The 121896-nt window shown below is 36.3% G+C and overlaps 2 protein-coding genes and 2 long non-coding RNA genes across 13 annotated transcripts; 1 reads left to right on the forward strand and 3 right to left on the reverse strand.

The window, feature by feature from the left end:
- Positions 1 to 19714: 19714 nt before the first annotated feature.
- CISD2 (CDGSH iron sulfur domain 2) lies at positions 19715 to 32763 on the reverse strand. The gene is made up of 3 exons (XM_081304295.1): positions 32530 to 32763; positions 22327 to 22541; positions 19715 to 20684 (listed from the first exon to the last, which is right to left on the reverse strand). Exons 1-3 carry the CDS (start codon positions 32630 to 32632, stop codon positions 20595 to 20597), a joined length of 408 nt encoding a protein of 135 aa, XP_081160421.1. The 5' UTR covers positions 32633 to 32763; the 3' UTR covers positions 19715 to 20594.
- Positions 32764 to 53896: 21133 nt separating this feature from the next.
- LOC308654619 lies at positions 53897 to 76193 on the reverse strand. Its single transcript, XR_014023306.1, has 3 exons — positions 76058 to 76193; positions 73751 to 73886; positions 53897 to 54067 (listed from the first exon to the last, which is right to left on the reverse strand). It is a non-coding gene; the product is annotated as an uncharacterized lncRNA (long non-coding RNA).
- UBE2D3 (ubiquitin conjugating enzyme E2 D3) lies at positions 74838 to 106695 on the forward strand. Of its 10 annotated transcripts, none has more exons than XM_081304289.1 (10): positions 74838 to 75866; positions 77175 to 77329; positions 90751 to 90848; positions 95286 to 95349; positions 95454 to 95485; positions 100299 to 100395; positions 101427 to 101532; positions 103042 to 103135; positions 103577 to 103626; positions 105222 to 106695. In XM_081304289.1, exons 3-9 carry the CDS (start codon positions 90811 to 90813, stop codon positions 103623 to 103625), a joined length of 480 nt encoding a protein of 159 aa, XP_081160415.1. In that variant the 5' UTR covers positions 74838 to 75866; positions 77175 to 77329; positions 90751 to 90810; the 3' UTR covers position 103626; positions 105222 to 106695. The 10 variants fall into 10 exon arrangements, with proteins under 10 accessions (XP_081160415.1, XP_081160414.1, XP_081160413.1 ...); XM_081304288.1 differs by lacking the exon at positions 74838 to 75866 and adding an exon at positions 75976 to 76305; XM_081304287.1 differs by lacking the exon at positions 74838 to 75866 and adding an exon at positions 76088 to 76224.
- Positions 106696 to 107280: 585 nt separating this feature from the next.
- On the reverse strand, positions 107281 to 109063 carry LOC308654618. Its single transcript, XR_014023305.1, has 2 exons — positions 108932 to 109063; positions 107281 to 108763 (listed from the first exon to the last, which is right to left on the reverse strand). It is a non-coding gene; the product is annotated as an uncharacterized lncRNA (long non-coding RNA).
- Between the last annotated feature and the right edge of the window lie 12833 nt (positions 109064 to 121896).

Below are 121896 nucleotides of genomic sequence, written 5' to 3' on the forward strand. Positions count from 1 at the left end.
CATGAGCTGTGTGGGGATCCTGGCAGAGCAAGTGAAAAGACCAGAGTGAGGCCCACCCAAACAGACGGGCAATGTCAGTTCAGTCTACTTTGTGTGCTCAGTGCTCATAGTTCACACACACACACACACACACACACACACACACACACACGCGCGCGCGCGCGCACACACACACACACACACACACACAGCCCATGGCTGGCTTGCCACATCTCCACATTCTCATCACTCAAGATTAGGGGGCGCTCCTTTCCTATGTGACACAACTCAACAACAAAAATTCAATTCAAAAATGGGTAGCTGGGCAGGAGGAGTTTGTGAGTACTTTGTATAAGCACATGTGAAAGAAGGCAGGAAGAGAATTGTGGAGATGTTGAGTGTGCAAAATTTAAAAAATATATTTCTCCTATAATTATTTTTTTTAAAAAAAAAGGGGGGGGAATTGGGTACAGTGGAATGTGTCGATAGTCCAGGCTATTGGAAGGTTGAGACCAGAGAACCACTTGAGCCCAGAAGTTCAAGGCCAGCCTGAGCAACATAGCCAGACTTTGTCTCAATTAAAAAAGAAAGGTCAACCAGGCACAGTGGCATATACACCTGTCTTCCCAGAGGCTGAGGCAGAGAATTACAAGTTCGAGGTCAGCCTTAGCAATTTAGTGAGGTCCTAAGCAACTTAGCAAACCCTGTCTCAAAATAAAAAGGGCTGGGGATAAGAACACCCCTAGGTTCAATCACTGTTATAATTAAAGCTTTGTCCCAGGGTTTCATAAACTGACTTCCAGACCACTCACGTATAATCAAATCAAGCCTTTATTGAAGCACACTGGTAGCGGCTGACCAGAACATAAAGCTGTTCCCCTGATCAGCCCCGAACAATTGCAAGGGCACTCCTTATAAGCCTGAAAACCGCAAAAGGGAGGGGGGGGGGGTCTAGCCAATGCAAGCAAGCCAGGTTACAGAAGCGGGACAGTGCAGTCAAGCGGAGGGAAGCCTAACCAATCACAGTTAGCCCAGTCACCCCAGTTACAGAAACAGAGCCCCCGTTACCCTAGTTACAGAAACAATACCCCATTAGGTAGTTTTGTATTCTTAAAGGTTTCTATAGCAAAAGGAAAAGAACATCTTGCTCCAGTCATGACTCTTCTACTTGGCATGGTTGCTTTACAGGCTGAAGTCATAAAACAAAATGGAGTCACATTTGCTCCTACTATCACATCACCAATACCAATAAAAATAAATGAATTTTTTTAAAAGAACAGGCTTAACACTAAAAGGACTCATTTTTGTCATTTATTCTATATTTTATCAATTATTTCTATAACATGTCTAACAAGTTCTTTTAAGTTTTCCCTTCAATTTGCATAATCCTATTACTAAAGAGAAATTGAAAGTTATGAACAAGAAATTAACAAGAGTTAATAGGGCTTTTCTTTCTTTTTTTCTTTTCTTTTTTTTTTTTTTTTTTTTGAGAATTAAGGCACACTTCCAGTTTGTCAAACTGACAATTCTTTCAACTCCTATTGTTGAAGTGTTGCTAAGTTTCTGAATATGAAAAAAATGAAGAATACAGAAGGCCAAAAAACACAAAATCCTTTTTAATGGCTCAATATGGATAAATGGTGAGGTAAGAGACAATTTTATTGACTTCATTGTCAAAAGAAGGAACATCTAGTGCTGTTTAAATAGCAATATGCAGAATATGGCGGGACAGCCAAGAACTTCCACAGAATCATTCATGGTTTGTTTCAACTGTGAATAAACACAACCTGTGTGTATGCCTTCATCAGAACTTTTATTTGGATTATCTCCACCAAAAGCATTACATTTTTTCTCATTAACAGGAGTTATGAGAATTATTATGAGAAAAATTACTTATTTTCTATTGCTTTGAAACAAATTACCACAAATTTAGCATCTTAAACTAATACATATTCATTAGCTCATAGTTCTTTATGGCTTACCAGTTCTCTACTAAGGGTTTCAAATTCTAAAAGCAGTCTCAGCCATGCTGGGGAAGGCTGTAGGGAGAAACCGAGCTCAGTGTCTTGCGGTTGTAGGACCAGGTCCCTGTTTCCTTGCTGGCTACCAGCAGGAGGTCTCCCTTAGCTCCATGTCATGGGTTCTCTCCATCTACCAGTCAGTAATGGCACATCAGATCCCCCTTATACTTCAAATTTTTCTGACTCCTTCTGCTGCCAGAGAACACTTTAGTTTTAAAAGGCCTCATGTAGAATGTTATTTAGTTTTTTAAAAGGAAGGAAATCCTGAGGCTGGGGTTGTAGCTTAGTGGTAGAGCACTTGCCTACCACATTTAAAATAAATAAATAAAATAAAGGTATTATGTCCATCTACAACTAAAGATCTTTTAAAAATAAAAAAGGAAATCCTGACACATGCTACAACATGGATGAAACTTGAGGACATTACACTATGTGAAATAAACCACTCCAAAAAAGACAAATATTGTATTATTTCACTTACATTAGGTACCTAGATTAGTCAAATTCATAGAAACAGAAAATAGAAGAGTAGTTATCAGGGACAGGGGGAGAGGGAAATAGAGAGTTATTGCTTAAGGGTATAGACTTTCATTTTTGCAAAATTAAGAGAATTCTAGAGACAGGTTGCACAACTATGTGAGTGTAGTTAACCCTGCTGAAAGGTACACTTAGAAATGGCAAATATTGTAAATTTTATGTTATATGTATTTTACCACAATTTTTTAAAATAAACAAATTTAATGGGTTCATGTGATTAGATTAAGCCCACTTGGATAATATCCTATCTCAGGTCCCACTGCACCACATAATACAGTATACTCTTAGGAGTGATGTATCCACAGGTTCTGGAGATTGAGTCAGGATATCTTGGGGTGTGGCATTTTAGAAATTCTGCCTACTGTCCTCAAAGTAAGAATCTCTGCCAAATTTTGTCATTGTTTCTCATTTAGAAGGGACTTTATTTATAATATCCTTACAAGCAAAACTTTTTCATGATAAAATGTAGCACAAAGGGGAGAAATGTTCCTGCTTAGTGGTTATTTGCATCTATGACCATCTCTTGGAAAGTGAAGCATTTAAAATCATTGATATGCCAGGCAGAGAAGCACACACCTGTAGTCCCAACAACTCAGGAGGCAGAATCAATAATGGCACATCAGATGCCCCTTATACTTCAAATTTTTCTGACTTCTTCTACTGCCAGAGAATGTTAGGCTTCCTAAAAGCTTCCTGCTTAATGATTATTTGCATCTAGAAGAATCTGCAAGTTTGAGGTCAGCTTCAGCAACTTAGTAAGACCCTCTCTCAACATAAAAATTTAAGTCTGGATATGTAAGTCAGTATAAAGCACTCTGGGTTCATTCTCCACTGTCAAAGAATAAATAATAAGTAAATCATTAGTAACCTCTGTGATAGTAAATGGAGCTGTTACTTTTTTTATTATTGCAAATTTCATCTTAGTATTCAAAAATATGCTTGCAACATTGGAATCAGAAACACTTCTGGTAGCAGTGTGTTCCAACAGTTATATGTTCAAACACCTCATAACTGACGGTTAACTGAGGCTGAACCGTTAAAAGGGCTGCAAACTTGAAAACTAAGCCCTGGACTCAGTATCTGATGGAGGTGGCAGGAATAACTACTCCAAAGGATAAGCTGTTCTTATACGAGCTCTTGGTGGACTTTCACAAGTGGGAATATTTAGGGATTGGCAGAGAACTTGCAGCTGCGCTAGCATGAGCTCTGGTGAGCGGGTTAACCCGTTTCTTTCAAAGTAAGCTTGCTGGAGGGAGGCACCGCCTGATTGGCTGTCACATAGAATCGCGCACTGATGGGTTGACTTTCAAGACAGGGGGTTATCACTGATTGGCTGGCGTTCAGAAGCTGGGCGTTTTCGTTGATTTGCTAATTTTCACCCCTTTTGATCTTCCTTCAGCCAAACCTATAGAACAGACCGTCCAGGATGGATACCGGTGGAGGTACGCTTTTCAGCTAAAGTTGCCATTTAAGTGATTTGTGTCAATTTTAGTAGCGAAAAAGATAGCTCTAAGTACTTAATTTTAAATGAAGATGATTTATTAACTAAAGGTGAATACAGGACTTATAGAGAGATCTGAAAAAGTCAATAAAGGATGCAGGACAAATTAAATATAGAATGTCTTGAATATGCAGGATGGCTCAAAACCCACTTTATGAGATCACTGAAAATTATTTTCCTTTTATAGGCCAGCTAAACCAATTAATATGTATTGATATAACAATTATGTTTGTTCTCAATTATGTCAAGGTATCTGATGCTGTCAATTATGCTGTATGATGTCTGCTTTTCTGATTTGTTTTTGTTTTTCATTATTCAGTGTCTTCACTTTTAAAGTTTTATTTTGGTGTTCAGGAAAGTTTGTGTTATTATTCTGGTGGTTACTATTGTATAACTACTTTTATAGTATCTTTAATCTTATTTATCCTTTTACTAAGTATCAGTCTTAAATTGTATCTTTTTGTTGATGCATTATTAATTATAAAGAATGATAGATTTCATTCTGGCATATTGGTACAAGTATATAATATAAGAGATTCACTCATGTTTTCCCTAGCCCTTATATAGTTTTATTTTTCACTTCTACTTTTGTTAACATTTTGAATTTTATCCTGATATATGATGTGAGGTTTAGATTCAACATTATCTTTTTTCCAAATGGTTATCCAGTTATCCGATACTTCATTGAAATGAATGCTTATATTCCCCAAAATTTATATGTTGAAATCCTGACCCACAAGGTGATGGTATTAGAAAGTGGGGACTTCAAAGAGTGATTAGGTCATAAGGATGCAGTCCTTATGAATAGAGATAGTATCCTTATAAGAAAGACCCTAGAGAGCTAGAAAGCCCTTTCACCATGTGAGAATACACTAGGATGACACATTCTATGAGGAAGAGGCCCTCATCATGTAATGAATCTGCCGGCACCTTGATCTTAGATTTCCCAGTTCTCAGAACTCTGAGAAATAAATAGTTAAGCTACTTTGCCTGTGCTCAAGTGGAACAGGGAGTGCATTAGTTGGATACAGCTGCCATAACAAGTACCAAAAACTAGGTGGCTTAAAACAATGGAATTCTCTCACAGTTCTGGTGGCTAGAATTCTAAAATCAAGTGTAAGCAGAGCCATGCTCCCTCTAAAATCTCTAGGGGAGAACCTTTCCTTGCTTTGTACAGCCTGTGGCAACCCCAGGTGTCCCTTGGCTTAGAGCTGCATCACTCCAGACTCAAGTCCATCTTTATAGTGTTTTTCCTGAGTGTCTGCATCAACCTTGCTTTGTGTGTGCCTGTCCCTAGGCCCAGACTCCCCCCGCCTCTTAATAAGGACAGTTGTCATATTAGGTTAGTGGTTGCATTACTCCAGTACAATCTCACCTTATCTACTTACATTTGCAACAACCCTATTTCGAAGTAAGGTCACGTTTTGAGGTTAGGGCTTCAATATGTTTTGGGGGGGAACACAATTCAGCCCATTTGGGATACTATTTGTTAATGTTTCTATTCTTTCCCACTTCAAAGATGTCTTATTTATCAAATATTGAATTTCCTTAGCTATACATGATTTCATTTCTGGAGTCTCTATAAATTCTACTGACTTATCTAATATGATACCAATGTTCAAATATTTCAATTTTATTAGCCTTATACTATGTTTTAGTATCTGGTGGAGACACCTACCTTCAAATCTTTTGCTTCCCTAGGATTTTATTTGCTTATTTATTTTTCTTTTGAACTATTTGTGTCCAGAACATAACTCTTGCCTATTACTCTGCCTATACAGCAATGTGTAATAAAAATCTTCAACATCTACTGCACTGGGAGAAAAATGTAGAAGGAATGTATAGATCAGGGTTTCAAGAAAGAATTGAATTGACTATGTTTAAGGGACTTTCACTTGTTTCAAGAAAGGAATCACTATTGTACTTAACACACTACTGCTTTAATGCATACATTATTATAATACATATATTATTTATCCATTGATAAAACCATTCTCATTAATGCCATGTTATTTTTTAATAAAAATTAAATATTTTGCTGTGTTTTTATGAAATTATAATTGAAATGTACACATAAGCATTACTTTATGGTATAGGAATCTCTAGTTTCTGAATAATCATATGAATTATTGTATTAAGGAATAATCTTCCATTAGGAGCTAGTTGTTTAAAATATTAACAAATGCTACCTGACAGTTTGTATTTTTCCTCACTTTTCAAGCCTATGAGCAGTCTCCTAGTGCCATTTATTTTTATGTTCTGCAGAATACTTTAGAATTACATAAAATAGGAGCTGGATGCCAGTTGGTGATTATTTAATCTTGCCGCAGTCTGGCTGGGCACAAAATCACGAGCCACTCAAGCAGGAACAAACTTTATTTCCAAAACTCCCAAGAACGCCACACACGCGGCCTTCTCCCGGGACACACCACACCAACCGGAAATCCCTCTTCCGGAAATCCCTCCTACCGAACTTCTCCAACCAATGGGAACTCTCCCTGGAATCCCCCCCCCCAGCTCCAAAGTGGTGGGCTGAGGCGGACAGCAGGGGTCTAATCTCCAATTGAATACACATCTTAACATAATCATTATCATCTCAATGGCTTGCTGGCGTCACCTTTCAACCAAAAATGCCCTGCGTCATTCCTACTCAGCTATGGCTCTCAGCAAATCTAATCTCCCTCTTCTTCTAAATGAGGAAACTGAATCCCAGATACATTTTTACTTGCTTAGTGCCCCAACCTGGGCTGCAAATCCACCTCTCCAAATTGCTTTATATTCAAATAAATCTTGGAACTTCAGCAGCCCTCAGTGTCCACATCATACCCACCAACAGTTCCCTAGTGGATCTGCTCTGCACCAGCTCATTTCAAATTTTCTATTTCTTTCATTGACAACGTACTACTTAAAATTCTGTTAGCAACAATTAATATGAATTCAAATTAAGTAGTCATTGGATTGCTCCCAAGAAGGTATAACCTGGACTGTGTCTTTCCCTTTGGCCTGGCATCAATTCCTGGAGGCAGTTAGTTGTGAGCCCTCAGCAGATGGCCCTCCAAGCAGGCAAAGGAATGAATCCTTGGTCCTGATGAGAGGATCTGGGCTAAATAATGCAGAAGACACTACTGTCCCTCACTTCTGCTGTTTGGATCCATGGCTTCTTATAATTCTATTCATCTAGGAAAAGCTCCTCCAGGAGTCTAGTTAACTGCTTTTGCTTTTGTGAGGGAAACTATGAAAATAGCATTCATCAAATAAACTCCAGCTTGTTGGCTCTGCAGCTGGTCTCATGCCTTCAACTGATTATCTCCCTTCTCTATTTGTATGCTATCTGTTTTACCTTCTCCTCATCTTCAGCTAGCACCCCACTGGTCTAGGTCACTTACCTTGAATAGCCTGAGCCCTAGCTCATTCCTTCTCATGAATATAGAATACCATACTCAGTCATGGTTACTATACTTACTTATTTAAATTGAGCAAGAGAATTCATAGAAAACAAATACATTACTCTCTGCTTTCATCTTGTAAGAGCAATGAGTTGCAAAGATGAGAAGCAAAAATGTCCCAACAGAATCACTGGGAGTGATGGTTAATGGTATCACTCTTTCTTCAAACCTTGATCCTATTTCTGGTGGAGACCTGAGTTTATAGAATGGTCTAGGTATAAGCTGCTGCCCCAGCCTTGCAGCTTCATACAGCTACTAGAGGCAGTTCTATCAGTCTATCAGTTTGACAGCTTCAGGTTGTTGTGATTTTGTGAAATGTGGTAGGGTCACTGAATCACATTGTTATTTGCCCAGGTCTACAACTACAGTGCTATAAAGCCCATTCTTGGGTACAAGGGCCATGATATGCAGAATTCCATGTTGCTGGATCCAACATTCTGTTAACCCTTGGACAGTGGTGCTGTTTGAGGCCATGTGAACAGGACAGACAGACCCATACTTAGAATAAGCATCCGTTCCACTAGAGATGACTTGCTCCTGTATGGAAAGGACTCAACTTGCCATCATGCACTGTCCTTGAAGGATGATGCCATGTTGAAGCTTCAGTGTTGTCCTCTATTGTTGGAAGAGTTCATGTTCAGCAGCAGTGGCAGCTAGATAAGACTTAGTGGAAACTTGAGCTATTTGGAATTCTGCACAGTCTCCATCTCTGCCACTAACTTATCCATCAATTGTGCAGGTGACTGATGGAAGAGGTTGACTGACATCAACTGACTGAATCATTTTGTCTGCTTGGTTGTTCCAGATATTTTCTGTAAGAGTTAGTATGTGAAACAAAGATCTTATTATCTTGTGTCTATTACCAAAGGTCCATTTATAGGCTTACTTCTAAGATGTCTTTTCCTCCAATCTTCCAAATTTTCTCCTTCCAGAACCCTGACCTATCAGCCAACCCATCTGATCATGAATTGATAATTCTTTTCTTGAATCATTTCTCTTTCTGGGCAAATCAAATGAATGTCAAGGTCCAGAGTTAAAAGTTCTACCTACTGGGAAGATTTTTTTTAATTATTTTTATTTTTTTTATTTTTAATGAACAAATAAAATTGTATATGTTTATGGTATAATATGTTTTGAAATATGTATACATTGTGGAATGGTTAAATCATGCATTACTTTACATATTTATCATTGTTTTCTTTTTTTTAATTGGTACTAGGGATTGAACCCACGAGTGCTTTACCACTCAGCTACATTCCCAGTTTTTTTTTCTTTTCTTTTGAGGCAGAGTCTCACCAAGTTGCTTAAGGCTTGCTAAGTTGCTGAGGCTGATCTCGAACTTGCGATCTTCCTGCCTCAGCCTCCTCAGTCACTGGGATTACAGGTGTGAGCCAACCATGCCTGGCCTTATCATTATTTTCATAGTGAGAGCACTTGAAATCTGCTCTTCTAGTGCTTTTCATGTATACAAAACACTTAGGAGCCAAAGGCATAGCTCAACAGCAGCGTAGCACACAGGAGGATACTCAGCACTTGTCTAGCATACACAGAGTCTGAGTTCCACTCCCAGCACCAACCACAAAAAGAGGGGAAAAAAAAGATTACAAAACTCTTACTAATTATAATTACTTGAACTTATTTTTCCTGTCAAGATATGCTTTTATATTCTTTGACCAACATTTTCCCCCACCTTTCCATCAGCCCCTGGTATCAACCATCCTACTCTCCCCTTCTAGTGTTCACCTATGAATGAGATCATGTGGTATTGTCCTTTTGTTCCTGAATTATTTCACTTAGTGTAACGCCCTCTTCCAAGTGTATTGATGTTATTGTGAATGACAAGATTTCCTTCTAAGGCAGAATAATATTCCATTGTGTATGGGCACTACATTTTCTTTTATCATTCATCTGTTCTTAGACACTTAAATTGACTCCATATCTTAGCTATAGTGAATAATGCTGATGGATGAGCAGATATCTCATTGATATACTGAATTCATTTCTTTTGGATCTTAACTTAGTTGTGTAACTGTCGGATCATATGATAGTTCTATTTTAGTATTTTAAGAAAACTCCATACCATTTTCAATAATGGTTCTATTATTCTTACCAACAGTGTATGAGGATTCTCTATTCTCCACATTCTGGCCAACATTGTTATCCTGTCTTTTTGATAATAGCTATCCAACAAGTTTGAGGTGATTTTGCAATGTAGTTTTAATTTGCATTTCCCTGATGATTAGTGATGTTGACTATTTTTCTAAATACCTATTGGCCACTTTTATATCTCATTTTGAGAAATGTCTGTTCAAATCCTTTGTTTATTTTTAAATTGGCTTTTTTTTTTTGCTATTGAGTTCTTGTATATTTTGGGTATAAACCTCTTCTCAGATATGGTTTACGAATATTTTCCAATTCTGTAGGCTACCTATTTGTTTTGATTGTTCCCTTTGCTATGCTAAGTTTGATGCAATCCCATTTGTCTATTTTTGCTTTTACTGCCTGTGTTTTGGGTTGTTATGGTTTAGATATGAGGTGACCCCTAAAAGCTCATGTGTGAAACAACACTAGCACATTCATTCAAATGTGAAATAATTGGGTTATGAGAGCCTTAATCCAATCAGTATGCTAATCCACTGATAGGGATTAACTGAGTGGTAACTGTAGGCAGGTAAGGTGTGTCTGGGAAGAAGTGGGTCACTGGGGACCTGCCTTTGGGGTTTATATTTTGTCCCTGGTGAGCTTAGCACTCTGTTTCCTGTCCTGAGCTACTTTCATCACCACAGTCTTCCACCATGATGTGCTGCCTCACATCCTGCCCAGAGCAATGGAGCTGACCATCTATGGACTGAGAACTCTGCAATTATGACACCAAATAAACTTTTCCTCCTGTAAAATTGTCACCAGATAAACTTTTCCTCCTCTACAATTTTTCTTGTCAAGTATTTGGTCACAACAGCAAAAAAAGCTGACAAAAAGAGGGTCATATCTAGAAAATCATTGCCCAAAACAATGTCATGGTGTTTTTCCTATATTTTTTTCTAATATTTTTACTGTTTCAGGTTTTTTTTTTGGGGGGGCGGGTTGTTGTTCATTATTGTTGTTGTTTTGAGATGGGGGTCTCGCTACACTGCCCAGGCTGGTCTCAAACCCCTGGGCTGAAGCAATCCTCCCACCTCCACCTTCTGAGGGCTGAAATCACAGGCATGTACCACCACACCTGGCAGTTTCAAGTTTTACTTGAAAGTCTTTAGTTCATTTTGAGTTGATTTTTGTGTATGGTATGAGATAAGGCTCTAACATCATTCTTCTGCATGTAGATATCTGGTTCTTCCAATATCATTAATTGAAGAAATTATCCCTTTTTCCATTGTGTGTTCTTGGTACCTTTGTTGGAAACCAGTTGACTGAATGGATTTGTTTCTGGGCTTTCTATTCTGTTCCACTGATCTGTGTGTCTGTTTTATGGCAGTACTATGCTATTTTGATTACTTTAGTTTTATACTATATTTTGAAATCCAGATGAGAGATGGCTCCTGCTTAGTTCTTTTTGCTCGAGATTTGCTATTTGGGGTCTTCTGTGGTTCAATATAAATGTTAGGATTTTTTTTCTATTACTTTAAAAACTGACATTGGAATTACATAGGAATTGCAATCAATCTGTTGATTGCTTTGTGTAGTATGTACATTTTAAAAGCATTAACTCTTCCATCCATGAACACAGGATAATGTTCAGTTTATTTCTGTCTTCTTCAATTTCTTACATCTGTGTTTTATGGGTTTCAATTTACAGGTATCTCATCAGCTTAGCTAAATTATTCCTTATTATTTTATTTTTTAGTAGCTATTGTAAATGAAGTTCTTTTGTTTGTTTTTCCAGAGAATGTGTTAGTATATAAAAACATTGCTGATTTTCTTATATATATATATAAACAAAATAAAGGTATATATATATATTTTTAGTTGTACACAATACCTTTATTTTGTTTATTTGTTTTTATGTGGTGCTGAGGATCAAACCCAGGGCCTTGCATGTAGTAGGCAAGCGCTCTACCGCTGAGACACAACCCCAGCCCCCCCCCACCCCGTACATTGCTGATTTTTGTATGTTGATTTTGTATCCTGAAACCTTACCAAATTTATTAGTTCTAACAGGTTTATGGAAGAATAGCTAAGGTTTTCTATATATAGGATCATGTCATCTGCACACATGATGTCACTTATTCCTTTCTGATTTGGATGTCTTATATATTTTTCTCTTGCCCAATTGCTCTGATTAGAACTTACAGTACTATATTGAATAGAAATGGTGAGAGTGGATTTCCTTGATTCCTGTCTTAGAGGAAAATGTTTCAACTTTTCACCATTGAGAATGATGTTATCTGTGGGCCTGTCATGTGTAATTTTTTTAAACTAATTTCTTAGTTGTGGATGAACCTTTATTTTATGTATTTACATGCAGTGCAGAGAATTGAACCCAGGGCCTCACACATGCCAGGCAAGCACTCCACCACTGAGCCACAACCCCAGCCCTCATATATGATCTTTATCGTGTTGAAGTACATTCCTTCTATATCTAATTTGTTCAGAATTTTTATCATGATGATATTGAATTTTGTCAAATGCTTTTTATGCATCTATGGAGATGTTCATATGAGTTTTTTGTCCTTAATTCTGTTAATGTGGTATACTGTATCTATTGACTTGAATGTGTTGAACCATCTTGGGAGGATTTAATCTATTGTTCTCTTTCCATTGCTGACATAGGCAGCTGTCCTTTTGCCTTGCATCCACATCCTGAGCTGACTAGTCAATGAACCAAGCTCAGCTTTTACTCTCCTTTAGCAATATTCCCATACATCCATAGTTACAAGCTAAAAACTCCACTGCCACAGTTTTGATGACATGGAGATGTGGGCCAACTGCTCCTACTTCTTCCTTGTTCCCTCCAGTCACTTTCATACCCAGTCCTTAGTGTGCTACTTTCACTTTATTATGGATTGCTGCTAAGCCAGTCTGTCTTTACCAAGCGGTAGGTCTAAGAAAACCAAGTTCATGATGAGAACTTCTAGCCATATGGTCACTTAATGCCCATTGTCAAAAAGGCTATCTCTACCTAACTTCAGTAGCATGCCCAGAGCTATTTTAACCCATTAAGTTCCCAGTTTTCAGTTGTATATAGGTTGATGGGACACATGGGTAAGATGCCGAAAGGGGATGTTGTGTGATTATAGAGCATATAATTATCTACAGAGAGCATGGCCTTGCTAGAGAGCTCCGCAGGACTATGTTGTGATTCTCCTATTGCAGTTTTCCATAAACTCCACAGGGTGTCTTCTCTCCTTGCATGTATTTCTAATATCATAGAATTTACTGGTTGTTTGGCCCAAATACGAGGGCTACTTGCACTATAGTCTGAACCAGCAACAGAGCCCTTTTCTTTCCTAAGTTTTTATCAAAGCTGGCAGCCTTCTCTGTCACTTAGCACATGTGCTACCAGTGTCCCTAAATATGTTAGTATCTGCCTCCAAAACCTATGAAGTCTGCCTGCTTCTTCATAGTGGATATGCAAGATGCAATAATTTGTCCTCCAATTTAAACATACGTGAGACCACTGGACCTCTAAGAATCTTTACTGGGGTGGCAGGGCCCTTAATCTCCAGGGGTGTTTCTGTCACTCTTGGGGATGCATGTGCCTTACCAGGTGTCCAAGATACTCCTTACTTGGACATCCAAGTAAGGATGTCTACTCCTTACTCTTGTGGTCTATTTTAACTGATAAATACAATGGATAAAAATGATATTCTGCAGAATGTCCAGACAGTTCCAAGGTCTGTGTACTACATTATGACAAAGGGTATAAGAGTTAACATATATATCAAACAAGACTCTAAATATATGCTGTTTTCTTTCCAGTGACTATAAATTGCTCCTAGCAACTATCCCTCTTTTTATTTAAACTTAAATTTATGTTGTAATTTAAACTTTCTTCTTGATTCTATGAGTTATTTGTAAAGGTTTTATTTGTGTGTTTTTCTTTGTTTTGTGGTGCTGAGGATTGAACCCAGGGCCTTGTGCATGCAAGGCAAGCACTCTACCAACTGAGCTATATCCCCAGCCCCTGGAAAGAGGTTTTTAATTTCTAAAAATTTATGGATTTATTTTGGATAACTTTATTATTGATTTCTAATAATAGTGCTTGGTATTTTGTACATCAACATAAAAATTGATATTTATCTTTAAGCCTAATGTCTTTATAAAATATTTAAAATATTCTTGGAAAGAACAGAAATTCTTTGTTGATTGAAGAGTTCTGTATCATCTCTAGAGACTTACTAATTTTATGTCCACTTGGCTGACTGCTGAGAAGGATGTACTAAAATTTCACTGTATTTGTAGACTTGTCAATTACTCTTAGCAGTTCTATTAATTTTTATGTATTTTGATGATTATTAGGTATCTTTTAGAATTGGCATATCTTCCTGGTGAATTTTCACTGGTGTTATTATGTAAGGGGGTGAGTTTGATTTTGGCATTGATCAAAGGAAGAAGATATGACCACAAGGTGGCAGTAGCACCACACAAGATTTATTTGAGTACTCTGTTGACTGGTTTATATGAGGTGAGGGGTGGAGAAGCAGGAATGAAGCTGGGAAGCCCTCACAGCAAGAGGCCAAGTAGACAATGAAGCCTGGGGGCCACCACCCTGAAGGGCAGGAGTGCAAGGGAACTCCTGGGGGAAAAAGGATCAGAGAGGGAGCGTAGGTGCCCCAGTGACGTCACCCAAAGCATGGCAAGGAGTCTCTGGTTAGAGAACCTTAAGGGGCAGCAGCAGCTTGGGGTCTTTATTTCATCTGTGGCAAGCAGATTTTGGATAGTCTCATGGGATAAGGAAAGAAAGCAAGCTCTAAAAGGCTAATAATCTGCTTATTTGTGCTGTTTAAGACAATTGGATATATAAGATTTAAGTTTGGTGTGAGGAGGTTTTATAAAATGTTAGTATCTTTAAAATTTGTAATTTTACATATCTATGATATAAGAGTGTAATAATTCAATACTTGTGTGTATACAAGTGTAATGATAAAATTATGATAGATAGCATTTCCATCTCCTTAAGCATTTAAAAATAATTTTTGGTTAATTCATAATTGTACATATTATGAGGTACAGTGTGATATATTTCAATAAATGTATACAATATGTACTGATTGTACTGATGTTAATTAGTATTTTCATCTCCTTATCCTTACTTTATGTTTGGAGCCTCTGAGCTCCTCTATTCTAGCTATTCATAAAATATATAATAGTTTATTGAGAACTACAGTTGCTCCACTGGACTAGAGAACACTAGAACTTATTCTTTCTACCCAACTGTGTTTTAGTACCCATTATCCAACCTCCATATTCATTCCCCATGCCCCTTCTCCATCTCTAGTAGTAATCAATACCACGATTAGCTATCATCCCACGCCAGTTAGAATGGCTATTAAAAAAAGACCAACAACAATAAAAATGCTGACAAAGGTATAGAGAAAAGGGAACTCTCATACACATTTGGTGGAAATGTAAATTATTAACACAGCAATATGGAGACAGTGTGGAGGATCTTCAAGAAACTAGAAATATATTCCAGCTATCCAATTTCTGGGTCCATATCCAAGGAAAGTGAAACCAGCATACCAAAGATACCTGCACTCCCATGTGTATTGCAGCACTGTTCATGAGAGCTAAGATATCGAGTCAACCTAGATGCCCATCAATAGATGAATGGACTTAAAAAAAAAATTGTACTTACCAGCATGCACAAGTCCTGGGTTCAATTCCCAGCACTGGGAAAAAAAAAAAAAAAGTGTGGTATATATACAAAACCTTATATTCATCAGTCATTTTAAAAAAATAAAAAAGGAATAAAATCCTGTCATTTGGGATGACATGGGTAGAACTGAAGGACAGGGTGATAAATGAAGTTATACAGAGAAAGATTAGTACTACATGTTCTCTCTCATATGTGGTAGCTAAAAAAGTCTGAATGTAGATTAGTGATTGCTAGCGGGCTTTTGAGCTAAAGGGTTTCACTCAGCCTATTGTGAAGAAAAAACCTAGGCATCAAAAGAGACCATTCTTTATTTATGTAACAACATTATTCATTTTATTTTACTCATTTTTTAGGTTTATTTTTACTGATGATTTTTACTGTTAACTCATGTTGAAATTTCCCTTGTATTTATTATTATTACTGATATTTGGCTCTATCTTTTGTGGCACTTTACTTTTTGCCATATTTTCTTCTATATTCTTTTAATATACTTATTTTTAAGTCATTCCAAAGTTCATGTCTCATAATCTGATCAAATTTTTAAAGGTTCCTGTGGTTCCAATGTGAAATTTATTGAATTTATGTAATTTTAGATTTATATTCCCACAATGGTAATTATTCTTCCCATGTTTTTCTTGGTAAATTTAATTTTTATTATTTTTGCAATTGTGAATGAAATATTTCCCATTAGCATTTGAAGGCTTTTATTGCTAATAAATTCTGTATATTCATCTTGTTTCCAAATGCCTTACCAAAATCCCTTTTGTTTTTCTTAAACACTGTTTCCTAAGCATGTAATCACATCAACAAAAAGTTTTCTATTTTCCTATACCTGTACTATTTAATTTTAAAATCTCAGAGTTAAAGACTCAGATGTACTTCTAAGTTTTGAGTTTCTTAAATTTTGAACGGGATTGATTTATATCTTTAGTGTGACTGCAAAGAAATATATAAGGGGACTGATGGAAAATTACAGGAAATTTGAAATTTTGGTGAATTGTTTTTTGAAAATTTTAATTTTCTCCCTTAATTATGCTATTTATTACCCTCTCCCCCTTCAATATTATTTTGGAAAATTACAGCCTTATAATAGAAATGAGGATTTGTTAACATTGTGGCTGATCTACTTGACTAGTGTTCTAAGAGAACAGTTGGTCACAAATATGCTTTCTTACCATAATTGCTTGAAAATAGTTTTTTAGTAAGCAATGAATCAAGAATTCAAACCAAAGGAAAGTTAGAGTGATAGCATCTCTGACTGAAAGAAATAGTTAGGGCTGGGGGCTGGGGTTGTGGTTCAGCGGTATAGTACTAGCCTAGCACTGTGTGAGGCCCTGGGTTTAAGCCTCAGTGCCACATAAAAATAAATAAATAAAATATTAAGGTATTGTGTCCAACTACAACTAAAACTTAAATATTATTACAAATTTCTAAACAGATTTCCAACATCCTTAGAGGCCAAATAAAACTGTGTAATTGCTAATAATTGACTATCTAATTTGTATACTGCATTAAAACGATGCTTGCACAGTAACATTACTAAACTGGATTTCTGCAAAAGATAAAACTAGTTGACTTTAACAATAAAGTGAGCTTCCAGTAAGACTATTTTGACAAACTCAAGCCTAGCCTTAGAAACGGCAGCATAGTTGAAACCTAACAGCCATAGGTGCCCTGTGATCCAACCCAGGTGGAGCAACAGCAATAAGGCAGTCCCAGATGGGTATGTCTGTGGTTTTTAAGCATTTTTAAATTCTCCCTAAAGGGAGGTGGTCATGTAACATGATTTATGTAATTTAAATCCCCTTGCTTTCTTTAGTTTTCCCTGTATTTTAATAAGTTATGTAGTCAATTACTGTCATTAACCTTGAAAAATGTTTCAACTGAATGGAAAAATTTCCTGCAATAAAGCCTCCACATACCAAAGAAAGAGTCAAAGAATATTCTGCCTAAGTTTTCATCTGAATATACCATGTTAAGCAACAAGCTTTTAACTATTTAAAGTGGAAATTGTGACCACTAAATGCAGCACATACTCTTGTCTGCCTTCTTATATATCACACACTACTTGATTCAGATTCATCACTAAATATCACTTGTATAATTCGATCATGGTGATGTCAAGAACTGTGGTGTGCAGGATCCTATATTAAAGCTGCTATATGTTTAATGTTCATTTTAAATTTATCTTCTGGTCATCTCTCCTGTTTTCAACTGTCACATCTGCTTGTTTACCTGCTTCGAGTAAAATATTATCTGTACTTGTGATCTGCTCAGGAGAAACCAAATTTGCCAGAAACCAAATGTGTTAGAACTGGATATGAAATAAGAATATGTAGACTATGAAGATGGGGAGCTAAGGAGCTCACCTAGTGCAAACATTAGTAATATCTTACTTGGTCTTCCCCAGATTGGTCATATTGCCCTAAATAACAAAAGTGTAATTGTTTGATGAAGAACCCTGTTAAACAGTGGAGTTTTGAAACTCTCTGGACAGGAAGAGTGTCTGACAGCACATTTCTAACGAAAGACTGTGGGATCACAGTGGGGAAGGCAGAACTAGATAGATCAGCAGTTGGCTTAATTGGCTTCCCATAAACTTATTACAAATTTGGTTACAAAATACAAAAGTACTTCATGAATCATATGAAGCACTGAAGTCAAGGCTGAATTGTAATGTGCTTAACATATACAACTTGCTTAATTATCCACATGTATGAATCATTAATACCTCAAGCCTGCTAACCCTTCTGAATACCTGATGTTTATGTAATGATGGTACCCATTAGCTGAGTAAGGCATGAGTAGTTCCCTAGGTAAGCAGGAAAGGCAGCTCTCAAAACAATCTTGAGACAGTGTGTTTCCTGAAGCCTCTAGAAACATGTATTTCAAGAGCTAAGTTACTTTTATTGTATCAATTCAGAGGCATTTAATGTCTGTTTTTTTTAATATTTTTTATTTTAGTTGTACACATTTATTTTGTTTATTTATTTTTATATGGTGTTGAGGTTCGAACCCAGGGCCTCGCGCATGCTAGGTGAGCGCTCTACCGCTGAGCCACAACCCCAGCCCCGAATGTCTGTTTCTTAAGATACACATAACAGTATTCTGGGAAGTGGTGGCAACTGACAATACTACTTATGTAAAAGAATTATTAAAATAACAGCTTGCTACCAGTTCAGGCTTCTGAAAAATTTGCACAGGCAGGAAAATATTTGGCATAGCTCTTTAAACATATTTTTAAAATGGAAAATGTGGAGGGGGAGAAACCCTTTATTGTGAGAGTTTAACCATTTTACTTTTTGTGCATTAGAATTACCTTTCTATGACAGAATTCACTTTCAATATTTTAAGTGCTCTTATTTATTTGACAAAATTAAAAGTTGACAATTTCATTTTAGACTACATATTTTCAGAAAATTTATCTTCTGTGAAATCTAAGTATGGAAAACACTAGAACATGTTTAGAGACATGTTGCTGAGTTACAGTCAATGGTTTTACAAAAAAAAAAAAAAAAAACCCAACATTTCATGACCACAAACACACAGACAAGAATATATAAACTTTTGGTAAGGAGGACTTTCTCCAAGTCTTGGGACCAACCTTAGAAAAAATAATTGGTTACTCTTGACAGTGAAGCCCTTAAGGGTATTGAATAAAAGTCACAGGGGAAAAAAAAAAAAAGAGAGAGAGCAATGTTGTATTTTTCCTTCACTGATAAATGGGAAGAGGAAAGAACAATAATTTTGGACTTCTTAGAAATTACAGACTAGATTTCTAACTAAAATTTTTGCTATTAATCACAAAAAAGTTAAGATCAGGCAGTACAGCCTTTTGACATTACATGTAATAAATTCAAAATCCAACTACCATGTTAGTGAAGTGCCAGATACATATAAATGCTCAATAATTATTAGCTTTATTACTGGAAGAATTAAATGCCTGACTCCTGGCACCTCTACATATAAAAAAGAAAACAGTGAACTGAATGGATTATACCTTTAATAAACAGACACACGCCTATAATCCTAACTACTCGGGAGGCTGAGGCAGAAGGATCACAAGTCTGAAGCCAGCCTCAATAACACAGCAAGGTAGTAAGCAACTTAGTGAGACCTTTCTCAAAATAAAAATGAAAAGGGCTGGGGATGTAGCTCAACGGTAAAGCACCCCTAAGTTCAATTCCCAATACCAAAAAGAAAAGAAAAAGCCTAACTTAAGCAGCTATTATTATAAGAACTGTACTGTACATGGTGGTACTGCCTGTAATCCTGGCAGATTGGGAGGCTGAGACGAGAGGATCGCTAGTTCAAAGCCAGCCTCGGCAATTTAGTGAGACCCTGTCTCTAAATAAAATACAAAAAAGGGCTGGGGATGTGGCTCAGTGTATGTTAAAAAGAAAATATTTGTAAATATTTTGAAGATTGTTCATTAAATTTATTTTGAAAATATTTTAATGTTTTAATGATTTATACTATTAAGAGAAAAATGTTTGAACTATTTAACATTTTAATCTGAATTCAGATATGCTTTTATTTCTAACTGACCTCAAATTGCAGCAGCAGGTACATTTAGATATTAAATGTTCTTGCCACCCTACCCCCAGCTGTCACTAGCTCAGACAGACGCACGATACATACACACACAACGTGCCTTTTGTAAAGTAAACAAATCTTTTATAATGTAAATAACTATTCCTCATTGGAACTTTTTATATCCAGTTTACTTCTTTTTTGAAATTGGGGTATTTATATTAATGAAACAACAATTTCTATAAAGCAAAAAAGCTTATCTCTGTAACCTTAAGTAATTCTTGATGGTAATATTTTTCTTAATTCACCTAAAAAATCAGAGTGTGAAGGCCAAAGGAAGATAAAATCATTTCAAAGGATCAAAACAAAGCAATATAAAAAATAATATATTTAACAGTGTAGGGAAATTTTAAAGTACGGATTCTGTTGAATTATTAATTATCAAAAGAAACAGTGTTGGACACATTGCCAAAATTTTAATTTCTAAATTAATTAAAACCAGGAGTGTGGATTTTATTGCCGAAACATACATTAATTCCTTGAAGTCAGAATGAGGCTTGACAGATAACTTCTACATAAATGACTGAATATACTAAATATCAAATATAAATAGTAGTGTAGCAAATAAATTGGCAGAAATAATTATTCAGCAGTAGTAATAATTAAAACCACCATTTCAAAGATTTTCTATACACAAAGAATGAGAAAATGTTGTTGGAAGATTTTACAGCACACAATTGACCAATCCTAAATCATTACTATTACACTTCTTTCTTCTTCAGTATGAGTGGACCCACATTATCTCCTGTCAATTCATTATGTTTATTATGGGAACCATCACAGGCAGGAAACTAAAAGGAAAAAAAAAAAAGAATTAGTGTTATTTAAAAAATATGATTAAATAGAAATATTTGTGAAATGTGCTCTCATAAATATCTGTGATATGCTATCATAAAGAAAGTATATCCTGGGGCTGAGGATGTGGCTCAAGCGGTAACACGCTCGCTAGCATGCACGGGGCACTGGGTTCGATCCTCAGCACCACATTAAAATAAAATATATTGTGTCCACCGAAAACTGAAAAATAAATAAAGAGCATAGGTTGGGGCACCCATCCTTAAAAAAAAAAAAAGCATATCCTTGCTAAAAAAAGAAATTTTATCAGATAGCTTTTCTGAATAATAGATACATTCTGACTGCATTCTGATACCCACAGCAAATCTAACAATCTAAATAACTAACTCATTTGGTTTCGATTTTAAATAAAAATCTAGATGATTCCATATAAGGTTTAAAATGCAATCAACGATAAATTCTTATTCTCTATGAAACACTAAATTTGAGCTCATCTCTTAAATTATTTAAATTTTAAAATGAAATCTAAATTTAAATTATTCTATACTGTTTTTTTCACCGTAAAGATTATGTATAGCATGGGATTTTTGAAAAAAATTTAATGAAAAAAATTTCACTCATAATCTATCAGATTTATGTAACATTTTGTGCATTTACTGTGTATTCACATTTTTAAAAACTAAGATCATTCTATAATATGCTTTTCTATCTTGTATTAAATCAGGATCTCACATCACTAAATATTCCTTAAAAACATGATTTATAAAAGAGTCCTAATTTTCTATCATTTGTATTATGCTGTACTTTAATTGTTCTATCATCAGATAGTTTCTAAATTTTATGATAAAACATGCTGTGATGAACAATTGTACTTAAAATCTTAAATAACCTATGATCAAAGAAAACAGATTTCATTAACTACTTATAATACTCATTACTCCAAACTCCTCCTTTTATTAAAAATCATCAGTAATTATAGCTACCATTTACTAGCTCATCTTAAGTAGGACAATTTATAAATATAATTTTACTAATTTCTCAAAAATATCTGCAATGTTGATATAGTAACAGTTTTGTTTTTGTTTTTTTGAATGCTGAAAATTAGAGATTAAAAATGAAATAATTTACAGCTGGGCATAGTGGCACATGCCTATAATCTCAGCAACTCCAGAGGCTGAGACAAATCAATAGCAAGTCAAGGCCAATCTAGGCAATTTAGTGGACCCTATCTCAAAATAAAAAATACAGGCTAAGGATGTAGCTCAGTGGTAAATACCACAGGGCTCAAACCTCAGAACCAAAAAAAAGTATCTTGTCCAAAGTTGACAACTTGCCTAACTTGCCCAAGTGACAGGCATTAGATTTATACACTATTCTGACTTCAATGCTTAAGCTCTTTTTACTAAACCTATATCCTCTCTCAAAAATTAAGTGTATTTTAAAACATACGTTCCTCTAGACAGTGATGAGCATTGGAAAAACATCAGATTTCTATCTTTATTTATTGTTCTAACTTTTCTAATGTAAGTAGACTACTAAGGGAAAAAATCTCTCACAGAACCTCAAAACTGGTACTTAAGAAACAAAACAATTCTTAACTCCACAAAAGTTCATTGTTCAGGTAAACAGACATCTTACCGTCTTTGAACGCCAACACCTACAATAAGCTGCTTTAGTAAGACACAAATCTTCAATGTTTATTTCATTCACCACTTTAGGGTTTTCCTTTTGTATTTTAAGATTTATCAAGCTATCCTTCTGTTGTTTTTTCTTCGGGAAGAATGGACGGACTGCAAGGTAGCCAAGTAGCGCAAGTACACCAAGGAAAGGCAATAACCGAAGCCATTCTGAAACTAAATATGTACATATTTGTCAGAATCTGCGTGCTTATGTTAAAAAAAATACAAAATAGCATGTCTAGTTGGGTCCTTGAGCTTACTCTTTATCTGCTACTCTCACATTAATTTCTCATTTAACTTACCTGTAAAACAGAATAAATCACACGATAAACCCAGTTCTATCTAGGACTATCTTATTTATGGGATAAATTAAGACTCATGAAACTGGAAATCTTATTTTCAGAAACCTATTTTAAATGTCATTGTACCCATTAAGTATATTTGTGTTTGTCTTTACTTTTATCAGGAATTACATTAATCATAATTATAAATAAAACTCAGTGTGATACATTTAAGTTTAGAAAACATTTTCATTCTTCTCTCCTTAATACCATGTTTAAAATCATATAACAATATTCATAAAATTTTTACCTCTGATTTATAATTTTAGATTAGGAGTATCTTCAAATGCTTCAACTTACTTTTTTGGGTAAGTTTCTGAAGAATACCAAAATGTTATGTAAAATACACTATCTTAATGAATTAAAACTTGCATATATTCAATGTTCTCATTTTAAGATGCATTTCATTCTGTTAAGTGTTCATTAAATGTCTTTGGAGTACCTAGCCTGTCTTAAGACAGGGGATTATCCCAAATCTTTTATCATGTTGGATTAGGCCCCAACTTCCTTAACAAGTCTCCTAAAGTGCAAGAAATAAAATATCAATAAAGTATCAATAACTAGGATGGATTCAAACTAAAAAGCTTCTTCTTAGCAAAAGAAACAATGACATGAAGACAGCCTATAGAGTGGGAGAATATCTTTACTACACACACATCAGATAGAGCACTAATCTCCAGGATATATAAAGAACTCAAAAATCTTAACACCAAAAAAACCAAATAACTCAATCAATAAATGGGCTAAGGAGGTGAACAGACACATCTCAGAAGATATATAAGCAATCAACAAATATATTAAAAAAATTCAACATCTTTAGTAATGAGAGAAAGGCAACTCAAAACTACTCTAAGATTTCATCTCATGCCAGTCAGAATGGCAATTATCAAGAATACAAGCAATAATAAGGGTTGGCAAGGATGTGTGGGAAAAGACACACTCATACATTGCTGGTGGGACTGCAAACTTGTGCAACCACTCTGGAAAGTAGTATGAAGATTCCTTGGAAATCTGGGAATGGAACCTTCATTTGACCCAGCTATCCCATTCCTCAGTCTATACCCAAAGGACTTAAAATCAGCATACTATAGTAGCACAACCACATCAATGTTTATAGCAGCTCAATTCACAATAGCTAAACTGCAGAACCAACCTAAATGCACTTCAACAGATTAATGGATAAAAAAATGAAATATTACTCAGCATTAAAAGAGAATAAAACTATGGCATTTGCAGGTAAATGGATGGAGTTGGGGAATATCATGCTAAGCGAAGTAAGCCAATCCCCAAAAGCCAAATGTTTCTCTAAGAATGGGAGAATATGTTTACCACACACACATCAGATAGAGCACTAATCTCCAGGATATATAAAGAACTAAAAAAAAAAAAAAAAAAAAAAAAAAAAAAAAACCCAAAAAACAAAAAACCCAATCAATGACCAATAATTGGGGAGGAGGGAGCATAGGAAGAATGGAGGAACTTTGGATCGGGCAAAGAGTGTTGGGGGGGGGGGCAGGAAAGATGGTGGAATGAGATGGACATTATTACCCTAAGGTACATGTATGATTGCATGAAAATGGTTCGACATTTTTTCATGTACAACCAGAGAATTGAAAAGTTGTGCTCCATTTGTGTACAATAAATGAAAATGCACTCTGCTGTCATGTATAACTGAGTAGAATAGATTTTTTAAATTTTTTAAAAAGAAAATTAAATATGGAAAAAAAAAGAAGACAGGGAATATAACAAGTGATCTAAATGAAAATGGTTCTCTATGCCTATAGAGATAAACATATAAGGAAACCAAGACAAACATTTCAGCACACAATTATCAAAAGCCTGTTAATATTCTACAGGGAATCCTTTATGTTTGTGATGAGTTATATTTTTTTAAATATATATTTATTTTAGTTGTAAATGGACCTTTATTTTATTTATATGCAGTACTGAGACTCGAACCCAAGGCTCACACATGCTAGGCAAGTACTCTACCACTGAGCCACAACCCTAGCTCCTCCTGATGAGTTATATTTAATTTCTTTCACTGAGTGCCTATCTTACTAGGCACTATACAGAAATATCCTAGTTAAGAGAAAAACAGGATTATGTGCCAAGAAATGCTAATAAATATGCTAATAAATATTAATGATGAATACAAGTTGTTAAGAATACAACTGTACTAACTCATTTAACACCATTTATTATTTAACTATTTAATTGTAACATTATTATTCCCATTTTACATGTGGGTAAACTGTAGCTTAGCAGTCTTAGTCCTGAACAATCTAAATCCAAAACTTGTTTTAAATCATTGTGAATCAAATCCAACAGATATAAAATTAAATCTATTTCTCTCTTGGTAAAAAAACTACTCTCAATTTTCTTACTATTTAACTACTGAAAGAAACATTGGCTAATACTGATACTTCCAAAATGAAATTTTGATATAGCGCCATGCCAAAGAGATCTAAATGAAACCTACATACATACCATCTATATGATATTGCTTGGTACAGAGAAGATACACAATAAATGGCAGTTTGAAAAGTGACTGCAGAGACTGGAGAGGAAGCAGGAGCAATTCCTTTGAAAAAAAAAAAAAAAAACATTTTGCCAAATAAACTTGGCAATGCTCTATGGTAGAATTGGAGATGTAATCTGTTAGTTACCAGAATGAAGCTCTGTAAGGGTAAGAACCTTGTCTTCTCATTAGCTGCTACAGTCTCATAACCAAAAAGGAGACACCCCATGAAGATTATTTAATGAACTAAAGTTCTGTGCATGAAATAGAACTGTTTCTTGGGGTTAGAATCTTTGTATAGATCTGTGCTGTCTAACATGTTAGCCATTAGCCACCACCTTGTTTTGATTTGTATCTTAACATTTTAAGCAAGTATGGTAATCATGTACACAACTGCCTTGAGTTTTCAAGAAGAGGTGGCAAAATGGGGAAGTACCAGAGTTGGCTTAGAGGGAGGAGGAGATGGGGGAAAAAACGAGGGCAGGGCACATGCCTTTACTGTGGTTTCCATGGAAAAGGCAAGGCAGGACAGGGTAAACAGCTTCTACTGACTAGCTGGAATCATTTTAGTGGATTCCAGGCAAAAGGAGTGGTTTTTAGTAGTCTCTTATCTATCCCCAGGGTGATTTAGGGAAGGGGAAATACTAGCTTAATGTGAAGGAGTTAGATTAAGGAGGTGGTTGGGAGTATAGGCTTTGGATTGGTTGGTTAACATATGGTAAGTTTTCTCTGAGGCAAATTGTTTAGTATCTCTAGGAATTAGATAGAGGCAGAGTCTAATACTCTGCCTGGGAGAGACAGACTTTTCATGGACAGCAAGGTCCCCAAAATGTCAAGGTCTCATAAAATATAGAAAAAATTAAAAAAAACATGATTACTATACACATTCAACTTCTAAGACACACTGGACACCTTTCAGGAGCTCAATATCTACATATAATCATTGACTACCATAATAAATAGCACAGAGAACATTTCTATCCCACAAACTTTTTTAAAAACAGCATTGTTTTAAATAGTTCCATTAAATTTCCAACTCCATAGCATGGAAAGACTACTTTCCCAGCTTCAATTCTCACCAAACATCCCCTCCCTCACACACCCAAAGCCAGCCAAAGTTATTGCCTAATAGCAGTCTTTGCAGATGGAATTTCTTCTACAAAAATGCTTCTACCTCTCATTTACCTATTTATATGGTAAGACGAGGTTCAAATATTACCTCTTCCAGAAGACTTCTTTGGTTTCACAACATAGAATCAATCACTTCCTCCTATGCTTCCAAGCACCTTTCTTCATATTTCTGCAATCACACTACTTTGTGTCTAAAGTTGTCTCTTTATATAAACCTGGAGAGGAAAGGAGCCATGTTCTTAGCCCAAAGTGGATGCCTTATCTATGTTAATAAGTGACTTACTGAATGAAGGAAGAGCACAATGTCAGTCCCTTTCTCACTCATGTACTGATTTATAATTTTTACTTACACTTAACTTCTAGATCAGCAATCAATGTTTTAGGTTTTGTCCCCCTCATCCAATGCAGATGTTGAATTGGTGGTCATGCAATAAATGTTTGTTGAATGTAGAATATCATTAAATATTATTCTACATATTATAAGAAAGTTACAAGAGGCTAAACTGTCAAAAAGCAAATAAATAAAGAATGTAAGATGAAAATCTTAACTTTGGACTCTTAAATATAGCTCTTTTAATCTTAATCCACAAATCTCAGGGAACAAATAGTATTAATTGTTTTTAAAATCTACTTCACAAAATGTTGAACATGTAATTCCTTGGTAAAACACCGCTCTAAAATAATATAATAAGAGGTGCTATTATCTCCTACAATAAAGTAATAACTTATAAAACAGTCTGAGTGAAATCTACTTTTTGAAGTGGTATAAGTCCAAAACTATACACCCTCTAAAACTATAAAACCTCATGAACATGGACAGTAATGTGACAGTATTAAAGATACGAAATTACAGATACAATCCTATCACAAAGGAGTTGTCCATCCTCTATCAAATACAAACCTACTAAAAAGGATTACAGGCCAGGCAAGGTGGCACATGCCTATAATCCCAGCAACTCAGGAGGCTGAGACAGGAAGATCATGAGTTCAAAGCCAGCCTCAGCAACTCAGCAAAGCACTAAGAAACTCAATTAGACCCTGTCTCTTAAAAAAAAAAAAAAAAATACAATAAAGGGTTGGAGATGCAGCTCAGTGGTTGAGAGCCCCTGAGTTCAATCCCTGTACCCCTCCAAAAAAAAAAAGGATTACAGTACTGTGTAATGTGGCAATCATATATAAGATACAGAGGAAGAAATGAGTAATTCATTGCTGAAATGAACAAAAACGTTATTGGTTTTGACAACCAGGTTTCTGAAAGATGAGTAAGATTACAGAAGCTCATACGCAAATGAAAGGAGGAATTACATTCTATGCAAAGGAAATAGCATTGGCAAAGGCACATAGATGACAGTCATGAAAGGTTTGGAAAACTAACTGCCATGGTATTGCTGGAATACAATGAAACCCAAGAGGTGTTTGGCACCCAGCAGGTGCCATGTGATGAAAATTTCTGATATGCATCAGATAAGCGGGAATCTATTCCATGCATAATAGGAAACCACAGACATATTTAAATATTAATTTACTTGGAAAATGATTCATTAATGAAATTAAGCTGGTATCTGTTGGAAGATAAGAGGATGGCCATAAGGAAGAACAGAGAGGGATGATGGTAGGAAAACAAGAGGCAAGACAACTTATTAGAAATACAGTGAAATAGCCCAGAAAAAAATGATCCCAGCTGAAACTAGGATACTGGCACATTAAAGCAGAGAAGAGAGTACAAACTGTAAGAAACTATCTATTGGGATTCCCTTGAACAATTGTGTTTGTGCACATTTTCTGAGGATAGACCATAGCTTTCATCAAAATCTCAAGATATAGATATCCACCAAGAATAGATCTATTATCAACACAAAATTTAAGAACCACTAACTCAAGTAGTAAAATCAATAGGCTTTGGTTAAGTTAGTTATGGGGCATGAGATAAATGGAAGAAGTAAAGATCCTTTCATTTCATAGATAGATGGTGATATCTAATAAAAACAACCCATCCCCAAATATATAAGAAAGGTGGCTTTAATAAAAACAACCCATCCCCAAATATATAAGAAAGGTGGCTTTAAACAGGAAGAGAGAGTGCAGGAGACGTACAAAAAAGGGGAAAACGATGCATTAGCATCCTTAATCCATTAAGTCCCAAGATTTCATGTTAACATTTTGATGAAATTTACACAAGTGCATTAAAATAAACTGAAGATCATAATCTAGCATACACATGTAAATATTAGCATATTTTGATTATATTCTTACTTTATATAGTTATATATTATATGATTATATTATACACTATATTCAGCTTTTTATAGGTATTCCAGATCTGGGATGATAGGCAAAAAAATGGGTTAAAGAACGTAAGGGAGAGACTAATGGTCCACAAATAGCAACAAAAAAGTAAGGAGGTAATACTGCACTGATGAATGGCAGAGGCTTTAAAAGATGACAGAGCTTTCTTTGAAAGGGTGAAGATATTTTCTACAAAGAAATTGCACAAAAGAAAATGGCAATTCTCTGCTCTCTCCAGAGAAAAGGATAAAAAGAGAATACTCCAAGAGCTACAAGTTAAGTGGTTTACTCAGGTGAGTTTTGTTTCACTTATATCAAGGTAGTGCCTCTATGAGAAGTACCAAGGATTTAGGAGACAAGCCAGGATGAGACGATGAAAATCTGAAAGATGATGAGAGGTTGGGGAGAGATGCATTTTTGACAACTAAGTGACATAGATGAAACTAGCTAATCTCAACATTTAATCCATTTTAAAATCACCCAGTTAGGCAGCATTTTGTTTACTCATTTGAATGTAAAAGGGTTGTGTCTTCTTAAATTTTATTAAATATTTCACTTCCAATAGACTTTCTTACTTTATATGAAGATCACCTGTTTCTAATATTAACATTACAAGTGTAATTAATATTAGTGTTTCTAATATTATTACAAGTGTCCTAACATTTATATGAAACTTCTATAACCTACTATTTAATAAACGACAACAAGACTAACAAGGTAAAAGAACCAGAGTACCATCAGAGAAACAAAATCAAGACAGGAAAAACATGTCAAAGTAACTTGAATAGCAAGCAATTTTGTTTTTCATGTGATGAAATGTTTTATTCATAAAATGGTTGTTTTTAACATTCAATAATATAGACATTTTCTCTGGTTCATGGAGATACAGAAACTATTAGACATTGTCCTTTTGGAGGTCAATCAAGGAATGTTGATTAAAAGTACAAATGTGCATATCTTACTCTCCAGAAACTACATTTCTAAATACCTGATCTAAAAAATTAATTTTTTCTCAAGTCAGACAGATTTATGGTAGAATAGCACTCAATTTAACATCAATTTTCTCAACTGTTGAAAGAAATTATCTCCTTAAGCCAACAGAATTAGGTTTCAGAAGGGGCAGATTCAACCTTTTATATAGTGACATACACTAGCTCTAATTAAGCTATAAAAACAAATACTTTTTTTTTTTTTTTTTTTGGTGCTAAGGATTGAACCGAGGGCCTCAAGCATGCCAAGCACACACTTTACTACTGAGCCACAAATATTATTATAAAAACATGTCCCCAACTCTTATTATTAAAAAGATTTTTAAAAGTACACATAGACATATCTGGATCTCAATGAGAAATGATATTCTAAGAAACCAGGACAATTTGTTTCCCATTTCAGATTTGCAAAAGATTACCATAAAAATAATATTGACAACTTGGTTGATGTTGATTTTATGACTTTTTTGTGTAAAATTTACAGCTAAGACACAGAAATGATTTCTATTTCTTAACTGTAGAAGAGATAAAAGTAAAATACTATCACTGAATGACTTTACTATTATCACTTGAAACCTAATATAAACTATGTTAGGATAAAGGGTTAGTAAAATAAATGATCAACTTAAAAATCTGTTTCCTTCTATTATGAATAAAACAGTGTCTTAGTTTCTAGAACACTGCCTGGCCCACAATAGATGCTCAATAAATACTTAATGACTTGAGGAGTTTTAAATTGCAAAATAATTATATGGAAGAAAATGTTTAAATGAGATCCAAACTGTTCTCCACAAGGGCCAATATAATCCTTAATTACACTGACTTTTAAATACAGACTAATTAGAGAGGAAAGAAAACTTAAAAAAAAATTAAGTTATGATGAATACAATACATTTATTTATTTTTACGTGGTGCTGAGGATTCAACCCACTGCCTCACAAGTGCAAGGCAAGTACTCTACCACTGAACTACAAGCCCAGCCCGAAAAGAAAACTTTTATAACAGTAATCATATAAGTATTTTCCCAAATTCTCAAAAAACTTCCTAAAATAAAACTCTAGCCTTTCAGAAATAACCTTTATTATTTACATGTAAATAAATGAAACTCAATTCTTTTGTTTGAACTTAATGATCTTTTATGCTTTCACATTTTGTTCCACTTTCTTTTTAAATAGAGGTATAAGTTACATAAACTAACAGTGGTTAGCTCTGTGTTGTGACAATGCATCCCTCTAGCCTCCACTGAAAATGTGTGAAAATATTTGCATAAAAATATGTAAAATATTTCCATCTCCCTAGAAAGTATTCTCTTGCACTTTTCTACTCCTCCAACACATATTTTCACCATCACAGCTTCTTTCACACATCAGGAAGTTTTTGAAACTCATACAGTGGATCAGGAATTCGTTCCTTTTTATGTATCATAATTTGTTTATCCACTTTTCTTTTGGTAGATACTTAGCTGCTTCCAATTCAGGGGGTTCTATAAATAAGGCTACAATGAACATACACACATATGAAACTTTTATGGCTGTATGTTTTCAACTCTTTCACTTCTGCTCAGTGGCAGAGTGCTTGCCAGGCATGTGTGAGGCACTGGATTCAATCCTTAGCACCGCATAAAAGTAAAATAAAGGCATGCTGTCCATTTACAACTATTTAAAAATAAAAAAAAAAAAAAAAACTGTTCAATGGCCCCTTCTGGATAAATAACACTAATGATTTTACATTTGTTCACTCATCTATTTGTGTTACCCTAGGAAATGTTATTAAAATCCCCACTGGTTTAAGAGTAAAATCTGTAAGTTTCATAGCTAGCTTGTAAACTGGAAATATGTTGTTTTCTGACTTTTGAATGGGACTATTTTATTGTTGCAGTTCTATTTCAAAGGTTTATGTGATTAAAAGAATGTTTTTTAAAATCAAGGTATTGGAATATACTGTACTTCCAAAGGGCAGTACCACACTTAATGTCTCAAAGCATTACTCTTGAAAATGTAACATAAAGATGGGTTGTTGCTGATAGATAAGAATTGTCTGTAAATTGTATGTGGTAATTAAGGAAGTCCATGTTTTCTAAGAATGCAGAGTCATCATGAGAGAGCCAATTGCTTCTAAAACCTGTTAGAGCTAAACAGAAAGATTACAAGCAACAATAATGGAAACTTTTAAAGTTTTTTGCTTCTAATTTTCATTGAAGAAAATGGGATTTTTTAAAAGTCTCTTTTAGACATAAAAAAATTAACTGAAAGGCTGTCATCCAGTCACACCAGCCTTCGAACACTTTCTAGCTAAGGCATCTTTCCTCCAACTCAAGTTACCCCAACTGCTCCCAAGACTGTAGTAAAGGAAGTGACCTCAAACGCCCCCAGAATAGGTCAACTCTACCCTTTGGGATGGAGGTCATTTCATAATTTCATCACTAAGTGAAACAATTACATGGATGCCTGTACTTATCTCCCATCACTCGCTTCCACCCACACGCTCGGAGAGAGCCGAAGCCGCCCGTTAACACAGCGCTTCGGACAACGATGACTTAAACCCGGTTGAAACAAAGGACACTGCAGAGAGCGATGGATGAGTAGCGCAGGAAATGAGACTGGAGCTCTCCTGACTCAGCATTTTCAGTAAAGCCTCGGCTCTAGCCACAGTAGGACACCGAAGACAATGGGGTCACAAGAACCTCGGCCATCAAGTACCTAGACGCGGCCTCGCTAAAGCTCCAGACGCTGCTGCGCCGGCGCAGGCAGGGTCACGAGATCACGTGCCGCTCCTCCAGCTTCGCCCCGCCTCTAGCACGGGGGTTTCTACACTTCTCCCCCTCCCCCTCCCCCCTCCCCCGGGGTGGTGGGGGGGAGCTTGTAGTATGGGGACTGGCTGATGGGGAGGGTTACCTGTGAGTCGGGCGAAGCCGGTAATGCTCTCCGGGACTGGGAGCCGCTTAAGATAAGCCGGGAGCTGCACCTTCACGATGCGGGCCACGCTCTCAAGTACCATCCTGGCCAGCGGCGTCAGCTCCTCTGCTAGCCCCCTCCGCACTCCGGCTGGGCTGCCGCGCCTGCGCCGAGAACGGAAGCGGCCGACGGGCGCTCACTGCCTGAGTCGGAGCGCGGGCGGGGCGGAGGGGCCTCGGGAAAAGAGGTGACCCGCCCGGCGCCGATTGGTAGTGGGCGAGTGACGTGCGGGCGCGGCGCTCCCTAGTCGCGGGAACGCGTGGGTAGTGAGGCGCTCCTTAGAAGCTCCATTTCAAAGAGTCCCCTCTCTTTGGGCCTCTTACATTTGTAGACCCTGGAGGTCCGCAGGTAAGGTGTCTCGTGCTATGAAATTAAAGCATGTGAGAGTGCTTTCTCAAACCAGAAAGTGCCTTGCAAAAGTGAGTTTCTCACTCCGTCTTTGTTTCGGCCCCTTCTTCCCATGATAGGTTAAATACCAGAGCACCCCCACCTCGCCCTATGGTGCCCAATCCTGTTGCCTCACCCTACAAGGCTGGTTCTTCGAAAAACAGTAAAAAGAAAAATGAAAATACTCTATCCCACCCGACAACTGCTTACAGTCCTGCACCTCCGCAACTTAGTGCAAACCAGAGTTCTAAGGTCTTTGTCATTTCCACAAGACCTGTAATAGTCATTCTTCATGTATTTTTAGCTCCATCTGCAGATCAGTTCTTAGGTCAACTAAAACACTTAAGACAAGTCGTTAAAGAGTATAAAGCCTTAGGACTTCTGCCAAAATCTGAAGTATTCGTGGTCTTAAATGTTGCCTATTTTTACTAATATCTAAAAAAGATTTGAAGGGTGGAAAAAGACGTCTACGGTCCTTTGAAACATCTTCCTTGTCATTACTTTGTTTGGTATTTTGGCTGAAGTCAAAATATCCAAAGAAATGCGCTTGTTGGGTGCATGATGTAATATCTTAATACCGTTCCTCATTATCTTTGGATCAACAACATACAATACCAAAGAACTGCAAGTTGGTATTGTATAATACAATATTTCATTTTTTCATGAATTAATGGAACAACCGGTTGTAAGAAATACTTTTTTCTCCCTTCTCCGTGATATTTTACTTTTATTTTAAAGGGAAGGAATTTTTCCCCCCCTAAAGGGAAGCTCTATCACTGAGGCACATCCCCAGCCATTTTATGTTTTATTTTGAGACAGGATCTTGCTAAGTTGCCCAGTCTAGCTAGCCTGGAACTTGCAATCCTCCAGCATCATCCTCCTGAGTAGCTGATTTTACAGTCATTTGCCATCATGCTTGGCTAGGAATTTTTCTTATAAAGGGACCTTTCATTCTCTGAACTGTTTAAAGTCTGTGATTATCTTTCACTAATACACACATACATCTATATACAGGTATGTGTATATGTATACAGGTTAAAAATTATATAATACACATGCATATTTTTATTATATTACATATGTATATTAATGTACATACATTATAAATTATAATATATAGTTTTAACCCGTTACAATAAATTAGCTTTAACATTATACACACACACACACACACACACACACACACACACACACACAGTTTTAACCTGTTCAAAACTGTCAAAATTACAGTGGAAATTCCACAAAGATGTTTAAAGGCAGATTCCTCCCATTCACTAGCTAAGGTAATATAAATGATGATATACAAAGTGATGATTGAAAGATTGGTTTTTACATTATTATTTACTTTTGGGAGTTTACTTTTGGTTTGAGGGAAGAAGGAACTTGAAAGCTTATTTAACCTGAAAATGATGGAACTCGAGACTCAAACACCCTTGCCAACTGGATTGGTTGTTATCATTTAATCTCTGCAGGTCAGATAAGAGGCATCTCTGGGAAGGTGGTTCAGGTGTAGGGGTAGGCTACAAATAGGGTGGTTTAAGGGAAGATAAGCTTGGAAAATACCATTAAGTATTTGTTTTCCCGTCAATCAGAGGCTTTGTCATCTCAACAAGGGCAAAACATGCTGTGTTGAATGATGTTCTTAAGGTTTCTAAGAGTTTCTTTTCCTAAGAAACTGAAAAACAGATAACCTCAATTTAGAGACATAGTAAAAAATAAATGCTCAAGGGCCAAGTGTACAATTCAATATAACCACCAGCTGTGTCAATATATACAATATGTCTGTCCAACACCCAAGAGGCCTTCCTTGTGCCGTTCACCGCCACCACCACTGCAGTTCTGTTTTGCTTAGTATGTTTTTGAACTTAATATAAAGGAATTATACAGTATGTAGTTTTCATGTATGTGTGTCTGGTTTCCCCTTAGCAGTACGTGTGAATATTTGGGTTTGATATTTCAATTACAAGAAAGGTAGCTAATGGAATCTATGTGGATAAAGTTTGCCTTAAAATTGTAAAAAGTACAGATCATACATTAGTTTCTTCTGTTGTAGAATATGATCTATGTTAAAAGGAGATAGTTCCTAACCACACTAATAAAAAAAAAAATCTTTATTGTGCATTAGGGAATATTTTCTTAGATATACTTTAAAATTTAAATCCTGTTTCATTCATATTTTTAATTTGTTTTGCATTTCCACAACTCTGCCTTCTTAGCAAACAAAAGATCATGAAATTATTGTTGTAAATAAAAATGACAGGTTTACCTAACTACCTTATGACAACAAATTCTGGTTTTATTCATGTTTACTATTTATAGTTAAACTCTCTCTTTAAAAAATTCATTTTGTTTTGTATGGTGGTTGATTTAGGGCTGCAAGGTCAATGTAATGGCTAATATGTCAAACACTAATCTTGTATTGAGTACCTAATTAAGATCATGATAAGTATAAAATACTTAAGACCCCATATAGGCTTCAGGAATTCTTTTGTATCTCCCTTCTCCCTTTTATTCTATCCTATAAAGACCAAGAGAAACTTGTACTGTTTATGGGGAGGGAAAAAATTGGTTTTATGTGGTATATACAAAGTAAATACAATATGGGGGAAAAGATCATAAAGCACACACTTTGGGCTAAACCAAAATAAATAAAGTTATTGAAAAAATGGTCAATGTATTAGACTTTTCAATAGGAACTATGGAAGTTACAGGATCAATACTTTAAAATTCTGAAGAAAAATTAATGGATCAATACTTTAAAATTCTGAAGAAAAATTACTTACAGTTTAGAATTCTAAACCAAGCCAATCTATCAACCAATTATGAAATTAATTTTCAAACAAAGTTTCAACATTCCATGCATTCTTTCACTGGGAGCTAATGGAACATGTGTTCTACCTAAATGAAGAATAAATCAAGAAAAAGGACATGTGAACAAGGACATAAGAAGCCTAAAATAAGAAAGAAGAAAAAGGAATCATGGATTGGTGGATTGGAACAGGAAATGAAATTAATGGAATACTTAATACATTTTAACCAATTGAGACTTACCATAGGTTATATTTGGGGTCAAATATAATGATTATTACATGAAATTAAAACAGAATTATGAAATTTATCACTTTGTTTATCTCTTAAAATGTTTGAGTAAATAAATTATCAAAAAGAATATATTGGCTTGCATGGTGGTGCATACCTATAATCCCAAATACTTGGAGACTGATAGGAAGATTTCAAGTTTGAGGCCAGTCTGAGCAACTTAGAATTTGTCTCAAAAAATTTTTAAATGTGGATGTAGCTCAGTGATAAAGTGCTTGCTTAGCAAGTGCAAAGGACTATGTTCCATCCCTAATAAAACAAGAAAAAAAAAGGTATTTTGATTTGGTTTTGTCATTCTTAAGTTATGCTTCCCTTTTGTTTATGAGGAACTATATTTGAACTGCCTTGCCTTACCCACAGCTTTTAGAGGAAGTACAGTCAGCTGGAAATAAAAGCAAAATTAGATAAACAAAACAGATCAATAACATCTGGTAAAAACATTTTTAAATTATTTTTCATAAAATAAGAGCATGAAGAGAAAAGTCTACAGAATGGGAGAAAATCTTTGCCAGCAACTCTTCCAACAGAGTATTACTACCCAGAATATATAAACAACTCAAGAAACACCAATCCCCATTTAAAAAATAACCTAATCAATATATGGACAAATGAACTATTTGTTCTCAAAAGAAAAAATACAAGTGACCAACAAATATATTTTTAAAAGTTTTCATCTGCAGCCGTCAAGGAAACACAAATCAAAACCACATTGAAATTTCAACTCACTTGGAGGCTGCTGACCTGGAGGCAGAGGCCATGCCAGAGTCCCTGAGCTACAAGGAGCTGGTTCCAAGGAATGTGGAGCTCTTCATCTGGAGCTCTTCATCGCCAACTCCCAGAAGTTTGTCCAGGAGACAGAGCTGAGCCAGCACATCAGGGACTGGGAAGACACCATCCAACCCCTGCTCCTGGAACAGGAGCAGCATGTGCCCTTTGATATCCACACGTACGGGGACCAGGTGATCTCACGATTCCCCCAGCTCAACAAGTGGTGTCCCTTTGCAGAGCTGGTGGCAGGCCAGCCTGCCTTTGCGGTGTGTCGCTCCATGCTGGCCTCCCTGCAACTGGTCAATGACTACACGGTGGAGATCAGCCAACAGCCAGGGCTGGAAGCAGCTGTGGACACCATGTCTCTGAGACTGCTTACTCACCAGCAAGCCCACAAGCGCTTCCAGACCTACACGGCTCCCTCCATGGCCCAGCCCTGAGCAGAGGCTGTGATGGGAGGGTGGGCCAGTTCTCCCTGTGTGCTGAGAGCTTGCTTCTGCCTCCTGGCTGGCCCAGCCTAATAAAAGTTGTGTTGCCATCTCAAAAAAAAAGAAAAAAAAATTTCAACTCACTTAGAATAGCAATCATCAAGAAAAGAAATGATAAATGTTGGAGAGGATATGGAGAAAGGAACACTTATATACTGTTGGTATGACTGTAAATTAGTACAATAACTATGGAAATCAATATAGATGTTTCTCAGAAGACTAGAAATGGAATCACCATATAACCCAGCTATACCACTCTTCATTATTTGTTCAAAAGACAGTCAGCATACTGATACATGCATATCCATGTTTATAGCAGCACGGGTCACAATAGCAAAGTTATAGTACCAGCTTAGGTTTCTGCCAATAAACAAATGTGTGTGTGTGTGTGTGTGTGTGTGTGTGTGTGTTTGTGTGTGTATATATAATCCTCTTCAGCCATAAAGAATGAAGTGTCATTTCACATAAATGGATAGAACTTGAAAGCATTCTGTTAAGTGAAACTCAGAAAGTCAAGGATCATGTATTTTCTCTCATGTGAAAGCTAGAGAGCGAAATGGTGGGTGGGTGGGGGAAATCTCAAGAAAATAGAAGTGAGACCAGTAGAGGAAGGGGACAGTGGGGAGAGAGGAGAAGGAAAGGGGAAGTGCTCGAGAACATAATTGACCAATTATGTGCATGTATGATTATATTACAGTGAATTCCATTATATGTATAATTATAATGCACCAATTAAAAAAGAAAATAATTTTACATAAAACTTTTTGGTGCTAAAACCAAGCAGTGCATAGAAGTGCTAATGTAAAAAAAAAAAATTTATTTTTTCAGTGCTGAGAATTGATCTTAAGGCCTCATGCATGCTAGGCAAGCACTTTACCACTGAGCCAAACCCAGCCCACCTAAAGACACATAGAATAGAGTGAGTTTTGAAAAAACCTTTCTACCTCATATATCTACCCTATCTAAAAATAAAAATGGCTGGGCATATAGCTCTAGCAGCATGACTCTGGGATCAATCCCCAGTACCACAAAAAGAAAAAAGGAAGTAAAAGGCAAATACTATATATATATATATATATATATATATATATATATACACACACATACATATATACACACACACATACATGATTAAAGGCTTAATTCTATAGATATTTTTTTTTAATTTTTAATATTTATTTTTAGTTTTCAGCGGACACCATATCTTTGTTGGTATGTGGTGCTGAGGATCAAACCCGGGCCGCACGCATACCAGGAGAGCACGCTACCACTTGAGCCACATCCCCAGCCCTAATTCTATAGATCTTTAAAGTTTCTTTTTACAGACTGCAACAATAAAACAGGTCTGTGTCACTCAGCCCATCCCCCATACATCGGGGAATGGGCATAAAACCTCTCCTAGGCTTTCCGGGGGAGGGAGTATCAGAGTGAGCCCACATAAAGACTAGCGATAAACTAGAGACACCTGACCTTCAACTCCCCCTCCCATCAGCAGCCAAAACAAAACCTGTCTAGCCAGCGCTGGGGGAGGGGCAAGCAGAAAAAAACAAAATGATAGAGTGCCAGGGATCTCAATAGGCAATCCGGGCTGACTGATCCCCGCAGCCTGCCCCGGGCTACAGAAGGCCGGACACCGCAGAGAAGCGATTAATTAGCAAGCAGGGAGGAAAGTGGCTGCCATTCGGTGGAACCCCACCGGCCAAGCCCGCACTGACCCCCGGGCTGAGTACGGGATTTCAGATGGGGAAGGAAGCGATACAGTCCCGTCCCCCACAACGGAAACTCTACCAAGGCAATCAGCGGCCACCATCTTGCAGAGCTGAAGTATCCACCGCCACTCTCCGACAGACTGCAACAATAAAACAGGTCTGTGTCAATCAGCCCATCCCCCATACATCGGGGAATCCACATAAAACCTCTCCTAGGCTTTCCGGGGGAGGGAGTATCAGAGTGAGCCCGCATAAAGACTAGGGGAAAACTAAAGACACCTGACCTTCAACTCCCCCTCCCATCAACAGCCAAAACGAAACCTGTCTAGCCAGCACTGGGGGAGGGGCAAGCAGAAAAAATCAAAACGATAGAGTGCCAGGGATCCCAATAGCCAATTGTGCGACCCCGGGGATCCGGGCTGACTGATTCGCCCGGCCTTCCCTGCGGCTACAGAAGGCGGGGCACCGCAGAGAAGTGATTAATTAGCAAGCAGGGAGAAAAGTGGCTGCAATTCTGTGGAATCCTGCCGGATGAGCCCGCACTGACCCCCGGACTGAGTGCGGGATTTCAGAGGGGGAAGGAAGCGGTACAGTTCTATCCCCCACAACGGAAACAAAACAATAGAGTGCCGGGGTCCCCAATAGACACCCTCCACACCCAACAAACGGCAGGTCCAGAGTACAGTTTGAACTGCCGAGAGCCATCACTCAGGGGAAATCTGGGCTAGCAGGAGAAACCAAGACTAGCAGGAGAAACTAGGGGACTAGAGGCCAGGCCCTCGTGACTGGGCGGCTGGAAACCGCAGGCCCGCCGGCGACAGCCCACTGCTCGCGTAACTGGGCGGTAGGAGAACGCCCGCCCGCCGACTACCGACCGCTGGACTGGGTGCCTAGAGATCGCCCGCCCACCGGCGACAGCCGGCCCGGTGCCCGCGTGACTGGGCGGCCAGAGTCTACTCCCCCGCCGCAACCGATCACCCGCCCGCTGCCTGAGATACTGGGCGGCTGGAGACTGCCCGCCTGCCTCAACGGGGAGCTGAAACCAAACAGAGACAGTCCAGTCACACAGCCCCATTAGGACACCCCAGCAAGGAGCCTGGGGCCCGTCATAGCAGAGTAGTGACGTCACTGGAGCTCGGCCGTTGGAATTCCTTCCCAGCAGAATCCACGTTAGCAGGCACAGTTTAACAACACAAAGAAGAAACAACAGAGTAATATAGAACCAAAACAAATCTATAGAAGAGAGCAGAAACACGGCAATCAAATAGAGCTAGAAAGTAACGTGGACAACATGAGAAAACAAGGGAAAAAAGGAGTACAAACAATACAGGACAACTTAATTCTACAGGAGGACATAGAAACATCAGAAGCAGGGATAGGGAAAGAACTCAAGGCATACCTAACTCGAATGGAAAGGAATATTAGGGAAGACATGAGACAGCAAGTCCAAGCAATAAAAGTATATTTTGAAAATGAATTAAACAAACAAATTCAAATGGCAAAGAACGAGCTCTACCAGGAGATAGAGATCTTAAAAAAAATCAAACAATAATCCTAGAATTGCAGGAAAATATAAACCAAATTAAAAACTCAAACAAGAATATTACAAACAGACTTGATCAAGTAGAAGTCAGAACATCAGATAATGAAGACAAGGTTTATCAACTTGAAAAGAATATAGTCAACACAGAAAAGATGCTTAAATCCCACGAGCAATCTATTCAAGAGATATGGGGTGTCATAAAAAAACCAAATTTGAGGGTCATCGGGATAGAAGAAGGCACAGAGACTCAAACCAAAGGAATGGACAGCATATTAAATGAAATAATTCTAGAAAAATTCCCAGAGATGAAAGATGAAATGGATTGCCAAATCCTGGAAGCCTACAGGACCCGAAACATTCCAAACCATAATAGACCAACTCCAAGACATATAATTATGAAGATAGCCAACGTACAGAACAAGGAGAGAATATTAAAAGCTACGAGATAAAGGAAGCAGATTACATTCAGGGGTAAACCACTTAGGTTAACGACTGATTTCTCATCACAGACTTTGAAAGCGAGAAGATCCTGGAACAATGTATTTCAAACGCTGAAAAATAATGGATTCCAACCAAGAATACTGTATCCAGCAAAATTAAGCTTCAGATTTGACAATGAAATTAAAATCTTTCACGATAAACAAAAGCTAAAAGAATTCGCAGCAAGAAAACCAGCACTGCAAAGCATTTTGAGCAAAATACTACAAGAAGAGGAATTGAAAAATAGTGCCCAAAACTAACAGCAGGAGGTATCTCAGTAAAGGGGGAGGAAAATAACCAAAAGTAAAACCAGCCAAACTAAAATAAATAAATAAAGAAGCATGACTGGAAGTACAAATCATATCTCAATTGTAACCTTAAATGTTAATGGCCTAAACTCACCAATCAAGAGACATAGGCTAGTAACCTGGATCAAAAAAATAAATCCAACAATATGCTGCCTTCAAGAGACTCATATGATAGGAAAAGACATACACAGGCTGAAGGTAAAAGGTTGGGAAAAATCATACCACTCACATGGCCCTCGGAAGCAAGCAGGAGTGGCCATACTCATATCGAATAAAATCAACTTTAAACCTAAGTTAATCAAGAAGGATGAAGAAGGACACTATATACTGTTAAAAGGAACCATCCACCAACAAGACATAACAATTATCAATTTGTATGCACCAAACAACGGAGCTGCAACATTCATAAAACAAACTCTCCTCAAGTTCAAGAGTCAAATAGACCACAACACAATAATTATGGGTGACTTCAACACACCGCTCTCGCCATTAGACAGATCCTCTAGACAAAAACTGAATAAAGAAACTATAGAACTCAACAGCACAATCAATAACCTAGACTTAACCGACATATATAGAATATATCAACCATCATCAAGTGGATACACGTTCTTCTCAGCAGCACATGGATCCTACTCAAAGATAGACCATATATTATGCCACAAGGCAACTCTTAGTAAGTATAAAGGCGTGGAGATAATACCATGCACCATATCTGATCACAACGGAATGAAATTGGAAATCAATGATAAAAGAAGGAAGGAAAAATCCTACATCACATGGAAAATGAACAATATGTTACTGAATGATCAATGGGTTACAGAAGACATAAAGGAGGAGATGAAAAAATTCTTAGAGACAAATGATAATACAGACACAACATACCAGAATCTATGGGACACAATGAAAGCAGTTTTAAGAGGAAAATTCATTTCTTGGAGTTCTTTCCTCAAAAAAAGAAAAAAACCAACAAATAAATGAACTCACACTACACCTCAAAAACCTAGAAAAGGAAGAGCAAAACAACAGCAAATGTAGTAGAAGACAAGAAATTATTAAAATTAGAGCAGAAATCAACGAAATTGAAATAAAAAAAAAACATTGAAAAAATTGATAAAACTAAAAGTTGGTTCTTTGAAAAAATAAATAAGATAGACAGGCCCTTAACCATGCTAACGAAGAGAAGAAGAGAGAGAACTCAAATTACCAACATACGGGATGAAAAAGGCAATATCACAACAGATACTACAGAAATACAGAAGATAATTAGAAAGTATTTCGAAACCCTATATTCCAATAAAATAGAAGATAGTGAAGATATCGATAAATTTCTTAAGGCATATGATCTGCCCAGATTGAGAAAGGAAGACACACACAATTTAAACAGACCAATAACAAAGGAAGAAATAGAAGAAGCTATCAGAAGACTACCAACCAAGAAAAGCCCTGGATCGGATGGGTATACAGTGGAGTTCTACAAAACCTTCAAAGAAGAATTAATACCAATACTTTTCAAGCTATTTCAAGAAATAGAAAAAGAAGGAGCTCTTCCAAATTCATTCTATGAGGCCAACATCACTCTGATCCCAAAACCAGACAAAGACACTTCAAAGAAAGAAAACTATAGACCAATATCTCTAATGAACTTGGATGCAAAAATTCTCAATAAAATTCTGGCGAATTGAATACAAAAACATATCAAAAAACTTGTACACCATGATCAAGTAGGATTCATCCCTGGGATGCAAGGCTGGTTCAATATACGGAAATCAATAAGTGCTATTCACCACATCAATAGACTTAAAGACAAGAACCATATGATCATCTCAATAGATGCAGAAAAAGCATTTGACAAAGTACAGCATCCCTTTATGTTCAAAACACTAGAAAAACTAGGGATAACAGGAACTTACCTCAACATTGTAAAAGCTATATATGCTAAACCTCAGGCTAGCATCATCCTAAACGGAGAAAAACTGAAGGCATTCCCTCTAAAATCTGGAACAAGACAGGGATGCCCTCTATCACCACTTCTATTCAATTTAGTTCTCGAAGGACTAGCCAGAGCAATTAGACAGACAAAAGAAATTAAAGGCATAAAAATAGGAAAAGAAGAAATTAAATTATCGCTATTTGCAGATGACATGATAATATACTTAACAGACCAAAAAGGGTCTACAAAGAAGCTGCTAGAGTTAATAAATGAATTCAGCAAAGTGGCAGGTTATAAAATCAACACGCATAAATCAAAGGCATTCCTGTATATCAGCAACAAACCTCTGAAATGGAAATAAGGAAAACCACTCCATTCACAATATCCTCAAAGAAAATAAGATACTTGGGAATCAACCTAACAAAAGAGGTGAAAGATTTATACAATGAAAACTACAGAACCCTAAAGAGAGAGATAGAAGAAGATCTCAGAAGATGGAAAAATGTACCCTGTTCATGGATAGGCAGAAATAACATCATCAAAATGGCGATATTACCCAAAGTTCTCTACAGGTTTAATGCGATGCCAATCAAAATCCCAATGGCATTTCTTGTAGAAATAGATAAAGCAATCATGAAAATCATATGGAAAAACAAAATACCCAGAATAGCAAAAGCAATTCTAAGAAGGAAATGTGAATCTGGAGGTATAGCGATACCAGAGTTCAAACTGTACTACAAAGCAATAGTAACAAAAACAGCATGGTACTGGTACCAAAACAGGCAGGTGGACCAATGGTACAGAACAGAAGACACAGAGACTAATCCACAAAGTTACAACTATCTTATATTTGATAAAGGGGCTAAAAACATGCAATGGAGGAAAGATAGCATCTTCAACAAATGGTGCTGGGAAAATTGGAAATCCATATGCAACAAAATGAAATTGAATCCCTTTCTCTCGCAATCCACAAAAGTTAACTCAAAATGGATCAAGGAGCTAGATATCAAATCAGAGACGCTGCGTCTGATAGAAGAAAAAGTTGGCTCCGATCTATATATAGTGGGGTCGGGCTCCAAATTCCTTAATAGGACGCCCATAGCCCAAGAGTTAATAACAAGAATAAACAAATGAGACTTAAACTAAAAAGTTTTTTCTCAGCAAGGGAAACAATAAAAGAGGTAAATAGAGAGCCTACATCCTGGGAACAAATTTTTACCCCTCACACCTCAGATAGAGCCCTAATATCCAGAATGTACAAAGAACTCAAAAAATTAAACAATAAGATAGCAAATAACCCAATCAACAAATGGGCCAAGGACCTAAACAGACACTTCTCAGATGAGGACATACAATCAATCAACAAGTACATGAAAAAATGCTCACCATCTCTAGCAATCAGAGAAATGCACATGAAAACCACCCTAAGATACCATCTCATTCCAGTAAGATTGGCAGCCATTATGAAGTCAAACAACAATAAGTGTTGGCAGGGATGTGGAGAAAAGGGTACACTTGTACACTGCTGGTGGGACTGCAAAATGGTGAGGCCAATTTGGAAAGCAGTATGGCGATTCCTGGGAAAGCTGGGAATGGATCCACCATTTGACCCAGCTATCGCCCTTCTTGGACTATTCCCTGAGGACCTTAAAAGAGCGCACTATAGGGATACGGCCACATCAATGATTATAGCGACACAATTCACAATAGCTAGACTGTGGAACCAACCTAGATGCCCTTCAATAGATGAATGGATAAAAAAAAATGTGGCATCTATACACAATGGAGTATTATGCAGCACTAAGAAATGACAAAATCATAGAATTTGCAGGGAAATGGATGGCATTAGAGCAGATTGTGCTAAGTGAAGCTAGCCAAGCCCTAAAAAACAAATGCCAAATGTCTTCTTTGATATAAAGAGAGCAAATAAGAACAGAACAGGAAGGAAGAGCATGAGGAAAAGACTAACAGTAAACAAAGACGAATGGGGGGAGAGAAAGGGAGAGAGAAGGGAAAGCATATGGAAATGGTAGGAGACCTTCAATGATACACAAAATTATAAGAGGTTATGAGGGGCAAGGGGGAGGGGGGGAAAAGGGGAGAGAATTGAACAACAGCGGAGGAGATAGAGAGGGAAGATGGGAGGGGAGGGGAGGGGGGATAGTAGGGGATAGGAAAGGTAGCAGAATACAACAGTCACTAATATGCCATTATGTAATAATGTGAGTATGTAACAGTTGTGATTCTGCAATCTTTATTTGGGGTAAAAATGGGAGTTCAAAACCCAATTGAGTCTAATGTATGAAAGATGATATATCATGAGCTCTGTAATGTTTTGAACAATCAATTAAAAAAAGTTTATTTTTGCCTTACAAATTCTGTGCTTATAATTTGCATGTAATCACTAATAATTACTGAATGACAAAATAATAATAGCACAGATTCTTATGTACCTCAGAAGTTTATTAAAGTAGCTTACTACAAATGCAAATGAACTAAATGTTTAAAAACCAGGAATCTGACTAATGCTTTGTGATATTATTGTGCATAGAATACAATTAGATGTTGCCTTATTTAACTTTTTGTTTATATTTTGCCTTTGAGCAAGTACACTCATGGAGAGTAGCATTTTTTAATTTATTTTTTAGTTGTAGTTGGACACAATCCCTTTATTTATATATTTTAATCTTATGTGGTGCTGAGGATCGAATCCAGGGCCTTGCACATGTAGGCTGAGCCACAACTCCAGCCCCTGGAGAGTAGCATTTGTGTGAAATACTGCTATTCAGACTAAAAGCACCCTACCTAACATCAGCAGGATGGTGGAATAGGAGGTCCCAGCTCTCAAACCACCATAAAATCACCAATTTTAATAACAACCACTGAAAGCCCAGGAGACCAGCTAAGAGTTTCCAGATAGAGAGGGAAAAAAAATCCAAAAATAGATTCACTGAAGAACAATTTCATTTTATCTACATCACCTCCCACAAAGCCAGTTCAGGGCCAAGAATGGCCCCCATGGCCCACCAGTTTTTGCATCAGGGAAAGTGAGTTCCTGGCTTTGATAACCTTGCTTGATTCTGCCCAAGAATGCTGTTTTGCCCCACCAAGAATAAAGAGAAACTTTGTGACTGTATAGTCTGGGGATAGGAAGGCGCAGGGAAAAGGAATAGAGGCTCAATAGCTGGCCACAGATCTTGCTAACTGGCTTTTGGACTCCACCCATACACCTCACAGGACCTGAAGACCTCAACTAGATGACAAGTACTTCCAGCACTCCATACTCCTCCCCTGTAGCCACCCTCTGACTCACCCCATCAAATGGCATGTGAAAGCCCCCTGTAGACAGAAAATAGACATATGAACTGGTATTATGTGATCTACCAAATCATACAACTTATAATCACAGCAACCGTCCACTCTATACAAAACTGGGACCATGACCAAGTAAACTGAATGAGCAAGTAAGTCAAACTCTCACAGTCACTGCCCTACTCCTTCAACACTTCTTCAACCCACATAAATTGGCCTCATAAAGAGTTCCCTCTGACCTATTTTATGGAAGATAAAAAATTATAGGTCTTATTGGCTCATAAAAGGATCTGCAGTAAGCTGCCAAGAGATGCATATGAGTAGGCTCTACTATACTCCAATTCCATTGGTAGACCTAAAACATACCAGTAAGGGGAAATTATTCTACTAGGAAGAACTTTAGAAAATATGTCCTGAGGTAAGGTTATAAACTGGTTCATTGTCAGTGGCTTATGAGTTGATGAGCTGGACAGAAACATGAAGAAAACAAATTAGAAATTTGGTTCAATTTATGGGATCAGCTGGGAGACCACAGATTTGGAAGGCTAACCAATACAATGAATACATGCCTAAAACTGGCAATCAATATCTGGTGCCATCTTCCTCAAAACATATGTTAAGAGTGGATACAAAATAGTCTCTCTATATATAGTCTATTTTTTTTTTTTACAAAATACTGGTGAATATTTTCCAAATTGGATAAAAAGCATAACATTACAGATTCATAAAGCTCAGCAATCACAAGGAGGAAAATTACAAAGGAAATCATACCTATGCACATTAGGTCAAGCTGATAAAACAAAGATAAACATCCCAAAAGTAGCTAGAGAAATTATACACCACACAAAAGAGTACAATTGTGGGAAGCCATTTCTGACACGTGATTGGGTGGCTCCCGTTAAGGGTCTGAGGCGCTCTGGCTGTGTCGAAGCTTTCCCGGCCCTTTCCTGATGAGAGAGCCCATCCGTGTGGGGGTGTGCCTGACCACTGACCCTGGGGGCCCAATCACTGACCCTGACCTTGGAGTGTGGTCCCCCCTCAACCTTCATTGGATGGAATTCTCCCCTGAATCTCTTGTTCCCCAATAAAAGGCTACTCCCAGGCGTGTTCAAACTCTCTCTCTCTCCTGCTAGCCCTGAGTAATCCTTGCTGCCCTGCTGGGCGGTTAGAGGAGGGAACCAGAGAGGGGAGCCGTCTAGGACCTGGCAATATAAATAAGGTAACTGAGTCTGTGTGTTTTATTTCGATCTCATCTAGCTAACTTTATGCCTAGAACCTCATTAATGAAACCATTGCGCAGGCCGCATGGTGGATACAATTATGAGATTTTTTTTTTTTACAGTGCTAGGAATTGAACCCAGGGCCTTGTACATGCAAACATGAGCTATGTCAGTGAGCTACATCCTCAGTCCCTATATGAATTTTTCTTACTGAGATCAGGTGCTTTCAGGGTGATATGGCCATAGTCTTAAATAACTTAATGGAAGCATAGCATACATATAGAATACTACAAAAATTTAATATTTATGAACAATGACTTTTCACAAAGAAGATAACTATGTAACCCACAACTAAATCAATAATTAAATTACTCTGCCCTTCATTAATTATACTTTCTTCCCAAAGATAGTCACTATTCTGAATTCTAACAACAAAGATTAGGTTTACCAATAGTTAACTCTTATAAATTATACATAATGTGTTCTTTTTGTGTCTGGCTTCCTTTAATATGATGTTTGTTAGATTTATCCATGTCATTACCTGTGACAGTTGTTCATTCATTTTCACTACTATTTAATACTATATAAATGTCTTATAACTGTATCACTATTTATTTATTATACTGGGAATTGATCCCACAGCTGTACCACTAACTATATCCCCAGTCCTACCACAATTTATTTATCCACTTTCTGTTGATGTTTTGGCTATTATGAGGCATGCTGCTAAGGACCCTATTTTATGTATCTTTTGGTGTATATTTTTTTTTTAAAGAGAGAGGGGAGAGAGAGAGAGAGAGAGAGAGAGAGAGAGAGAGAGAGAGAGAATTTTTAATATTTATTATTATTATTTTTTAATTTTCGGCAGACACAACATCTTTGTTTGTATGTGGTGCTGAGGATCAAACCCAGGCCACACGCATGCCAGGCAAGCGCGCTACCGCTTGAGCCACATCCCCAGCCCCTTTTGGTGTATATTTATGCTTTTTTGTTGGTTGTTCTCTTATACCTAATAGCCCACTTTAGAATTTTTTGGTCCCCAAAACTTTAGTGGTTTTGAAGGAAACTTTATTGTTTTGGGAGGTCCTAATGTACAAGTTTACAAGAGAGAAATGCTTCACAAGAAATACGGTTTCAGTGAACAAGAAAGAGACGCTGCTTACTGGTTTAACTATGACAGTAAACTAAAAGATATAAAGGGATTGTTCTTTTGGAAGGTGTGAGGGATCCCATTTAACAAGGGGAAACAGAACTGCTGCTACACAATGGAATAAGAAGTAGTCTTGTCCATAGCCCAGTTGTGCCAGGGTTGTGAGATGGTTTGCAGACAGGACAAAGAAAGCGCCCAGCAATAGCATGGGAGACATGGTTTACTGGAAAGCTAACAAGAGGTCAGAGTGCTCCAAGAAGAATTCAGTGGTGATAGACTGACAGCACCTGCAAAACACTCCCCTCCTTCATGGTGTTTTGTCCAATGGCGACCAGCAGAATGAGCAATACATGCAAGAAAGTAGCTTTCTACAGATAATACTAACTTGTCCTGGTTCCCAGTGTGCATAAGAGAAAGCCACTGTCCTTTAAGATAATATGTATCTGGACTTTCCAGCCCAAACTTGCTCTCATTGTTCCCTTAACTTGGAGAGCTTTTTGGGAACAGAAAGGGACATTCAGGGACATGGTGTTTTTTTGTCCCCTTTGCTTTTAGGATGATACAACATGGAATGTAGGGTGTTAACCAAGATGCCTCTTAGAACTATACTGGCAAAAAGTTAAACACACACACACACACACACCAAAAAAAAAAAAAAAATCTTGTAATAACCCCACTAAGACTTAGGTCTTAAAAAAAAGACTCAGATCTTACAAAAATGTATGGTTCAATTACCTCACCTAGTAAAAGAGTTCCATTATGTGGTAGAAGAAAGCAGCTAAAATTAATCTAGGCTGCATGACCAGCTAAAAAGCAGGTTCTATGAAACTGATGGTTTTTGTTACTTCTCATATCCCAAACCATGGGGCTAGTTCTAAGGTGGCTAATGTTTTTGGTTTTGGTTAACAGCATAATCAAATTGACATCACTCTGTGATGACTTTGTATCTGATGAGAGGAAACTGCATGGTGGAGAAGAATATGAATATTTATTTCCCCTGGTTTCCCCCATTAGAGGTTACCTTGTAACTGGATGTGTACTTTGAAAAAGGTCATCGGGTCTCTCAGAATGAACTCTCCAAAATTCTCTTTCCAGATCCTGGTAAATTCTCCTTCCTATTACCTCTTTGGGCCTAAAAGTGATCCCCAGCTGTTAACCCTACAGAACTATTCCTTATAATTCTATTATACCGTACACACATACTTTTAATTAGTCCTTTTAAAAATAAGTCTTTTAAAATTATCTTAACTTGAATGTTTCATGTTTCCCATTAATACTCTTAAACATGAATGTTTTATATTTTGTATTTAGTTCTTTTCTAAAATCAACTTGGGTGTTACCATAGCCACACCATCTTTCTGTTAGTTTTTGCAAGATATGCCTTTTTCGTCTTTTCTCTTTCTGTATGCTAGTATTTATCATCTCTTAATCTTTATATCTTTATAAATCCTTATGAATCTAATGTGACAACCTTTGTCTTTTAATTGGGATAATTTACATTTAATGTAATTGCTGGTATATGAGCCTTAAAAGCTGCCATACTGTGTTTTGTATTGTTCCATCTGGTCTACAGCCTCTTTTCTCTACTTTCTGTGGGATTGATCAAGTATTTTTTATTCCATCTTTTTAATTAGTTATATTTCTTTTAATATTTTCCAATTACTCTAGAATTTAGACCTTGGTTTCTAAAAGAAGTTTAGTGTATATTACTACTTTTACTACTTCCTGAACAATGTAAATGCTTTGGACCATTTTATTTGCCCTCTCATTTGAATTTGTTTTATTGTTTTAAATCTGTGTTTTAACACAAATTTAGCATTGTTTTGTACAGTTAATATTCAGGCTTAACCACATATTTTTCCTTTTTATTGCTTTTAATTCCTTCCAAAATCTCAGAACTTCTGAGTTCATTTTTTCCTCTTCTAAAAGGCTGCTCTTTCCTCTGGGGCAGGTATGCTGGTGATGAGGTCTTTATTTAATAATATATTTTGTCTTAATTTCTTAAAGTTAATTATTTTTAAGGAGGAATTCTAGGTTGTTTTCTTTCAGTACTTTGGAGAGCACACCATTTGATTTATACCTTTCTATCATTCGAGAAAGTAATTTATATTTTTCTTCTAAACGTTTAAAACTTGCACCAGGTTTGCTACAACATGACTAGGTATGATTTTGCCTTTTCCTTGCTTAGGATTTATAGTGTTCAACTTTTTTTTTTTTTAAGAGAGAGTGAGAGAGGGGAGAGAGAGAGAGAGAGAGAGAGAGAGAGAGAGAGAGAGAGAGAGAGAGAGAAAGAGAGAGAATTTTTTTTAAATATATATTTTTTAGTTCTCGGCGGACACAACATCTTTGTTGGTATGTGGTGCTGAGGATAGAACCCGGGCCGCAAGCATGCCAGGCGAGCGCTACCGCTTGAGCCACATCCCCAGCCCATGTTGAACTTTTTTTGTGTGTTGTTTGTTCCATGTTCTCTCTCCTCTCCTTCTGAATCTTTAATTCCACCTATAATAGACCTTTTTTACACTATCCCATGTTTCTCTTTTACTTTTTCTCCCAAATTTTCTATCCCTTTTGTTTCTCTATAAATCTATCCGCATATTTTCTTCTGAACTTTCTTTGAATTCCCTAATTTGTCTTTAGCTTTATATAATTGGCTATTAAATCTATCCACTGATTTTTACTAAGTATTTCAGTTATAGAATTTCCATTTGGTTCTTTGTGTTTCCAGTCTCTACAATTATTCCTAACTTTAAAAAGTTCCTGAATATGTTAATCATAGTTACTTTAAATAATAAATATTTTTTAGAATAATTATTACCTCATAATCCTTATGAGTTCTGTTTCTATAACTTCTTTTTCACTGGTCTTATCTTTTCATGTACTGGTGACTTACATGTGCTGGACATTGCATATAGAATATTGTAGAGGTATTTTGAGACTCTGGATAACATTACTTTCCTTGATAGAGGATTTTTTTTTTTAAAAGAGAGAGTGAGAGAGCAGAGAGAGTGAGAGAGAATTTTTAATATTTATTTTTTAGTTCTCGGCGGACACAACATCTTTGTTGGTATGCGGTGCTGAGGATCGAACCCGGGCCGCACGCATGCCAGGCGAGCGCACTACCACTTGAGCCACATCCCCAGCCCCTTGATAGAGGATTTTTAAAAATTCTGTTTGGTAGCTAGATTAAGGTCTTTACAGTCCAATTTGGGACAAGTATGATTCAGTTCCTGCAAAGTTCTAATTTATTTTCAGTACAATCTGTTTCTTAAAGCACAGCACTTTAGAATCTCAACTGAAAACCTGAGGTATCATCTCTTCCACGGAGAACCCTAAACTAGTAGTTTTTCTTCCCATTCTTACCCAGTCTTATGAACTTATGAAAAGTTCATAAGTTCACTTTCTTGGTTGTTTTTGGAAAAACCAGGTACCTCCAAGGGAAAGAGCCCTAAATGCTGCAGGCATCTCTGCTCCCTCTTCCTGTCCTAGATATTGGCCCTCAATGATTTGGTAGTTTTCCATTGCTTTTAAATAGGGGTATTTATTTGTTTTGTTTTAATCTAGTTTTTCTAGTTATTCAAGCAGAAGTATAGGCAAAACCATCTAATTCTTCATTACCAGAACTCTAGGGGTTTCTTTCTCTTTCCTCCCTCTCCCCTATCTTTTTTTGGGGGGGGCAAGGGGAGTCCAGATTGTGGGGAGGACTCATGCATATTAATCATTCACTCTCCCACTGACTTACACCACAAGCCCAATAACTCCTTTTTAATGTCAACAATTTTACTAAAAACTCCCTACCCATCTGAGTTAAAATACACAAGGTAGTTATTATATATATGTTTAGTTTACAGATAATGTTTGGTACACACATATCCAGAACCACTGTAATAGCTGTCACTCAAGAATTTATAACTCAAGGGCTGGGGCTGTAGCTCAGTGGCAGAGCACTTGCCTAGCATGTGTGAGGAACTGGGTTCGATCCTTAGCACTGCATAAAATAAACAAAGAAAATAAAGGTATGTTGTCCATACACAACTACAAAAAAAAATTTAAAAAAGAATTTGTAACTCAAAGGAAAATACTGATAAAAAACAAAAGCATATTCTCAGAAATGTCAAAGTATGTTTCCAGTTTGATTAGAGATGTCATGCATTAAAGTAGAGATAAAGTTCTTATTTCGACCTTCTATATAATAAGAAGCCATTTAAAACTTCATTATGCTGTATTATAAAGGAAGCTTTTTATCTGATGGTGCCATGCAAAATAGACTTGAGAAGGAAGAACAGAGAAACTCACAAGACATCTACAGTAATGGACCAAGTATGAGTTGATGAGAAGTGTCATAGTGTAATGACAAGAATGTTGATGTTAGAATCATAGGACTAATAGTAATTACTGGTCCTGTCACATTAGTCAGTCATTTAACCTGTCTGATGCCGCTTGCTTCCTTATTTACATCCTAATCACCTTATAGGCCCCTCAATAAACATTTGTATGAAATGTTAATAACATCTGTTTAACTCATGAAGTGGCTACATAAATATGATGAAAAAAATTTTAAATATAAAATGTAAAATTTAAAATGCATTAAGGCCTAAAGAAGAAGAAACAAAGAGAGATTAAGAAAAAGAAGGGTGAGGTGGGCACAGTGGTGCACGCTTGTAATCCCAGCAGCTCTGGAGAAGTTGAGGCAGGAGGATCTCAAGTTCAAAGCCAGCTTCAGCAAAAGTGAGGCACTAAGCAACTCAGTGAGACCCTGTCTCTAAGTAAAATACAAAATAGGGCGGGGGATGTGGCTCAGTAGTCGAGTGCCCCTGAGTTCAATCCCGAGTACCCTCCCCCGGCAAAAAAAGGTGAAAGACAAAGATTAATGTATTGAATCTTGGTGACTAGAAAAGTGTACTCACCTAAGTAGGTCAGTCAGGAGAGGAACAGATTTTTGGAAACCAAGACAAGGACTACAGAAAAAAACTGTTTCATTTAATTTTAATTATAGAAACTTCATCCAGCAGGGCAGTTCTCTATTTCAAATATTAGTTTCCTATGAGATTTATTCAATCTTGTTCAAAAAATTTTAAGAATTCCTAAAGTGAGAAAGAAGTTATCTCCTGGGAGCCTGTATCGCCTCCTCATTTAAAACAACAACAACAAAGAAAAAGCCTGTAGCTGCTGAAGTTCCACTATTCTATAAAATTTATTAGTAAAGTGGTGACATAGGGCATTATTTACAGATGATTTGTTAGGTTCCTCCAGTTTAATCCACAACTGCTATTCTTCATGTGCACCCTTTAAATGGTTGTCAATACCAGTAGCTTAAGGTACTAGTAGTTTGCCAAGCATGCATTTTCTTTAGCTTCTACTCAAATTCCAGTTCCATATGAGACATAATCAAATGCCTTATTGAAAATCAAGTGCCTGATGTTTCTTTTATATTTTAAATGTACATACCTTTCATTTAGACCCTAAAAGGTAAGACAGTGTCTATCTTCTTTAATTCCCTAGGCAGTTTCTCCTATTATTTTTTTTTTTTTTTTACATTAAAGTATAATGGAGCTGGCATGGAGGTGCAAGCCTATAATCCCTCTGATATGGGAAGCTGAGTAAGGAAGGATTAAAAGTTCAAAGCCAGACTGAGACTGTAGCTCAGTGGTAGAGTGCTTGCCTTGCACATGTGAGGCACTGGTTTCTATCCTTAGATATTGTGTCCATCTACAACTTTAAAAAAAATAAATAAATAAAAGTTCAAAGCCCTCCTCATCAATTTAGCAAGGTCCTCAACAACTTAGTGAAACCCACTCTCAAAAATAAGGAAGGGCTGGGGAAAAACTGGCAAAAAAAAGTGGCAAAACTCCCAAGTTCAATCCCTATTACAATCACAAAAAAGTGTGTGTGTGTGTTTCAGAAGTAGCTCTTTTACACTGAGAATTTGTCCTACACTACCAAATTTACTTAGTTATCTCTGGATGACTTGTATTTTACTAAATCTGGGGACTTAAGTTCCTAATAATATTTGATATCTTTGGTAATTTTGGATAGAAAGTCTTCATCCAATAAAAAGCCAACTTGGGGGTTAGAACAAATTCTCCTCTGCATCTTTTTGCTCCCTTTCATTTATTCTAGTTTCCTTTACATAAATAAAACATTACATGGAAATATTTGCTTTTTCTAATTTTTTTTTTGCCAAGTAAAATTTTATGTACTTAACATCCTTTCTACTTCTATTTCAAACAAAATATTTTATGCTTGTACTTGAAACCACAGACATGTATTAGCACCCCCTCTTGAACCTTAGAGAACCTGGAAGTAAACGAAAAAAATTGAGCAATGGGAAAATAGGTATTGTAAGCTTTATTCTGTGGCAAAAATATTTCTCTCTTATTGAGGAGTTAAGTGTTTCACAGAGGTGAATCCTCCATGATTGAAGCTTCAGCTATTCCCTATGGATAGTAAGTAATGCAGTCTGAAGGGCCCTGTCATCACTGTCTGCTGGCAACTGTTTAATAACCAATTCTGGAGGCAGGGATGGTGAATCTCTTATCAGTAGTATCTGAAGATTTCCCTCAAATAAGTATATCTACTGTGGGCTACCACAGGACATCACTAGATGCAGAGTTGAGAAAGAGGTACACACCATCAAACTATTATATAATACTTCTACCATGAGAATCCCTTAGATATGACCACCAAAGCATGCTAGTAGATACTCAAATGTTAGTACAATGATGAAAGTGAGTTTGAGTATTCATTATTGAGTCTTATTAGATTTTAATATAAATTTCTGCTTATATTTAATATTTATTAATAGCTGTTTTTAACATTCTGCCTGCAAAATTCCTAAATTTTTAAAATTGGTACTTATAAGCCAGTCTTAGCTCACCACTGTCTATTCTCTGAGTTTTGGAAGTGATGTGGGGACTAGCCAATACAAATTGAGCTGATTCTGCTAACTAATGATAGAATAAATTAAGGACTCAGATTTATATAGTCAACCATTATGCTATGTCACAGTAAAGTAGTTCATGCATTTTTCATACTTCTCCACTTTCATATTGCCTTGTTATGACTTTATTAATTTTAAAACTCTTTTATGGCTGCTGTTGGCCTTTAATCTGTATTTCCTGTAAATAAATACTGACAAAGGAATCCTGTATATAATGGGAAAATACACATACACACACATCAAAGATCTATATGTGACAAAGAAGCTTGAGTTGAGGCGAGTATCCTGGTTTATCCAGGTGGATCCAATGTAATCAACAAAGGACCTTAAAAGAAAGAGGAGGCAAAGAGTGTGTCAGAATGATGAGACGTAAAGAAGACTCAATTAATCATTGTTGGCTATAAAGACAGTGTTCACAAGACAAAGAATGAGATAGCATCTAGAAGCTGGGAAGGGTAAGAACATAATTCTGGGGCTGGGGATGTGGCTCAAGTGGTAGCGCGCTCGCCTGGCAGGCGTGCGGCCCGGGTTCGATCCTCAGCACCACATACAAACAAAGATGTTGTGTCCGCCGATGACTAAAAAATAAATATTAAAAATTCTCTCTCACTCTCTCTCCTCTAGCACTCTCTCTTAAAAAAAACCCATAATTCTGTACTAAGACCTCCAGAAAGGAATGCAGCCCTGCCAGATTTTAGTCTGGTATGACCTATTTTAGACTTTTGGCTTCCACATTCGATTTTTTCTTTAAAATACACAATTTTGCATGGCTTAACAATGGGGACATAATCTGAGAAATAGGCCATTAAGTAATTTCCTCTGTGTGGACATCATAGAGTGAACTTACACAAACCTATATGGTAGAAGCCAATCAATCAATGCTGCCTCTTGATTTGATCAAGAGATGTGGTAAATTGGGCATAGTGGTACATGCCTGTAATCCCAGATATTGGGGAGGCAGAAGCAAGGAATATAAATTCACATCCAGACTCAGCAACTTAGTATGACTCTGTCTCAAAATAAAAATAAAAATAAACTGGGGATGTACTCAGTGGTAAAGCATCCCTAGGTTCAATCCCCATTACCAAACAACAACAAAAAAAGAGAGGTGGTAAACATGAGATGTTATGAAGCTGTTGCTTATATAACACAGCATACTGTTTTATAGTGAAGTTTTTAATAAGTATACTCTGATATACAAATATTATTGAAATGCATTTAAAGGACCAGGCAGGGAGGTACACACCTGGAATCCCAGCAACTCTGGAGGCTGAGACATGAGGATCACAACTTGGAGACCCGCCTCAGCAACTTAGCAAGGCACTAAATAACTTAATGAGACCCCTTGTCTCAAAATAAAAAATAAAAACCAGGGATGTGGCTCAGTGGTTAAGCACCTCTGGGTTCAATCACCCAGTACCAAAAGAAAAAAAAAAAATGCACTTAAAGGCTTTCTTCTTTCACTTTCAACTCTAGAATCAGATTTACTGCTTTATCTGACTTACCTGCTTAGTGTTTCTTGACTTGAGTACTCAAAGAGTCAAAAGGTCTTAACTAATTTCACTTCAGGTATATGACAAAAGAATTTTAGTAAACTCTATCTTCATCAGTATTTCCAAAACTAGATACTCTACCTTTTTGTTTTGTGATTTATATCAGTAATCTATAGTAATTCCTATAAAGTTATAACTAGATACTCTGTGATTTCAGATTCTATGCAGTATTTAGGTTTATGATCTTGTTGGCAGCACTTAATAGTACTTTGTCTTGGGAAAATGAGAATAGATAAAAAATATTCTGGGTAGAATTTCTGCCATGTGAAAGCCAAATGACATCAAAGAATGAAAAAGGTGTCCTAATGGTTCTGGCTAAGAAAAGTGGTGGGACAATTGTCATATGGAACATAGCAATTAGTATAGATGTGACAAATTTAAAAAATAACTTAAATTTAGGTAGTTTGCCTGTATTTGTTTCAAGAAGCAATTTAATTTGCAAAAAATTAAAATCATATAGTACACAGATATTTTATTAGCTTACATTGTTTTCTATGTCTAATATGTAATAGGTAAACTTTAGTTTCACAGTTCTTTAAGAGCTAAGTGCACAGGGAATTCACACATTTACGTTTTAAGTTATTTATATTAGGATGGTATAATTTATTATGATTTTGTTATATGTATGGAGAGGAAATTCTAAAAAAATGCTTTTAGGCAAGTACTATTCAGTAACTAATTTTTCTTAGGGCAAGTATCTTAGCTCTTTCTCACAATCATATCTTATCTGGATTATTTCATTAGCACCTTAACTGTTCTCCTTACCTCTAATCTCTACCCTTACATACAATTTTGATACACCCTTATTGCTATTATAGTTTTTTGTGAATAAAAATCTGATCAAGTCATTTTTATAAATTCAATTTCCTCATTCTTTCCATTTCAGAATAAAAGTATATAGTTCTATCTTTTAAATGTCTTTGTTCTTCTCATCTTTTCTCATGACCTCTTTTTTTAGTATTTTTTAGCTGTTGATGGACCTTTATTTTATTCATTTATTCATATGTGATGCTGAGAATCGAACCCAGTGCCTCACACATGGTAGGCAAATGCTCTTTCACTAGGCCACAACCCTAGTCCTCTCCTGTCCTCTTATTTCTCTCTCTCTCTCACCCCCACCCCCACACACATGCGCCCGTGTACTTGTGGTTTCCCAAACTTTCCAGGTCATCTCTGAGACTTTGCATGTTGTTCCCTCCACCTAGGAGTCTTCCTTTTTCTTTTCTTTTTTTTTCCCCCAACTTTGCCTCAGCTTGTTTTTTTCCCACTCATTTTAATAAACTCTCTTCTTCAAGAAACTTTCCCTGATCAACCGCAGCTAAGTTAGATACAATAATATAGCTCTATACACACATTTATGTCCTTAAAAACAATCCATTGTGTTGTCAGATGCTTACTGGTCTTCCTACTTATAAGAATTTCTTATAGATGTTATCTGGGTTTTTCATCTATGTATCTTCAGTACCTAGGAGAGTGCCTAGCAAATAATAGTCATTACATTTTTTTAAAATACGTGTTTAGTGATATGGGAGTAGTTTTTTGTTGTTGTTTTGTTTTGTTTGTTTTTCTGGTAGTTGTAGATGGACAGCATACCTTTATGTGTTTCATTGTTTTTTATGTGGTGCTAAGGATCGAACCCAGTGCCTCACACATGCTAGGCAAGTGCTGACACTGAGCTGCAGCCTCAAACCCAGAAATCTCTATTGCATTAACATTCTTTGGCTTAGACCCCCACACAACCTACTCAGACCTAAACATCACTGATTAACAGTGTGAATGACAATCTCTTTATGCTACTTTACATCAAAAGCAAGACTGGGGCTGGGGTTGTGGCTCAGTGGTAGAGCGCTCGCCTAGCATGCATAAGGCACTGGGTTCGATCCTGAGCACCACATAAATGTAAAATAAAAAATATTTTATCCACCTAAACTTAAGAATAAATATTTTTAGGGCTGGGGATGTGGCTCAAGCGGTAGCACGCTCGCATGCGTGCAGCCCGGGTTCGATCCTCAGCACCACATACAAAGATGTTGTGTCCACCGGAAACTAAAAAATAAATATTAAAAAAAATTCTCTCTCTCTCTCTCAAAAAAAGAAAGCAAGATTGTTTAAAAACATGTTATCATGTTACCATGAATAGAACAATGTTACAGTAACTAAATTTCAAGCTAGCAAGTATAGAAAGGCCAATAAAGTCACATTAAACTGAACAAATATAATGGTGTTAGCTGGAATTCTGTGTGTTCTAGAGGCAGGAGACCTTATAGTGATGAGGAGTGTTTTAATAAGGGTTTTCCGAGAAAACAGAAACAATGCAATTGGCTCATACTGGAGGCCCTGAAGTCCCACATCTTTTATCTGCAAAATGAAGAATGAAAGTCAGTGGTGTGTTGATAAAAGTCCAAAGGCGTGAGAACGGGAGGGGGAGGGAGCAATGCTGCAAGTCACCGTTTGAACCCAGTGGTCAGAGTACTAGAAATGGTGATGTCTGAGGGCAGATGTTCTACCTCAAACAGGAAGTAAATTCACCCTTCCTGTGCCATTTTGTTTTGTGCAGACCCTCAAGGCATTGAATAAAGCTCACTCACATTGTTGAAGATAATCTTATTTACTCCTTTAGTCCACTGACTCAAAAGCTAATCTCTCCCAGAAAAACTCATGGGTACACCCAGAAACCATATATTATCAGCCATCTGGGGAATCCCTAGGCCCAATCAAGTTAACAAATAAGTTAACCACAAGTCCACTTGATGTCAACTTGTTACCCATATGAATCTCCTTAAACTATACATAATCTTCAAATAAAGACAATAAGGTCTTGGGTTGCGACTCAGTAGTAGAACGCTTGCCTAGCATGCATGAGGGACTAGGTTCAAACCTCAGCACCACATAAAATGAATAAATAAAAGGTATTGTGTCTATCTATAACCACCCACCCACAAACACACACACACACACACACACACATATACAGATATATACATATATATAAACACACTAACACACAATAGGGTCATAATTTTGCTGGATGTGATAAGCAACTGTCTTTCATTCTTCTGAAAATAGACTAACCCCTTCAGCAGAGGATGTGAAGTGTGAGTAGTACTTAATTTTTTTTTATTGGTTGTTCACAACATTACAAAGCTCTTGACATATCATATTTCATACATTAGATTGAAGTGGGTTATGAACCCCCAATTTTACCCCAAATGCAGATTGCAGAATCACGTCGGTTACACATCCACAATTTTACATAATGCCCTATTAGTAATTGTTGTATTCTGCTACCTTTCCTATCCCCTACTATCCCCCCTCCCATCCCCTCCCATCTTCTCTCTCTACCCCATCTACTGTAATTCATTTCTCTCCTTGTTTATTTTCCCATTCCCCTCACAACCTCTTATATGTAATTTTGTATAGCAATGAGGGTCTCCCTTCAATTCCCCTTTTCTCTCCCTTTCCCTCCCATCTCATGTCTCTGTTTAATGTTAATCTTTTCTTCCTGCTCTTCCTCCCTGATCTGTTCATAGTTGCTCTCATTATATCAAAGAAGACATTTGGTATTTGTTTTTCAGGGATTGGCTAGCTTCACTAAGCATAATCTGCTCTAGTGCCATCCATTTCCCTGCAAATTCTATGATTTTGTCATTTTTTATTGCTGCATAGTACTCCATTGTGTATACATGCCACATTTTTTTTATCCATTCATCTATTGAAGGGCATCTGGGTTGGTTCCACAGTCTAGCTATTGTGAATTGTGCTGCTATGAACATCGATGTGGCAGTATCCCTGTAGCATGCTCTTTTAAGGTCTTCAGGGAATAGTCCGAGAAGGGCAATAGCAGGGTCAAATGGTGGTTCCATTCCCAGCTTTCCCAGGAATCTCCAAACTGCTTTCCAAATTGGCCACACCAATTTGCAGTCCCACCAGCAATGTACAAGTGTACCCTTTTCTCCACATCCTCGCCAGCACTTGTTGTTGTTTGACTTCATAGTGGCTGCCAATCTTACTGGAGTGAGATGGTATCTTAGGGTGGTTTTGATTTGCATTTCTCTGACTGCTAGAGATGGTGAGCATTTTTTCATGTACTTGTTGATTGATTGTATATCCTCCTCTGAGAAGTGTCTGTTCAGGTCCTTGGCCCATTTGTTGATTGGGTTATTTGTTATCTTATTGTCTAATTTTTTGAGTTCTTTGTATACTCTGGATATTAGGGCTCTATCTGAAGTGTGAGGAGTAAAGATTTGTTCCCAGGATGTAGGCTCCCTATTTACCTCTCTTATTGTTTCTCTTGCTGAGAAAAAACTTTTTAGTTTAAGTAAGTCCCAATTGTTGATTCTTATTATTAACTCTTGTGCTATGGGTGTCCTGTTAAGGAATTTGGATCCCGACCCCACAATATGTAGATCGGAGCCAACTTTTTCTTCTATCAGACGCAGAGTCTCTGATTTGATATCAAGCTCCTTGATCCATTTTGAGTTAACATTTGTGCATGGCGAGAGAAAGGGATTCAGTTTCATTTTGTTGCATATGGATTTCCAGTTTTCCCAACACCATTTGTTGAAGATGCTATCCTTCCTCAATTGCATGCTTTCAGCCCCTTTATCAAATATAAGATAGTTGTAACTTTGTGGATTAGTCTCTGTGTCCTCTATTCTATACCATTGGTCCACCCGCCTGTTTTGGTACCAGTACCATGCTGTTTTTGTCACTATTGCTCTGTAATATAGTTTGAAATCTGGTATCGCTATACCGCCTGATTTACACTTCCTGTTTAGAATTGCTTTTCCTATTCTGGGTCTTTTATTTTTCCATATGAATTTCATGATTGCTTTATCTATTTCTACAAGAAATGCCGTTGGGATTTTGATTGGCATTGCATTAAACCTATAGAGAACTTTGGTAATATCGCCATTTTGATAATGTTAGTTCTGCCTATCCATGAATAGGGTATATTTTTCCATCTTCTAAGATCTTCTTCTACTTCTCTCTTTAGGGTTCTGTAGTTTTCATTGTATAAATCTTTCACCTCTTTTGTTAGGTTGATTCCCAAGTATTTTATTTTTTTTGAGGATATTGTGAATGGAGTGTTTTTCCTCATTTCCGTTTCAGAAGTTTTGTCGCTGATATACAGAAATGCCTTTGATTTATGCGTGTTGATTTTATATCCTGCCACTTTGCTGAATTCATTTATTAGTTCTAGTAGTTTCTTTGTAGACCCTTTTGGGTCTTCTAGGTATAGAATCATGTCATCTGCAAATAGTGATAATTTAAGTTCTTCTTTTCCTATTTTTATGCCTTTAATTTCTTTCGTCTGTCTAATTGCTCTGGCCAGTGTTTCGAGAACTGTATTGAATAGAAGTGGTGATAGAGGGCATCCCTGTCTTGTTCCAGATTTTAGAGGGAATGCCTTTAACTTTTGTCCATTCAGAATGATGCTAGCCTGAGGCTTAGCATAGATAGCTTTTACAATGTCAAGGTAAGCTCCTGTTATCCCTAGTTTTTCTAATGTTTTGAACATAAAGGGATGCTGTACTTTGTCGAATGCTTTCTCTGCGTCTATCGAGATGATCATATGGTTCTTATCTTTAAGTCTATTGATGTGGTGAATAACATTTATTGATTTCCGTATATTGAACCATCCTTGCATCCCAGGGATGAATCCTACTTGATCATGGTGCACAATTTTTTGATGTGTTTTTGTATTCGATTCGCCAGAATTTTATTGAGGATTTTTGCATCTAGGTTCATTAGAGATATTGGTCTGTAGTTTTCTTTCTTTGAGGTGTCTTTGTCTGGTTTCGGAATCAGGGTGATGTTGGCCTCATAGAATGAATTTGGAAGAGCTCCCTCTTTTTCTATTTCCTGAAATAGCTTGAAAAGTATTGGTATTACTTCCTCTTTAAAGGTTTTGTAAAACTCCGCTGTATATCCATCCGGTCCTGGGCTTTTCTTGGTTGGTAGTCTTTTGATGGCTTCTTCAATTTCATCCATTGATATTGGTCTGTTCAAATTGTGTGTATCCTCCTGACTCAGTCTGGGCAAATCATATGACTTAAGAAATTTATCGATGTCTTCACTATCTTCTATTTTATTGGAATATAGGCTTTCAAAATAATTTCTAATTGTCTTCTGTATTTCTGTAGCATCTGCTGTGATATTGCCTTTTTCATCCCGTATGTTAGTAATTTGAGTTCTCTCTCTTCTTCTCTTCATTAGCATGGCTAAAGGTCTGTCGATCTTATTTATTTTTTCGAAGAACCAACTTTTAGTTTTGTTAATTTTTCAATAGTTTCTTTTGTTTCAATTTCATTGATTTCCGCTCTGATTTTAATTATTTCTTGCCTTCTGCTACATTTGCTGTTGTTTTGCTCTTCCTTTTCTAGGGCTTTGAGATGAAGTGTGAGCTCATTTATTTGTTGGTTTTTTCTTTTTTTGAGGAATGACCACCAGGCGATGAATTTTCCTCTTAAAACTGCTTTCATTGTGTCCCATAGATTCCGATATGTTGTGTCTGTATTTTCATTTATCTCTAAGAATTTTTTGATTTCCTCCTTTATGTCTTCTGTAACCCATTGATCATTCAGTAACATATTGTTCATTTTCCATGTGATGTAGGATTTTTCCTTCCTTCTTTTATCATTGATTTCCAGTTTCATTCCATTATGATCAGATAAAATGCAAGGTATTATCTCCACCCCTTTATATTTACTGAGGGTTGCCGTATGGCATAATATATGGTCTATTTTTGAGAAATTCCATGTGCTGCTGAGAATAAAGTATATCCATTTGATGATGGTTGATATATTTATTCTATATATGTCAGTTAAGTCTAGGTTATTGATTGTGATATTGAGTTCTATAGTTTCTTTATTCAACTTTTGTTTGGAGGATCTGTCCAATGGTGAGAGAGGTGTGTTGAAGTCACCCATCATTATTGTGTTGTGGTCTATTTGATTCTTGAACTTGAGGAGAATTTGTTTTATGAATGTCGCAGCACCATTATTTGGTGCATAAATATTGATAATTGTTATGTCTTATTGGTGAATGGTTCCTTTTAACAGTATATAATGTCCTTCTTTATCCCTTTTGATTAACTTAGTCTTGAAGTCGATTTTATTCGATATGAGGATGGCCACCCCTGCTTGCTTACGAGGACCGTGTGCATGGTATATTTTTTCCCATCCTTTCACCTTCAGCCTGTGTATGTCTTTTCCAATCAGATGTGTCTCCTGGAGGCAGCATATTGTTGGATTTGTTTTTTTAATCCATGATACCAGCCTATGTCGCTTTATTGGAGAGTTTAAGCCATTAACATTCAGAGTTACTATTAATATATTGTTTATACTTCCATCCATGTTTGATTATTTATCCTTTTTTTAAAAAATTTAGTTTGTTTCTCCATGATTATCTTTCCCCTCGCCCTCTGTCTTTACCGAGGCACTTCCTACTGATGGTTTTGGTTATTGTTTTTCATTTCTTCCTCGTGTAGTGTTTTGCTCAAAATGCTTTGCAATGCTGGTTTTCTGGCTGCAAATTCTTTTAATTTTTGTTTATCATGAAAGATTTTTATTTCATTGTCATACCTGAAGCTTAATTTTGCTGGATACAGAATTCTTGGTTGGCATCCATTGTCTTTCAGTGTTTGAAATACATTGTTCCATGACCTTCTTGCTTTCAGTGTATGTGATGAAAAATCCCTTGTTAACCTTATTGGTTTACCCCTGAATGTAATCTGTCTCCTTTCTCTTGTAGCTTTTAATATTTTCTCTTTGTTCTGTATATTGGATATCTTCATAAGAATGTGTCTTGGCATTGGTCTACTGTGATTTTGTATGCTCGGTGTCCTGTATGCATCTTCAATTTGTATATCCGTTTCCTTTTTTATTTCTGGAACGTTTTCTGTAATTATTTCATTCAGCAGGTTACTCATTCCCTTGGTTTGAATCTCTGTACCTTCTTCTATCCCGATAACTTATAAGTTTGGTTTTTTTATGTTATCCCATAACTCTTGGATGTTTTTCTCGTGATTTTTTACCAGCCTTTCTGAGTTGGCTAGACTCTTTTTTGTCTTCATTCTCTGACGTTCTGGCTTCTACTTGCTCCACTCTGTTAGTGATACTCTCAATTGAGTTTTTAATTTGGTTTATCGTTTCCTTCATTTCTAGAATTATTGTTTGATTGTTTTTTATAATCTCTATCTCCTGATAGAGATGCTTAACTTCTTCTTTTATCTGTTTATGTAATTCATTCTCAATGTGTTCTTTCGCTGCTTGAATTTGCTGTCTTGTATCCTCTTTAAGGTTCCATTCCATCTGTCTAAGGTGTTCCTTGAGTTCTTTATATGACCATTTTTCTGATGACTCTAGGTCCTCCTGAATATTTAGGCTGTCCTGCATTGTTTGTACTCCTTTTCTTCCTTGCTTTTTGAAGCTGCTCATGTTACTTCTTGTTCTGTTTGACTGATGAATTACTGTTTACTCCTATAAATTTATTAGATGCTTGGTAGGAAAGGTATTAGAAGGGAAGGGAAGAAGTTACTAAAGAGAATGAGAGTAAGCAGGTAGAATTCAAGGGAATATAAGATAATTGAAAAGAAATGAAAAGACAAAAGAAGAAAAGAGTAGGAAATAAATAAGAAAAAAAAATTTAAAAAATAATAAAAAAATAAAATTAAAATTAGAAGAAAAAAAATTTTAAAAAAATTGTAAAAAAATTTAAAAAAACAAGAAAGAAAAATGAAAATGAAAGAAAAACCCAAATCAAAAAAAAAAAAAAAAGAGAGTGAAAAGAAAAAAAAAACTAATAAATGCAGTCTTAGAGTTTGATTAACTTCTCTTCCAGTAGGTGGCACTGTGCCCACCAGGCCAAGTTTCTCCTGTCAATACGCGGGAACCAATCACTGTGCAGCAGCTCCTCCCAGACTGGGCGAGTCTCCAATCCTGAGTGCCTAGGGCCTCCTCTTGTGTCTAGTCACTTCCCACTTTTCCTCTAGCCAGGCCCCTTTCACGGGTGCCGCTCACCACAATACTGGCTACACGCCAGGTCTGCGGTTCCCGGGAGCCCTGTTTTCATGAACGACTGGGCACACTCTTCCAGTTTGCCATTCCCTCAGACCCTAAGTTTGTAGAGCTTGGGGCTGAGAATCCTCAGCGAATTTTACTTGCCCTCCAGTAGCCACGCCCCCAGTAACTGGTGCAAGAGACCTCAGCTGTCAGCACTGGTGGGAGCGGTAGTTCCGCGCCGTGGGTCCCACGCCACCTCTGATTCCCTCGGTCTGGCTATTGTGCTCACGGGAGAGTTGGGAGGGGCCCTTAAGGTTTCCCCGATGTGTGGAGAGGGAAGGCTAGGGAATTACACACCTGTATCCGAAGGTTTCAATGAAGTTATCTCCTCCGCCACAGTCTGATGATGTCAGTTCTCTGCCATGGTGGTGTCTCTTGCAAATGGTGACAGTTCGTTTCCCTTTGCCGGCCGACCAATGCAACGGGTGGGTCCTTACTGTCTCTCCCAAGCCCCATTTGAAACCTGTGGCCACTACCTATGAAGGCTCGGTAGGCATTTACCTCTGTAGGATGAGAAGGTCTGACCAGTTGTTTCAGCTGGATGGATTAGTGCTGAGTCACTTTTTTTTTTTTATATTTATTTATTTTATTAGTTTTCGGCAGACACAACATCTTTGTTTGTATGTGATGCTGAGGATCGAACCCGGGCCGCACGCATGCCAGACGAGCGCGCTACCACTTGAGCCACATCCCCAGCCCAGTACTTAACTTTTCTTCTGGCATTAAATACTATGATGAAAAATTAATAATACTTAAATATTGATATAGTTAAAGCATCTTGTTACATAACTGCATGAGAAAACAGATATTTGCTTAACCCATACGCACGCACACACACACACACACACATATTTATAATAAGATAAGGAATACTCATGACAAGGAAAAAGAGAAAAAGGATTCTTCCTCATTCTTGGTTCACAGGACTTACTTTAAGAACACTTTAAATTTGCTTTTAACTTTTGCATTCCCACTTCTTTCTCTCCCCAGCTCTATTTTGTCCTTAATTATAGCCCTATTCAATCCAGGGGTAGACAGTCCTACCTCCAAAATGCCCCAAAATAATCTTCCCTGTTTCTCCATTAGTGCAGAACAGAAAGTATAAGGAAAACTAAATGCATACAAATGAATGTCTAAAAACGTTTGGATTTTTTGTCTGAATTTCTCCTGAAGCATCAAACTTCCAGCACTATGAGGCGTGGAGAACTCTTCTTTTTTATATGGGTCTTTTTGTAAGACACGGAATCCATCATTCTATTCCATTACCAAACTACTTGTTAACTTTGAGATTTGAAATTTAACATCCATTGATGATAGAGTATTGCTGATATTGTCACGCTTCTTCATCACCAAATGAACCAAATTCTGGAAATAAGCACTTTTTTTTGGATGTAGAGGAATGTTTCTCAATGACTTTCATTCTTTTTTCTTTTTTTTTTTTTTCCTTCCTTTTCTTTTGTGGTGCTGGGGATTGAACCCAGGGCTTTGTGCATGAGAGACAAGCACTACCAACTGAGCTATATCCCCAGCCCTCATTCTTTCTTTTAATGCCACGTGTTTCACTGTTTTTGTGCAATGATAGAATCTTCAATAGGTGCTACATAGTACAGTCATCCTCTGCATTCAGAGTCAACTGCAAATCCAAAAAAAATTTTTAAACTGCATCCGTACTGAACACCTACAAATGTTTAAATGTTTTTTATTAGTGTATTATAGTTATACATAATAGTGGGGTTCATTTTCACATAAAGTACATGCATGAAATATGATTTGCTCCGTTTCAGTCCTCAATGCTTCCTCTTCCCATTCTCTCCTCCCTCCGTATTATCTTTCTTTATTCTATTGATCTTTTTCTATTTATTTATTGTTTAAATTTATGCTTTACAGGTATACATAAAGGTGGGATTCAATGTATATATTCATACATGTACATAGCATAATTTTGTCAATTTCATTTAGCATTCCTTTCCTTTCCCTGGTCCTCCTCTCCCCACCTCAGCCTTTTCCTCTATTCCACACTGATCTGCCCTCATTTTTGTGGTCTCCCACCACTGTCCCATTGGTCATATTTCCTCACTTTGCTCTAGCTTCCTCAATGAGAGAAAACATGTGACCCTTGACTTTCTGATTCTGGCTTAGTTCACTTAGCTTGATCTCCAGTTACAGTGTAACAACTATTTACAACATTTATATGGTCTTAGGTATTATCATCATCTAGAGACCATTTAAAGTAGACTGGAGGATTAGGGATATATAGAGATCAGTTGTAGAGTGCTTGCCTTGTATGCACAAGGCCCTGGGTTCAATCCCTAGCAACGTGCGCGCGCGCGCGCACGCACACACACACACACACACACACACACAGTACATTGGAGGGCATGGGTAGACTAAATACAGACACTATGCCATTTTATATAAGATACTTGAGCATACAAGGCTTTTGGTAAGGAATGGGTGTCCTGAAATTACTTCCCTGTGGGTACCAAGGGTGGCTATATCAAAATAAAAACCACACTTAAATGGCTCCTTTAAGTCATTTAGATATCATCTGATTCTATAGAACCACTATGTACAGCATTGCCATAATCATTCCTAAAGTTTAATAAATTTTAGATTTATCATCACTATCTTATTTAAGAATTCCCACAATTATCTAAATAATAAATCAAAGATTGGTAAGACATTGATCCCTTCTGGTTCAAAAACATATTATCTGTTTACTTTAGTTTTTTTGTTTACTTTAGAGGTAATTTTAATTTATATTATTATTAGCTAAATACCCAACCCTCCAAATAGATGATTTTTCCTGATTTTTAATCTAATTTCATGTGAAATTATAAGGAACTTCTTCCATATTTTTTATTGGTGCATTATAAATATAATAGTGAGATTCTTTATACATTCATACATGCACACAATATAACAATATAATTTGGTCAACTATTCCCCAGTATTTCTCCTTTCCCTCCCCTACTCCATATCCCTTTGGTTCCTTTCCTCTTCTGGTTTCTCTTTGATTTTCATGAGAACCTCCCTATTTTTCTTTTTTAAGGAAACTTTTATATTTAGAGTATGCCAAAATTGAATATACTGTTTCTGGTCATAACTATGAACATTTATATCCAATGAAATACAACACTATTTAAAAGTTAATTTCACTAGGGGGTGTAGCTCAGTGGTAGAATGATCAACTGGCACTCACTAGGTTCTGGGTTTGATGCCAGTATTCACGTGCATACACAAACATAAAAATTAATTTTTAGTCATTATGTTTTATTAAGGAAGTAATATTGATAAAATAGTTCCAAATTAAAGACTGTTTGACAGCAAATGCTTATGAAAATCAAATGTAAAATTACATTGTTTTACTGAGGTAAACCCTCAAGTTAATTTTTCACTTTTTCTGTGTTACAAGAATGCTGTATCTCATTTATTTCATATTATGAAATACTGAAAATATTTACTAAGCTTCCAGGTTGATTTCATATTTTGATTCTAATTTAAATTACTTTTTAAGAGAAACATCTATATTGAGATAATTCAATGGATTTTAGTGTATAACAAAGCTAAAGAACCATCATTATTATCTAATTTTAGAATTTTCATCACCCTCCGCCAAATAACCTTATACTCATTGGTATTCATTCTTCACTCCCCCTGCTTCTAGTTCCTGGCAATGAAACATCCAGCTTCTGTCCTTATGGATTTGCTGCTTCTGATCATTTCATTAATCATACAATATGTCAATGTGTGGCCTTTTGTGTCTGCTTTTTTTTTCTTTTTTGGTACTGGGGATTGAACTCAGGGGCACTTAATCATTGAGTCACATCCCCATATCCCCATCCCTATTTTGTATTTTATTTAGAGACAAGGTCTCACTGAGTTACTAAGTGCCTTTACTTCGCTGAGACTGCCCTGAAATTGCAATCCTCTGGTCTTAGCCTCCCAAGCCACTGGGATCACAGGTGTGTGCCATTATGCTCGGCTTTTGTGTCTGCTTTTTCATTCAGCAGAAAGTTTTCAAGTTTCAGGATACACATAACGTGTTGGTATTTTGTTCCTTCTTATTAATACTATTCTGTCTTATATATATCACAGTTTAACCATTCATCAGTTGATAGACATTTGGGTTATTTCTACTTTTGGGATAAGATAACTAGTAATACTCTGAACATTAGTGAAGGTAAGTTTTTATATAAAAAGAATTTTATTTTTATGCCAAAGACCTGATCATCATCATTCTTTATATGCTACAAAACCTATCCATTTAGGTAAAAATGATGTTCTTAGCATGAAAGTACATTTTTCTTAAACCCCATTAATAAAAATCAGATTCTGGACTAGCAAATATAAAAATTACCTCTTTTTTAATGAAAACAATATGAAGTAATATTTGGTTGGGTTCCAAATACCTATTCCAAAAAAATATCTAAATGTACATTCTGAATATTAGTCTTGACCATAGCATTTTCAATTAATTAAACTGATAAAATGGGGTATATACTGTATTAGACCCAGCATCCTTGGCAAATTATAAAATTCTGTGACAGATTTTTACAAAGATACAAGTAAACATAGAACATTAGTAAGTACACACACAGTACTGATCTATATTAAATATATTTATTCAGAAGTATATTTAAATGAACTCCTCTACTCAAGTTATTATAATAACATGGCCTCACTGAAGAACTCACATATCAGGACACTGACATCTTCTATCCAGATTATTATTTGCCAAGTTCACGGGGGTAATTTTATCTTTTATATTTTTCTCATATTTTATGTCAACTCATGCAAGAAAAATCTGATCTATTATAATTAGAAAGTTTATCAGACTTCAATTTAACATTCTTAGAGAGGACTGCTTTTAAGTTGTCTTTTCAATACTTTTTAACTTCACAGATTTCTGAATATAAATGTTTCTTTCAGTATTTAAAACAGAAACTTTTAGCATATTCCAGATTTCAAGATAAAAACATGACTCTTTTTTTTCAGATAGACCCATTTCTACCCTTATAATTCAGATAAATCAAATAATGAAAATATTTTTATTTGCAACTGTAAAATGGGTTATCTACATCACTAGATATGTGAACTATTTAAAAATTTGAGCTAATCATAGCCTGCTCTATCATAAGCCATCAAAAAGCTGCTGGGAAGCAGCATTCAGTTGCACATGCCTGTAATCCCAGCAACTCAGGAAGCTGAGGCAAATTCAAATTCAGCCTGGGCAACTTGGTGAGACTGTGTCAAAATTAAAAAGGGTGGATAGGCTGGGGTTGTGGCTCTGTGGCAGAGCGCTTGTCTTGCACATGTGAGGCACTGGGTTCGATCCTCAGCACCACATAAAAATGAATAAACAAAATAAAAATATTGTGTCCATGTATGACTAAAAATATTTAAAAAAAAAAGGGGGGGTGGAGATGTAGTTCAGTGGTAAAATGCTTTCCAAGCATTTGTAAGGCCCTGGGTTTAATAATCAGTACTGGGGGAAAATATACACACACACACACAATGTTACTTCAGATGTATATACACATTTTACAACAGCATCACATATGTATGTTATGCAAAACATAAAAGTTTAGATTGCAAATGTGAAAGTACGTTTGGAGAACAGGAAAAGGCATGGGCAGATTTGATGTAGTTTTTTTGTTTTGTTTTTTTTTACTGGGGATTGAACCCAGGAGGCTCTTAACCACTGAGGCGCATCCCCAGCCCTCTTTTGTATTTAAAGACAGGGTCTTGGCTGAGTTGCTTAGGGCCTCATGAAGTTGCTGAAGCTGGCTTTGAACTCATGATCCTCCTGCCTCAGCCTTCCAAGCCGCTGGGATTGCAGGTGTGCACCACCAGGCCTAGCAGATTTCATCGTTTTAGCAAAACTCCATTACAATAAAAATTTCTGTAGAACAAAATCTATTTTCCAGCCCTAACTGGTATTCTACTTATTTAATGGAAGAATTGGATATAATTAATATTAAAAAAGTAGGTTTTGGAAAATCCCTTTTAGTCACCGGGAGAATTTTACCTGCAATAGTAAGAACATTAACAATTTGAGGTAGCAAGCAGGTATGTTTTGCACTAAAGGGAAATTTAATATTGACTAATAACTGAAGAGCTAAAAACAAACAGCTTAGGGCTTAAGAGTGTAGGCTTTAAGGTCTGACTACTTCAGTTTAAAATCTAGCTCTGCTCTTTACTAGTTGTATAGCCCTGAGTTTTCATCTGTATATCAGGGATAATGAGACAATTAATTAAATGAGCCAGCACATAATAAGTACTTCAACAATTGTTAAAACCTATTTAAAAACTTAAACATACAGTATCTGAATTTCTTTCATCCTTGATTTTCATTTTGTAATTCTTTCACACCTTATCTACAAAGGCATGTAATTAATGAATGTGAATATAATAAAACCTAAAACAACCAGAATGCTTGGAAAATGAATCATTCTGAATACTTCAATTTTCCATAGAGTACCTTCATAGTTACCCCAAAATAGAGGGAAAAATCAACAAATGTGATAAAACTGTTGCCTCAATATATTACACACTTCAATACCGTCTTAAAGTATACTGGTTGTAATTAAACTTTTCCTGATGAATCACTATAGTTAGGAATATCAATTAGAATTTCACAAATCTGATTTCAAGACTTAACCTAAGCTTTTTAAGCATGCAGTTCATGGATAAAAATGAGGGAATGAGGGCATGTGTGAGCTTGGGTGGGAAAAAAATTACACTTTTACTTAAAAATTTTGTATTACCTAAAAATTTTGTATTCCTTCATCAATAATATTAGCTGTACCTACTTCTGTATTACCAATAGATAGTTCAGATACTTTATATTACATTACAATCTTGCAAACTCTGGAAATGTTATTTAAGTTCATTATTATTTCAAAACTTTGGTCTTCATCAGACCCCCCCACTAGATCTTCCTTACTGTTAATAAAGCATATGTTTACTTTAAATAAAGCACATGTTCACAAGTTTGTATTTCCTTAATTTTTTGATAACTGTATTTCACATGTTTTTCTTTATATATAATACAATGAATTTCATTTTATACATGTATAAAACATTATTCTGAAAATGTGGGTGGTTTTATCAGATTGTCAAAGTGGTTTGAGGCACAAAAAAGTTAAGAAAATTTTTCCAGTGTATTGTGCTCTGTTAATCCACAGCAGTAATGTTCCATCATACCTTTACACTGAAGCTTGTTTAGATTAAGGTAATTCAAATTGGTTTCTCTGGGGCTTTTCTTCTTGGACCTCCCTGGATATTATGACTTCCCCTTAGGTAAATGGGAATGTTTCCTACTATTCTTGTACCCTGGCTTCTAAAAAAATGAAATAGGAGAAATAAGTTAGATTCAGATGACATTTAAAGTAGAAATATAAAACATGTTACTCTATGAAATAAATATTCTTAAATTAAGCATATGAATTCAAATTCTCCTCCTATCACTTAGGATAGAAACCTAATCTGTGCTTCAGTTTCTTCATTTGTAAAGGGGAGCTAATAAACACAATACCTGGTAAAAGTTGCATAAATTTTACCCATACCTATTATTACTATTATACATTTATTTCACAAAATGGCCAGTTAATACCTGAATGTTTACTTTAATAACTTAACATGTATACAACACTGTGAAGTCTTCAGGGTCCTTTCACAACTTTATGACATCTGAACCACACAATAATTCCACGTGAAAGGATAGTTATTATTACATCTAGTTTAGCAGTGAAGAAATAGAAGATTAGTAACCAGACCTATATCACACATACGGAAGCAATCAGCAAGAACTTAGAACCTAAGTTTCTCCCTCCACCCTCATGCCTAACCTCGTGAATTGGCTAGAGGAGAGAACAATAAAGATTACTCAAGAAGGAACAGAGGAAAGGGACAGAGGTATCCAGTAGACCATGACTGGGGCATTTACAGAATGGTTCAAATCCGGGTAAGGGGGTGGGGAAGGAATCCGCATCACCTGGGAGTTTAAGATGCATAATCTCAGGCTCCAGCCCCTACTACTAAATCAAAATCCGCATTTTGAACAAAACTCCATGTGACTTCTATTGACATTAGTTTGAGAAACACTCTTTAATTGCTCTAGTTCACTATATGTTCATTTGAACAGTATATTAGACCATTTATCACTAACCTGTGAAATTTTTATTACTTTCTGCAATAGTTTTTTCTAAATCAAGTATATTTTTAAAACAGGTGTATTTTTCTATGTAATCCTTTTATAAGTGGGATCATTGAGGAGTGTTAAAAAGCTTCAAGCAGCCAACTTTTATATATATATATATATAAAATTTTGGAGGGTTCTGTGGCTTAAATTCAGAGATTCGTAACTCGCTAAGCAAGTGCTCTACACCTAAATTATATCCCCAGATAAAAAGTTAAGGTCCTACTACTTTTTGCCCGAAAGATACACTGAAAAGCAAAAATACTCGTACCTTATTACACCCAGCAGAATAGGCCACTGCTATCTGCACACCCCCGCCTTTCGCGGATATTTCAGTTAAGTATTAAGTTTTTCTAACCCAAAACGCTACCTGATTTCTCGGAACTTCACCACTTTCTGGCTCAAAAACTGAAACATGGCAAGAGAAGGGGGGGGGGGTATTTGAGCCTGTTCTTACATCTAAACCTTGCCGTGTGGTGGCGATGGACTGTAGAAATGGCTCGCCCCTAACCCTCCCCTCTCTACTCAATTCATAATTAGGATTTCGAAGCTGCTGTAACTCTGGGATTCGAGCTGGCCTGCTCTTCTCAGTATCGAGCCCCTGGGGTTAGAAATGCACTAATTTCGGCACCGGGGAAAGCTATCAGCTGTCGGCCTGGGTCTATTTTAAATTACAGTTTCTATTTTGCTAGGCGCCTCCTCTCGCCGGGTAGCCAGCCCACGAGAGCAGGGGGAGTAAATACCATTCACCTGTTCCACCGGAAACCTCAGAAACTCTGCTCAACCTTGACTAAAGGTATCTACTAGTTAATCCCTGGTACCTCCCACCGCACATTCCTGATTGGGCGCGTGAGCGAGGGATGTGTCGGCGCGCGCTCAGATCAGTCGGGGGAATTCCATTTCCTCTCCCTCCCACCAGCATAAGCATTCAGGGGCGGTGCTTCCCCGGCAGCGACCTGTCCCTGTTCGAGCCGGCGTCCCAGGGCATCTCGCGATAATTTGTGATTTGGGGGCGGGACCCAGTCAGGAAGAGCGCACAAAACTGCCCTTAAGTCATTGCAGAGCTGCAGCTCCGGTTAGCCGGCCACGAGGTTCTCGCGAGACCCGCCTCCTCAATACCAAGTGAGGAAACTAGGGGACGAGGTTGGGAGGGGCGTGGGGCTCCACCGCGCAGCTGCTGCTTTCATTACCTTCCTCCCATGGTCTCCTTCCGGTTCTCGATGCTTCTCTGAGTCTGTTTCCGCCACTCGTCTCCCCCCCCCCCCCGCCCTCAGCCCATGACCCGCCTCCGTCCCCCGCCCTCCCAGTCCAACCTCAGATCCGTTTAGTAAGAAGGGGCTGTTCCGAAAAGGACAAGGAAAGGGGGTGGTACAGATTCGCTCGGCCCCGGACGTGGGAAGTAAACCGTTCCCCTTCACCCCTAGATTCATCCTGTGCTCGCGACGGCGGCGTTGGCGGACTGATACGCGGCGGTGAAGAGGCAGGAGGAGGGGGGAGGGGCGGAGCGTGGCAGCTGGCAGTAGTTCCGTCAGAGCGGACATCTTGTGGCTGTGTCGTGCGCGTGAGCCCCGTAGGGCCGGGGAGGCACCAGCTGCCGCGCGGGGAGGAGGCCGAGGCCGCAGCTTGAGGGAGGCCCCGGCCCCTCTGTACGCGTGGGTGTGGACAGCTAGGGGAAGGGAAGGGAGGCCGGCCCACTGGCCGGCCGGGTAAGAGGGGAAATACGGGCCCTCGGTGGCTTGAGTGGCCAGCCTGTTGGGTTGGGTGGGGTAGGGCGGGGAGGCTGGAGAAACCCGGGCCTCTTCTGCTTAAAGGGGAGGGGGAATGGGCGCGTCCTCGCGCCTAAGCCGGAGCTTCAGGGGCAGCACGGGCGCGTGGCGGTGGTGGTGGCTAGGCGGGCGCGCGCGAGAGCGCGCTGGAAGGCGGAGTGTACGGTGGCGTCAGGGGCGACACTGAAAAGCTATAGCTTCGGGGAGAGGAACACACATTAAGTCTATTTCTTCATTTCCTTTTCTACCCCGGCCAAACCTTCGAGCCGAAACCGAAAGAAGCCCGGCGTCAGTCCGGAGACTCCTGTTTCCCCCTCCCCCCTTGCCTTTCTTTGCCCTAGTGACGCCGGCATAGCGCCGACTAGGCCCCGGCTCCTCCTCTGCTGGGCTCCGGACCCTGCCCCGCACCCACCCCTTTCTCCTACGCTTCCTCCTCTCCTACCCGGGTCTCTTCCTTTGGAGAGACCGGGAAGTTAAACTTGTAGCCACCCCTCCGTTCTTCCCGTCACCCTCGCCCCCACTTCGGTCCGAAGCACGGCATAGAGGCTGTTGGTGGCTTTGCCACCCCACCCACCCCGGATCGCGACCGTTTTAAGGGACCTGGAATCTTCAGGGTCTCTCCGGGGCCAGTGCAAGTGCTGATCTGCTCCGTTTTTGCAAAAAGGCGCCTGTGTCTGGCACAGCCGGTGTGAGACGAAGAGACAATCCTTCCCCGCCGCCCGGATAATCAAGAGTTTTGGCCGGACCTTTGAGCACACACCGAGATAGTGAGGAGCCAGACGAAAAGCACAGACTATGGCGCTGAAACGGATTAATAAGGTATATTGTTGGGACTGAAAGGAATGGGGTCGTGGGAGGAAAGGAAGACCTGGGCCCGGAGGAAATCGTGGGGGTGGAAGGGACGTATAACTCTGACAATACCTCTTGGGGTTACTTCTTTCATTGGGAGGTGGAAAACGAAGATATGCTTTATGAAATTATGTTTGAGACTGGGGAACAGAACACTTGTGACAAGCGAGGTGTTATTCTATGTCTCATTGGAATCGGTGCTGATTGTGAGCGAGAAAAAGAGACTTGAGGCGCTTCGATTTTCTACTCAGAGTCCGATTAAGGTGTTGGAATTGCGGAGAGACGTTCCAGCAGATGTCACGATGCTTCGTATTCTTGGTTCTTCAAAATTTTTTTAGTTCTAAGATAAAGGCTCTAGGCTTTCTCGAGGGGAAAAGAAAAGGTAGTAAACTAAGAAATGAGGAGAGCTGTGAGTCCCGAACTTTACTGAGGGTCAGGGTGGAACTCTGGCCTGCTGAAGTGAATGAAACTTGGTCGACTCAGGGAAGGTTACACAAGAATGAGTAGGGTTGGGAGGAGGTGGACTGACACAGTGTTGCCACTTCCTATGTTTTGTAGTTGCAGCTTGCACCCGAAGCTAATTTTCCGAGGCACCGGGAACTGATGTAAAAGCCTCTGGAAGCTCCTTTTTTCCTTTTGGCTTGGAAGGGGGGATGGCAGTAAAGGGAAACTAGGTGTACCTATTTTTTTGCCTCTGCCCATTTAATAACAGCCATAAGAAGGATTGTTTCGCTGCTTGAAATGTGGTTTGATAGTAAATTATCGATCTAAGTTGAGAAAAGGCTAGGATTTCTCAAAGCTCTGGGGGTGAGCGGAACCTCCACCTCCGGTGGTTTAGTCTCATTTTCTTGCTCTAACTTCTGTCCCGCATTTTAAGATGGCGGCTGCTTTAACTGGTTCAGGCCCTTTCCGGCATCTCCTTTCGTAATAATATGAAATAATATTCTTTGTTAAGTGTTAAGTTTTATATCGGATTGAACCCTGCTCTGAGACCCACTTCTCGAAATTTACTTAAATTCATACTCTCAGACTGTGTTTACCTTTTGTGTAACTTGTGTATGTGTGCTGTATTTGGTTCTTGCACAATCAAGGAGGGTGGAGTATTTACAGCTAACTTGAAAAAAATGTCATGGAATAAATTCAGCCTTACTAGAAGATAGGACACAAGGGGAGGTTTTAGGATAAAACTTTGGTTTTGATAGGATACTTTATAAAGAGAATTCTACAGAAGGAATGGCAAGGATTTCATTTTACCAAAACAGGCTCAGTGCTGCTTAATTTGCATTTACTAAATATAACTTTGCAGTTTGATTGGCAAAACTGCTGTTTGATGAAAGTTGACATCTTAACTCTTAAGATAACTAATGCTGAAATGGTATTGTCACTAGGGGTTGATGTAGAATACCTGTGTTTTTTGAAATGATAGCAAAGGAAAGGAAGAAGACCTTTCTAGGATTTAAAACTTTTAAAGATTATTTTTAAATAATAACCTTTATGTGACCAGAGGGCAAACTCACATAGGATCCTAGTTTTATTTTACAGCATACTTGAGAACATAATATTCAGTACTAATCAAAATTTTTTGTCTGGAATTAGTTCAGGCCACTACAGTGGAGAATAATCTCACATTTTTATCCGTGTGGAATAAAACACTTTGAAGGAAGGTCTCATTGATTTTTTTTCTTTTACAGGTGATACCCAGCTGCTGTGACACCACTTTAATGATTTAAAAACTCTAGAGAGGCAGTAACATAATGGTAGAGAGTGACCATTGAGGGGAAATGCTTCAATTAGAATTGTAGCTCCGAGCAGATTTATCCATGTGTCTTTATTAGATGGGTATTTGTTATATATTAACAATAAATTCTTGTGTGCCTATAGATTTCTAGGCACTGTTCTAGACACTGGGATGCCAGCAGTAAAAAGAAATCTTCAGTGTCTAGGTATTTTTGAGGACACATGGGTTACTGTGTGGCTTTGAACAGGCCTCTGGCATGTCACTCTTAATAGTTACAAAAGAATACTACTGCTTTTTAATATCAGTGTATAATTCACATAAACAGGTTTGGTTTTGTTTTTTAACTATGATTTCTAGTCTAGCAATTAATACCAGCTTATCTCTTGTTCAGACTATTATAAAGAATTATATAAGATTGAATCTTGACATAAAACTTTCCAAATTGGAGAACCAGTGTTTCTGGGACATGGTTGATCCAACCTGTAGAAAGTTTTAACTTGTTTGTGGTTTGATATACCACATGTGAAGCTTTTAAAAAATATTCCCAGGTCCAAAAAGTTTTATTGAGGGGACAATTCTGAAGGGGTTTCTTTTTCTTTTAACCTTCCTCTTAAGGAATCAAATTAACCATTGGTATCAGTATGATTTTTGTTGTGCTTTCACCTACTTTGAATTTATTTGTATCTGAAGTGCCCCAAGACAGATATTGAGATATGTTTATATTCTTCATGAATATATTATTGGAATACTTTGAACCTTCAATAATTTGTTTGATCAAGCCATAGAACAATTTTTTTTCCTTCAGTATGATTTTTTTTTGTAAGGCTATTCTTAGACCAATCAAATAATTTTACCCTTTGTCTTTTGTTATAATTTTTACCTGTGCCAACCTGTATTATGGTCGTAAGTAGGTCTATTAGGCAACGAAAATCAAAAAAGTGGGAACTGCAAAATGATTGGTGTTTGGGGCCATAGGTAATTGTACCACTCCCATTAAACAAAATAACTGCAGTATATATGTTTTGAGGATATTTGTAAATTTTACCCCAAATCGAACATGAACCAAACGTAAAAGAAAACTCATTTTTTCATAATTTACAGTATGTTATAACTATTTGAAACAAAACTTGTATTAACTAATTTAAAACAAGGAAGTAGTGCACTTGTATCTCTATTTGGAAATCAGAAAACAGGGGCACAGATGCTAAGAGGGGAAAACGCCTAATTTCGTATGTGGCAGAGTTGGGATCAAAACCCAGGTCATTTGGTTCCCTAGTGTTCTCTTAACCACTGCACTTGTAAATGATCTATTGGGTTTTGTCATTTTAAAAGGTTTACTTTGCGTATATCTGCTACTGATAAAAGCCTTTACTATGTATTGAACACTTTCTAACTTTGAGTGTTAGCTCCATTTTATGAATGAGGTTAACGGGCACAGAGACAGGTTAAGTTACTTATCTAGTCCCATAGCTAGTAACTAAGGTTCAAATTAGATTTCCACCTGAAGTAAGCTTCTCTTATCCACTTGATATTTAAAAAATGGGGATTTCACTACTATAACTAGTTATAACTGATTGGTGTATTAAGAATATATGGGGCTGGGGATGTGGCTCAAGTGGTAGTGCGCTCTCCTGGCATGTGTGTGGCCCGGGTTTGATCCTCAGCACCACATACAAACAAAGATGTTGTGTCCGCCAAAAACTAAAAAAATTTAAAAATTCCCGCCCCCCCCTCTCAAAAACAAACCCAAAAAAAAGAATATATGAAAGGAGTGAGTTTAATTTTTTAAGTGCTAGAAACTTCCACGTGCCAGTTAAGTGTTAGAGGCATCTTAAAGTGAGCAAAATACACTTTCTGTCCTCAACCAGTCTATAAGCTGGATACACTTGAGTCTTGAGAATGTTTCTTTTATACGGTCCTAAGGTGGTTTTACAGCTGGCTTACTATGCAGGATAGGTGCTTAACTGAGTGATGTGATCATATAATAACCTCATTGTTTAATTTGAAAAATGGTGGCTGATACTATCCTTCTCTTTCATTCTTGTGGCTCATCTGCTACTAATTTTAGTTTTTGTTAATCACATAGATGTAAAGTTGAATACTCTTGCTAGCATTGGGAAAAACTGTATGTCAGTTCTAAGTTCAGGTGCAACTTGTTATCCAAGATAAAACTCTTGAGGATTTTCAAAAGCATTTTGCTATAATGATTTCTTTCTGTTGAAGAAACTAAATGTTCAAATTCTTAAATCCTAGATTGACTTTTGTATTAGTTTTAAAATAGCAGCTTCTATTAGTGTATACAAATCCGACTGTATATTGTTGTACGTGTGGGTTTTAACAGTTGGGTTTTAATTTCAGAATGCTCAGTTTTAAAAAAATAGCTACATAGAGTTTTGAGCTTAACTGAATCATTTTGTCTGAAAACAGACAATTTTGAAATGATATCCGAGTAATGCTGAAATCCCTCTTATTCTGAATTAAGAACCCCAGTTGTAGAGGATAATAATCTAATCAATACTTAACTGGGGCTTAATGCTTAATCAGTGTTGGGCATGATAATCTAGTCCCAGGGGATGAAAAATGAGGAAGACTCGTTACCCAGGAGAATCTCTTTGGAGAAAACAAACATATAAACTTTGTACAACTTCACTTTCAACAACGTGTTAGTAATGTTTAAAAGAAGTTAAAGGGAATCTTGATGTTCACACAAGGTTTGCTTATTACTAAAGATAGGTTTATCTAAACTACTGTACTACTTTGTCATTGTTACTGTGTGGCTTTTCTTTTACAAGTACTTGATTCCCCTTGCCAAAACAAATCAGTGTTTTGAAATTGACAAAATTAAACTGTTTTTATTCTCTAACTGGAAATTTTGTCTTGATTTGGTCTTGCTGCCATAGCAATGATCTTACATCAGTATTGAATAGTATAATTATCAGATACATTAATGTCTTACTAGCCAGTTTTCTTAATAAGATTTATTCTCAGAACAGTGTCTTGGCCTTGTTATATGGGGAGGGGAAAAGTTCAATGAACTGTTGTTTTTTCTGGTACCTGGGATTGAACCCAGGGACACTGAGCCACATCCCCAGCCCTTTTTCATATTTTATTTAGAGATGGGGGTCTCACTGAGTTGCTGAGACTGGCTTTGAACTTGTGATCTTCCTGCTTCAGCCTTCGGAGCTGCTGAGATTTCAGTGAAGTATTTTTATGCCTTGTTCAAACATCTGAATTGTATCTTCCAGCTACACTTTCATCTTAATCTTACTTTGTATCATTCAGAGACTTTGACCCAAATTTTCATGGCTGAATTTGTCCTATTTAACCTTTGGGATCTCATTGGTGATTCATGATTTCTTTGTTAACTTGTTTCAAGGTATTTATTCGTGTTATCCTAACCTTTTTATAATATGGCTAACGTATAATTAGCATATTTTCTACCACTAAATTGATGATTATTTTGGTTTTTCATGTCCGTGAAGTGCTTTATTAGGTTTCAAGGAGTAAAGCTTAGAACCTAACTTTGACTTACTGTCTTGGTCCAGTCCAGATAAGACTGGTGGGTTTTTTTGTTATTGTTGTTGTTGTGTTGTTTTTGTTTTGTTTTTGGAGACTATGTCTTCTCTGTTTACCCAGGCTGACCTTGAATTCCTGGGTTCACACAGTCCTCTCTTACTGGGACTGCAAATGCATTCCACCAGGCCCAGCTTGAATAAAGTGTCTTACCTTCAGGGTGATCTAAAGAAAGAAAATTGTATTATTCATTCAAGCCATTCTTGGTATCTTGTCTAATGAATAGAATTTATCTGACCTATAATTAGGACTAAACAGGAAGTTAATGCCTCGTCAGTGGTGTAATGAGACATTGTGCAGAACCTGTTAATCCCTAAAATAAAAGAAACTTTCAGGATTTCTCAGAAGAAATTACAAATAACATGGATTTTAACCAGGCTAGGTGGCACATGCCTGTAATACCAGTGGCTCAGGAGACTGAGGCAAGAGGATCACAAGTTCAAAGCCAGCCTCAGCAGAAACAAGGCACTAAGCAACTCAGAACCCTGTCTCTAAATAAAATACAAAACAGGGCTAGGGATGAGGCTCAGTGGCCAAGTACTCCTGAATTAAATCTCCAGTACCCACTCCCCCCCCCCAAATTATATATATATATATATATATTTTTTAAGTTGTAGGTGGAAACAATTCCTTTATTTTTATGTGGTGCTGAGGATTGAACTCGGTGCCTCACGTGTGCTAGGCGAGCGTTCTCCCACTGAGCCACAACCTCAGCCCCCCAAAAAATTTTAAAGGGGCTGAATATTGTGTTTCTGAAATCAGGAGTTCTGTGAAAATTGTTAATATCTTAAAGAGTTTTTGCTAAGTATCCTGTTGAAATAGCTGCTAGTAACCATATATATCTGAGCAGAAGTCCTCCTTCCTGGATATTTGTTCCTATATATGATATACAGAAGTTTCATTAAAAGCTAATAAAAATTATGATAAATTTGATCTTTACATGAACAGTTAAAGCTTTTGATTTTTTTTTTTTTTTTTTTTTTTTTTTGGTACTGGGGATTGAACCCAGAGGCACTTTACCAGCAAGTTACATCCCCAGCCCTTTTTTATTTTGAGACAGTATCTCATTAAGTTTACTTATTTGCTGAGGCTGTCCTCAAACTTGAAATTCTCTGTCTCAGCCTCCTTATTCTTTGGGATTATGGGTGTGTACCATTGCACCTGTCTGAGTTATAGCATTTATTGACTGCTGAATGGTCAGCTGAGTGTAAATTCTCAAATTTCAAAATTTCCTTATCACAGCATGTATTCCACTTTGTTCTCATACATACCCTCATTTGATCCAACATAAAGCTTTGAGGTAAGGGCTGTTGGTTTTGGTTTTGGGCATTGAACTCAGGAATGCTTAACCACCAAGCCACATCCCCAGTCCTATTTTGTATTTAGAGAGAGGGTCTCAGTGAGTTGCTCAGCACCTCACTTTTGCTGAGGCTGGCTTTGAACTTGGCGATCCTCCTGTCTCAGCCTCCCGAGCCACTGGGATTACAGGTGTGCACCACCACACCCAGCTAAAGGCTGTTTTGGTACTGAATCAGGAAAGTAGTTTTTAAGTCAAGTCAAATTTACTTCTGAAAAAAATGACTCCTTAATACAAGGGATTAATTTTTGCTGGGTGCTGTGGTGCATACCTGTAATTCCAGTGGCTAGTGAGGCTGAGGCAGCATGACCACAAGTTCAAAACCAATCTCAGCAATATAGCGGCCCCCTACTCATTTCAGCAAGAATCTGTCTCTAAATAAAATACAAAAAAGGGCTGGGGATGTGACTCAGTGGTGGACTGCTCCTTGGGTTCATTCTCTGGTACCAAAAAAAAAATAGAAAATTAATAAAAAAATTAATTTTCAGTAATGGTAAAAGTACTGATGGGAAGTCTGCATGACCTCATTCAGTCCTTTGATGAAGTGAAGTGCAAGATGGATAGCATAGAATTAGGATAACAAATGATTGTGGAGCACCCTGGCATTAGGGGAAGAGTCCATAAATTTGGTCTTACATAATTGTATCACTTAAGTTTTGATAAGCTTTGAGGAAATGATAGAACTTTGGAGAGGATGTTGTTTGCAGAATTATACTTCAGTAGCAGGGTTGATGATAGAACCTTGGTTTTCATTAATGTCTTTGGGTTATGTTGATCTGATATACAAATAATGTTTGTCATTGAAAGTCTGTAAATGCTCAAGAAACTCAAATGACAGGCATTAAGTTTTAATAAAGGCTTACCTGACATGGCTGCTTTATAGCTTCATTATTCACAAATAATTCTTGTATGTCTGATTATTAAGCTCTTTGATAGGGACCTTTTTCCCCCCCTCTCTTTTCCTTCCTTCCTTCCTTTTTTTTTTTTTTTTTTTTTTTTAAGTCAGAGTCTTGCTAAGTTGCCTAGGATAGACTAATATTTTCAGTAGCTTGGCCTGCTATTCTTATGGTCTATAGTTGGTCACATAACTACTAGTGCCACACATCATTGAATAAGAGAAATAATAGAGAAGCACAAAACATAGCATTATATTTAGACTTTTAGTTCAATATCTTGTCAGCCTGTTTATATTTTACTTCCGGAAATCAAAGATCTTGCATCCCATCATAATCACAGGAAAGCTCTTCCTCTAAACTGTTTATATACATTCTTGTAGAAATCCCACGAAAGAAAGGTTTTCAGGATAAAAATGTGGTGAAATCCATTACTTTTATAAACGTATATGTCCATATGAGAATAAGTTGTACCTGTTGGTTGCCCATTAAATAGATTTTGTTGGTGAACAAATCTGCTGAATTCAGTCTTGATTTTTGCCAGGCTGTCCACCAGGTCTTCAGGAAGTAGGCAGACAGTTGAGATTTGTGAATCTGTTGAGGTGAACTAAGAACACATGAGAGCTTTGAGGATCATACCTAGATTAGAAAAAGGTAGAGTGATTTATGACTTTTCTTTAGATCTTCCAGATTTTTTAAAGGAAGGTAGCATTTTTCCAAAGGGGTAAAAAGGGCTGGATTCTCACATCGGGTTGTGCCGAAAATTTTAGAAGAAGTAGTTCAGACAGAGAAAGCTAATCCTAAAATGAGAAAATTTCTCTAAAAAGAACATTGTGGGGAAAGAGTTATCTTCTTTTTATAAGCAGTACAGTTTCTTAGCATTGTACCCTAATTGTATTTTGTTGGTCATTTTTAGTGTTCCTTCAAGATGAGTGAAGCAATAACAACTAGAGTTGGTTAGTCTCCATTATAACTTTGTTTGAGTGGTCTTAATAGTTAGCAAAGAACTCATCTGAATAATGTTCTTCTCCTTGGGGGAGGTATGGTCAGCAGAGCATGAAAATTTTATAGGTGCCATGTGAGAACTGTTCTTTCTGGACCTAGCCACTCACCATCTGCTGGAGCAGTGAGCTGGCAATTTCAGTTCTTCAGATAATTTTGTAAATTGTTTTTGTTAGTAAGCCTGTGAAAATTTCAAACTCTAATGTCTTTAAAAATTATTTGAAAAGATGCTTCATTGGAAATTGTTCTCAATCTTCAAATAGTTTTCTTTTGAACAATGGAATGTAAAATTGTTTTCTCAATTGGCTTTCTTTTTTAATAATAATATATATATGTGTGTGTATATATATATATATATATATGTGTGTGTGTATTCTTAAATATGTCTTCAATGTGGAGCCTATGGAGAATGGAGCCTTTTTGAAACTTAGTCTCTATTTTCTGAGTTGTCTGGCATATATTACATGTGGTTCTACTGAAGCAATGTGTCCTACAGGCAAACTCAGTTGTTCCTTTCCCATTTTCAAAGGACTGTAATGTTAAACAGAGTAAAGCAGGAGGACAGATCTCAGATTTGAAGCCAGGCTGGGCAACTTAGACCCTGTCTCAGAAATATGATGGGGAAAAGTGCTAGGGATGTAGTTCAGTAGTAGAATGCTTGTTTGGCATTTGAAGGTTTTAATCCTCAGTACCACCACTCCCCACCCCCCAGAAATTGAGATTGTTTATTCCTGAGAAAGGGGAAGCCGATCTGAGAGGTATTTTAGAAGACCTCATTACTATCCCTCTTAAAACATAAAGGAAGTACAATAAAAGTGTTAAATTTTAGATCAAGCATCTACGCAGGTGCTTTAGGACATGACTTAATTTAAAAGTTAAAAAAGAAGCACTTCTCGTGTACTATGGCCAGTACATTAAAAATTCAAACCTGATTTGTCTTTATTAGTGTCTTCCATTTGCCTTTGGAGTAGTCTTTGATATAACTTTTTTTTCATCCCTAATCAACCTTTCCAACCATTCCTTTACTGTGTTCTGTGTCTGTGGTTTATCAAACTATAATACTTGTTCAAGCAAATTTTTAAAATCTGTGCTTCCATACACTTGACTTCAGTTTCTCAGCTTAATGCTGCTTTTGCTTTTGCTTTTTTTCTTTGACTATATGCTTGTTCCTCCTGTCAACCCAACTGAAATGTCACTATTTTAAACCAGACAAAATTACTGGTTACCTTTTCAGAATTTAGAATGCATTTGTATATTTGTTATTTTAAGCTTGTAGCATGTATATGCATATTTTTTTCTTTTGTTTTGTTAGCTTAGTTTAGTTTATTTGAGGAGGTAAGTTGTTCATTATTTTACTTACCTTAGTATTTTCAAGCCTAACATGCTTGGCACCCAAAAGGCAATGTTCATATGAATCAATAAATGATTTCTTGGCAAAATTTTAGTTCATAGGTTAATATTGCACTTTTAATTTCAGAAGTGGAATTAAATTAACCTTTAGTTTCTGTGGTAGAAAGCTAACTGTTTATTAGCCAAGGTGCCTGACTTCTTGTTCCTCTTAATTACATTTTGAGACTTTGCTTCATTTATATTTCTTCCACGTTTCTAGCAATACTCAAACATTACATTGTTTTAGCAAAAAAAAAAAAGATCTAACTACTTGGTAAAGGGTGCCAGGTAGCACTCTTTTCCTGCTCTATTTTTCCTTCTCCTTGGTATAACCGAGATTAAATAAGCGACTTATTAGAAGGAAATTTAATGGTGGTTAATGATCAAAGGAATAGCTGTAGGAACTAGTGCCTACAGTTGCAGGGACTTATTGCACATCTTTAAGCCAAGTCTGCTTTGTTTTCTCTGTTGCCCAGGCAGTCCCTTTTTCTTTGGCAATTGGCTTCCCCCTGTAGATCCAGTGCACATGTCTGCCTGTAGCTCTGATGAGATGACATCCTTAGAGCTCCAGATTACAGAAGGAAAATTTTGTTTGGAAAATCATGGGCATAGACCAAAGACAATTTGGTCATTGTCCAGACTTTATGTACTTTCCAAACTATTCACCAAAGCCGAGGATGTAAAAATCCTTGGTTTGTCATGTCCAAATAATTGACTGACCAGTCACCCAGGACTACAGTCACATTTGGAGAAAGGGAAAAATTACAACGAAGAACATCTGTAATGATTTATTTTTCCCCCCTGCTCATTCTCTGGGGATAATATTGTCATGAAAACTATTTGATAGCTCCAGGGTAAGCACTGGCATATCATTGGATTATCATCGGCCACTATTTAAAAGGCAAGAGAGAAAAGTGGTAAGGTCTAAAAAAGCTGTTTTATATTTAAAAGACATTTTACTTTGAGCCTTAGTACATTTTACCTAGGTTATTTTTCTATGTTGAATTTAAAGTATATTTAAATACATGTTTATTAGCTTAATTTTATATCTATTACTTCAGAAATGACTTGAACATAGAGAATTTGGAAAATAAGGTATTTAGAAAATAATGAGCCTAAAATTATGAGAATAAATAGCTGATAAATTCAGATAGCATTAACTATCTGAAATTATACTTTGCATTCTAAAGGAATGATAATGCTAGCACTCATGGTTATTCATAAATGTCAGTGTGCAAGAAAATTATTTCTTGAATAATTTTTTAGGGTTCTTAATTCAAATGTATGTATAGTATGTTCATATATTTTAGTTCAGCTTTATATGACTTTTAGTATTTATAATGAATGAAATCATTTCCGGTATTTGGGCCAAACCATCATTAAATTATTTTATTTAAAAATTACTGGGGCTAGGGTTGTGGCTCAGAGGTAGAGCACTCGCCCAGCATGTGTGAAGCACTGGGTTCCATCCTCAGCACCTCATAAAGTAAAAATAAAGACATTGTGTCCACTTATAACTAAAAATATATATATTTTTTTTAAAAAATAAATAAAATATATTGTATCCAACTACAACTTAAAAATAAATATAAAAATATTACTAAATGTTTTTCTTAAGGTTTTTTTTAATTGTTTCAAACATGCTTATTAAATACGTAACTTGGTAAATAAATATAAGAACTTGAATAATGTCAATAGCTTTCACACTGATTGTAGTAATACGCATTTAGATGCTTAGCAGGCATTTTAGACAGCTCAACCTAATGATTTATCACATGGCCCAAAGATTTAAATGAGCTATGGCTAGTATTTGTGGTCTGTGTACAAAAAAGGTTTTGCTCTTTTTGAATAAAGAAGTTAGTTGTGGGCTTCACCCAGGAAATCTTACCTTTTAAGATAGGCAGTGTATATAGGGTCTGCTTGTTAAGTGCATTATGTGCTAGGTCAGTGCTTTAAGTCTCATTGTCTCAAAACTTCTGTTAAAATAGACATTCCTATTTTATAGATGAAGAAATAGTTGTCCTGAGTTAGTTTACAAGTGAGACTTTATACTGATACTATGATATACTCATGTCTTTACTTCATAATGCTGTCTTTTGAGTATTAGCAATGTTTATGTAAAATGCATTGGGATTTTGATAATATACTTTGAAATTTGTATTTTTATCCTTTGTATGGGAAAGGGGAATAAGTTGATTTGGAGATGGCTTTTTTTAATATTATTTTAGTTGTTGATGGACCTTTATTTTATTTATTTATATGCAATGCTGAGAATCGAACCCAGTGCCTCACACATGCTAGGCAAGCGCTATAACCTTAAAATGGGCTTTGTTTTTCATGTGCTTCCGTAAATAAAGAGGGAACTAAAGTTGCCCAAGTCTTTTTAGTTTCTGATTTTGTTCCCCAATTAAGCAGTACAACTTACAAGTTTTGGAATCTGGGAAAATGTTCCTATCAGACTGGGCTTGATTCTAATCTATAACAAAGTATATGACTTTGTAGATGGTATGATGTTTGTAGATGATATTAAAATAGATTGCCATTTAATAAAGGTTTGGGTGATCATAGGGTTGGCAGATGAATGCTATGGGACATGAACCCATTTATTGATTAATGGATAGCTGCGGGAAAAGTTTTTCAGATGCAGCTTAAGCATTAGAAATCTGAAGTGCTCTAAAAGTTAGAACTTTTTTTTTTTTTTTTTTTAGTTCTCGGTGGACACAACATCTTTGTTGGTATGTGGTGCTGAGGATCGAACCCAGGCCGCACGCATTCCAGGCGAGCGCGCTACCGCTTGAGCCACATCCCCAGCCCAAAGTTAGAACTTTTTGAGCACCACATGATGGCACCAAGTGGATTATTCCACACTCAATCTCATGTAATAGGTTACAGTCAAAATGCAGGTATCACTAATAATGTATAAGATTACCCATAGGTTTTATATATATATAAAATATACATGAAAAGTAAATGAATTCTGTGTTCCGACTTGGGAGGAGACCCATCCCCTAAGTGTGTTATGTTTAGGGAAGATGTTCAAAAATATGGAATAAAAATACTTCTGGTTCCAAACATTTCACATAGAGTTAATCTACCTGTAGTGGTTTGGCTGTTATTTACTATTTTGTTTATCTAGTATATAATATTTTTTGAAAGTGAAAAGCATTTAGTGTTTTCTTAAAAAAAAAATTAGAAGTATTTGGAATTAATTTTCTTCAAATTTTTAGTATCTTGAATATTTGAGAGTATATTTACATGTTGAGCATTAGGGGCTGTTCTTCCCCATCTTAAAAAAAAAAGATATTTGCTCTTCCTGTGATGTTTATTGTAGCAAAGTTGTACTTACTTGAACTATTCATACTAGATATAGTTTGATCACTGCTTTTTAAAGTTGCTTTTTGTTTGTTTTAAGAGAGAATTTTAATATTTATGTTTTTAGTTTTGGGCAGACACAACATCTTTGTTATGTGGCACTGAGGATTGAACCCGGGCCACACACATGCCAGGCGCACTACCGCTTGAGCTACATCCCCAGCCATAAAGTTTGTTTTTTGTTTTTACTTTTAATTTTCAGGGTGCCAGATCCATTTCTTAATGTTGAATTAAGAATTTACTATTAGGACTTTTTCTGTAAATCCAGAACACACTCACCAATTCTAATGACCTGTAATATTTATATAGTGATGATGTTTATTTTTAGCCTGTCCTCCCCAACCTAAAGTGTATATGTACTTTTCTAATTAACTCTTCACTTGGCTGTCTTTCAGTGTTATCTCTATTTAAGCTACACAAGAAGTTGAACATTTTACTTAGGGCTGATTTCATGCTTTCTTGGCCAATAAATCTTAAACGGGCAACATTATCCCTTACTCTTTCCCTGTCGAGTCCATCAACAAAAAATAGTTCAAGGCCAGGCATGGTGGTGCATACCTATAATCCCAATATTGTTGAATTGTATAGTTTCTTAAATATTTTATTGATCAAATTGTTTTGGGGGGGCAGAACTATTAAATAGGTATATTTTTAAAAATTGTTAGCTGTTTAATATCCATCTGTTAATGTGATGAAGATGGCAGTTCTTTGGAGGCTAGTAAAGTTTAAATTCATATCCTCTATTGACTCCTGTCTCTAGAACCAGTTTTGCAAAAGAAAATAAGTTTAGAACATATCCTGTTAAATGGAGAATAGTCTCATTTTTTTTTAAGTGTAGGAATTACTATTTTAGCCCAGATGCTTTAACATTTGCATTCAGAATGCTTTTCTTTGGCAAAATTTTTTTTCTATGACAAAACCATTCTATAATTAGTCTTCATTCTTATCAATGTTTCACCCACTTTGACTTTTATATTGTAAGCGATCTCAATTTTATTCCATACTGGTATAGAATACAAACTTAACCAGTTAAAATAGGAACTCCAACAATAGAGCTTTCCCATAAATTGAAATATTTAAAGCACAGTTATAGACTTGTTTTTCTCTTGAATCTTTTATTTAGTTTCTCAGTTTTGTAAGGAAAAATTTGAAACATCTTCTAGTTTTGAAGCTTTCTTCAATTATTCTAATTTGCTACATGCTTAAAAGTGGGGTTTTTTTATATCAAGTTTATTGAGTGCCTATTTTAAAGATTGCCAACAGATACTGAAAAAACAAAATTAATCCTCTAAATTGTATTTATCTCCCCCTAAAGTCAGTGCCAGAATGGGTGGGGCCTTTATGTCTGTTTATATAGGAGTTCTTCAAACAACTGAAACTGATAGGATTTGTATTCACCAGCAGATTTTCACATATTTTATGGTGTACTCATTCAGTATATATTAAATTGTGAATTTTTGGCAAGCATTGCATTTCTTCTTGTTGGTATGTATCACCCCTAATCCCATGAATAATTCTTCTGAAATTATTTAAGAGAATATCTAAATTTAAAAAAAAATTGTTAAATTTGCACTATAATTGATTCACAATAAAATTAGGGTTTTTTGGTTTTGTTTGGTAGTAAAAAATTGAATCCTGTACCACTGGCTACATCCCCAACCCTATAAGTTATTTGTATAGCTGCTGTTCTACAGATGTAGTCAATATAGCAGCCATAGTTTTATATATATATATATATGATCACAATTAAGGAATACAGAATTGTAGGGTTTCTTACTTGTTTTGTGGGGGTTTCTTTGAACTCGGCTCTCTCCAACTGAGCTACATCCCAATCCTTTTTATTTTGAGACATTGTCCAAGTTCCCTGCCTCAGCCTCCCAAATTGCTGGAATTACAGGCCTGCAACAAGCCTGTTTTAGAGTTACATTATTACTGGAATAATGAAATAGTTGTTATACTGAGCAAGAGCTTTGACTAGTCAGGCGGGGCTGGCTGCCCACCCTCTCATTTATTCCCATGTTTACTCATAACCCTGCCAACTCTCGGTTCAGAGGCCACTACCTAGCATACCTGATTGGTATTAAACAAAAAAGAAACCAGCAGAAAAAATAGCAGTGTCATACTTCCATTTACCAAAGGCTGGAGGAGTGGGCTGATAAGTCCTTTGTAAGTGGGTCTACTTTGTTATCAGTGAGCCCTATATTCTGTCCTTAAAAAGGAGGAAGTGTTTATCTTTAATCTGAAATAACCAGGAAAAGAAGTTTTCTAATCTTGCACATTTGAGCTTATGTTAGAACTCTGGCCATTGAGAATCTTCTAGTGGATGAAGACAAGGCAGAATCTATAGGACTGCAAAGTGAATATCTACTAAACTCACTCTGGCTTATTTGAATGTAGCTAATAGCTATGTTAAAAAAAAGAATCTAGAACAAAATGTAAACCAGATGGCTTAAAGCATTAATTGATCACATGGTAAAACTTTCACATCTGAGGGCTAGGAATCATCATTTTTTATATGTCTAGTATGTGGGGTTATAATAAATACAGGGCTGGATGTACAAGTGTTTTATCAAAGATCAGAGTTGGGAAAAAATATAACCAATATGTATATTTATTTCCATGCAGTTTGATTCCTGTCCTTAGTGAATAAATTTTTCTGATTAAGTGAAAGAGAAGATTAAACATTTAAGAGTTGTGAATGTATCAATAACATTAAATTGTTGCAGTGGACAGATTATTCTTTATCTTTTAAAATTAGGTGTTGTGTGTGGTGGTGTGCCACTGGAATCCCAGCTACTACTTGGGACGCTTAGGAAGTCTTGAAGAGGCTGTGTGAGCAACATTAATCCACTGCAGCCCTCTTTAAAAAAAAAAAAAAATCCTTTGGACTGAGGATATATTTAGTTCCTTACAGAATTTTAGTGTCATACGAAATTTGAAAGTACTTAAAAGTGTTAATGGAAGTGCTTTCCTAGGAGGTGTGAGGCCCTGGGTTCAATCCCCAGCACAAAGAAAAAAAAATTAGGAACTTCTTTTGCTTTCTAGCTCTTTAGGTTTTTGTTGTTGTTGTTGTCTTTTTGTTGGCTCCTGACCTTGTCCTTTTTTTTTAAATTTTTTTTTATTTTTTAGTTGAACCACGATATCTTTATTTTAATGTGGTGCTGAGGATCAAACCCAGGGCCTCACACATGCTAGAGAAGTAGTTATTCTAGAATTTTAGGAATAGTTAAAAGGTTAATGTAATGAGCGTGCACGGTGGCATATTACCTGTGATCCCATGGGGCTTGGAAAGCTGAGGCAGGAGGATCTCAAGTTCAAAGCCAGGCACTAAGCAACTTGGTGAAACCCTATCTCTAAATAGAATTCAAAATAGGGCTAGGGATGTGGCTCAGTGGTTGGAATGTCCCTGAGATCCATCCCTGGTATCCTTCACCCTCAAAAAAAAGGGGGGTGGTGAAGGTAATGAGATTCAACCTGAGGATACTTAGCCCTGTGAGGGTTGTGGAGTTTTTTCAGTTGGGTTTTTTTGGGGGGTCTGGGGGAAGTTTAGATTTGAACCCAAGGTCTTGTGCATGACAAGTGCTCTTCATAAGAGTGCTCTTCACATCCTAGCCCTTAATTTATTTTCAGAAATGCTAAGTTTCCTGGACTGGCCTTGAACTTGGCAATCATCCTGCTTTAACCTCTCAAGTTTTTGGGATTATGGGTTTGTACCACCAGACCTGGCTTTTGTGAGATTTTTAAAGTGGAAAATGGAGTTGGTGGATTTTGTAGATGCAAGTGTGGTTCAGGAAGAACTGTGGATTTAATACACATAGAAGGGTCTCTGATCTGGTCTTGATGTTCAGTTCTGCTTTGTCTGGGTTCTTAAAGCTGTTAAGAGATTTGTAAGAAATCAGCTTTGGGGGCTGGGGATGTGTGGCTCAAGTGGTAGCACACTCGCCTGGCATGTGTAGGGCACTGGGTTATGTGTTTCGATTCTCAGCGCCACATAAAAATAAAGATAAAACTAAAAGAAAAAGAAAAAAATCAGCTTTTGTTTGTATAACAAAAATTTTAGGGGCTGGGGTTGTGGCTCAGTGGTAGAGTGCTTGCCTCACATATGTGAGGCACTGGGTTCAATTCTCAGCACCACATATAAATAAATGAGTAAATTAAAGGTCCATCAACACTAAAAAAAAAATATTTAAAAAAAATTTTATATCGGTATATAATACTTTTATGAACCCTAACCAAGATGTTTCAGCATGTGTCTGTTAAATAAATATGCTTACCATGTTCTAGGAATCAGACTTAAGGTTACTTATGTTTTATTTCTCCTAATAGACTAGTATTTGATAATTGTGATTGCATTGTCTTAAAAGAATGGCCTCGCTAAGAAATCAGGGATGGTGGCATATACTGGTAATACCAGTGTTCTGGAGTCTGAAGCAGGAGGACTGGGAGTTCTTTGCCACTGAAGAAATTTAGGAGAACTTGTGTGAAAATAAAATTTTAAAATAAGTTGGAATTGGGGGCCAGGAATTTAACTCAGAGGTAGACCACGCCTGGATTCAGTCTCCTTAAATTAAAATTACATGACAATTTTCTGTTTTGGTGTAGGAACTTAGTGATTTGGCCCGTGACCCTCCAGCACAATGTTCTGCAGGTCCAGTTGGGGATGATAGTAAGTAATTTCTAAATTAATTTTTTTTTAATATGACTAACTTCAAAAAAGCTTTTGTATTTTGGGATGATGCTAAAGAGTTTTTTTCTCCCCCCTTTTTCTAGTGTTTCATTGGCAAGCCACAATTATGGGACCTGTAAGTATTAAGACTTTTAAAGTTTTGCTTATAATTGAAAATTCAGCATCAGTCTGATTATAAATTTTTAAATTTAGTTCATAGGTTTATTTTATTATGTAGTGTATTCTGGTTTGGTTATACCATAATTGTACTACTTTTGAAAGAAATAGAATATTGTACTTGTTACATGTACATTGTGTATCCCTGTGTTCAGTTTTGTAGAGTATAGCATCTCTTTGGATCTACCAAATCTCTCTTTGCCTTAATTTCAGTTTTCCTTCATAGCAATGTGAAGTACTGGCATGAATTCTTATTACTTAGACAATTTACTAGCTCTGTTTCTATTATGAATTGTTACTCAAAGATCTTACCCTGTTCCTGTAGTTGCCAGGAATCTAGCTTACTTGTATTATTTTTATATTCAATTTCTTACAGAATTTTAGTCTCATACAAATTTGAAAATATTAGGCAGAAAGTGATATTCTGAATATAGCAAAATTCCTTCCTATCCTGATAAGAATCTATAGGCTGGATAATTGAATATTCAGAATTTGGATACCATCTAAGAATTTCAGAATATTAAAGCACACTAAAACATCCTGGGTTAAGATTAAGATTGTATCTTCCACAAATTCTTAACATAGAAGGAACTTTCTAAGTTTCTTGCATATTATACTGAAAACTTTCTGCTTCCATTTCCTTTTCCTAGTTTTATTTAATGCCAGTAATATGCTAGATGGGAAAATGGTCATTAAACATATATATAAGTTTCTATGTAAGCAAGCACACAAATTTAGATGTCAGCTTTTAAATAGTTAACTGTATCTTTAGAGTGGAATGCATCAGTGCCTTGTTTTGGTTTCTGAATGCATCTTAGGACAGAGTATCACATTATAATGTAAATAATATCTTATTTTCTGACTACGATTACCCTATATGGTTTGTATTTGTGAACCAAAACAATAAAGCAGGCAGTGTGGTAGCATAGTAATCCACAAATTGTGGATTCGCTTGGGAGAACTAGATAGTAGCAAAATCACATTTGCTTCAGAGTACTTTTTAGGTCAGTTAAGGTAATGGTAGTATCATAGAACTAAAGATTTCTTTCTCAGTAATGTAGCATGTAATTGAAGTTTCAGTAAAGAGTAGCTGCTAAATTTTAGTCAAGAAGTGCTCTGTATCATTAGAAGTTATATGGCAAAAATTTTTGTGTATAGGGGCTGGGATTGTGGCACAGCAGTAGAGCGCTCACCTAGCATGCGCAAGGCCCTGGGTTCGATCCTCAGCACCACATAAAAACAAATGAATGGAATAAATACTTTTTTTTAAATTTAAAAAAAAAATTGTGTATAATAATAGTACATATAATTAAGAATCACAGATACCGATAAAAACTAAAATTCTTTGAAAGATTTGACAGATCCTTGCTAGTTAAGTGGTTTTTAAAATGTTTGAATTTTTTGTACTATATTAAGGGTAGTTACCAATGAGACTTCATACAGAGAGAAGAAATTTACTTCCTTTCTTACTGCTTCTAATATCTGCATGTCTAATTTTTTCTTCAATTGGAAGTGGAGTTGGCAGAAAATGATATGTTTGAAAGTATTTGGAGAACCACACTAACCTCCATCTAATTGTAACAGTTATAAAAGATAGAACTGTCTGAATATTAGCTTGAGTGTAACTACAAAAGCCATCTGAAGTAAAATCTGTCTGTAAGAATTATTTTACTGATCCATAAAGATCAATTTTAAATGTATTATGTCACTTTCTACAAAGGTTAATTATATGTGAAATTTTCCCTTTTTTCTTTTTTTGGTAGTGGGGATTCTGCAGAGGCACTTTACCACAGCTTTGCATTCCCAGTTCTTCTTACTTTTATTGTGAGACAGTCTCAACTAAGTTGCTGAGGCTGGCCTTGAACTTGGGATCATCCTGTCTAGGCCTCGCAAGTTCCTGGGGATTATAGGCATACACCACCACCCAGTTTTTACCCTACTCTTTAAAGATCCTCTTGTAATATAGTAGAAGAGGGAAGTATTAAATAAGGTAGATGATTGTAATTAGTAAATAGCCAGCAAATTGGGTTAATGTATTGACTATTGGGAATAACATTTCAAATAAGGGAAAGAAATAGGAGATATAATGGAATCACTTTAACACTAGGACAGAGATAATTGGAAAGGAAAGCCAGAATAATAGCAGAAATACCAGTACTAACATCTTGAACTAAGATAGTGGCAGTGGGCATAGGCATAAAGGAGAGGCAAATTCAAGAAATTTTGAAGTTCTTTAGGACTGGGTAACCACTGTGAATGAGCCAGATGAAAGGAATAATCAACTGCGAGATCCTGGTTTATAGGTTTCTATCGTGATTTACTGTTGATAGGAAAAATAGTGTTGAAGAGATCAGGAGTTTGTGTTTTGTATATGTGATGAGATACCAAGTAGATTGAATAGACATTTGAATGAATGCCAAGGAATAAATATGACACTAAGGGAAACTTCGAGAGTGTGCAAAATATATGTGGGTGGGAGTTAGAAGCAAAAAATGATCTCTAGGAATTTAAGATCATTCTTATATTCCTTACAGAAGGAATATAAGACACCAGGGGAGCAGCAACTAGAACTAACGGGATAGAAGGATTCTACAGAAAAGATAGAATATAAATTCTGTTTCTAAGATTACAATAATCAAAGTATTCCTTCTTTTAGTTCCTTTGTTTTTGTTTTGTTTTTCTTTATAGTTCCTGTCTCTTTTTTTAATATGGCCTTGTCTTTAAGTCTGTTTTACTTTTTTCCTCTTTGATGTGGTAGAATTTTAATGTAACATAACATGGAAATGCTAAGCTGCTTTTTTTTCCCTTTTCCTTTCTTTTTTAAACAAGTAAAATGAAATTTGGCTTTGCCTAAATTGCATCATTGAGTTCTTCGTTCAGAAGCAGTCAGACATAACCCTTGATTGTGTGAAACTGGAGAATGAAAGTTAAACAGAGCATCTGAAATGGGGTTTTGGGAAAACTTTAGTATGTAGGACCATCACAAAATTATTAATTATTTATATAGTAAAAACTTATTTTCTACATGCTATATAATATAGCCATATTATTTAACAAAGATATGCTCATCTAACAAATTTGTTATATTTTGGGTGCCTTACTTTGAATTTTTTTCCCCTTTTTTACATTTTATTTGCTATTTTTAGATATACATGACAGTAGAGTGTCATTTGACATACATACATATGGAGTATTACATTCTAACTAGGATCCCATTCTTGTGGTTGTACCTGATGTGGCATTTCACTGGTGATGTAGTCATATATGAACATAGAAAAGTTGTGTCTGCTTCATTCTACTCTTTCCTATTTTCATCCCCCTTCCCTTCTCTTCAGTTTCTTTTGTCTAATCCAGTGAATTTCTATTCTTCTCTCTACCCTCATTTATTGTTTTAGTATCTGGCATATCTCAGAGTACATTTCAGCCTTTGGTTTTTTGGGATTGATTTATTTTACTTAGCATGATAGTCTCCAGTTATATCCACTTACTGGCAAAAGTCATTTTTTATTATGGCTGAGTAATATTCCATTATGTATGTATACACATCATATTTTCTTATCCATTCAATGTATCGAAGAGTACCTAAGTTCTTTGGGTATATATTGAATAGGATAACTGGGTCAAATAAATGGTGGTTTTGATTTTATTTATTTCCCCTACTATTCCTGGGTGTTGCTTTGTTATTATAGGTCTTTTTAATTAAATTTTATAGGACTCTGCTAGGAGCCAGAAGCAAATATACTATGTATGGCACCTTTGGTTGTAAAGTGACGCCAGCTAGCCACTGAGATATGATTATGTTAAGATTTACATTCATATGGAAATTGGACTCCCGCTGTTCACCTTGGCCTGCTACCGGACTCATGTTACACGGGACTCATGTTACGGGACTCATGGAGAGTTCCCATTGGTTGGGGAAGGATAGTAGGAGGGAATTCCGGGGGAGCGCGCGGTCCCGGTAGACGCCCGCGTGGGAGGACCGGGTTTGGCTTGCCAGCGCCTAGAGAGTATCGGCGGCTTTTTCAAAATAAAGTTTTGTTCCTGCTTGAGTGGCTCGTGATTCTGTGCCCAGCCAAAACTGCGGCAGGACTCAATAGTAGCTTACTCTTTTATTGCTTTCATTGGTTGTCCAATTTTCTTTCTTTCTTTCTTTTTCTTTTCTTTCTTTCTTTTCTTTTTAAAAAATCATTTTCTGTGATCTTTTCACATCTAGCGTGTAGTGGGGAGTTAATAATTATTTTTCTGAGGAGTTGGAATTGATAAGCTATATTCTAAAAGTGTCAGATCTATGAAAGTTTTTATTTGCCTGATAAAAGTGTGTTGGTTGGTGTATGCCCATAATTCCAGGGACTCAGGGGGCTGAGGTAGGAAATTTGAGGACAGCCTGGACAACTTGATGAGACCGTGTCTCAAATTAAAAAAAAAAAAAAATTGTTTTTGTCTGCTTTTTGAACACACTTAACATTTTGCTTTCTAATTTCTGTAGTCTGACCAGTACATGATACTGTTTGTAAGCTTTATTATTGTTAAGTGTACTTTTTCATTTATGAGAATTTGGATCTAGAACACTAGTGTTTCTGGATACCTTTTCCCAATACTCTGGAAATTTATAAAATGGGATTTAAATAGGATTCACTATATAGTAATTTTGATTTTATATTTTTTATTATTGTGAACTGAGTTTTTTTGGAATAATTTAGATTTCTTCATTTCTGTGTAAAGAATAGATAATATTATTTAATATTATTATTTAAATTTTTTTTAATTTTAAGCATCTTTTTCTCTTCACAGAATGACAGCCCATATCAAGGTGGTGTATTCTTTTTGACAATTCATTTTCCTACAGACTACCCCTTCAAACCACCTAAGGCAAGTATTTTCCCTTAGTAAAGATTTATGCTTTGTTTTAGAGGAATCAAGCATTCATGGAAATAGTTCTGTGTGATTGAGGCTGAGCTTGAATAAGAATAATTTAAGTTGAATATAATAGATGGTGTTTAGTTTAAAAAGCTGGAGTGATTTGAACTTTATAAATGGGTATACAATTTGCTTTGTCATTAATATTGCAAGATTCAAATATACCATGTGGAAGTGTTTCCTTGATATTTGTACACTGATTTGGATTATCGATCCTATTGGCTTGTAAAAACAGATTCAATTTCATATGTGCACATAATGCATTGCAATTTCACATTACTTTGGTTTCACTATATGACTGAGTCGCTTAAAGATAAACAGTGGTACAATTCTTCTGAAATATTTCTGTGATATTCAAATTTTTATTATGTACAGTGAAAATGCAAAGTTCAATATGTACATGTATCACTGATTTTAAATGAGCTGTAAGTTTTGGTTATACCAAAACCTTATATTTTAATGAGTATTAAATATCTTTGTGTTCCTTTGACACTTAACATGGTAACATCAAAGTTAAACAGTAGGGCTCAGTGGTATGCACCTGTAATCTTAGGAGCTCGGGAGTCTGAGATAGTAGGATTACAAGTTCAAAGCCTGCCACAGTAACTCAGCAAGGCCCTAAGCAATTTGACCTGTCTCAAAATAAAAGGCTGGGGATATAGTTCAGTGGCAAGCTGCCCCTAGGTTAAATCTCCACTACTCAATAATAAATTAAAAACAGTTAATCTTCAGAACTTTTCAGCATATTTTAGTAATGAAATTTTTTGCCCCAAAGTTATATTTTTAATTTTAATTAAAAGAAGGAATCACTTGGGGTTCATGGTCAGAATGTAAAAGTCAGTTTTGATAATTTTTGGTAATTTTATGTACATAAATTAAGTTGTATTGATTCAGTTTGAAATATTTTAAGCCTTTTAAAGTTTTAAGTTTAGAATGCTTGTTTTTATTTGGATAAAATACTTAGGTTTTTTTGTTTGTTTTAGGTTGCATTTACAACAAGAATTTATCATCCAAATATTAACAGTAATGGCAGCATTTGTCTTGATATTCTAAGATCACAATGGTCTCCTGCTTTAACTATTTCTAAAGGTAAAATACTTGTAGTAGAATAAACTTGAGCTACTCTGATGTTCTAATAATTACCGGGAGTTTACTCCTTAAATCTACTTACCTGAGTATTTTTATTTCAACATTGTGATTATAAGGTTAGAAGGGATTAGACTTACATTATTTTTTACTCTTTTATCAGTGTTGGTTAAAGAGATTATGTTTGAAAAGTTGCCTAAAAAGTTCCCTTTAAATAAATTTCTAGTCACATGTTATGGAACCTTGATTTAGGTGTTTCTTACCTAGGATTGTTAGTCTAAAACTGTGGAATCTTGGGAAAGTCTCTGGATCAGTTTGGATCTACTTTGAGTAGGAAGTTTATTATGTGACATATCTTTAACAGGTTGTCCATACTGCAGGAATGTCACAATAGAGTGGTTTTGGTTTTAAGTTGTTTCTTTTTTGAGTGACTCTGGAAGCATTTTATATCTTTTTCACCCCACAAAAATCACCTATGCACAAAACTTCTTAAGAGAGGGAAGAAAGTATGTCTTTTTAGTTTAGTTTCAGTTTTGGGTGTTAACTTGCCATTCCTTAGGTACATAGAATTAGGTTTTTAATGTTACTAATTATGACTTAAGCATATTTTAAGATAGTCGTACATCTTAACTTTTTATGAATAAACCATAAGTTTGGTAAGTGCAAAGTGAAATAGGTGTATTTGAAGGGAGGACAAAAAAAATACATGGATTTTAAGTGACAAATTCCAGTCGAGTCACTACTGCTGGGATGTATTTTCAAGTTTTTAGTTATAATTGGACTTAATAACTTTTATTTTTTTATGTGGTGCTGAGGATCAAACCCAGTGCCTTTGAACATGCGAGCCAAGCGCTCTACAACTGAGCCACAACCCTAGCCCCATCTGAGATGTATTCTGATGCTGAAAACTTTTTTTATAAATGCAGTTTGAATTGGTGGTGTGGTGGTTTGTCTTTTAGTGACTTGTTTTTTTGGCATTCTTATTTGCTAAATTATTATTTTATCACATCAGTTGTAATTTAATATTGTAAGTTACTATGTAGCAGGGTACTCTCTGTTGTGTAATTTTATATGCTCCCCCATGCATTTGGATTTGAAATAAATTGTATTTCCTTCTGTCAACAAAAATTTTTCATTTACATGATGGTTAATTTTTTCTCATGCTGCTGCTTTAAGCATTTTGATCTTATAGTCTCATAACAATACCTGTCTACTGACTGGCACATAACGGGTACTCAAAATGAATGACATCTATGGTCCATAGTGCTATCATCTACTAAGTTGGTATGTTAAAAGGTCAAGTAATAACTAGAACTGTGAAGACTCGCTTTGTCCATGAGAGCTTGGCATTATTTTACCAATACTCTTGGGAATGTGGTCTCTACCTTATAGAGAGACAAGGAGACAAAAACCTTTGAGGAAATGAAGTTTGTACTGCAGATTCTAAAGTTCTGTTGACAATTATTCAAACTCCTGATGCTATTATGTAACATGCATTTATTTTCTTTACAGTTCTTTTATCCATTTGTTCACTGCTATGTGATCCAAACCCAGATGACCCTTTAGTGCCAGAGATTGCACGGATCTATAAAACAGACAGAGATAAGTAAGTATGCAATAGTATTAGGAAAGCTATTAAAAGGATCTTAATGAGACAGGCTTATATTCTGTTGTAAGTTGTGGCGCTTGCAGGAAGACTTGATGCTTGTTTTCTGGTAAGATAATGGTTAAAATGTGCCCCAATCTAGTTATTAAAAATGCATTATTTTTTAAAAACCCAGATTTCGGTATATGTGACAATGAATAACCCCTTCAGGTTTTCTTTTTCTAATACATTAAGCACTTTTGTCATTTTACTCTCAAGTTTGAGGGAAGAAATCACATTTTCTTCACCCAGGTGTAGTTTTTTTTTGTTTTAATAAAATTATATTAGTACTGTCGTAAAAATTGATTCTAAATTTCTCAGATATTTGAATTATGTTTGTTCAACTTAACCATTGTAACTGTTGTATGTTATAATTAATGCTAAGTGTACTTGTTCAATTAGGTACAATAGGTTAGCAAGAGAGTGGACAGAGAAATACGCTATGTTGTAGGGTAAGAAGATCTGCACTCTATGGTGCGCTTATTCATGGAACTGCCAGCACTTGAGTGCTGCATGCTTTAAGGCACTGTATTAACTAACAAAAGGTAACAGATGTGGCAGTTTTCTGAAAACTGTACGTTTAACTGCTTGAGCTCTCTTTAGCGTGAAAGTATACCTCATAGTCAGTACTGTTTGAAAATATTCTTGCATGGCAAAGCAGTTACATAGCATTAGTTAAGAAGTAGAAGTTTAAGAGTATCAAACTACCATGGTGTTAAATTTTTAGCTTGAAAATGTACCAGTAGTATATGGAATGTGGTGATTTTATTCAAATTTTGCCAGGAGGTAGGATTATAAGGGAAAAACACTTGAAAGCCTAAGCATCTAATCTAAATGTTCATTACTGACAAGCATGCATTAATGTCAGCTGTATTTTGTGGCTCCCTGTATGCTAAACTAAAGCCTTTGATTTAAAGTGCTAGCTTTTGAAGAGAATATCTCTTTAGTAGCATAATGGAATTGGGTAGAAAAAACTTTTATCTGTTTAAGTATAGAAAAATAGTTGAATTTAGTTCTTAGTTTAAATGAAGCTAGTAATCTTTTAAAAATTAAATATATAAGTCTAAAAGTTCTGTGCCTTTTGATGTATATTTTTTAAGGTTATCACTATATTTTGTTGGTAAGTAGCCTCTGGCATGATTGTTATCTGTGGAGAGATTAATAGTGTGTGTTAATATTAACAGTCTTCCTCAGCAGTAGCCCTAGTTCACAGGTGAATTATCTGTGGAACTTTTTTTTTTTTTTTTTAACAAAGATGTCCAGTTTGGCAGGTCTCACTTAGGCTTAGTAGCACCAATCGCCAGAATTTTTAAAAGTAACACATGTGGGTTCTGATTAGCACGACCACTTATACCCATCCACTCTTAAATTTCTTTATCAGCCTGCCCACTATCTGTCTGTTCTGCCTACGTTTCAAAGATTTCTCTTCTGGTTATACCCATGCCCAAGTAACTTTTCAGGTCTAGGTTTCAGATAACAAATTTTTAGTGATAGTACATGTTTGGTTCTAGCTTTGGAAATTTTTGTTGATGTACAGAATATGTATTCTATGTGACAAACATCTGTGAACTAAAACAGTTTCTCCCTTAAAATTTGTTGTAATGGGCTGGAGTTTCGACTCAGAGGTAGAGTGCTAGCCTAGCGTGCATGAAGCACTGGGTTTGATCCTCAGCACCACATAAAGTAAAACAAAGATATTGTGTCCACCTATAACTAAAAAATAAATATTTTTTTAAAAAAAATTGTTGTAATGATAACCAATTTTTAGAATTTCTGATAGACCATTAGCTCAGTGATGGAGAAAAAGTCTTTGGTTTTTGTTAGCCCTCCTACATTTATTAAAACAATACTGCTTTGAAAGCATTCAGTTCTCATTTCCCATATTGTTTTGGGTGCCAGTGCTATTTTTCCCTTGTTGGTTTTATTCTAATCATAGCCATTACAGATGGCTTTATAATGAGTCTGTAGGTAAAATAGAAATCTTTTCCTTTTAAAAACAGTAATCTTTTCCTTTAACTTATTAAAGTAACTTTTTCTTTATTTATAGGTACAACAGAATATCTCGGGAATGGACTCAGAAGTATGCCATGTGATGCTACCTTAAAGTCAGAATAACCTGCATTATAGCTGGAATAAACTTTAAATTACTGTTCCTTTTTTTGATTTTTCTTATCCGGCTGCTCCCCTATCAGACCTCATCTTTTTTAATTTTATTTTTTGTTTACCTCCCTCCATTCATTCACATGCTCATCTGAGAAGACTTAAGTTCTTCCAGCTTTGGACAATAACTGCTTTTAGAAACTGTAAAGTAGTTACAAGAGAACAGTTGCCCAAGATTCAGAATTTTTTTAAAAAATGGAGCATGTGTATTATGTGGCCAATGTCTTCACTCTAACTTGGTTATGAGACTAAACCATTCCTCACTGCTCTAACATGCTGAAGAAATCATCTGAGGGGGAGGGAGATGGATGCTCAGTTGTCACATCACAGGAAGCAGCATTATTCTAGCAGCATCCATTTTGTTTAAACCTTCCACTGTTAGAGATTTGAGGTTACATGTTATACTTTATGCTCATAACTGATGTGGCTGGAGAATTGGTATTGAATTTATAGCATCAGCAGAACAGAAAATGTGATGTATTTTATGCATGTCAATAAAGGAATGACCTGTTCTTGTTCTACAGAGAATGGAAATTGGAAGTCAAACACCCTTTGTATTCCAAAATAGGGTCTCAAAACATTTTGTAATTTTCATTTAAATTGTTAGGAGGCTTGGAGCTATTAGTTAATCTATCTTCCAATACACTGTTTAATATAGCACTGAATAAATGATGCAAGTTGTCAATGGATGAGTGATCAACTAATAGCTCTGCTAGTAATTGATTTATTTTTCTTCAATAAAGTTGCATAAACCAATGAGTTAGCTGCCTGGATTAATCAGTATGGGAAACAATCTTTTGTAAATGCAAAGCTGTTTTTGTATATACTGTTGGGGTTTGCTTCATTGTTTGACATCAAATGATGATGTAAAGTTCAAAAGAGTGAATATTTTGCCATGTTCAGTTAAAGTGCACAGTCTGTTACAGGTTGACACATTGCTTGACCTGATTTATGCAGAATTAAGCTATTCAAATAGTGTAGTTTTAATATGCTGCACATGATACTGGCAGCCCTGGAGTTCATAAATGGACTTGGGACCCAGCAGTTTTGAAACGTGTATATGGAGTTTAAGAAATTTATTTTCCAGGTGCATCACCAATCTTAACAAATTTCTCTTCACCGTGTACACTTGACAGCTTAAAAAAAAAAAAACATGGGAGTAATAATGGGTCAAAATTTACAAAATAAAGTACTGTTTTGGTGTGGGAGTTGTCATGAGGCTGTGTTGAAGTGACTTAACTGGGATATTGAGTATCCATTGAAATAGATTTGTTCAGCCATTTACATTAATGAGCACTTAAATGCAACAAATATCATTTCAGGTGACTTAACGTGAACGAATAAAAGTCAATGCTATTGGATTTTTTGTTTGACAAGTGCTATCTGTGCCACTAAACTTCTTTGGTAACAAGGGCATTACCATTCTTCACCCTTCCTAATTCTGATCCTGTAGTTATGCTTCTTTTCTTAGTTATTTCATTTTAACCATTGCTTTATTAAAGTCCTGTATTTCTAGCACGTGACATCTCCACTTCCACATTTTTTGCACTGCTTACACTTGTGTGCAAGTCTTATTCCTTGTCTGCACACACAGGTGGAAAGCTAGAAATAAATGTTAATGCTTAATTTTTTATAAACGGTTTAATATGTAGTTTGGACGTGATTTATTGACTTAAGGTTCTTATCTAAACTGGAAGTGAAATGCATGCCTTCTGAAGATATTCTGGCTTTGTTAATTCTGTAATAAGCATTTCATTGGGAAGTGTCAATCCAGCTATACAATTTTTTCCAATGAGTGAAATTTTTTTATTTTAACTTTTGCTTTAAAAATTGTGGGTTCTTCAGGGTAGATGTCATGTTGTTAAAACTTTTGGATTCAAATTATGAATAAGAAACTAGTAACTGCTCCACAAGGTAAGAAATACTGCTTTTTGGCTCTGTTCTTAAAAAACCAATTATTTCTGAAACTCCTGTGCTCTCAAAAATAACAGCTTTAGTAGGCATATTTATTGAAAGCCAAAACACTAATAAAACTTTTGTAAGCAGTGGATCTTAAATGGGCTTTCACATTGATCTTTTTTAGCCTAGAACAACCTTAAGTATTTACAGAGATGACTTAAACCATTGATTGTAATGATAACTAGTGGATATGTCCAGTTCTCTTTATCTTTGACTTAATGCTTTATACAATATTTCGTATGTCGCTTCTAAGGGAATAAGCCATAAAGGCTTCTCCAGGTTTAAGAGAACAGTAATTTAAAGTACCTGGAAAACCAACATTTTTGAATGTATGGACACTAGACTTGGGATCATCTACGATGGAATAAAAGAATTTGTTCTTTTTTTCCCCCATCCAAACCAGTAATTCAACATTACTAGTGCCATGTGTAGGACTGAAATGAATATTAGCAGATTAAATACTGATTTGGACCATTTCTATGTATTTACTGTATCTTTTAATGCATAAACTTTTAATTTCTTAAATTCTTAAAATTTCTCTTAAGATTAAGAGTCCAGTTGACCTGTTAATGGTAAATTTACATGTTAAGTGATTCACTCTTTTCCCTGGGAAGATTTGCAATGTGATAATCAGATTTTTTTTTTAAATAAATGATTAGTTTGTTTTCCTTGTGTGGGTGTACTCACATTTAAAAGTATGAACCACAGTTAACATAGTGGTCTCAGGGGTAGTGAAACACTCACTTTTTTTTAATAGTTTGAAGTATACTGATCATGCTGTGTTAGTGATGGGGGGGTATAACTCAAACTAGCCATGTTTTGTGTTAACATAACAAAACTGTTAAATGATTGTTGATTACACTTATAAGTGAATTTGTCTTCTATGAGGAACCCAGTGCAAGTCACTAATGTTGTCTTAATAGTGACATCTGCATAAGACTTGTAATAGCTGAAGTTAATTGAGCTTAAAGGAATTGTTATCATTAAAATCTGTGTTTAAAGACAAGTTGGTCTTACTTGGTAATTCCAGTGAACATGAAGTCCACACTTTAATACTGTGTGTGAGCTCGATTTTGAACATTAAAACAGTAGTAATAGACTGGTCTATGAAGAACTAATGTGATGGTTTTTAAAGTGACTCAGAACCAATACCAGCATCATTTGTGAAATTATTGGGTCTTGTCCCAGTTGTACTTACACTGAGGTAGAACCCAGTAGCTTGTATTAAAAAGCTCTCCAGATGGTTCCATGCATGGTAAAGATTGGGAATTTATCTTTGCTACACATAATTCAACCAGTGGTTAAGTATTAAAAACAACCAGTTCCAAAGATCTATCTGCAAGATAGATTGAACCCAGATTTCATTCTGTGACTTTAAAACTGGGCAACTTCCCCCTTCATCCCACCAATGTGGACAGTGTTTGAATTTAACATTAAGTGTACCCTAAACTAGGCATTGTTAAAGCTTTTCTTATGCTTTCCCAATGTAATGGGGGCGGGGGGTAAAGGTGTTTAGAAACAGGGTTGTAAGACAACAGTCCGCCGCCACAACAAAAATGTTAAGATCAAAAAGTTCCCTGAAGGCTATGCATGTGAAGTTAGCTGTTAGAACACAGTGATCACTATTTGCATTATTACTTCTAACTTAAACTTTCCAAGCCTTATATTTTTAAGAATTTTATTAATTCAGATGCATAGTGTTTCATAATTATTTTACTTGGATTGTTTTCACTAAGGTCTCATTGTCATAAATTATATCTTCCAAACCTGCATGCTGTTTCTTAATGAGATTTTAATAACGCTCTATTTTTTAAATTAATACAAAGAATGGTTTTATGGGGAAAAAATTCACTTTTCACAAATTTGACAGTCTGCTGATTTTCTGAAACTTCTGAACTCAACAGTTTCTTAGGCATGTGGCTATCTCAAAGTCATCTAGAAGTGGCCAGATTTCTACGCAGAGATGCGCACCTACCTCCTCTTATAGAACCTGAGTGAACTGGCCCCAAACCTAGGCATCGTGGCTTTTAATTTCATAGTCAAAATTAATAGCGGTCTTCTTGCTTTTACCATAAAATTTTTTTATTTGGAATCTACTGGTTCACCATACTGCTATAACCATGGTGTAAAGCACCACCATCTCTTAATTGGGTTATTTCAGTAGCCTTCCGAGTAGTCTGTTTCCTACTTTGCAGCAATTCTACACCTAACACCCAACATGAGCATGTCTGGTTGTGTAATGGCTTTCCTCCAAACCTAAAATTCCCATCATGCAGAATAAAAGCCAAATATTAAAAGGAAATGTACAAGGCTATAAATGAAACTTTCCCACACTGTCCCATATTTAATCATTCATTTGCTCCACCATGACACCAACTCCTTCAGCCTGACCTCTATTGAGATCTGGACGCTGGACTTTGTCCTTGTTCTTTCCTTTCCCTCAGATGGTCTTTCCCCAGATATGGCTTCTGCCTTTCCTGTAGATCTCAAATGTCACTTCATAAAAGTGCTTTTTCTTGATAATTTATGTAATACACCAACAGCACCACCTCTGTCCAGTACATAACGGGAAATTCCGTATTATCCATCTTCTATGTAATTGTTCCCCTGCAACCGCACCTCAGAATGTAAGCTCTAGAAAGAATCTTTAATGACTAGATGATTCCTTGGCACTTTATAGGCTGTCAATAAAATATTTTTTATACAGAAATGACTACGAGTTAAATGGTACTTTGCTCAAAGTATTTTGTTCTTTAAAGAAGAAGCCGAACGCATAAAAAACGAAGTGCAGTGTAGTATAGAAGTTTAGCTGAAACTTCACAACTAAAATAATCACATTGAGGGAATAGACGTTTCAGTTTGTCCATAGGGATGATGAACCTGAACAACTTACTGGGGAAAAGATAAACAAACAAAAAAAACGTATTCAGACCAAAAGAGAAACATACCAGGAAGCCAGCTTTCACCTTGAGAATGCTTTTGAAGTACCCAGTAAACATGAGCATTAATTTTCATGGTCCCAACAACAAAAAGCAAAAAATGGATGCACCCAAAGATAGGTGTCAAATAGAAATTTGTTTATCTCGAGTCTTTGGGTTCTCTAGCAGAGTATTCTGCTCTACAAATTTGAAATAGTTTGAAGATTTGTAGCCCAAAATCTTTTGTAAGTGGCCCCAGAAAGCTCAAGTAAAGGACTTACATCAAGTAGAGTAACCAAAGGAAAATTTCTTCAGAAAATAATAGCTTACAGCTTTAAGAAAAAGTATAAAGGAACATAGTACTATGAGTGTGAGCCAGCCTATTTGCAAAAATTAAAAGTTGGGCTGGGGTTGTGGTTCAGCAGTAGAGTATTTGCCTAGCATGTTCAAGATTCTGGGTTCGATCCTCAGCAACACATAAAAATAAAGGTATAAAAAATAATTACATTTAAAAAATACAAATTTGAGAGGAAGTAATTCTATTCTCAGATGATGTTATACATGAAAAATTCCAAAAAGTCACACAAAACTCGTGGAGTTAGTAATACAACAAATTTACGTGATCCCAAATAACAGAAAAATCAGTTTTAGTATTATAACAATAAAAATGAAATTCCATTTACACTAATATCAAAAAGAATAAAATGTTTAGGGATAAATATATTGAAGTGTGAAACTTGTACCTTGAAAACTATAAAATATTTCTGAGATATTAGAGAAGTCCTAAATAAAATGGAAAGGCATTCTGTGCTCATGGATCAGAAGATTGATGAGATGATTCTCAATACAATCTACAGCTTCAATACATTCTGTCAAAGTCCCAAAGATATTTCTGCAGAAATAAAAAAGGTTTAAAATTTTGTAGAGGATTGCAGAGTCGAGCAATTTTTAAAAAGAACAAAGGTGAAGGACTCATACTTTCCAAATTCAAAACAATTACAATAATAAACTGGCATTAGCATAAGGATAAAATTGTAGGCCCATGACAGAACTGAGAAATAATCCCATACATTTATGGTCAATTGATGTTTAACAAGGGTGACAAGACCACTCAGTGGGAAAAAAAAAATACTTTTTTCAACAAATGGTTCCAGGACAACTAGATAAGTATATGAAAAAGGATAAATTTGGATCTCTGCCTCAAGTCACACAAAAATTAACTCAAAATGTATGGAGGCACCAGGGCTGAAGCTCAGTGGTAGAGCACTTGCCTAGCAAGGGTGAGGCACTGGGTTCAATCCTCAGCACCACATAAGAAAAGAAATAAAAGTTATAAAAAATATATTTAAGGGGCTGGGGTTGTGGCTCAGTGGTAGAGTGCTCGCCTAGCACGTGAGAGGTCCTGACTTCGATCCTCAGCATCCCATAAAAACAAAATTGTGTCCAACTCCAACTAAAATATATATACACACACACACACATATATACATGTGTGTATATATATATATATTTTAATGGATTCAAGTCCTAATTTTAAGAGCTAAAGTCACAAAATTCTAAGAAGAAAATCAGTTGTTAATTTCCTTAAATACTCAGATATACCAAAAGCACAAGCAACCAAAGAAAAAATAGATTGTAAACTGGTGTGTCCAAGGACATTATTATAGTAAAAAGATAGTCTATAGAATGAAAAATATTGCAGATCATGTCTGTTAAGGGCCTAATATTCAGAATATATACAAGAATTTATAAAATTCAGTATGAAGACAACCCTATTAAAAAAGAAAAGATTTGATTGTGCTTTTTTCCATAGAAGATATGAAAGCACATGATATCAAGCACATGAAAAGAAACCCACAGAAGCAATCACTTCATATTTATTAGGGTGGTTACAATTTTTTTAATGGAAAATAAATGTTAAGAATTCGGAGAAACTGAAACCCTTAAAGATAGAGCAGCTTCTGTAAAAGGAAATTTGGCAATTCCTCGAAAAGTTAAAGCAGAGCTACAATATGATTCAACAATTCCATTCTTAAGTATGTACCCAAAAGAATTGAAAACAGACATTCAAACAGATATTTGTAAATGAATGTTCACAGGAGAACTATTTACAATAACCAAAATGTGGAAACTGAACAAATTCTAATGTTTCCATACTATGACATATTCAGCCAAAAAAAGAAATGTATCTTATAGACAATGTGGATGTGAAAACATGCTAAGTGAAAAAAACCAAACAGAAGGGTACTATACTATATGATTTCATTTATATTAATACTCAAGAGTACTGCCGAGAGCTAAGAAGGGAGAATGGAGTGATTGCTTAGTGGGTAGAGGGTCTCCTTTGTGAATGACAAAAATGTCTTGGAACTCTAGAGGTTATGGTTATGTAACATTGTAAGCCCACTAAAAGACACTGAACTGTACATTCAAAATGGTTAAATTTTAAAAGGCATGTGAATTTTACCTCAATAAAAAATACATTAGGCACAAAAGACAGTAATAGCCAATATTTATGTAATACTTTTTACATGTCAACTTCTGTTCTGAATTCTTTACATATGTTAATGCTTAATTTTATAACAAATGTATACACTTATTATTTATGTGATAAATAACTGAGGGGAAAGTAGCTAAATGTCAGAGGTTGAGATTTAAATCTAGACACTCAGTTTCCAGAATCCTATCTCTTAAGGATTATGGTAGATAGAAGGACAAGTTTAAAATATGAATAAAGAGCAAGAGACTAAAAAATAACTAATCAGACTGAAAAATAACCAAAAACAATACTTCCAAGAAATTTTTTAAAAGACTAATTGAAACTTAGAAGATAGATCCAATAGCCCAGTAGACAAAGCTAACTAAAGGTTTAGCGAAGTGGAAGAAAGAAATTATTCCAAATGTAGTACACTGAGATGAAAAACTAGCAGAGGTTCAAGAAACATGAAGGGAGACATGACTTGGTTTAACACATGTCTAGTTGGAACTTGAGTTCAATTTACTGCCTTAAGTCTCTAAGTGAACTTTTCACTCTTTCTTCTATATAACTTAATTCCTTTAAGAATTTCTGTTGAAACAGGCAGGTGCCAGTTATCATGGCCCTGTTAATCCCAGCTGCTGGGGACTCTGAGGCAAGAGGATCACAAGTTCGAGGTTAGCCTGGACACCTTGGTGAGAATTGTCTCAAAAAAAAAAAAAAAAAAGGGCTGGGGGTAGAGCACCCCTGGTTTCAATCCCTAGTACTATAAAAAATAAAAATAAGATAAAATAAAGATTGAAGTGGGCATGATGTTAAACTTTCCCAGCAAATGTAGGTGGAAGGATATCACAGGAGAAAGTTTATATTTCTGTACTTTCGTGGAGGGCTGTGAGTTGGCTGGCATGAGTGTGGAGACAATAAGTAAAATATCCACAGGCCCCAAACATAATCTGTGTTCACATGCAAGACTTTGCAGCCTTCTTGACAAGAAAACCAAACTCTCTCACTGTCTGCAGAGAGCTGGCTGTGGCATTGGGATTCTTGCACCAATAGTCATTTCTTCTATAAGTCTTTGCACAGCTTGTGCACAGCTCACCTGAGGCCAGAGATCCAAACAGTGTCCCTTTGGAAACTCCTGTGCAGCCTGAAAGCTCTGAAAGGGAACTGTGGGCTTACAGTGTCAGTTGCTGATCCACCTGCTTCTCTACTTCTAATCTAGAGGGTGACCCATTGCTGCCCTAACAAGTCCAGACTAGATTTAGCTTAGCTAAGCCAATAACATTTTTTGACTCGCAGTAGGCTGAGCTACATCTTCTCCAAAAAGATCTGAACTCCTTTCAAGTTTGTTTATTCTTATATATCCTCTACCAGCTTTTTAGTACCATATAGAGTTTTCTTTTTTTTTCTTTTTTATTTATATATAACAGGGGAATTCATTACAGTTCTTATTACATATATAGAGCACAATTTTTCATATCTCTGGTTGTATACGTATAGTTTTCTTATATATTATTTACATTAAACTTCTCTTGCTTGACCTACTGTGTAATTTCTCTCCTGATTGGATATAGACAATCATAAAGAAGGAGGGAATGGAGCAGAAGCAATTTTTTGAAAAAGAAATGGCTAATTTTTTTCTAAAATTGATTAAAGATCCTAAGCTGCAGATAAAGTAAACCCATTGAAGCCCTAACAAGAACAAAAAATCTCATAGTGCAGTTGCAGAAAATTAAAGTAAAAACATTTTTTTAAAAAAAATTTATATTCTTTTAGTTGTAGATGGACACAATATATTTATTTATTTATTTTTATGTGGTGCTGAGGATTGATCCCAGTGCCTCACACATGTAAGGCAAGTGCTCTACCACTGAGCTACATCCCCAGCCCCAAACATTCATTTTTAAAGTAAATATAAAGGAAAAACAAGTAGATTACCTGCAAAGAAACAGTAGGGAGATGACTCGAGCAAAACTGGGAGATTTCTCTACAGCAACAATGGAAACAAAAGATAGTGGAATATTACGTTTGAAGACTGCAAGAAAATAACTATCATCCTATAATTCTATATAAAATAAAATATATTTCAGAAAAAAGGATGAAATGACACAGATTAATTTGAAAAATATTATGCTGGTCAAAGAAATAAAAATACATAGTATAGGGTGCTATTTGTGTAACATTGAAGAAAACGCAAAACTGAACTTAGGTGATAGTACAGTCCCTACCTGGAAGGTGAGGAAATCGATGAGAAAGAAGTCCAAGGGAGTTTACTGGGATGAAATGCTCTGTATCTCCATAGGGGTGGCGATTACACAGGATATAAATTGCCAAAAATCATTGAACTGTGCGCTAAATATCTGAATATTATACATAACTTACTGCTTTTAAAAAGAGAAGAAAGAAGAGTGAGTTTACTATTAAGTAAATAAAAACTAGCAGTTTGGACTGAAGGTATAGCTCAATAGTAGAGTGATTGTCTAGCATGAACAAGGTTCTGGGTTTGATCCCTAGCACTGCAAACACAAAGAAAAATTGACCATTTACCTCCAACTTTTTTTTTTTTTCAGAGAAAACAAACAAGCAAAAACTTCCAAACTGTTTTTCATACCAGTGGTACTAATTTACATTCCCACCAATGATGTGTAGGAGTGTCCCTTCTCTGCATCCTTGCAACACTGTTCTGTTTTGTTTTTGTCTTTTTTGATAGCCATTCTGAGGTAAGTTGAGATTTCATTGCAGTGTTGATTTGCATTTCCCTGATGCTTAGTGATTTTGAATATATTTTTTCATATATTATTTTTTATACATCTTTGAGAAATGTCTATTTAGATAATTTACCCATGTTTAAATTGAAGTAATGTTTTGTTTTGTTTTGTTTTTTACTGTTGAGTTGTTTTTATGCTATATATTTTGGACATTAATTCCTTGTCAGATGAATAATTTTGCATATACTTTCTGACATCCTATAAGTTGTTTCTTTATCTATCTATTTATTTATTTATTTCCTTACTTACTTATTTGCTTTGGTAGTGGTAGAGGCCCAACCAGGACCTTTTACATGCTAGGCAAGCATACACCCCAACTCCCATCTCTTAACTCTTGTTTCCTTTGCTATGCAGAAGCTTTTTAGTTTGATGTAATCCCATTTGTCATTTTTTACTTTTGATGCCTGTGCTTTGGGGCATGCCAAAAATATTTTTGACCAAAGACCCTGAAGCATTTTTCCTATATTTTCTTCCCATAACTTCATAGTTTGGGTCTTTCATTTAGGTCTTGGGTCTATTTTAAGTTGATTTCTGTAACTAGTGAGAGTTAAGGATCAGGCTTTATTCATCTGCATGTGAATATTCAATTTTCCCAACACTATTTTGTTGAAGAGACTGCCTTTTCTCCAATGTGTGTTCTTGGTGACTTTGTTGACTATAAATTGGATTTATTTCTGGTTTCTATATTCTCTTCCATTGGTCTACACATCTGTTTTTATGCCAGTATCATGCTGTTTCAGTTACTATAGCTTTGTAATATGTTCTGAAGTAAGAGATTGTGATGCTTCCAGCTTTGTTCTTTTTGCTTAGTATTGCTTTGGCTATTAAGAGTCTTTTGTGGTTCTATATGAAGTTTAGGAGTTTAGGGGGTTTGGGGAAATGGTATCTTGATTAGGATTGTATTGAATCTGTAGGTTGACCTGGGTAGTATGGATATTTTAACACTATTAATTCATCTGATCCATAAACATGGGATTTCTTTCCATTTTGGAGGTGGGAGGCTCTCTCATCAGTGTTTTATAGGGTTCATTATAGACTTCTTTTACCTTCTTGGTTAAATTTATTCCTAGACCTTTTTATGGTTGTTATTTTTGATGGTTTTGTTTGTTTTGAGATGGAGTCTTACTGTGTTTTCCAGGCTGGCCTTTAACTCCTAGGCTCAAGTAATCCTCCTGTTTCAGCCTCCAGAGTAGCTGGGATTGCAGATGTGTGGTATAGAACCTAGCCCTAGCGCAGTTATGTTATTGATTTCTATAACATATCCTGAAATTTTAGTGAATTTATCAGTTCTAACAGGTATTTGGTGGCATTTTTAGACTTTTTCAGGTTTTCTCAAACAAGATAGTTTAACCTCTTCCTTTCCCATTTGGATGTACTTTCTTTCTCTTGCCTAATTGTTCTGACTAGAACTTCTAGTATTATGTTGAGAGTGGTAAGAGTGGGCATCCTTAATTGTATTGGTATATAGTCCTTCTATATCTAATTTGTTCAGAGTTTTTTGTCACAAAGGGATATTGAATTCTAAATGCTTTTTGTCCTTCATTCTGTTGATATGATGTGTCTTGGTTATTGATTTGTGTATGTTGAGTCATCCTTGCATTTCTAAGATAAACTCCTTTTGATCATGGTGTATAATCTTTTTTTTTTTTAAAAAATATTTTTTAGTTGTAGATGGACATAATACCTTTATTTATTTATTTATTGCTCCTACTTCCCATATTTTTATTCATACATTATAATTTTACATATTAGATTAATTAATTGTTCCATATTCATACATGCACATTATATAACAATATAATTTGGCCAGTATCATTCCCCAGCATTTCCCTTTCTCTTCCCTCCTCTCTCTCTTTGGTCGCTTTTTCTTGGATCTCCCTTGGATTATCATGAGATTCCCCTTCCCCATCCACCAGCTTTCTTTTCCATTTTCCTCTTTAGCTTCCACATAAGAAAGAAAACCTATGAAACTTGACTCAGTTTTTGCTTGTTTTATTAACATAATATTTTCAAGTTTCATTCATTATCCTGCAAATGACATAATTTCCTTCTTCTTTTTGATTGAATAAAATCCACTGTGTATATGTACCATATTTTCTTATTCATCTGTTGATGGACACCTCGGTTGGTTCCATTAGATTCGTTATTGTGAATGTTGCTGCTCTAAACATGAACATACATGTATTGCTATAGTATGCTGACTCTAATTGCTTTTTAAATTATTTATTTATTTTAATTTGTTATATATGATGGCAGCAATTCATTTCATATTACACATATAGAGCACAATTTTTCAAGTCTCTGGTTGTACACAAAGTATTTTCACACCACTCATATCTTCATACATGCAATTAGGGTAATAAGGTCTAACTCATTCTATTGTCTTTTCTAGCCCCATGCCCCTCCCTTCCCCTGACACCCCTTTGCCCTATCTAAAGTTCCTCCACTTCTCCCATGCTCCCTGCCATGGCCATTATGAGTCAGCATGTCCTCATATCAAAGAAAACATTCTGCCTTTGGTTTTGGGGGATTAGCTTACTTCACTTAGCATTGTATTCTCCAGCTCCATCCATTTACCTGCAGATTCCATGATTTTATTCTCTTCTAATGCTGAGTAATATTCCATTGTGTATATATACCAAAGTTTCCCTATCAATTCATCTACTGAAGGGCATCTGCGTTGGTTTCACAATTTAGCCATTGTGAATTGTGCTGCTATAAACATTCATGTGGCTGTGTCCCTGCATAAAAACAGCATAGTAGCTGTTTTTAAGTTCTTTGGATATAAACTGAGGAGTGGGATACCTGGGTCAAAGTAAAGATACTACCTTGCATTCTATCAGACCACAGTAGGATGAAATTAGAAATCAATGTTAAAATAAAAAAATAAAAGCTACTCCAACACTTGCAGACTAAATAATATGCTATTGAGTGAACAATGAGTTGCAAAAAATACCAAAGAGGAAATTTAAAAATTCTTAGAGGTTGCACCAATTTGCAGTCCCACCAGCAATGTATGAGTGTACATTTTTCACCACATCCTTGCCAACATTTATTGTTGCCTCTATTCTTGATGATTGCCATTCTGACAGGAGTGAGATGAAATCTTAGAATAGTTTTGATTTGCATTTCTCTAATTGCTAGAGATGTTGAACACTTTTTCATATATTTGTTGATCAATTGTATTTCTTCTTCTGCAAAGTATCTGTTTAGTTCCTTAGCCCATTTATTGATTGGGTTATTTGTTTTTTTGGTGTTAAGTTTTTTGAATTCTTTATATATCCTAGAGATTAATGCTTTGTGGAGGTGCATGTGGTGAAGATTTTCTCCCAGTCTGTAGGCTCTCTTTTAATATTATTAATTGTTTCCTTTGCTGAGAAGAAGCTTTTAAATTTGAATCTATCCCATTTATTAATTCTTGATTTTATTTCTTGTGCTTTAGGAGTCTTGTTACAGAAGTCAGATCCTAGGCCGACATGGTGAAGATTTGGGCCTATTTTTTCTTCTATTAGGTGCAGAGTCTCCATTCTGGTGCCAGAGTCTTTGATCTACTTTGAGTTGATTTTTGTGCAGGGTGAGAGATAGAGGTTTAATTTCATTTTGTTTTATTTTGCTACACATGGATTTCCAGTTTTGCCAGAACCATTTGTTGAATAGGCTATCTTTTCTCCAGTGAAAACAGTATGGAGATTCCCCAGAAAATTGGGAATGGCACCACCATTTGACTCAGTATCCCACTCCTTGGTTTATACCCAAAGGACTTAAAATTAGCATACTATAGTGATGCAGCCACATCACAATGTTTATAGCAGCTCCATTCACAATAGCTAGACTGTGGAACCAACCTAAGTGTGCCTCAATAGATGAATGGATAAAGAAAATGTGGTATATATACTCAATGGACTATTATTCAGCTTTAAAGAAGAGGAAAATTATGGCATTTGCCAGTAAATGGTTGGAGCTGGAGAATATCATGCTAAGTGAAATAAGCCAGTTCCCAAAATCAAAGGCCGAGTGTTTTCTCTAATATGTGGATACTAATTCACAACAAGACAGGGGGCACTAGGGAAGAATAGTGTTACCTTAGATCAGGTAGAGGAAAGTGATGGGAGGGAAGGGGAGGGGATGTGGAGATAGGAGAGATAGTAAAATGAAACAGACATTATTACTGTATGTATATATGTGACTACATGACCAATATGATTCTGCAACATGTACACTCAGAAAAATGAGAATTATATCCCATCTATATGTGATATGTCAAAGTGCATAAATGCATTCTACTGTCATGTATAACTAATTAAAATAAATTTTAAAATTTTTAAAAATTCTTAGAGGTAAATGAGAACAGATACAACATATCAAAATCTCTGGGACATTATGAAGGCAGTTCTTTTTTTAATATTTGTTTTTTATTTGTACACAATACATTTATTTTGTTTATTTACTTTTATGTGGTGCTGAGGATCGAACCCATGGACTCACGTGCTAGGCAAGCACTCTACTGCTGAGCTACAACCCCAGCCCCAATGAAACCAGTTCTAAGAAGAAAGTTCATTGCATGGAGTTCATTCCTTCAAAGAAGAAAAAGTCAACAAATAAATGATCTAACATTACATTTCAAAGCCCTAGAAAAAGAAGAACAAATCATCGCCAAAAGCAGCAGAAGACAGGAAATAATTAAAATCAGAGCTAAAATCAATGAAATTGAAACAAAAGAAACAATTGGAAAAATTGACAAAACTTAAAGTTGGTTCTTTGAAAAACTAAATAAAATTAATAAACCATTAGCCATGCTATCAAAGAGAAGGAGAGAGAAAACTCAAATTACTAACATACATGATGAAAAAGGGAATATCACAACAGACACTACAGAAATACAGAAGATAATTAGAAATTATTTTGAAAACTTGTACTCCAATAAAATAAAAAATAGTGAAGTCATTAACAAATTTCTAGAGGCATATGATGTGCCCAAACTGAATCAGGATGATATACACAATTTAAACCGATTAATTTCAAGAAAGGAAATAGAGGACACCATCAGAAGCCTACCAACCAAGAAAAGCCCAGGACCGGATGGATACACAGCTGAGTTCTACAAGACCTTTAAAGAAGAATTAACACCAATACTTCTCAAACTATTTTGTGAAATAGAAAAAGAGGGAACACTTCCAAACACATTGTATTTGTTTATGTTTATGTGATGCTGGGGATCAACCCAGTACCTCACGCATGCGAGGCAGGTGCTCTACCAAGCCACAACCCTGGTCCTCATGGTGTATAATCTTGATGTGCTGCTGTTGGATTTGGTTTGCTAGTAATTTGAGAATTTTTGCATTTATGTTCATCAGGAAGATTGACCGGTAATTTTCTTTTTTATTGTGTCCTTGTCTAGTTTTAGTAGTAGCATAATGCTGGCCTCATAGAATGAGTTCAGAATACCCTAACTTTCACTTTTTTTGGAATCTAACTGAGACTGTATTGATAGAATTCAACAGTGAAGTCATTCAGTCCTGGGTTTTTCTTTGTTGAGAGACGTTAGCACTGATTCAATTTTGTTACTCATTATTGGTATGGTGAGGTTTTGTTTCTTCATGGTTCAATATTGGTACGTTATATTTGTCCAGGAATTAATCCATTTCTGTGTTTTCCAGTTTTTTGGCACATAGCTGTCCAGAATGGTCCTCAATGCTTTTTCTTTTTAAAATACTTTTTTTACTTTTCAAAGGCCTTTATTTCATTTATTTACATGTGGTTTTGAAAATCAAACCCAGTGCCTCACACATGCTAGGCAAGCACTCCATCACTGAGCCACAACCCCAGTCCCCTCAATGCTTTTTAATATTTCATGGTATCAGTAGTAATATTTCCTTTTTTCAGTCTTTTATTTTATTATTTGGGTTTTTCTTTTCTCCTTGGTTAGAGTAGATAAAGTTTTGTCAGCTTAGTTTTAAAAACCCTTTATTTTCTTAATCTTTTGCATTTTAAGCTGCTGTAAAAATATTTATATTCAGATTTTTGTGTGGACATCTTTTCATCTCTTTTGAGTAAATACCAAGGGACTTGATTATTGAATTGTATGGTATATTAGTTAAGGTTCTACAGAGAAACAGAATCAATGTTATGTGTATATGAAAACGGATTTGCAAAACAAATTGATCATGGAGATGGAAAGTCTGAAGGGTTGATGCCTCAATTTGAATCCAAAGATTGACAGGCTGATGTAGAACCAGGAAGAGCCAAAGTTTCATTAGAAAACTTTCAGGCAGGGCTGGGGATGTGGCTCAAGCGGTAACGCGCTCGCCTGGCATGCGTGTGGCCCGGGTTTGATCCTCAGCACCACATACCAACAAAGATGTTGTGTCCGCCGAGAACTAAAAAATAAATATTAAAAAAATTCTCTCTCTCTCTCCCCCCCCCCCACTCTCTCTTTAAAAA

The sequence above is a fragment of the Spermophilus citellus genome, assembly GCF_964194105.1.
Source record: "Spermophilus citellus genome assembly, chromosome: 8".
In the NCBI taxonomy this organism is placed as follows: Eukaryota; Metazoa; Chordata; class Mammalia; order Rodentia; family Sciuridae; genus Spermophilus; species Spermophilus citellus.

Coding starts and splice junctions, on each gene's coding strand:
- CISD2 (XM_081304295.1), bottom strand. CDS start 32,632: ATGGTACTTGAGAGCGTGGCCCGCATCGTGAAGGTGCAGCTCCCGGCT. Junction 22,542..32,529: donor CGGCTTCGCCCGACTCACAG/GTAACCCTCCCC, acceptor GTACATATTTAG/TTTCAGAATGGCTTCGGTTA. Junction 20,685..22,326: donor GGTGTTGGCGTTCAAAGACG/GTAAGATGTCTG, acceptor TTTTCCTTTTAG/TTTCCTGCCTGTGATGGTTC.
- UBE2D3 (XM_081304289.1), top strand. CDS start 90,811: ATGCCAGGCGCACTACCGCTTGAGCTACATCCCCAGCC. Junction 90,849..95,285: donor CTTGAGCTACATCCCCAGCC/ATAAAGTTTGTT, acceptor GTTTTGGTGTAG/GAACTTAGTGATTTGGCCCG. Junction 103,136..103,576: donor TATAAAACAGACAGAGATAA/GTAAGTATGCAA, acceptor TTGTTCAATTAG/GTACAATAGGTTAGCAAGAG.